General features: G+C 43.2%; 3 protein-coding genes across 4 annotated transcripts; 2 read left to right on the top strand and 1 right to left on the bottom strand.

The window, feature by feature from the left end:
* The first annotated feature begins 2,183 nt into the window (after positions 1 to 2,183).
* On the top strand, positions 2,184 to 29,774 carry ATP6V0A4 (ATPase H+ transporting V0 subunit a4). 2 transcript variants are annotated; one of them, XM_049821628.1, is made up of 21 exons: positions 2,184 to 2,259; positions 4,168 to 4,379; positions 4,877 to 4,955; positions 5,611 to 5,705; positions 6,747 to 6,872; positions 7,282 to 7,376; positions 8,434 to 8,560; positions 9,146 to 9,228; positions 13,583 to 13,676; positions 15,132 to 15,344; positions 15,760 to 15,910; positions 16,688 to 16,827; positions 17,118 to 17,275; positions 17,753 to 17,846; positions 19,623 to 19,741; positions 20,703 to 20,919; positions 22,605 to 22,712; positions 24,555 to 24,689; positions 25,661 to 25,778; positions 27,717 to 27,888; positions 28,990 to 29,774. In XM_049821628.1, the coding sequence occupies exons 2-21, from the start codon at positions 4,263 to 4,265 to the stop codon at positions 29,081 to 29,083; spliced, it is 2,535 nt and encodes an 844-aa protein (XP_049677585.1). In that variant the 5' UTR covers positions 2,184 to 2,259; positions 4,168 to 4,262; the 3' UTR covers positions 29,084 to 29,774. The 2 variants fall into 2 exon arrangements, with proteins under 2 accessions (XP_049677585.1, XP_049677586.1); XM_049821629.1 differs by lacking the exons at positions 19,623 to 19,741; positions 20,703 to 20,919.
* A 9,155-nt stretch (positions 29,775 to 38,929) lies between these two features.
* SVOPL (SVOP like) lies at positions 38,930 to 51,778 on the top strand. Its single transcript, XM_049822303.1, has 11 exons — positions 38,930 to 39,001; positions 39,106 to 39,230; positions 40,719 to 40,782; positions 42,253 to 42,378; positions 43,781 to 43,909; positions 45,588 to 45,661; positions 47,171 to 47,373; positions 48,543 to 48,654; positions 49,529 to 49,610; positions 51,154 to 51,243; positions 51,626 to 51,778. The coding sequence occupies exons 1-11, from the start codon at positions 38,930 to 38,932 to the stop codon at positions 51,776 to 51,778; spliced, it is 1,230 nt and encodes a 409-aa protein (XP_049678260.1).
* A 3,317-nt stretch (positions 51,779 to 55,095) lies between these two features.
* On the bottom strand, positions 55,096 to 120,775 carry TRIM24 (tripartite motif containing 24). The gene is made up of 19 exons (XM_049821823.1): positions 120,358 to 120,775; positions 93,196 to 93,314; positions 85,162 to 85,309; positions 82,684 to 82,816; positions 81,247 to 81,363; positions 79,974 to 80,088; positions 79,128 to 79,274; positions 75,069 to 75,186; positions 72,088 to 72,353; positions 71,275 to 71,439; positions 69,535 to 69,714; positions 67,548 to 67,683; positions 65,677 to 65,749; positions 64,150 to 64,318; positions 63,365 to 63,678; positions 60,491 to 60,623; positions 59,023 to 59,097; positions 57,590 to 57,739; positions 55,096 to 56,470 (listed from the first exon to the last, which is right to left on the bottom strand). Exons 1-19 carry the CDS (start codon positions 120,749 to 120,751, stop codon positions 56,261 to 56,263), a joined length of 3,162 nt encoding a protein of 1,053 aa, XP_049677780.1. The 5' UTR covers positions 120,752 to 120,775; the 3' UTR covers positions 55,096 to 56,260.
* Positions 120,776 to 121,896: the final 1,121 nt, after the last annotated feature.

Here is a 121,896-nt window from a genome sequence, read left to right as displayed (position 1 = left end):
AAATGTTGAGCCTGTGGCCCTGCTGTGACCCCACGCTGTCCCTCTGGAGACCCCAGCGTGGGACCGACCGCGAGACCAGGCGGCGTGGGGCTGCCTAGAAAGGTTTGCCTTCACCTCGCCCGGGCAGAGCTGCCGGCACCGACAATGAGCCCACTGACGGCTCCTCTGAACGGCGCCTCGTCGTCAGCCATCATCATCTGATCTTTAATAATAAGATTATTACAAAATAACGTTCTTACTTCCACATGCCAGAGGCATGAAATAGGATATGCTTTCTGCTTCTCTCCTCTGCCTGGGAAAGGGGGAGGGAAGGGTAAGAGAGATGGCTGTATCTCCGCGCTCCGCGTTCGCTTGCTTCTCAGCTAATGGGCTGGAGCGGCCGGCGTGGTGTGGCTTGCTTTGGCCATCAAGTATGTGTTGGGGGACCCTTCTGCTCCCCCTGCCCCGACAGCTCGTAGGGGAGTAGCTGAGCGTAACTGTGGGGCTGTGTAAGAGCAGCGTAGGTGCAAACCAGAAGCAAATCCTGGTGTCATCAAAACACAGCAGCTTTGCCGGGGGCGGGGGGGAAGAAAGTGCTGCAGGTTCAGAGATGGGGGGTTTAGCCTGAGAAGTTGTTTTATTTTGTTGTGTCAGTATATGTCAGCTGCGAACTGAGTGATGACTCCTGTTATTCAGCATTATAGCACGGGCTGGAAGGCAACGTCCTTCCTTTCCCACACCCGCGTCTCCACCGCCCTGCGCGGCGGACGTGCGGTCGACGGCAATGACTTCACTCTTGCCTTACCAAGAGAAACTCCACTTTCCCAGTGCAAAGTGCTGACTTTCATCAATCTTTAATCCCTTTCTTTGGTCGCGCCGATGGAGAAAGCAGAGCTGACCACTGGTGGTGACTGGTACGGGAGGAGCGTGGTGCAGCAGAGGTGGGGGGGAGGCCAGGGAGACCCGCAGCCAGCTCCGTGGTTGCTGAGCAAAATGAAAGTTTTAGGCCCACCCATCAAAACTGCCTTATCATTTTTAATACCTCCTTTTTGGGTCGTGCAGCTTGAGGCAGCCAGGTTTCAGAAAGTGGTGGGAGCCCTCTCGCACTGGCTGACTTTGCGAAGCGGGGCCACATTTTGTTGCTTTTGAATAGAAAACCTCCGTGCTGGGAAACTCTCTGCTGTTCCTCGCCTTTCGGCATCGTTCCCTTGGACAAGCTTTACCATTCGGCTTGTCAGGTCAGGGCTGCTGGGTACCTCTGAAAAAAAACAGATCTGAGAAATTATTTTTTTTTTAAGCACTATTTTACAATTTACATATAGCCATGCATTTTCATTAGCTCTTCTTTTGAGATAAAACTTCTTATGGGTGCTAGATTTCAGAGTGACCCAGCCAGCCTTATTTACCAGGATGAAACCCTGCCTCCTCTGACCCCAGTGGGAGCTAAGCCGTTGGTTTTAGGAGGGACGAAATTTCTCTCTGGGAGCCCTCGCATAAGCAGCTGAAGTGGGAAAAAGTCTATAAACCCCCCTTTTCATACAGCATTTGTTATTTCAAGGGGTGAGAATCAAGTTCCCTGTCAGCATTGCCCCAGGGTAGCGCAGCTCTGCTGACTGAGCCCCTGCCCTCCCAGCCCTCTCTACGCTCTATAGCTCAGCCCGTCCCCCAGCCGCAGGAAAATCATTAATCTCCCATTGTTTCCCTGTCCTTTCCCCAGCTGCCTTCAGTAAGGAAAAACCAGCCAGAAACAGCGCAGAAGTTTTCCACCTCCCTGCTGACTGATCCTCCGGCCAGGGCTTGCAAATGTGGTTTTGTGGGTTTATAGCTCTCCGCGTACAGCAGGTTTCAAAGGTTCTCGCTCGTTTTTCGGGTGGCCGGGGCGGTGTGAGCCGGCATGCCCCATCTGTTATTAGTCTCAACAACCCGCGTGCTGCCAAAACACGGCTCGCGCTTGCGACAGACCCGATCCGAGGGTTGCGACCGAGCCAGAAAGCGCCGGGTCCAGACAACCTGAAGGTTGCTTTCGGACAGAAAGGGTTTCCCTCCTCTGGTCCAGACCGGTTCTGACCTTAAAAGAAAAGGTTTGCCGTGCCCCGTGCGACACAGGACAGTTGGCCAGGGCGCTTTGCTGGCCGCCCTCCTCGCCCGGCGCGGCGCCCGCAGCGGTGCCAAAGCACAGCCCTGCTGGCGTCGCCTGACGGGACACGCGGCCAGCCGAGGGGAGAGCTCGCCCCTTCCCCGGGGAGAGGTCCTGCCGGAGAAGAGCGTGGTGGTTGAGAGGTAAACCCGAGTAACGCCTTCTCCAAAGCATCTCACGGCACCGGGATTTACGCTGCACGAAACCCGGTGCTTTTTATCGCATTTTAATGCGGTGCGATACCGCTGGAAAAATAGCGACCGGGGAAATTGTGAGTGGTTTCTCAATTAACTGTGCTTTTGCCAAAGCAAAAAATTGGGGGAGGGCGGGGGTGTTGATAGAGGCATGGCTGGCAGCCGCTGCCTTTGGGCAAGGCTCCTGTATCTGCAGGAATGGAAGAAGGGCGAACGCCCTGCCTTCCTCGGAGCAGGGCTGGGAAAGGTTTCCTGGCTGGAAAGAGGTTTCTCTTTTTCTTTTTCATTTTTCTCTCATTCCAAATCAAGGTGAAAGCGAGGCTTTGGGGTTTTTCACTGATTGATTACTGAGGAAAAGTAAAACCCTGGGTTTGGATGGTTTGAAGCAGTTTAACTAAGATATTTCCAAATATTTCACTTGAGTTTTGTTCTTTTAATTCTAAGGTTTTAACAGTTTTTATGGAAGTTAACTGCAGGTTTAGAAATACAAACTGCTTTAAATTGTAGTCTCTTCATGCTTTTCAGTCTAAAGAAGTTAAGATGGGACATTTTGACGGTCTTTTAAATTTTTTAAAAATCTTTCAAACTTTTTGAGAATCAGAGCTAGGGAAGTTTTTACTTTCTTGCATGAGTAGTGGGGGTCTCTTGCAGCTTTCATGTCTTTCTTGTAAAAAATATAGTTTTCTAAAAAATGTCTGACCAACTTTAAAGATTATATCCTTACTCAACCCACTGGAGCTTGTGTATGATATATTTTCTTTTAACAAGCTATTATTTATCTTATATTTTCAACTTAAATTATTTAGTGAATGGGTACAGAGGGTAAGACAAGGAAAACTCACAGGACAATTGAGCAAATACAGACCTGTCACTGCAGTGCTCCTGTTAAACAAGCGTTTAATATATTGCAAAATTTTTCTCTCACATTTCAGATTAATCTTTCATATGTTAGAAAGAAGATTATTAGAATCCACATTAAAAAAATTGTTGCAAGATGAGGTTCATGGAGAGAGAAAGGTTTAAGGACAACTGAATTCCCATCCCTGTTAACAAGTAGAAGTGAGGTTATAAAGGGATTTTGTTTTGCAATTTATAAAATGTAGGCTTGGTACAAAATTCAATGCATGCAAGAAGTGTATCTACCTGTGTGTTTTTCTCTGGGAAAGAATAATTACTCTGTTTGTGCAAGCCAGTCAGTTAATTTTGTGCAAGAACAACTAAAGGCAATTTGTATGTTCAGGTTACTCAAAGTAAATGATAAGAAGCATTTAGACAAAAGGAACTTTTGTGAAATGCATGACATTTCACGCATCTCGTTTTGAAAACTGTCCTTTATGGGGAGAAAATGTTTTTTAAATCTTAAAGTTTTCTTTAATTTAAATAAAATAATCTCCTCCCCATCCCCATATAACATGCTCCAGATGTGTTTGCAATATTGCCTTCACACTAGCAATGAAAGTGATAAAAACTAGTCAGGCCTCTTTCACTCAACTAATTGAAAGGTGAAATTAACGATTTTTTCTTCTCTGTGTTGTAGAAGACAAACAGAAATCGAGTCCTTCACGAGCTCAGCAGACAAAACCCAAATAAAGGGCTTGAGTGCAGTGGTCTGAAGCGTCTTTGGTCTAGCAGAGGACAGGGCAGGGTATTTGCTCATCACTGTCCTAGGGGACCGGTGGTCCCCTCTTTCCTTGTGTCACACACGTCCCTTAGCACCTATCACTGCTCTGGTGGGATGAAGCCTCCTGTAGGTTTGAGGAGGCTTTTAGGAGGTGAAGAAACCCTTTTGAAAGACATGATGGGCAGCATCAGGTTAGCTTCCAGCACCTTGACTCAGTGATCCCAATGTTCCTGCAGTGCTTGGCACCTTCTGGCACCTCCCTGGGCGAGGAAGACTGTGCCGCTGCCACCAAGGTCCCCACGGACACCCAGGTCGGAGGAGGACAGGCGAAATGGCCTCGGTCTTCCGGAGCGAGGAAATGAGCCTGGTGCAGCTCTTTCTGCAGGTGGAGGCCGCCTACTGCTGCGTGGCTGAGCTGGGGGAGCTGGGTCTGGTCCAGTTCAGAGATGTGAGTAGCGCCCGGCCGGCACGCGGAGCTGCGGGAGATGCACCCCGGGGCGTGCTTGTCCTTCCTTCAAAGCACTTGGGGAAGGTGCACCTGCAGGGTGGTCAAAAAGCCCAGTGGGACTTCCCCAAAGCCGATCTGAAGGCCAATCGCCGTGCCGAGAGCCGACTCATCCCCGAGTCCCCATCCAGCGCTCTGCACGCCCGCTGCACAATCTTAGGATGATTCCTTCCTCCACCAGAAAACAGGGGGGGGCTCTCCATGAGAGTCCATCTATGATTCCTGCTGTCACAGCACGACTGGGTGGAAATGAGCCTAATATAAGGCCACGATGTCCTTGGCCGCAAGGAAACCCACGGTATTGCCCTGCCTCTAGGAGTCTGTAAGATGCAGCAGTGTTGGCCATCCGCACCGAAGGCATTCGTTCTCTGCTGATGTTAAAAATGAGTGCAGCAGTGTGCAGCCTCCAGCCCCAGGCTTGTTTTCCCTCCTGTTTTTAGCTGAATGTGAATGTCAACAGCTTCCAGAGAAAGTTTGTGAATGAAGTGAGAAGGTGCGAATCCTTGGAGAGGATCCTGCGTAAGTAAACGCTTGTCAAATGCAATCGGCTTTCTGCCAACTGGTGGTGTGGGATTTATTTCTTTGTTAAGTGCTCTCACACTGCGGAGCAGAATTAGTGGCAAAATTGTGATGTTTTCATCTGAGCCCCTGGAAATGTTTTGCGTGTGTCAGCTAATTACCACTTCACCCCATATGGGCAATAAATTGTTGCCCCTGTTTTGAAAATGGTTAACTGAACTGAAAGGAAGTTAATTAGCTTATGTAAAATCACAAGATAAATCTGGGGCTGGGCAGGAGGCTAATCCAGATAACCTGACTCTTTTACACCAGTACAATGGCTTCAGCCTGGGGAAAAAAATCCTTAAAATCCAAGCAGCAGAGCTTGTGACACCAGTGGCCACCATAGCCACTGTGACAGTCCTTGCCATTGCTAGAGCGGAGGAGCTACCATGACTTCAGGAGAAGCAGCGTCCTCACTAAGAAAGGGAGCTGTGGGGTGGCCAGTTCTTGGTGGATGTGTATATGCACTGGGATGATGGCCCTTGCGTATCGCTGCATCTTGTCACTCCTCTGTGTGATGCCTCGGTCCTGGCAGGGGGCTTAGCAGCAGCTCGTGACCAGGGTGATGCAGCGGGGGTGACTGTATCGAGACTTCTGTGTCCTTTCCTTGCAGGTTTTCTGGAAAATGAGATGGAAGACAACGTTGAGATAGTCAAACTAGAAAAGTACCCAGAGACCCCCCTGCCTCGGGAAATGATTGATATGGAGGTACAGAATTGACGTGGGCCAAGGAGAGAGAGAAGGGGATGTGCACCGTGATGTCTGTGTAATGTGCTCGATATAGCCCTCCCCTGCAAGGAAGGACCCGGTAGCTGAGGCTGACGGGGCTCTCCTTGCCCGTGGAGATGCTCCCCGGGTCACTGTCTCAGCAGCTAGGTTAAGGCTGGTCTTACTGCATGTTCCTAAAGGAGCCCAGTCTTTTTACCATCCCCGGTGAAATATCCCTCTGGTCCCGCATATTAATGGAAAGGTATCGCTACCACAGAATGCCCCCATCATCCTGTAGGAGAGAATAAGAAGGTTTTAACCAGGAGAGCTGATGTTAGAACCGGCTTCACTGCGTAAAAACTCCAGGGCGGTCTGTCCTAGTGGAAGTATGGTTGTGATACGGTAATACTAGGGCCAGACACAAATATTTGTGCCTTACATTCAGAAGTGCAAGGGATGCTTTATTCTAGCCCAGCTGGAAGCTATGTTTACTGACTGGGTAATTTTAAAATGCTGCTGCACATGTAGGTGACTAGGAAGAAAAATCCAACGGCTTCAACTTCATAAGCAAGGTGCTTGCCTGGTGTGTTCCTGGATGCACAACCTCACCTAATTTTTGGCCTGTAGCTAATGAACCTAAGCTAATGGCCATGTTATAGGCTGCTTTTGTAGTCAGTAGACTGACAGCCAGTCCACCTGGGGTCTGATATGTCCTGCAGGGAAACACAGAGGTGCCAAGACAGGCTGAGACACCCACACCGTGCACCCACTTACCTGCCTGTGCTTCGGTCAGGTGAGTCAGAACTCTAATGCCAGAAGAGGACAAAACATCTAGTAGGGAATGTGACATTGGGAAAATGAGGCATTTCCATTGATGAATATCTTCCTACAAACTCAGTGTTCACTGAAGCGCTCATTGAGTATTTCTGTATTCCCCCTTGAAAAAACCCAACCATCTATTATTTGAGATTTGATATTAGCTTGGTAAAGGCCCATTGATCCGCTTCAGAGTTTTTCTGGATGTGCTTGGACCCTAAACAGACGGTGCTGGAGAAACTTGAAGCTGAGCTGCTGGAAGCCAACCAGAACCAGCAAACACTGAAGCAGAACTTCCTTGAGCTGACAGAGCTCAAACACCTGCTGAAGAAAACCCAGGACTTCTTTGAGGTGAGGCCTCTTTGCTCTTCCAACAGAGATGTAGAAAGTTCCTAAAAATACTGACATTTTCATTTGGTGTGTGTAGCTGTTATTTATTTTTAATCAAAACCCAGCAAGCTTTACCACAAGCCAGTAAGATACTTTTGCAAAAGCACCTCAGTCACTTTGGAGCCTGCATCGCTCCGTGAGTCAATGGGGCTCAAGAACTTGGTTCCCAGATCTCTTTGAAAATGGCATTTACGCTTTTCAGTTGCTTAGACACCGTTTACCTTTTTTTTTTTTTTTTTTTTTTTTCCCCCCTTTGGTCTAAATCTCTGTGGAAAGCTACCTTTGGGGGGGAAAAATGCCAGGAGAAAAATGTGAAAACAGTTTTCAAACTGGCAATGCTGAATAGTTTTTTAAAACTAATGTTTTCCAGGCAGAAACCAATCTGCCAGATGATTTCTTCAGTGAAGACACATCTGGACTACTGGAGCTGAGAAGCAGTCCTGCTGCTGCAGCTGCCAAACTGGGGTGTGTACTGGTGACGGCCCCCAGCTTGGCCAGGCTCCTCACCTGCACTGCACTGCTGTGACACTGGGACACTTCCTTCAGCTCCTTAGCAGGGGTTGCTCACCAGCCCCTTCAGCGTAGCTGTTTAACGAAGATGAAAGCGTGACTGTCCTCTAAAGTTATCATCAAAACTATGGTCAGGTTATGGATCAGTGGGACAAACGGACTTTTACTTCCAGGCCACCAATTCCAGTGACCCCTTAGTAGATAATGGAAAATTGTTATCTTATGGCATCTCACCTGTGGCTTATGGACTCAGGCATCTGGCTACCAGCCTGGTCTTCAGGGACGGATGTCTAACCACAGCAAAAAGCCATGGGATTGCTTGCACTGGGCTTTGTCTGCAGTAGAAAGTGGCGCAGAGGGTGAGAGTTAGGGGAGCAGAAACACCACCGTGCGTATCGCTGACGGTAATTTGGTAGACAGCATCGACTCAAACAGCTTTTCCTTGTGTCTACAGCAGCTAGGTGTGGTGAAACTCTCTGATGGTGTTCTTCCAGGCTAGTGTTTTTAGCCGCTCATGCTGGTATTTCTGAAGTCCTGTTCAACTCTTTTATGAGCAAAGCATACACCTGCAGAGGGCTTGCCCTGGTGGCTGTATGCCAGCATGTCATGCTGCACTGCAAAAGTGCAGTCTGGTGCTTTCTGGGAAAACAGGAGGGAGTAAAGATAAACCACCACTTCAAAATTGCTACCTCCTACCTCTGCCATTCAGGCAGTCTCTCCTCATGTGCCTGGAAGCATCTCTCTGCTCCTCCCTTTCTAGCCAGAACTGACTCTTCTTTTTCTGTTGATCTGGGGAGGACTTACAATGTTTTAAAGAAAGAGCAAAAGAATAGTCAGTAGATTGAGATAAGAGCCAGGCTTGAGCAAGGAGACCTTTCCTAGAAGGGCCTACAGCAGCAGCAGAGCCCTGGCTATCATGGACTAGAAAACAAGAGATTGTAAACCCATGTGTTACAGGTCCTAAAAGACTTAGAATGGGCTTGTAATTTATTTCTCTTTTAACTCTACACAGATTTACAGCAGGGGTAATAAAGAGGGAAAGGATGATACCCTTTGAGCGTTTACTGTGGCGAGCCTGCAGGGGAAACATCTACCTGAGGTACACCGAAATGGACACCCCCCTCGAGGACCCTGTGACAGTAGGTACCAACCTAGTTTGGCTTCACCCTGCTCCTCGTGCATGCCTGTGACCTGCAGAAACCGAACTGGGGCCCTGGCCATGCCACACCAGAGCTGGGTGTCTGAAGGCAGCCTGGAGAAGAAAGGCAGGAAAGTTTGAGGATGGGAGAGGGTTTTTTTGACATTGCTCTCCCCTTTTGCCATTATCGAGGTGGCTTCTTTTTCCTGTCTAGTTAAGAGCCGTGTGAGCCCTAGCGGGGTGGCTGGGTTACGGGGACCACCGGGAAGGTGGGCTGGGGCTGTCCTCACCTGGGGCTGGCCACGGAAGGTCGATTCCTCTTGGTGTCTCTGGGGTGAGCCCTGTGCCCCGGTGGACCTCCGGTCCACCACCTCTCCACTCCACATTGCTCCTTCCCCCACAACCTAGAGCTGCCGCCCGTGCCTGGTCCCTGAAGAAACATCTAGGGAAAACATTGCTGTTGGAAAACTGGGGCTGGGGGAAAAGAACAACCCAGTGGAGATGCTGCCAAAAAGAACCCCACCACGTTTTCCGCACTGGACTCTTTGCTCTGGGTGCATTAAATTCTGCTTGAATTTTGTTGCAGAGAGAAGAGATGAAGAAGAACGTGTTCATTATCTTCTATCAAGGAGAGCAGCTTAAACAAAAAATCAAGAAGATTTGTGATGGGTAAGGCAGGTTTGTGGGCAAGCCATGGTGACTCCTATGGAGGTGTTTACTTGCCAGCCCAGGCTGGCTGAATTTGGAGCTGGAGATTAGATCTCCAGCTCTCCAGCTGTCAGCTCTGCCACCGAGCTCCCTTCCGCTCCTCAGCTCTGCTGCTCCTAATCATGAAAGATATCTATTACCTTGGTACCTGGAAATTGAGGTTCTAAATTTTCCAAAGTGACATAAAGATCTTGGTAGCTTCAGCTGCTAGGTTTTTAACTTGGGACAACCTAAAGGGGACTGGTTTTTAAGAAATACTCAGCATCCTTCCCCTGAAAATCAGGGGCCCTCACTTGGGCACTGGGAACGTGGTAATCCCCGACCTGCTCTCAAGCCTTCCTGCATTTCATCGTGAAAAGATGATGCTGTGGTTCATTCAGCCCTTTCCCAAGGCCTTTGAGCAATATCTGTGTAATCAGAGACAGAGCCCAGGAGAGAAATGAAAGCTTCATACAACCTGACTTGTTTCCACCCTGTTAAGCATCTTGAAAAGATAATTCAAGTTGAATATTTTGTTACTCTTTCATAACGCTGATGACCGATGGGCTTTGTTGCAGCGTAAATCAGATTTGACGAGGGGATCTGTCTGCTGTCACCGAATCCATTTCAGGTATAGCCCCTCGGCCAAGCGGGGCCGGCCGAGCGCCTGCAGGCTGCAGGAGGTCGCGGGGAGGGGGCGAGCGATTGCTCGTACCCGACATGTGCATTCAGGGCAGGTCTTTCCTTACATCCTGCCTTTAATCAGAATAAAAGCAGGAAGATCAGTTCATCCAGCTGGGAGAATTGACTTCAGTCCCATGAAGCAACAGACCCCCGGGGACTATTAACAGTTCCTGCATTAGAAATGGGACTCTCCAAGATGTTTTCCATGGGCAGTGGGGGGGCAACGCTCATCCTGAGAGCAATTCAGCCCTTCTAAGGTGGGCATCTCTCTGTAAAGCAGCTGTGTGAGCGTGGACAGCTGGAGGAAGGCTCCCAGCTGTCAGTCACTGATTTCTGATCCTGAACCTCAGACGTGGAGGCAGTTTTGCCATCACCGCTGTGCAGGGTCAGCCTGCTGCTGCCGCCAGTGGTCTTTGAGGTTTCAGCGAGTCTCATTCTTTTTCCGGATTACAATTTCCTGCTTATGTCCCATTTCTTTGCCTGCTTTTTAGATGCTGTTCGGTACCCTCCTCCCCTTCTGCACTCGTGGGCAGTTGCTCTGGTGGTGAACGCTTCCCATTGCATTTGCCCCTGGGCCCATGGCCTTGCGAGTTGCCAGACCATACATTTAAAGCTGGCTGGGGTTGTCAACAGAGTGCTGCTTAATTTTGGAGGATTTTTTTTTTTTTCCCTTCCCCTGCAGCATTTTAAATTCCCTGCAGTCAAAAGCCCAATACTTTTTTTCTGGGGTGGGAATAAAAGAACGGGCAATGCGATGCCTGGCAGCATTTTCATTATTGATTGAACCCAGAATCATCCAAAACGGAGGCACGACCTTCTGCAGCAGGTTGCAGCTGGGAGCACGGGGCCAGGCGGCACTGGAATTTTGAGCAGATCCCTGCAGGGTGGGCCACGACGTTCAAAGTTGTTATGAGCTAGCGGCATGGATGTGGTGGGAGGTTCATGGAAAGGAACATAGACTGGTTTTTCCCAGGCCCTTGTAACTGAGGGAAAACATACCTACCTAAGACAAAGTCACAGGATGTCCTTTGCGGTGTTAGCGCACTGGTTTTTGTTTATTGCCAGCTAATCAGGCTACACTTGAAATCATCCTTTATGTCTTTCCTTCCTCTCTTTTAAATTTTTTCCTTGCTGATATGCACGTATATACGGATGTTTTGCTGAGTGGCAGGTTTTTTACATGTATTAATCCCATGACTCCTTTTGTGTCCTGTGGGCGATCAGCCATCCCTGGTACACAGGCCAAGACATTTTGGTCTGGTCCATCTTTAAGGCAGGGTTAACTATACCTGAAGCAGATGGCAGTGTCATTCCAGCCCCAGCAGGACATTTCTGCTTAGCACTAAGTCATCATTCATGACAAGTAAATATCCTGCAAAAATCATGGGACTGGTATAAGCCAGTCTCGGGCAAGGCAGGCTAAGACTTGTTTGCAGAGCAGTGTGCCTCAGGTTATGCTTGTAGTCCCTGCTTGACTCTAATTGGTAACATTACTCTGCCAATTTCATGAGCATTAAGTCCATGCACAAATTTATTAGTGAAAGGTGTAGAGGGAGCAGGGAGGAGGAAAATGTAAGAATTTTTCTTTTCCTCCTTTTCTCGCGGCTGCCTCGGTGCTAATGTGAATACTAAACTGGGTTTATCAATGTAAGGATTCCCTGCTGAATTCTCCTGGAGCTTTCAGAGACGTCTGTGCCATTAGGGCAAAGCTGATACTCAGTATGCAAAATGGCTGTTAAAAGATCAAAGCAACACTGCTGCAATAACGTTATTGGAAACGGGGGAACTGTACAGCAAGGAGGAATAAGCTTTCAAGTTTGATTAAAAATCCTTATTAAAGATGAACTAAGAGCTGTGAAGAATAAGAAGATGGAAATAATTAGGTAGGGTGAATAACCTTTTGAAACGAATACCAGGTGTTGAGTGAGGAGAGATTCAATTTTGGAAAGGGAAGTTTAGCTGAAGAGCGCGTGCTGTCATTACACACAGCTCTGGGCTGATCTCTAGGAAACTGCAGAGTGTTCTGTTCAATTTGGAACTGTCCTCACTTGTGTGTGTGCTGGAACTGATTTTGGAGAGCAGGTGGTGATATATTCTGTGCTCAGACAAAGCCAGAACATGATGCTTATCTGTACGCAGAGCATGCACGTTTTTGTCTCTTAAACAGAGATAGACCCCTATGACCCTGTTACATCTTCATTTAATTCATCTCACGTGCAGAAAGGCAGCCCTTCAGCAACCCTAAAAGCGTAACTCCACTGCAGGATAGTGGAAGTGTGTTGCCTGAGGTGGGCAGAAGATCTCCACTCTGTAAAGAGCAGTGATCTCTTTGTGCAGACCTGTTGGGGCAATGTTGAAGGACGACATTTACAATGCCCTTGAAGTGGCAGGGCTAGCACAAGGACTAGATACCGCTGAACCAGCCCAGTAGGAACAAGTGGAGGGATCTCTGCTATTCAGTTACTGCAGCACCTCAGCTCAGTTAAAGCTTGTAGGCGCAGAGCCTTGCAGCCGTGCACCCTGTGATCTGCAAGGTCCCAGTGGGAACTCCTTGTGCCTGCTCTTTGTGCGTGAACTATCCTCTGGGGCTGGCTTTGCAGGCAGGACGGGTAGCTATGCACTTTTCAGAGAGACATGCAACTTACTCATTTCTATTTGGCTGTATTGGGCTCGTATAGTGACTTTAAGACGCCGCAGTGTGCCGTATTATTGTAAGCACCTTTACACTAGTGTGACTTGTATCTGCACTAGAGAAGGTCATGGTGCATACTCTGGATGAAGCAGTATATGACGCCTGCATGGAGGTAAGACCTTCACTCACATATTAGAAGCCCACATTAGTCCTTATTGTACCACACTAAACAAACCAGCTGAATCTCCCAAATACAGCCTTGGGGGTAAGCTTATAAAAGCATTTATACTGGCCTGGTCACGCCACATCTAAGCTGACGTAACGGATACCACTCTCGGGTGTTTAGAAAACTTCACCCATCCTTCCCTTGATCCCAAGCTGTCTAGCCAAACAGATGGACCAGAAGCCAAGAGCCGGGTGTATGGCCATCCTCCTTTTGTTTTACTCCTGGATATGCAGGCGGTTGCTTTTTTTTCCTCCCCCCCCCCGGGTATTTACTTACACAGCCTGCATGCACGAAGGGTGTTTGCTTGCCGTGCGGCAGTAGCTCAGCTGATGTCTTCCCCCAGTGCCTGCGAGAGGGTAGTGCAGAGACGGGGAACACCGTGTTTTTCCAGCCTCAGTGCAAGAGGGACATCTGTTGGCTACGGGTTATGGGGCTGCATTCGCCAGGGTGGGCTTTTGTGGCTCCTTGCAGTTCAGGCAGCTTGTGGACATAAGGGAGGTGCCTACATATTAGTGCTGACCGCTGTATAAACTCGGGTACCTTGTAGTACCTGAAATAGGGATTGATTTTTTCAGCTAGAACGGATGAAGGGATCTGTTTTCTCATGAAGAGGTAAATGTACCTTTTCAGACCTTTCTGGGAGAGCAGGCACAACTTTGTAGTATGTAAGAAGAGTATACTACGGGGTGAGGAATAAAGTCTGGTTTCCCCGCCTTTGAGCTGAGAAGAGTCCAGAGGAAGAAAAAGGTCAGTCAAATAAATGGTGTTTCTCGCTTTTCTCTTGCTGAGACTAGATTTCGTGCCATAGTCTATCCCTGTCCAGAGTCTGCCACCGAGCGCCGAGAAATGCTTGATGAAGTCAACACAAGGATCGAGGATTTAAACACAGTAAGTGGCAGTGGCTTTACTGGGATCTGAATCCTGCAGGTGGGACCTGCCCAGACATTTGTCCTGTCTGAAACGCTGTGGCCATGGCGAGATCCCAGGCTTGTTTTGGGAGCTGGTTGAGCAGAGCTGGCCGGGGGCTGGGGATGAAGCCACCAGCCCAGGAGCGGTCCTCCCTGCCGGTTGCGGAGGCCAGTGCTTGTGCTCTGCTCTGCCCATTTACACCCCCCAGGAGCTGCTGGAGGACAGCCTCCTATGTGAGGGCTCAAAAACTACTTGCTGCTGTTGGCCATGTAGAAGTCAGAGCTGTAGACCCTATGGTATGGGGCTACAGGGCGGAATCTAAGGTCATCAGCAGGCTACCGGTATTGTAACCAAATTGCACATTGTTCAAAATGGTTTCATCTAGCTCTTACAGCGTGGTTTCCCTCAGCAGCTCACGAATTTGTTCAGTCACAACTACAGTACAACTATACTAGGCTCAGAGAGGACTCTAAAGATTTATTTTATATTTAAATTAGGTTTTCTTTACCAAGGGAATCTTGGGGCACTTGTCACACTAACACTAGAAAGCTAAGACTGCTGTTATAGACGTACATGTCTCCAACCTCTTTACTCCAACATTTAACACAGGGCTGAAAATTACAGCTTCAGTTGCTATGGGTGCTCAGTACCTTGTATATCCATATGCTGTATCAGGACTTCGCACCTTTTGGAGGGACTCCTGCCTCTGACCTTTGTATTGTCACGCATGACAGTCAGTGGGTCCCGAGGCAGAAGACAGTGGACACCCTGTTTGCCTGAGGTGGCCCATGTAGCAGTTGACATCCTGCTGTCACCCTGCTCTGTGGATGCCAGTGACTGCCAAGCCTGCACGCAGGTCTGCTTCCAAACTGACTTTCACTCCTGAGCTTCGTGGGCAGCTAGGCTTCTTCAGCGCTTGTAGACCACACAGATTATCTTCCTAACGTGTTATCTCCATCGCTTATTTATGCCGCAGCGCCGTGGTGGCCACGTGATGCGTGGAGGTCCCACCAGCGCCATGAGCTGTAGCTTTAGCAGTGCGGGCACGCTCATGGATGCGATGTGCCCCAGGTTCGTGGCACAGAGCTGCCTACAGGAGATGGCAGGGCGGGAACGCATGGTGAGATGTAACCAGTCTGTAAGCAACTGGGTAAGGAGTCAATACCACAGCTCAGGAACTCCCGATGGTCTCCTCTACGCTTACAGAGGCTTGGGGCCATGCAGGGAGAGTCCTTAGCGAACAGCATTGTGCACCTCATGTCAAGTGCTCCTGTGTCCAGACCTGCACACACTGCCCTCCAGGATAACCCACACATTCATATGAATCACTCCCTTTCCACAACCCTCTTCCACCTGCCTTCCCCAAATAACTGCTGAATAGGTCATGCCACCTATACCTTCCTATCTTGAGCGCTGCCTGTGCTGTGCTTACAGGTGATAACCCAAACTGAGTCCCACCGCCAGCGACTGCTGCATGAGGCAGCAGCCAACTTGTGGTCCTGGGGGATCAAGGTGAAGAAAATCAAAGCCATCTACCACATCCTGAATTGCTGTAACATCGATGTCACCCAGCAGTGCGTCATTGCAGAGATCTGGTTCCCAGTGGCTGATGCTGGGCGGATAAAAAGAGCTCTCCATCAAGGAATGGTAAGAGACCAAAATTCTGGGTCCCCCGAGCTCTCACCCAAACTGCATTGTTTATATGTTGACCATATGTTCAGACTGCTGTCTGTTACCGTAATGCTGGGCTCCCTTTTCTCTTTTAATTAAAGTTGAGGTTGTTGCATGATTGCTTGGCCTAGGGGAGTTTAAGGTCATCGTTAAATCTTAGCAGGCTTGTGATCGACCCACGAGTCAGCAGTGCTGGCAGCTTTTCCTGAACAAATCAATAGCACAGAAAATGGAAAAATTTGGATATTAGAAAAAGGGTTGAGATACAACATTCTCGAAACCAGCTTTCATGTTGCTGCCTGTGCATGTTTGGACAGACCGTGGTGCTGCGGGACTGATTCTTCTCTGCTAGCCACCCTGACTGTGTCTGTCCTTGTCACCGGGTTCGCAGGAGCGCAGTGGCTCTACTATCACCCCTATCCTTACCGCCATACACACCAGGATGGCACCACCCACCTTCAACAGGACCAACAAGTTCACAGCTGGATTTCAGAACATCGTGGATGCATACGGTGTGGGCAACTACAGGGAGATGAACCCAGGTGAGAAACACTCAGCTACCCGCACGTGGCTGGCTAGAGCCAAAGTAAAGCCTTTGAGCTCCATCACTATCCTAAAATATGCACTCATTGATGATTGAGAAATCTGAACCATATTTTCTGCTGGTAAAAATGGATGCTGTTTTGTGCATAGGCATGGATTTTCTCAGGCAAAGAATTTGGCCATCAGTCTTCAGTGATTGTGGCAGAAATAACGAACTACACAAATACAGGATGGAGAACAAATGGTGAGGTAGCAGCTCTGAGGAAAAGACCTAAGCTTACAAGGCAAATATAAGTTGAGCTCATTGTGCTGAGGCAAAAAAAGGCCAAAAGGACCTGAGAAAATTGTGAAACAATGGTAGAGAATCTCAAAGACACCACTGAGAATGAACAGAAACCTAGAAATGGGGGCCCATGGGAAAGGACCAGATGAACTCAGATTGTTGAGGCTGAGAAGACTGAAAAACATGATAGTAAACTTCAAGTACATTATTCTCTTGCAAAACAGAATGCAATTGACTGCGCATGGTGTTTATTATGGTAAGACAAGAAATGGAGGCTAAAATTGCAAGGAAGATGCAGGTCATACAATTGGACAATCTTTCTGATGATAAAGCTAGTTCTGCACTAGGTCTGACTGCCTGGTGAGTAGGGGAGGGATCATGGAGGCCTTTAAGTGCAGCAGCAGTGAGGAATGGTCTGGTGGAGCGGACTGCTGCTCTGCCGCGACCTTTTTGTTTAGGAAGAGCTGACCTTCTTGTCCTTTCCTTCCTGCAGCTCCATACACTATCATTACCTTCCCCTTCTTGTTTGCGGTGATGTTTGGGGATTGCGGCCACGGCGCTGTCATGCTGGGCTTTGCGCTCTGGATGGTCATTAACGAGAAGAGCCTTCTGGCCCAGAAAAGCACTAATGAGGTGAGTACCAGGGAGCTGGTGCACCCTATCAACATAGACAAAGGCGTGTCATCCCCTTTCGGTAAAGGGGGCATCCAGCCTCCCAAAGGCTGAGTGAATATCCTTCAAAGATGCTTGTGAGGCAGAGATTTGGCAAGTAATTCACAGAGACCTGGATAAGCCCAAGGGACCCGGACTTTCCTGTGAGTAATGATATATATTAGAACAATCATGTCTCCTGTTGGCTGAGGCCCGCGGTTTGATGGGACTGCAGATACTTTGGTCACTGGCACTGCCTTCTCCCCCTGCAGATCTGGAACACGTTTTTCAGTGGACGCTACCTGATCCTGCTCATGGGCATATTCTCCATGTACACTGGCTTCATCTACAATGACTGCTTCTCCAAATCTTTCAACATCTTTGGCTCTTCCTGGCATATCATCCCCATGTTTAAAAATAGCACTTGGAAGTAAGTGGCTAAATGTGGGAAACAAGTGAAAACACACCAAATGGAGCACGTAGGCTTTGAAAGAAAGACACAGTGACTGCCTGTGCGGGGAAGGGAAGAACTCCCTGCTGTGGATGCAGTCATGAATGAATCAGAGGTTTTGTCTGACACACACAGATGAACTCACTATTGAAATGGAAATGTAGAGTCCCCGGGAACAGGCCTGTTTGTTCAGGCACTGATGTGCATAAAAACCTGCAGGTGTCCGGGACTGATGCGTGGAGGATTATCAGTGTGATGGAGACTGTCATTGTGTAGGACCCATTTAGAACATCCCCCAACCCTACCTGTGCACACAAGCCCAGGATAACACTTCACAGAAAGGCTGGAGCTGGTGACAGGTATCATGTAGTAGTCCTCAGCTCATCTCACATAAATGCACCATAGGCTTATATAGTGAGATTAAGCTGGAAAGGCCATTTCACTTTTCTTTTGCAGTAAGGATGTGCTTCTGGACAATGCGGTGCTGCAGTTGGATCCAGCAGTCCCAGGAGTCTACTCTGGAAATCCATATCCATTTGGAATAGATCCGGTAATTAAATTAAATTGCTCTTGCAAAATTTGTATTTCAATCCTGTTACTTATCAGGTACATCAGTAGCTCCCTGCTCTCTTTCCTGAAGCCATGCTCTTCTCTTCTTGCTCTTTGTCTCTTCTTTACATAGTAGTTGTGATGCTTTTCTTTAGCAATCAAGGGTATGTATTGCTGACAGTATTGCAGAGAGCAGCAAAATGATAAGCAGGAAGGAACTTTGATTTCACTGGAAAGTGGTCTTGTGCTGCAGTCTCCGCTATGTCACCAGACTGCTGGACTCACATTTCCTTACTTGAGTACTTAACCCATTCCAGAGCTACCTCACAAGATTTTGAGGGCAAAGTCCTAATTTCTATGCAGTGGATTTATTGTATGAAGTGTGAAGTAAATGCCAGCATTATCTAATGGATCCACATTTTCTTCTCTGTGTCCTATTTCCCTTTTCTTGCCATTCTCTCTCTCATATCGAAATGCAGTTGTTAACATCAAGCTTCCTGTTTCAATCTTCGTATCAGCCAGTTAACCTCTGTTCTGCTGGATGCACTCTTATTTCAGTTGGTCACACAAAGAAACACTGGCTTCCCTTGGTTTGCAGAGAGATTGACCTTGTAGTAAGTTTTTCACAAACTGGGCTCTAAAGCTGTGCCCGGGAGATAGGCAGTGCAAGAAGTCACGACAGAGGAAGATGAATTTTCTGTACATTGCCCCAGCACATCCCTAATTTAGGTTAACCCAGGCTAGCCCCTCTCCCGCCCGGGCTGCTGCTTGCTCGAGAGCCTGGGACCCCTGGCTGGGAGGCAGGAATGGCTGAACAAGTGCTGGCAGGGAAGGGGTAGACTGGCAAGCACTGGCCCCCGCGTGGCCCTCTCTGTGGAAATTATCCCTGTCATCTGCCCAGAAGGATGGATGCCTCTCTGCATTTTGAAAGTCCTGGCAGGATGGCTGAGGTATATCTTGGAAGAGAAAGAGTCACCCTGAGCTGAGGAGGTTAGGTAGTCTCTTCCATAGCCATAGAAGAGGCAAAGCATGTTGGGCAAAGGCACGTAAGCTAATGTTTTGCCTTCCAAATAATCCTGTCTTGCCTCCTTTCTGTGCAGGTACTATACTTAATATCTGAAAAGAGGTATCTACTTACCATCTTCGGGGTCAGAAGATTTTGGGGTCTAGGAAGTTTTAGAAGAAAGGAGAAGGAACCCCGGTGTTCTGTAGCATAAAAAAGGCAGGACTGAGAAGAGGCATATGGTCACTGTGCTAACACAACTGAAAGATTACTACAGAGAGGAGGGCGATAATCTGATCTCCATGGCCAGGGAGCTGGAATGAGCTGGTTTTTTTTGTTCAGACAAGAAGTTTGAACATGCTCTGCCTTCGGTACTTCTCTGGTGAAGGTGGAACAAATGTCCATAGCAGCAGGAGGGATTTTCTCATGTCTTTCCATGTCTGCTAAAGGAGATAACTCAGCCCAGGGACAAGGGATGACACTGAGAAGATCTAGGTTCTGCTACCAGCTTTTGCACTGGTTTCTAGAGGACTGAAGCAAAGTCACTATGTCATTTTAAACACCTGTTATTTTCTGTGCTAAACAAGGATAATAATATTTTAGATGAGAAGCTTGGCAGAGTGATAAGGAACATCTAGATTTCTGTCACTTGTTATCTTCTTACTAGAACTGGTAGGAGTAAATCAATGGCATCAAAGCAACAAGTTCCACAAATCTGTTATTAAGCACACACCTGAAAACCTTGTTCTTCTATCTTGGCTCCTTTCTCCAAAGATCTGGAATGTTGCACTGAACAAGCTGACTTTCCTGAACTCCTACAAAATGAAGATGTCGGTTGTCATAGGGATAGTGCACATGATTTTTGGGGTGGTACTCAGTCTCTTCAACCACATGTAAGTATGTTTCACCAAGCCCATTTCTGCAGCATGCAAGTCCTCATCTCTAGTGTCCTTCATTCAGAGAAAGGCTCATATCTTGGACTGATTACTTGAATCTTGCCCTTTCCCCAGGATGAATAGAAATGCCCCAGATACCAACAGATTCACACCACTGTTGGTGCAGAGTGCTGAGTCCAAAGGCCAGAATGATGGCCATCACATTGCAGATATTCTTTTGGATAAACTCTCTTTTTTGCTTTCTCTCTTATATTCCTGATTCTGCAGAAATACTGAAGTACACTAAATTAAAAATATGCACCTCCCACTACTGATAACTTTTGTCTTGAAAGACAAACTCCTTTGGTCTAATCCAAAGCACATAGAAATCTTGCACAGTGTCTGTGCATGCATTTCACCTGACTTAGTGGGCCGTTAGTCAGGATCTGTGGGTGTGCATCTATACCTTTGCCTCTGTATTTTGCAACAAAAAATAAGAAATTGTGTTAGAGTGGAGAGGCTGACACTACTGTCTTGACAGACTCTTCGAAGTTGTAAGGTGTGTAGTGACTTTCAAGGGCAGAAAGTATTTGCAGATGGCAGAGAGGACTGCCCATGCAGAATTGATTCTACATCTGGTCCTGCCTTCCTCAGCATATAATGCTTAACTTTGTAAATTAGCCATTTAAAAAAAAAATCAGGTTTTATTTCAATGTAGTAATCTTTTGATGTGCTGAGATACTGGTGGGTCATGCACAAAAACCTGAAGAGAATCAGTATGACAAGGTTTTTATATTTAAATAATGGCTTTCATTAATAAAGACTGCAATTACAGACTTCTTTCTTGGCTAGTGATAGTTGTATGTTTCTTATGCTATTTTCCAAAGACTAAATACTGTACAGTACTGCCATCCCTGAGTGCAACTTTGTATTAATACCCAGTGTATTAATTGTAGTTATCTTTCCTGATTCTTTCCAGCTACTTCAAGAAATACATAAACATTATCCTTCAGTTCATTCCAGAGATGATTTTTATTATCTCTCTTTTTGGCTATCTGGTCTTCATGATTATTTTCAAATGGTGTCATTTTGATGTCCACTCATCCCAGAGTGCACCAAGCATCCTCATCCACTTCATCAATATGTTTCTGTTCAATTACGGTGACGCTTCAAATGCTCCATTATATCTGCATCAGGTATGGATCAAGCAGCTCGAATCCACTGTAGCTGGTTTTGGATTCACAGTGGATGTTGCGTAGAGTGGGCATAAAGATGGGGAACGGGCTCGGAAGCTCAATCACAAATGCCAGTCACAGAAGTTTGTTCTTCTGGTATTCGTGGCCTACCTGTCTATAGACAGGTAGGACAGAGAAGCTATCAGTGATGCAGAGGAAACCTCATTCTTAGTGTCACCCTTACAAGAATGATGATGCAATTTAAGATACTTTTGGCGAAAAAAGGAAAGAAGGGTGATTAGAGATGCAAAGCTGGGTATTGCAGATATGCTGTCCTGAAGACTTGGCACAATGCTAGAGACAAAACAAGCCTTTCCGTTCCTTGATAATTTCTTTTTTCTTCATGGAAAACTTGAAAAATTTATATTTTTAGCTAAAAATTAGAAGTAGCTAGAGGATCTTCTGGCAGTTTTTTGTCAGAAATACCTCCCTTGGGAAGTTCACTAAAAAACCCACAAAACCCAAATGCAAAAAAATCTCCCCTAAGAGAAAACTCCTTTTAAAGTCATCTCTATTTATTTGATCAGAATGTGGATTACTTTTTTTCTTGCTTGATTTTATGTCAGCAGCATCAGTGAGGAATCTGCAAGCAAATGCTGCCTCCAGCCACGTGTATGCATCTACATCTATACAGTTGCGCACTCTGGCACTTCAATGTGAGCTCAGTTTTAGGGCTGCTAGTGAGTCAGAGTTAGTAGAGAGCCCCAGTCAGTTCCAAGTAACTGCATTAAGTCTGCAGGGTGGTTTAGGAAAACACAGTTTTCCCAGCCTTCAAAAAGTCATTAGATAATATTTGGCTTTGTAAGAACCCAAAGCCTTTCCAAGACGGTAATTTTTTTCTCATATTCCTATCCCCCTACCCTACCAGTAACTGTCTGTGCCATCCACCTGGGTAGCCTGAATGCAAAGATTGTATGAGACCAACAATAAGGTGATCAGAGATGTAAGCCAGCTTTAAAAAAATGCAAAAGTTGTACTTTGGGGTTTTTTTTGTTTTGGGTTCTTGTTTTTTTTTTTTTTTTTTTTTTTTTTTTTTGTGGTGTTGGGTTTTTTTTTGTTGTTTTGTTTTTTGTTTTTTTTCTCCTTAGAGTACAAACACTTATGTTAGGACAGCAATAGAGGTAGCATACTGCAACAAGAACCCTTATAATGTGGGGACAATGTGTTACCAAACCTAAGCTAAGGAAATTCAATTCCCTTCTGGAATTGCAAATGTAGAGCAAATTCTGGATTCCCTGCTTTCCTGGGGGAGACTTGAATGACTTGGCCCTTACTGCGGCTTTTCTACTTTGAACAAAACAAGAAAGACTGACTGGCTCACCCAGCAGTTAGGACATTCAGTTGGGACACTGGAGAGCCAGGTTCAAGTCAGTAACATTGGCTTTTGGCAAATTAACCCTTTCCAACATGAAAGCCTTTCAATTCTGAGCCTCCAACCATCTCTGGCTGGCAGTGCTTTCTGGAGCCTAAAGCAGGATACATTTATTTTCATGTCCTTACAAGCAGAGGAGACTCAACCGACACAAGGAGTATATCTGTTGTATAAAAAAAATACCATTTTATAGAATCAGGTTTCTAACCATAAATGTAGTTGGCTAAAAGGAAGTAAAGTAACTTTCTGCTCTTCTTGTTGTTCTGTCTTTTAGAAAGAAGTGCAGAGTTTCTTAGTCATATTTGCTCTGATTGCTGTTCCCTGGATGCTCCTAATTAAACCCTTCATCCTCCGAGCCAACCACCAGAAAGCACAACGCATGGTAAGGGATGTTGATCAGGCAAGGTGGGTTCAGTACAGCAAAGGCAAAGCGGAGGAGACAGACCCCCAAAATTGTTTGCAGCGATCTAATTCTGGTTTTCTCTGATCTCAGAGTTTCTCCAGTGATTTCAAACTGTGCTTTACGGCACATGCACCAAGAGCATTTGGCTGAGCCGTCTTAACAGGAGGCAGGAGCTTTGCTCACAAGGCCATACCCTATTTGTTGGGAGAGGAGTTAGGCTGACACTGAGCTCTTCTAAGTGTCATATCCAAAACCAGAGAAGGTTTAGAAAGACTGAAGTGCTTGTAAAGCCGAGACAGGGCAGAGACCTCAGTCCACAACCACCACTAACGGCTGGTTGGCTGCTCTATAGGAGCGGGGCATCTGCAATACTCCTGGCCTTGGAGAGATCAACACTGCTTGGAAGAGAGGCTTGATTTAAAAGCTGTTGCCTGATTTCCAGTGCTGATTTCTTCCCTAAGTGATTGCCTTCACATAAACGGAGCCCTCCTTCCCATGGGCTCTGCGGTTTGCCCAACTCTTCAGCACGTAACTGCAGCAGCTGCAGTTTCCCAGTTGTTCATTAATTCTCCCCTTTATTATGCTAACAGGACTTTACTTGTCTGTCAGGATTTACTTCTCTTTATAGGCAGAGTTAGTGCCTGGAGTACCTTTTATAGGGCACAGATGTTTCCATTTGAAGAAAGAGATGCTGGTTGTGCTGCATGACCTTTTCCAACCCAGTCACTTCTGACCTATAACTGAAAGCCAGCTCCCTGGGAGACCTTTGCAGCCCTGCCTCTGTGCTGTAATTTCTTATTTTGTCATTCTTCTGGGATTTGGATGAAAGCTTGACATGGCTGACTCCATCTCCTGCTTTTATGCTAGCAACATCTGACAGCTTTTCCCCACCTCCTATTATGCCCCTGTATTCCTGTTCCTAATTTTCACATGTTAGCTGTCTGATCACATCTTACATTTACCCAGGTTTATGTGTTTGCAACAAAGTCTGTTCTCTATGCTGACATTCGGGTAAAGCAAAGATAAAGCGAGTGTGACAATGATTACTGCTGCAATAGGAAACAATATGTTATCATGAGACCTTGCCCATGAAACCTGCTGGAAGCTATAAAGAGTGACAGGGCAGAACCTGACAGAAGCCCTGAGGTCCATATTTGGTTATGCTGTATAACAGCCCTGTTATAGTCGTATAATGTAGGGCTATTCTTATGCTGTGCTGTCATTTCTGGAGTAAGGCTCAGATCAGGTTGTTCAAGCCTCTAGAAAAGCTCTGTAAAGAATGATTACAGAGAGAAGATGGGTTGTCATAAGGTTTCTGTCAATTTAAAATGAATCAGGAAATCTGAATTATATTTCTGTCTGTATGCCAGGAGCTGTGTGACCTTCATCAAGTCACCTGTTCCTTTCAGGCTCCATTTCCCTTCTACTTGATGCTAATTCCTTTGATTTGCACCCATCTAATTGAGATCATCAGCTTTAATGTGCCTCAGTTTTCTCATTTGCCAAAAGTGATGGATCTTCTCATGGCGGGTATAAAGGGTGCATTGTGAGACTAGAAACTAGCTCCAAATTAGATGGAATCACTGGAAAATGCTCTAGGATGGAAAACATTTAAGTATTATTAGCCATTTGGCAGGAGTATTCAGTTTCTGTGGCCCATGATGACTGATTATTGTTGAAATTGTCCTCATGTTCATGATATATTCCTTCATATGTTACACATCATGAGGTTATTGATGGAGTTCCGTGCCATGGTCTACTTCATTTTGGTATCAACCTGTAGCATGACACAAAAGACATACTATATTTTGCTTCTGAAAGATTCGGTCTCAAGCCCTCTCAGGAAACCCTGGAGGTGAAAATGAGGTAGATGTCCCCGAGACCAATCACTCCAAGAAAGCTTCCCAGGGAGATCACAGTGGTGGCCATGGAGGACATGAGGATGATGATGAAGAGGTAAGAAAATGTGGGCAGAAAATTATTCAGACAGACACAATAGTAGAAGATGCAAAGTTCAAGCAGAAGGCTTTTGCAGAGTTGCCAGCCTTTCCTTTTAACAAGATACCAAGAAACACAGTTGCAACAGCTTGTGTTTCCAAGCTCAGTAAGCTTTGAATTTTCATAGAATGAATACCTCTAAATTCTGCCCTTAGTTTTGCCTGGTGAGGGCAAGCATTCTTACAAACCTCAAGCTTTTACAAACTTCAAGCTTTTGTTTGCCCGGTGGGGTTGTTTCACTTCCACATTGCACCCAGAGAAGGTCAAGCCTTCCCCAAGTGTCAGTGAATTTTCCTTTCTTTAAATTGCAAAGGAGCATTGAAAAGTTGGCAGCCTGCAGTGTTGGCTAGGGAGAAAAGTCTTGCTTTGGCACGTACTGTCAAAGGCTTCTGCAGTACGCAGCAACACAGTGAAAAAAGCGACAAAAGTGTTTGTAGCAGTTGGGAGCACCAACAATACTGAGTGTGGATATGGCTGACTGTTCCCACTCACAAGGAATCTTCACAGTCTTAGAAGATATGCTTATTTATTTAGTGATATCTCCCAAAACGCATATGCCATTAGGCAGATAGTCTGAAAAACACTATTTTGTATAAGAATTTCTATCTCTACAAGAAATCACAAAGGTTGGTAGCAATTGGATTGCCATCTTATTCCAGATTTGAAATTATAAGACTGGAATATGAGCTGGTTCCTGAATATTTGCTTTTCACTGGAGTTGCATTTCTCTGGGGAGAATGTATGGGAAGATCATAGAGAACTGACAATTTTCAAAGCAGTCCTTTTATCTGGGAACTATCTGTGTGTTGCTCAGGTCATATCAAGAAAAAGGGAGGATTATGAAGAGCCTTTGGTGGAGTGTTTGTCTGTTATCCAGGAAGCACTGAACTAAGAACTAACAAAATATGTTTGGTTTTATGTTGTTTCAGTTCAATTTTGGAGACACATTTGTCCACCAAGCTATCCATACCATTGAATACTGCCTTGGCTGCATCTCCAACACAGCATCCTACTTGCGGCTCTGGGCACTGAGCTTAGCCCACGCACGTGAGTGATTGAGTACCTGTTAGCTACTTCACCAGCAACTCCATGCCGATTGCTGCTTCTGCTAGTGTTTGATTATTGCTCTGAATTTCTCCCTGAAATCATAGTTCTTTTTGTGGACATTTATGTCTCAGAATGTTTTGCTACAGGTCAGATCAATCCAAGCGTTTCATGGTGACCATCACATTTTTCAGCGGTGATACCTGGCAGCTATGTATCAGGCAGCTCCTGGCTGCATATACTGGCTGGGGCTCCTTTCCCACGTTACTCTGTAGCCACCCCTCTGGAATAGTCCTTGTGGTGTGTGGCATGGTGGGAAGTGCAGTCTGAATGTGTACTTCAGTCCATAGAGGTAAAGGCAGTATGGGAACCATAGCTTCACTTCCCAAGAGACACTTGCTATAGCCTTAGGGTATGCAGATGACTGTCAAAATGACTTGAAATTGTTATTTTGATTTCGTTCAGCAAACTAGAAAGAAAAGTTTTGGTTCAAGAACTCCTGGAATTCGTCATTTTCACTGGGACTTTTCCCAGCAACTTTTAGTGGAACCTCACTTTCCATGAGAAATGTACAACATTTCAATGTCTTTTGTCTTGATTTAAGATAAAAACAAATGCTCAAATACTAGAAATTGCCTCAGGCTGGAACTTCAACGACTCTAATTTTTCTGAAATGTTTTTTATTAATATTGCTGTACTGCCTGTGGCTAGGAGTTGCGCCCGCCCTAAAGAATTGGGCACACAGAAAAGAAAAACAAAAGGCAGGGGGGAGAGGCATGCCATGGATTGACAGGAGTGAGCTGTACTTCTTGGCACAGAAATGAGCTTAGTAGGAGTCAAGTGGAAGCTAATAAACATTAGCTTTACATGGAGGATAGGTACCTAAAGAAAATAAAATAAAATAACTAAAAATCTTAGCTAAGGGCAGTCCTATGCGTTATGCCAGAGTTCTGCCTGGAAAACAACCATATTCCTTTGTAGCCTGACAAACTGGCACTGAGAGGAGTATTTTTCCTGAGGGCAGCAGTTGCAAGGGATCCCTTGAATCTGTTGTCACCTAAAGTAACAGGTCATTGAATCTGAATATGGCTCAAGGACCAATGACTGGCAAAATGGAAGGCTGAACTGGTGGCTGGAGCATCTGGATGGAGAAGAGCTGGGCTAAGTCCTTGTTTTGCCTATATCACAAAAGGAAAATTGCTTAGTCCTGAATCTATCCTCTGTGACTGGGGCAGTTAAGTTAGGAATATGTTATTGAGCTGACAGGACATGTCAGATATACCAGTGCTGTGAATGTTGATACAAACCTGTGCAGGAAAAAAGATCTTTAAGGGCATGCAAGCAACCTAAACACTAATACAGCCTGTCTTGAGTGGGAGCGACCAGTTGTCTTTTTTTTTTTTCCCACCACAGCTTCTCCATGACACCCTAAGAGAAGTGGTTTGGAGAACAAATGGGACTTATATGTCTCCTGTGGGTCTCAGCTAGCATCAGTCAGTACAGCTTGTAACCTAATCTACACATGTATTGACTATGTCAATCAATCATGTTCACTGGGATTTAGCAGCAGGCAGTCCTAGAAGGCTCCACATACTGTCTGTCATCTGACATGTTAAAGAGGTGCAAATTAAACTGATGACTATATCATGCCAGGGCAAAGGCAGTCTTGGTAGTGTGCTTGCATGGACTTGTGGTGCAAAGCGAAGCCAAACCAGCACCATCAGCTTCTAACACAGTTAAGAGGAGCAAGGGAAAACACTCTGCATCCACTTTGCTTCCCCAGTCATCATGGAGAGGCAGGGTGGCCGTACGTGATTACTGTCATGTACATTTTATCCTAGGCCATCTCATGTAACTGTGAAAAATGGGTGAGCTGCCAGACTGCTGTGTCTGTCCACAGCCGTTGTTAAGCACTTGTTCTCCCTTTATTTCCTTTTGCAGAACTGTCAGAGGTCCTTTGGACCATGGTGATGCACAACGGGTTCAACAACAGCAGCTGGGCAGGCCTCATCGTCATCTTCATCATCTTTGCGGCATTTGCAGTGCTGACGGTAGCCATCTTGCTTGTCATGGAGGGCCTCTCCGCCTTTCTGCACGCCTTGCGTCTGCACTGGTAGGTGGTGCGGGCTTTTGGAGGTTTTCCCGGAGCTGTCTTTGGGAGGGATCAGGCTGTGGAAACTGGTTATCACACCAGCGAGTGTTAGACGTGCTGCACTAGTACCTATGCTTTAGGACATCAGTCCCGCTTGGCAAATGAAGTGAGGGAGACTCCTCCAAAAGGAGGTCAAGAGCTCCCTGCTCCATTGCTAAGCTGCTCCCTGGAGCAACCTGCCTGTCCTCCTGAGCCTGCCGTGGCTGTGGGCATGTGTGGCAAACGGCAACCTGCAATTCTTCCCTGGTAAACACGCAGAGACACCAAGGCCACCTTGACCTGCGTGATAAAGCCTGAAGGCACCACAGCCACACCACTGGTTGTGTGTCCCACCCAGGGTTACCATCAAATAAGACAGCTGGGGACTACCTACAGCAGCAAGAGTTCAGCCGGGGCTGCAAAACCTGCTGAAAACCTGGGTCGGCACTTGTGCCGTTAGCCCAGGTTGAGCTCCAGGCTGTTTTGGCTTTGTGGCAAACCAGTTTCAAGTTAGCTCATGTCTGCCTTAACTAGATGTCAGGCAAGGACAGCAGTGCGGACGCACCATCGGGCTAGTATGTAAAGCAAGACCAAGGTAACAAATCACCCCTCGCCACCACCATAACTTGGCACCCTGCCTGAGCACCCAAGCTGTGGCCTTTTTCACCATGTAGCGTCCCACCACAAACCACAAACACTGCCAAGGCAAACCACGGGGCAGTTGCTTGTCATTGTGCAGGGAGGGGGAGATGTCTGTCTCCCACCAGACTGTGCAACCAGCAGGTGGTTATCCCGGCTCTCAGAGCTGCTAGAAGTAGTTTAGCAGGCAGGCAAGGTCCTGCTGGCTGGCCTCACAAGGAGCATTTCCAGGCTGACTGATGGAAAGTCAAAGCTGATGTGTGCTGGGTCGCTCCCTGGGCTGCCTGTGTCTCGCTGCTGGCTCCAGAAGGACCCTACATTCTTGGCTCAGAGGCCACCATCTCCCATGATCTCCTTTTTCCATGGATGCCACGTTTCGTCCTCTCGGCTGGCCGCAGGTCCTGCCTGTGGGCAGCACTGATGCCCCTCTCCACTCCTCCCCAGGGTGGAGTTCCAGAACAAGTTCTACGTGGGAGCAGGGTACAAATTTTCTCCGTTCTCCTTCAAGCACATCATCGATGGTGCTGCAGAAGAGTGAAGGCAGTGCACCGCTGCTTCATTCCTCAGACCAGGCTCTATTTTCTTGTGGTCGCTCACCCACAATGTAGGGTATATGTGATGTGGCCCTTGAAAGAAGAGCAGCTGTAGATGAAAATGTCCCAGCTGCATTCACATATACTGCTGTATCAACTAAGAGCTGAACTACATCGGCTGGGCTGGCTGCACCCTTGGTTAAGTATCTCTACTGACGTCTTTCTTTGCCAAGTACCTGGTCCTCAGCATTCCATCAGGTCAGCTGCTGACTGCTTGGTTGAAAAGAGGAGATGGAGCTTTTGAATTAAACTGGTTATTAATAGTCAGCTTGCATGTGTTTTGCTCCATTTACTGCCTTGTCTTTGTGTCGTATTTCTTTCTGAGGAAAATATGTTTTGGCTGTTGTTTCAAGTTGTGGCTGATCATATGACAACGATTAAGTCCCTTATAAGATTGCAGCCCTTCATTTAGCACACAATGCAAACCAGCTCAAAGGCAGATCATATTGCAGGCTTGCAATTTTCTACATGCTTTACTACAACAACCGTCTTTTTATCTGATTTGCTCCAGGGCTTGACAGCACTGGATTATAGACGTTCGCACACGTCATCACTTAACAAAAGTGTTAGTTTTGAGCTGTGTAAATAAAAGAGTGCGCCAGTCTCCACATTGGCAGCCAATTCGTTTCTCTCTGTTGACTTGTTTCTCCCTGAAGACTTAAGATGACTCCCCCTGTGCTGTATTTTTCAAGATGGGTTGTTAAAGCAGACTGTGTAGAAATGCTAATACCTAATGAACAGAAAGAAAAGAGGAATCAAAACAGTTGAGATGAATTTGAAATATTGATATACTGTGATCTTTCCTAAATATTCATGAATTACTAATCTTTCAAACTGAATAGTGTTAATCATAACAGGCTATTTTTTTTAACCATGGTGGATGTAAAATCCCAGTGCAACACACCAATGGATTTGGAGGTGACAGTGTTCCCTTCCATGGTGTGTGACCAAACAACCCTATTTTCAAACCTCCGACCCCTGATATCCAGCTCCACCAAAGAAACCCACCCGGGAGTGGTGTTCCCAGCAGGACACGCAGTGGAAGAGTCATCATGGGCCATAAGTCTGCAGTAGTCAGGCGTGAGAGCCACCTTCCTGCTACAGTGACCAGAGAGAAAATACCTCCCCAGGCAAAGCAGTTGTTCCACTTTTTCCCATGTGGTCTCAAGAAGCCACACTGGCATTGGGCATTGGTTACCAACAGACCCACAAGACTTTCTCCCTTTTAACAACCGGTTGCGTTTGAAGCCACAGCTGGACCTGAGAAGAGGTGGGCACAGGAGTGTGTCCATGACCAACACATGGCCTCGTGCCACCAGTTCATTGTGCCACCTCTACTTCACCATGGGTAACCTATGGTACGGACAAAAACCACGTGGACATGAATGCAGTCAGTCAGTCGCTCAGTGTATGCACTTCACCTTTGTTTCTTCCTTCCAGCCTATTTTGTTTATTCCTATTCAGGAGAAAAGCTGTCTTGAAGCAAGAAAGGCCAAACTAGTTTGATGCATTACCAAATGCAGAGAAAACAATTTGCTTTATGAAATAGTGGGTGGGTTTTCTGTACAAACACCTATTTTATCTTTATTGCACCTTTCCATGTGATTGCAATGTAACTGAGAAGGTGATTACCTGAAACAGAATATCTGTTCCTTTCAGACCTTCTTAGTGTTTTGCTTTTTGTCTGAGGTTTACATTTTAAGCAAGAAAAACAAGTTATCCTGTGAATACTGCAGGTGACAAGATGGTCTGTTGTTTACTGTACCAAACAGTGATTCAAACATTTGGCTTAATTCCGTGTTCAGCTCTCCCTTTCTGTGCACAACTGAATAAGGCAGCAGAGCCTGTGGCTCACTTTTGCATTCGTGATACAGGGACAGGACTTCCCCCCTCCACGAGAGGACCAAGCTCACTTAAAATCAGGGATCATTCAGATGAAATACTGCTGAGAGGCAGGGTTGTTCTTATACACCTTGAGGAGAGCCCTGGCTTTCACCTGGGTTGTTTTTAAGACTTATTTAAAACCCCAGAAATGTTCCAGAGTGCCTTGTTTTTAAAAGGTTTTCCTGCAGAAGGTAAGGGGGATTTTGGAGCAGAGCAGTGACTGTCCGTTCCCTTGCAGAGCTGCTGAGCTGAATGGGACCATGTTTTCTAGCTGGTGCTGTAAATGCGGCCACCAGACGTGGTCAGATCCAGCAGAGACCACTGTTACAGACTAGTAGACCTTGGTATGACACCCCGGTGCCTATATCTGGACTCTACCCATTGCTGGAGGAGGTGTGACTTGTAATTACCTGACTGGGAACTCTTCAGAACCTCAGCGTGCCCCTCTGGGGCAGACTCGGGATCAGTGCCTAGGTAGGAACGGATGCTTCTGGATCCAAAGCTCATCCATTGCTAGGAAAGCATTGTTTTCTGAGAGATGGTGACATGAGTGATATCATTTTGTAGGAAATTAATATAAAAAATATCAGTGAATGACCATGTAGGAAGGGAAAGGGCTAACAAAGTCAATCAAACGGTTTCAGTCACTCACTCTCATTCTCTCCTGGATTTTTCATTCCTTCTCACAAGAACCATTGCTGTGTGTGGCCAGGTCCTCCCACCAGGACAACTTTGGCGACATGGACGATGAGAAAAGTCAGATATTTAGTTCTTGTCCAGTCTCTTGGGTCCTCTGGACTGACGATGATGAACTGGTTTTTGGAGTGAGCGTTCGTAAACCTGAGGAGTCAACAGTTTCTTGGAGATCGGCCTCGGGCTCCTGCAGCGAACAGCACTTCCCTCAGTGTTTCCCTGTGTGATGGCTCTCTGTCATGTCCTTGGCCAGCACGGAGACCTTTCTTCTCCCCCTCGCTCTCTGGTTTCTTCTCCTGGAGCTTTCACACATGCAGACATTTCCATTTATGCTTCAGTCTGACCAGTCTTTGCATTTCCGTGGCAAATAACTGAAATATCACGAGGTGGTTAAAAAAAAAAAAAAAAAGGCATAGCAACCCTTTGTTAATCTCAAACACCTGGGCCTGAAAACATATCTCTGTGGCTGAGAATTTTACTGGTATTTTGGTCATTTTTTCCCTTCTGTGCCGGGGAGCTGGAATGCCAAAACATCTGTACCCGCCTATGATTGCAAGCACTCTGAGTTTTTGCAATGAAAACATAATGGTATGAATCTGGCAGCCCCACAACATGCATCTAGTTCAGCAGATGCCAATAACGGCTGTAGCTGAATTTTAGATATTATTAAGAGGAAAATAAGGTTGTGAAATAGCATATGTTGGCTGGTAGCAAATGTCTTCCTGATGCTTGGAAGCATGCGATTCAGCATGGGATTTAAATGCTTTGACAAAACTATTGCAGCTTTGCTGCTAGATCAGTGTACCTATTTCAAAAGAGAAAGATTTTGGGAACCCTCGTGGGAGAGGGAGACAAAAACCATCCCAACATCTTCACTGGGAGAAACGAAAGCCAACACCAACGCACTTGAGTACTAAAGGTTGGCACATACACTCCCGGTCAAGAGCACGTATCTATCGTAGCTCAGGTTCACTGACCAACCCAACCTGTAGCACAGAGATTTGTTTCATGGTAAGGTCAGGGTCACTGCAGCAGTTTAAGCCACAAATGCTCCCTGGAGTTCGGTAGTCAGTCAGGAAATTTAGAAGGACGAAGCAGATGAACAGGCCCCATTTCTTTCATGGTGACGGCACCTGCGTTGGCTTCACGTGGCTTGAGGCGTCTTTTGGCTGCAGTGCCCGGGTGCTGCTCGTGGCTTTGCAGGGGTTATGAAAGGCCCCTTCCATGGGTGCTGGTACTCTGGGACCTGCCCCTGAAAGTTGTCAGCTAAAATCTTGCTGGTGTAGTAATAGGGATAACTTCCCGGTGCACTCCCTCTGTCTCCCTGGGGTCGTCCCTGTGGTAGGGAGCCCCTGTAGAAGACCTGTAGGTGCCACAGGACCAGCACAGGTCAGCACTGGGGCACCCCACCTGCGGCACCCACTGCTGGGAGGGCGGAGGTGGGTGGAGAGGGACCCGCCTGTGCCCGGCGCGGAGGAAACCTGACTCCTGGGAGCTGGATCCCAGACCCACAGCATTGCCAACACTGTAAAAAGAAAATAGCAGACGGGAAAAAATCAGCCAGAAAAGAGGAAAGGTCTGCTCCTCTGTGCCTGAGACACTGCGGAGGTAAGGAAGCTTCACTCAAAATTAAAAAAAGAAAAAAATATCTAATCAAGCTTTGACTTAATAGTGGGGTGTACCTGACCATTTGTATGTCACTTGCAGAAGCTCTCTGACTTTACTGACAGAACTCCCGGCTGGTCTCCTGCACAGCATTGCACGTCGTGTGCCTTTCACGGCCTCGCACTCTCCACTGTGGGCTCACGGCATCCTTCCACCGGCTCCCAGCAGCAGTTTCATTGCACTCTCGGTTGCTCCCTTTAGATGGAGGATCGCTATTTTCCCTGCCAGCAGCAGCTTGTCACTGCTGGGGTTTTGGCTCATATAATTGGCATTTAGCGTTTTCAGTGGGATTTACAAATAGTGGGAAACTTGTGCCTCCCAGAAGAGGCATGGTAGACAGTAGCTACTCCATCAAGGCAAACAGGGCTGCAAAGATCTGGGATGAGCAAACCGCGGGTTCCATAGGAACCGTTAGGAGGTTTACTGAAGCGTTGCATCTAAATCTTTGTCTTTTGGTTATAAATGCTAAGGCAAAGCGTACAGTGCCAGGGACTTATCTGAACGATGGCTTCTTGTCTGCTTATGGATGAATGAATTTTGCTCCAGCTGCCCCAGTACCTGGACAGAGGGGGATGCAGGTGCCTGCACAGATTTCTGGTGTTATTTGAGATGCTAGAGGAGGTATCCCACCTGCTCACCTGCTGCTATTTGAGAGTAGTGTGGGTCTCCCATAGGTGCCCTCTGCCTTCCTGAGGCCTCTGGGGATGTCTTGGCTACTGTGGGGTGTTGGAAGTGGCACTGCACCCTTCTGCTTGAGCACCTGAGCCTCACTGGGGGTTCTGCATAGCAACACCAGGGACTGGGGTTTCGTCCCCTTTTCTGGAAGAGCTGCAGCACTTCCCAGAATGGTGGCATGTGGCCCAGAGCGGGTGAGCACCAGTGAAGTGCTCCAGCACCTCTCAGCAAAAATTAACGGAGTATTCCAGCATCAGGATGGGTGGGCAAGGGCCCAGGGCTTGATCCTTGTCCTGGGCATGCCCCAGCCTGACCTGCCAGCGCCCTGGGCTTTGCCCACCGCAGGCTTTGGAGGACAGCAGATGTTTAACCAGACACAGGAGTGATGTGGCGGCTTAGGCCAGAATGTGTTTGCAGGTCCCTAATCATAAAGGAACAGAAAAGGAGAAAAACAGGTCCCCAGATTCTTTTATTGCAAAGCTCTCTGTGAATTAGCCATACAGTAAAGCTTTACCTCTTCTCGCGGGCTCTTCCGAGCACCTCATTGGGTTGCTCTTGAGCTGGTTCCACTTGGAAATGGTCCCTAGCTGGTGGCCCGCATGGTCACCTGGTGGCACCGTGCGCTGCTGGTGACTGTTGCTGCCTTCAGGGACACTGCTGAGAGACAGTTGTAAGCAATATCCTACGCATCCTCTGGGATGCTGGACTGTAACGATCTGTAACAGCGAGGTCAGTGTAAGCGATCTGACCGACTAATCTGCCGTTAGCCCTTGATGACCTCCTTATAGCTGTACCTCAGTATAATGCTTTTAAGGTATCCAGCTTGGGTTGACTGTAACCCTGTGCTTCCCGTGTTCGTGCTGCCCTCTATCTCAGCTGGGATTTTGTATCTTTCATTAGATGCTCTTGGTTATTAATTCCCTCAAGCAGTCACCCTACTGCAGCCTCTCTGATTGCTGCTGCGTGGCCGTGAATGCTGCCTGGGCCAAGTCCAGCACCCCTGAAAGGAGGTGATCAAAGGAGAGTGTGTCATCAAATTGAAGACGGGTTAAGCCCCCCACCCCGGTGTCTGAGCATGCACTCGGCAGGAAAGCTCGTGGGTTAAAGCAAGCAGCGTGCTTAATCTGTGCCCTGGGATTAAGATGAGCTTTTCTAATGAGAAAAGCGGCTGCGATCAGGCCGAGGGATCTAGCATTGGAAACCAGAAACATCAGCAGAGGAAGCCAGCTCTCCCCCGTTTCAGCCCAGAACGCGTGGCTGTGTCTTTGGCTGACCTGAGTGGATGGGGATTAGAACGGCTGGGCGGGGGGAGGCAGAAAATCAGGTTTGCAGCGGGAAGCGCTATGCTGGCAAGGTGCTGGCTGGGTGAGAAGGAGTTTGGTGCTTGTGTCCCACTAGCCATGCCATCCCAGGGGAGCCGGGGTTAGGGGAGCAGGCTGGGCCACCCTGCTCCTCGGCACGGCTGTTCCTACTCAGCGGGTGCTCCCATAAGGGTGAGCAGTTACAGAGTGCAGCACCTCGACCGCTCGCGCAACCCCAGCTCCCCAGGGGCAGCAGTTTCTGCCTCCAACAGGGACAACCTGCTGCGGGTCGTGTCTTGGTCCACTGAGGGGGATGTAGAGAAAATCAGCAGTGGGGTTGAGCCAGGAAGGAGGGAGGGCTGGGGGGAAGGTGTGCTAAGTTTGGGTTTACTTCCTAATATCCTTGTTTTGATTTGATTGGTAGTAAATTAATTTGATTTTGTTTCTTCCCCAAGTTAAGCCTGTCTTTTGCCCATGACTTTAAGTGGGGAGTGATCCCTCCCAGTCCTTATCTCGACCCACGAGCCTGCCTTTACATTTTCCTCTCATCCCACCGTGGCCAGGGGAGGGGAGTGAGCAAGCGGTTGTGTGGCACTTTGTTACCAGCTGGGCTGAAACCACGACAGTGGCTTATTCCTCAGACGGCTTTTTAACTGTCCAGAGGTTTCACAGTTAAATCCCAGCCTTGCCCGACAGTGACGGTGGATGCCAGCAGGAGCTGAGATGGCCATTGCACCTAAAGCGGCAGAAAACACCATTGGCTTGGAGGAAATCCACACAGAGAGACAAGAACACCCAAAAGGTGGGTTTGTATTGGCAGGACTAGAAATTTGGGTTGTCATTTAGCCAGGGTAGAGAGAGGGTCCCCTGTCCTGGCACTCCAGCTGCCTAAAACCTCTGTTCGTGGGGTCACAAGCATCAGCTTCATACTGCCCCTCTCCCATCACAGGTACCCAACTGGTGGCTGCTGCCTATGGTGGAGGGGAGAGCTGGCTGGCTTGGTTTTTCTCAGGCCTCTGCTTTGTGTAAACATTTTATTACACCTGTAATTCAAAGATTCTTTAATTTTGGATAATTCAGTTTTTAAAAGAAAAATGTATTCTATTTCAAAAGCATTTTAAAGTGAAAGAAAAATGTAGAAAAGCATAAAAAGAGAAGTTCTGCATCTGCCAAAAAAAAAAAAAAAAAAAGAATTTTCTCCTGAATTTCTGCAGTAAGTTCTGTTCCATTTCAGAGCTCATGTTGATGGGTTTGAGATGACTTAGCTGGGAGATAAATGTCCTTACAGAAAAATTTATGCAGCTATGACTTTACTTAAATAAGAGCTTAAAATTGTACATATATACTGAAAGCTTTCTGCCGGGTCTGTTTATAAAGCCATCCCAGCTCTGATCTTGAGATGCTTTGTTTGCTCCTGAAATGCGGGGGAAAAGCCAAGAATAAAGGCTTAGGAGATGAAACTGAGCCCAGGGTCCCTGGCTGTGCTCATCATGCAGTGCTCGGACCCAGGGCAGCCCCCAGCTCACACCACCCGTGCTGGGAGCAGGTCCATACCCCAGGGGTGCAGAGGGACTGAGCCTCACGGCAGTTTGGGCAGGGAAAGCGAGTAGACCATTGCCCAGATGCAGTCCCAACCGTGGGTTTCTGAAGCAGCTGGGGTAACTCAGTACAAGGCTGTCCTTCTGGCGTGTCCCCTGACATGCCTGGCCACCAGTGTGCCCAGTAGCTGGTCAGTGGACACACAACTGGTAGATGTTTCCAGCCTTTTTCCTGGTGTGGTCGCACAGTAGCATGAAAAATGTTGACATTGCATAAAAAGGAGGTACAGTTTGACTGCTGAGAGGTTTTTTTTGTCTCTGTCTTTCTTTCCCTTTGGTGTTCAGGGCAGAAGACATTTACGGTGGAAGAAGCTGTGGAAACCATTGGGTTTGGGAGGTTTCACATCATGCTTTTCCTGATCATGGGCAGCACTGGGGTAGGTGTCTGCAGCCGTCTGCACTGGCCTGAAAAAATACTTTTCTCATCTTCCTTATTACCGTGCAATAACAACTATAACCACCATGGCTACATATTGCAGCCCATTTTTTTCACACATAACTTCTCAAGCAGAATTTCTGCTGTTGTCATCTTTGGCCAAAATCAATATGGGCCACAATTGATATCAGACCTATTTCAGGTCACAGCTGAGCAGATTGGCCCAGAGCATCCTGGCCTGGCCCCTGCCCTGGAGCACCGTCCCACTGGGCAACACTGATGGGGCACGTCTTCAATAGTGCCCGAGGGTTACGTTCAGCCTCCTGACTCCATTTTCGATGCCATCCCCAGGGCACCCAAACCCTGTGCAATCTGGCATGGGAAGGGTACCCTCCTCTCACCCTTGGCTCCCTGAAAAATTTCCTAACTAACTGGCAGGATCTTGTGTTAATGGTGTATCTGGTTTGGGAACTGGGGCAAAAGCCTGAGGCCAGGCTGGCATAAAGATGGGATGGGGCCATATCCATGAGAATCACTGCAGCTGAGGTGTAAGAGCCTTTAGCTGTGTGCGATAGGCTCATTTCTTAACTGAAGCCAGCTGCTGGGGCAAACAGCCAATGGAGCAATGAAGTGTTTAATCAAAACCAGTTTTACGACGTCATCTGTGTTAGATGCCCAAATTCACAGCAGGGTACCTAACCGAGCAGCTTGGTTTCCAGAGATAGTTGAAGACCTTCCACTAGCACAGCTGGGCAAGAGTGTCCTCTGAAGAGGCTGAGTCTTTCCAGCCTTCCTAGATACACAGTGTACCCAGATAACCTGCTTTCAAGGTGCACCTTTCTCGCCTTCTCTCCCTGTTTCCAAGAGCTCACATCTTCCAGATCAGGCACAGGGCTCAGACCACTGTGGAGACCCCATGGCTTCACAGTTCTGTTTTGGCACGGTGGGACTGCCATGGCTGCAGGCTTGGTAGGACTGAGGGACTTTCCCCCATGGGCTCCTTGTGGCTTTCCTTCTTGCATAACGTGCACACTCGTTCCCAAAGGTGGCTGAAGCCATGGAGATCATGCTAATAGCCGTTGTGTCCCCTCTCATCCGATGCGAGTGGCAGCTTCAAGACTGGCAGGTGGCTTTAGTGACAACGGTGAGTGACTTTGTGCTCCCCTCACGCAGGTTATCCACTACGTGGTCGTTGTCAGCAGCACCACGATGGGCTTGCTTTGTAAAGTACATTTCCCAGTGGATCAGATAAATTCCTAGGGCCTCCTCTCAGGTGCAAGAACACCACCACAAGTGTAGAAAACCAGAAAGCGAGCTGACGTGAGCACACATCTGTGCCCAGAGCTGTAATGCCAAAACAAGCCCCCCAGTTCCGTATTCTTATTTTGAAGTCCTTGCCATCCAACCCCCAGCTTTGAGGGTTGAAGCACTGAGTGCCTACATGAAGTCAACCCCTGAAAGGCTCCTCGCTCACGGTCCTGGGCACTGCAGCTCATCCTGCTGTTCGGAAAACATTCGACTCGCCCACGGTTCAAAGGGCAGAGCTGCAAGGTGCTGCTGGGATTGGGGTCTCCACAGCTGTGTTTCAACTCCCCTTAGATGGTGTTTTTTGGCTACATGGTCTTCAGCATAGTGCTCGGGCTCCTGGCCGACAGGTATGGCCGCTGGAAGGTGAGCGAGCGCCGGGGGCCGCACGTCCTTTTCCTGAGCCTCCCAGGAGCCACGCGTCTGGCTGAGCCCGTAGTTTGGTGACTCTCATTTTTTCCCTTTTGCAGATTCTGCTGCTCTCGTTCCTCTGGGCAGCCTATTTCTCCCTGCTGACCTCGTTTGCCCCATCCTACATCTGGTTCGTGTTCCTGCGGGCCATGGTAGGAGGCGGTGTGTCAGGCCACGCGCAAGGGTAAGGCCGCGCCTGGTGGCACGGGCAGCGGCGAGGCGGCCTTCGCAGGGAGGTTAGCGAAGGCACCCGTGGACCCGAGGCAAGAAAAGCCCTTCAGCTCGTTTTGGCTGACACTGGCAGAGTGCCTGGTTTCCCTCGCGCTGAGCCTGATAAGCCGTGGCTGCGCCGTGACCTGGAGGAGATGGAGGGGAAGGGGCCTACACGGGGGCTGGAAGTGGAAAGGGGAGCAAATTTCCACAGAGCCTTGAAACAAAACGCTGTGCTGTGACTTTACTGAATCCCAGTTGATCAACCTAAATTGCAGTTCCCAAGGACTCCTGAGCCCTGGAATAGAGGGGGCAGCTGGTTTACGTTAAGCCAGTGACAGGGGGATTATTAAGAACATATATTATAAAAACAATTAGACAGGTAACAGATGAGCAAAGGCTGCTTCCTCGTAAAAAAAGTCACAACAATTCCGCTTAACTAGCAAATTCTTCTTGAACTGATGTAAAACATACCCACTTAAATGAAACTTTTTGCCCTGTTGGGGCGGAAAGGGGGACATGGAGGGAGGGGGGTAGAAATCCACAATATTAACAACCACTTCACTAGGAGCCTAGCAAAATAAATTATTTCTTTCGACTCTCTTGGGGAAACAAATGCAACATTTCAGCATCTTCCATGGTTCCTCGAAGCCTGGTCGCTGCCCACACAGGAAAGCCCAAAACTGGTTGTGCTGACCCTTTGCCGAAGTGAAGGACAGGAGGGAGATAGGTGCTGTTGGGAGGAGAAGGCGCCCTGTGCCTGGGTCACGCATCTGCCAAGCTCCGGGCATTGCCTCCCTCACAGGAGAGCCCCCATTGCCTGGCCATGAAGGCTGCTAATGAACCTAATGAGGATGGAGGGAAATTGCACGTTTTATAAAACACTTCAATAGCTGAGATAGAAGGAGCCAACGTGGGTGTCTCCCCACCCGTCTCTCTTTCCAGCCGAGGAAGCACAAGTCATACCTGTGAGCTTGGGAGATGCCAGTGCCAGGCCCTCCCCCAAGGGCTATCGAACCATTTGATAAAAAGTGGAACAGTTTTCTTTATTTAACAAAAAAAAAAAAAAGATTCACTATAAATTGTTCATTTCTACAAACACACTCTATGCCTGTGCCCAGGGCTATGCCTGTGCTGATGCCTCAGTCAACCCACAGGACCTTCCCGTAGGTTTCCTGATGCACAGGCTGCAGCGTTTACCTGCCTGTACCCTACAGCCGTGGCCTGGAGAGGATTCATGCCGTGTTATCTCCCTTGCATGTAATTTGGGCTTGCCTGAGTGGAGGGCATATTGAGCAGGGATCCCCTGTCTCGGGGTGCTCAGTGGTGGAAGAGGGATGGCACTCTGCCTACGGGCAGCAACGTCCAGCACTGACTGAGCTGAACTGAACTGCTACTTGATTAGTATAGAAATTCTCATTGTTGCTGTATTTCTGCATTTTTTTCCCCCCTTTTTCACTAGGCTTATCATAAAAACGGAATTTTTGCCCACCAAATACCGAGGATACATGTTGCCTTTATCTCAGGTAAGAGTGAGCACGTTACTGTTTCTTCTAGCCCTGAGTCCTGGGAGAGTTGTCCCACTGCTGTTTGGAAGCTGGGTCTCCAGCACGTCAGCCTTTCTCCCAGACTATTCACACTTATCTGGGTCTCAGTGAGTGCTGCACCCCGGAGCATGGTATCTGTGTTATTAAAGATGTACACAGGCAGCTGCCTGCAGAAGAGGGGCAATATCTTCTCAAATAATTGGATGCTCCGAACATCGCGTGGGGACTGCGATTGATGGCTGGCACTCAGCCTCTCGCATGTCCTATCCATAACCGTGCCGCCTGCTCTAACGGGGCCAGTGCCGATGGCTCTTTCCAGCCAGCCCTGGGGCTAGCAGCACCGCTGCCCCCCTCCGGGCCTGGGCTCATCCCTCCTCTCTTTGGACTTGTTTAATAACAATGTATTAATAAGGTGATTCCCAGATGAGATCCTAATCTGCGCCTCTCCCTGTCTCTGCTCAGGGATGGCACAGAGCTTTGTGTAGGATAGGGTAGCATAGACAGTCCGAAATTCGGCCTGAGATGTGCTGGGAGGGTTGCGCCCACTTGCTGGGCAAAGACCACAGCAAGCGTGACTCGGGTTGTTGCTTACTTCTGCAATGGGCACTTGCTGCATGTGCAAATGATCTGCAGAGGCCTCCTTGAGCACACAAATTCATCTGACTGTTGAACCAAAAGTGTTTGTATATGGTCTTGGTGGCAGGGATAATTTGCTTTTCATTACTGCCTGTTTGATCCCAGGGCTTCATTACCAAAGTATCATCAGAAACACAAAGAAGGTTTATAAAAAAGAACGATCTTGTATTTGTCCCCAGAAATTTGTTATTTCTGCCCACAGATTACTCATAAACTTGCTGCAGCTTTTATATATTTGTTTGTGCTTTGTGTTGGCTGAGCTCCCTTGGGTGGTCCCCTGGAAAGGGATGCGGCCCCTAATGGCAACAAGTGAACTTTGGGGAGGAATGTACTTGGAGATCGGGGGGGCCAGATTCTCCATTGGTATAACTTGGCATTGAGTCTACTGGAGATCCACCAACTTCCAGCAGTGGAAATCTGGCCCGGTTTTGCCTTCGGTGCTTGTAAATCTGGCGCTCCCCTGCAGAGATTTAGACAAGAGGAAAATTCATGGGCATGAGCATTAGCAGAGAAGAGACTGGAAGGACAAAAGAAGTGGCTTTAAGTACAATGGTAGCCACAGCAAGTTATCTGTTTTCATGTGGAGCTAATTAAGACTATCTTCAGCCGGCCCTCCCCAAATCCTTGTCTGTCTTTCCCTCTTTCCTTCAACCCAAGCTCAGCTTTTCAGACACCCGTGGGATGGCTCAGTTTGAACCACAGTGCTCCCCAGCACAGATCCCCACCTATCCACGGAACCAGACCAGAAGGGGAAAAAATAAACAAATTGTTGCCATGTGTTCATGTTTTAACCCCTTCCTTTCCCTCGGAAAGGTGTTTTGGTTGGCAGGATCCTTGTTAATCATTGGCCTGGCATCGGTGGTGAACCCAACCATCGGCTGGCGGTGGCTGATCAGAATAGCCTCCATCCCCGGGATCCTTCTCATCTTGGTGTTCAAGGTAGGAAGAGCTCGTCTCCCCCCTCCCCGCCACGGACCTGGCATCTCCCCAGGCACCAAGAGGCATTGCCCTCCACCCCCTGCAAGCCTGGGGCTATCCTTGTGTTTTCCTTTCACCACTGCAGCCCTCTCACCCAGGGGGCTTGGGACGGTCCTGATGGCCTGGGGGGGCTGCAGACCAGCTGCTGGGGAGACGTCAGCCTGCGGGAGATGGCTTGGCTTTGCTTTGCTTTTGCAAAGCCTCTGGCTTTGCTGCCCTGCTGTATCCCTCCAGCACCCCAGGGACAAGGTGATTGGCCAGGCATCGAGAAGAAGACAGGCTAGGCAGGGTATAGAAAAAAATCACAAGTAAAATATCTTCGGTCTAGTGCTGGCCACAGCGTACCCTCTTCAGTCTTTACATTTGCTAGGGCTGAGGAAAGAAGCCTCAGTATAATGTTCACAAAGCAAACGGGTGTCAGGGTCAACTGCTGCTTCCCCAGGTTTGCTCATGCTTCGGAAATATCAGCCTTGGACATGAGGGCCATCTTATTTGTGGAGAGTGATGTGGAAAATCCCTATGACAGTGCTCATGGGCACTGCAGGGCTGAGCTGTAGCGGGTGCAAGCCATGCAGACGCGAAAGCTTTTCCTGCAGCTGAATGAATGCACAAGTCCATTTGGGGTGCTACCTGGGCAGTCAAATCCAAGGTTGCTGTGAACATCCACTTGTATAACTTTGATGTTTGGTTTCCCTGATCATTTGTGCCAGAAAAAAATAGGTAGCACAAGTTTTTAGTCCAGAAGAAAAAAAAGACACAGTCAGCATACATACCTTTAAAAAAAAAAGAGTCTTTAATTCATATTTCAGTGATAAAGATGTAATTGTTTATAATTTAATAGAGCCATCATTTAATGAAAAGTGATTTTATTTTGGAAAGAGCACAGGTGTGGGCGAACATTGCAAATGCTAATGATGTGTGAGTTTGCTCCTAAAGTTCATCCATGCCTTCGTTTTTTTTCAATGGTCTTGTTAAGTCTTCCAAGACTTTTGCTTAAGTGACACGTGCCTCATCCCTTTTTAGAATTTCAATTAATTAAGGGTTGTTTTGTTAAACCTGTGTCTTTGGCTTCCACCTCTCATGAGTGCTTGCCACAGACGGCTCAGTAGCCGACCCCTGGGAGCTGGACCAAGAAATGGGTTTGTTGGGCAGGGTGAGCACCCCGACATGGGGTACGGGGAGCTGGGACATGCAGGGGTGCCCCAGGGCACGGCTAGGGAGGAGAACAGCCAAAAAGCTGCTCCAGCTTGGGCAGTGCCCTGTGCTAACCTGGCCGGGCTCCTGGGCACGACGGGAAGCTGTGAGTAGGGTTTGCATGGACAGAGAGGGGCAGAAAGGCTTTCTGACACCGCTCCGCTTTCAGTTCATCCCAGAGTCAGCGCGGTACAACATCTCCAAGGGAAACGTGGCCGCTGCCCTGGCCACGCTGCAGAGGATAGCTGAGATGAACAGGGCGGTGATGCCCGAGGGGGTGCTGAAGGAGCCCGCCAAGGTAAACCAGACCCCGGCGCTGCCGGACCCCTCCGTCCCAGGCAGGGCTGCGGCATCAGGGGGTTGGGGAGGGAGTGGGACCGCCAAGCATATCTCGCTCTGCCTCTTTCCCCCTCCTCACCTGGTTTTTCTCCAAACAGCTATTGAGTGTGATTACAAAAATGTCATTTTTCTTTTGGAGGGACAGTAATCTTGGCCATCAAAAGGAAACTGAGTTTTCTGCTTTTTTTTTTTTCATTCCTTGCGTTCGCTCAGAAAAATACCATGCTGAGAAAAGATCTGCTTCCTCTATCACAAAAAAGGCCCCCTGCAAAGCGCGTTCTTCCTTATTGCCCATCCATCCCCCAGGGGCGTCCCCTGTGCCGTAAGACCTGGGACCTTCCCCTCGGGGTCCCTCCCGGGGCTGTGGCCGGTCAGGCTGCAAGGGTCCCTGCCATGAGGTCAACCCACTGCTCCCAGAGGTTTCTCCCAGCCCCTGGCCGGGCTTGTCCACGGAGTCCCAGCACCCTACATGTGGAGTGTGGAGCCACGGACTAGCAGAAAAAGGTCAAAGCAGGAGACGCCGTTTCACAGCTACCACCATTTGCACCTGTAAGCAGCTGAGCGGCTCAGGAGTTGATCACTACTGGACCGAAATGCCCAAAAGCATGTGTGGGTGTTGCAGGTGGCGCAGGAGAGGAGCTGGGGGCCAGGCCCACCCCCAGGCTGCTCCCCCTTACCCCCAGTCTGCTCCCCCTTACCCCCAGTCTGGGCCCTGCTGGCTGCAGGGCGGGAGGACTTATTCAGGTGGCTCCTTTCCCCAGGAGAGGAAGATTGGGCAAAACTATTGTCCAGGGTTTCAAAACTATTATCCAGCTCTTTTAAGTCCCTTTCCTGGACCTCTTTGCTGCTTATTCAATCCCACAGGCACCAAGCATTGTCCTTAGCAATTCATGCAAGATGGTGCTATTGTATTGGAATTAATTAGGATTAAAGCTTCCCTGTAGTTTAATTGAATTTATGTAATGGACCCGCATTGGCTGTGGGAAGGGTTTTTGTTAGTTGTGCACCCTCTCAGGCTTAACCAATGACGAGGAAAATAAAAATAAAGGCAACCCAAACCGTCCATGTGAACTCGTGTCCCCTCAGCAGTGGGATGCTGGGGCAGCTGCTGGCTCTTGGGGAGCAGTGGGGCAGGCAGGGCCCCCCGGTGCCTGCTTGCCTCTCTGCTCGCTGACATTTCAGGCTTCCTGGTGAGACGTACGTGGCCACAAACTTGCTTCACAGGCAGAGCAGCGGATGCTGGTCCTCTCTCCCCAGCACGTGGGCAACGGGAGCTGCCAGCAGCTCTGGCAGTGCTGGCCCCCCAGCAGCCACCAAGTCCCCCTCCAGCACCATGATGTTCATGCTGGGGCCAGATTACAGGGAGCTGGGAGGTCATGTGTGGGCCGGGAGGGCTCGGGGTGTTCTCTTCTCCTCCCCTCCATCCTTTGCAGCACGTCCTCTTGTGGGCATCCTTTGGGAAGAGGGGCTTTCCTCTCTGGAGGGCTGATGGGGTGCTGTGTTGCACCATCTGTCTGTCTGTCATCGGCAGCCTGGGGTGAGGGCAGGGGGGCCTGGGGTGCCAGCTGCTGCTGCAGAACACTGGCCCCTGTATAAAAGATGCCTTTTTGAAACCTTTTATTTCTCTCAATTTGCAGGAAAGGAGAGGAAGATTCAAGGACCTCATCCACCCCAAATACTTCAGAACCACTTTGCAGATATGGATCATATGGTAAAAAAAAAAGCTTTTTTTTTTTTTTTCCCCTCTTGCCTGTCACCTCATTCTCTCAGTTGAATGTGTGCAGAGAGCAGAAGTCTCCCGTTGACTTTGCCATTACAAGGCAGCACTTCTGCCTCAGGAGGTGGCTGCAGATCCTTGGCAGCTGGAGGGGGAGTAGGTGGGCATGGGGCACTGTTGGCTTGTCCTGATCTCAGACCATGCCTCAGGTACCCTGCGTCGGTCGGTGTTAACACAGGCAGAAAAAGGCTGGACATCCAGGATGGTGCAGGGCACCGGGAGTCCTTCCTTGGGCCAGGGCAGCTCAGGGGACATGGGGTGGGAGCCAGGCGAGAGCCCTGCCTGCAGCGTGCACCAGCGATGGGCCCACGACTCCGCTACCCTTCTTGGCGTAGACTTGGTTTTCCAGAGAGGAGGAGAAATGCGTCACCTTTGCCGGCCAGCCAATATATCAGTGAAATAGGGCTCCAAAAGCAACTCATTAACGGTTACCAGTGCCACTGGCCGGGGAAAATTAAGATTGAAGACAGACAGGTTTCATACGCAATGTTCCTGGTAGCTGTATGCAAAGGTAATATAAGTTTCATTGACTTTGCTGTCTGGAATGGAAATGTATAAATAATGGCTCCGTGGGAACTCATTGACCCAAAATGTTGCTCGGCGAGTCAGGCCTTGAATTTTTAATGTTTTTTTCCCCTCAACTTGTATGAGTATTATGAAATATCTTTCTTTTTGTTTTTTTAATCCTCCTTTCTCCCTCAGTCCTCCCAGGAGTCGCTGGCCTGTTCTTGGGTTTGCATCCCCCCCCCCCCGCCCCGTGCCCTAAGCATCCCCCACCTCCCCAGGCAGCTCGTTTCCTAGCCCAGATTCTGCTGCTTATTTCTGAAACTGCCAGGGGGGATGAAAAAGTGAAAATTACTTCCCGGCCTGCTTATGATTAGGCGTGTGCTGAATTACTTGATAATGACACAGCCAGGCTGCCATCACCAACGCTGTGCTCTGCGCAGCCAGCCAGGGTGCGACGTGAGCCTCTCCAGCCAGTTAATGCAAACTCCTTTCGAAAATCCCTGGGCAGAAAGGATAAGGACTGAAAAAAATCTGGACAGTTGCTTCGTGAAAGCTGCAAGCATCGGTGCCTGGTGTCGAGAATCCCTGGTCCACAGGGAAGGGGTGGTTTGGAAATGTCTCCACTTGCAGCCCTGCGTGAGGGAAGGGGCACGCTCTCCCCTGCTGCAGAGCGAGAACCAGCACTCAGGGACAAGCAAAAAGACAAACTAAGAGCTGAGGTGGGGTCCCCCGAGGAAGAGCAGAGCATGGACATAGGTGGTTGTGGTGACCTGGTGGGTACCCGAGTCCCTGCTAGGCTCAGGCTAAGGGGGTCCATCACGCAGAGCTGGTGCACACAGCAGGGGTCCCAGCGCACCCCAAACCTGCCGCATTTCAGTTTCCTCGCTTTCTCCGTCCTTGCTGCCGCTCACTGCAGCGTTTCCCCCCCCCCCCCAGGCTTGGCATAGCGTTTGCTTATTACGGCGTCATCTTGGCCAGCGCCGAGTTACTGGAGCGGGACCTCGTCTGCAGCTCCGCGGCACCACGGGCGCAGGACTCCGGCGACGACTCCGAGGAGAGCCGCAGCCCCTGCTACTGCCGCTTGTTTGGCCCCGCCGCCTACCAGACCATGATCATCAGCACAGCCGGAGAGATCGCACGTAACCTCTTCTCCCCTCCCTGCCCTGCCTTCCCCTTCTTGCAGCCAGCCAATACTCCCCGCAAAGCTTTTAGCTGTGCGTGCGCTTCGTGATGTGCCGGGGGTCCAAATGCCCTCAGCGTGGCTGGCAAGCGCCAGGCGCAGGCTCTTCAAATGAAGGTCCAGGACACAAGCCATGAGCTGGTGGCGAGGGGCGAGGTAGGGCATTGCTCCCCAGGTGAATAATTCAGCTTCTGATGACAGCATGGGTCCTTCCAACAGCAGAGCCAAGGACCTCCTTTGCAGTTAGTACATACTAACAGTCTTGGTTAAACTCCAGGGGAAATTGCTCCTAACTCACCCAGAACTGAGCCTGGCTTCCCAAATTCCCAGACGTGTAGTTTTTGGAAAGTAAGTAAGTCATAAACAAACAAGGATTGCAAATAGTCAGACTGATATAGTTGAACGCACTCACAAGTGCCCTACTTTCCGAGAGACGGCGGCCTCAGGAGCAGGTCCTGGGCCGAGTACTACGGTGAAGGACAGGTACGTGCCCAGGGAATCTGCAGCTCACCAAAATGCTTCCCAGTGCAGCCTGCCTGGGAGCGAAAGAACCTGGCACTGCGTGTGGGTCTAGTATTGCAACACCCCTGGGAGGTGAAATGTTTTCCCTGGTTCACATCTCAGCAACCGAGCTACAAAGCGACCGGTTGTTGGATCCCACAGGCGCAGCCGGGCTGGGACCAGTCCAGGGATGTGCTCAGGGGTCTGCTTGGCTCCCGGCTCATGGGGGGACTCAACGGGGCAGACGCTGGGTCCTGGTGTTTGGCTGGGCTGTGGCCAAAGGGGGCAAAACCACCCATGCCTGCGGTGCTCGTCCAGCGGGTGCCTTCCTTGCACGGCTCAGGACAGGCGTTGGTGTCCTGCCGTAGCACAGCAGGGAAATTTCAGGGAAGGACAGGCTCCAGCTTCTGAGGGGAAGGACAAACAAAAAAAAAAAAGGGTGTAGGGGCAAATTACAGGGTTTGGGTACAGGAAGAGAATTATAGCATTTGTCCATTTTATAGAGCATTTTGTAGGTGCTGGGCCTGCAGAGAGGTATGTTTGAGACACACCGCATAAGGTCTGTCAAGACAGACAATCATTGCAGTTAGGTCATCTAACATTTTACGTTTTCCTTTTTATCTCCAGTAAATCCTTTGAACATTCTCAGCATCAATTTCCTCGGAAGACGACTGAGCCTGTGTATCACCATGGGATGTACGGCCCTATTCTTTCTTCTCCTTAACATCTGCACCTCGAGGTAGTCTGGATCAGCACGCGGGTCTTGTTGGGGGGGGGGTGCAGTGCCAAGGGCAGTACCTAGAGTATTTTCAGGTCACCAGTAATTCTTGTACATCTGAAAAAACCCTCTGACTGGTTCCCTCCTCTTCCTGGGAAAGCTGTGGGCACTTCAAGAGGAGCTCAAGGCATCAAGAGAAATGGTGCTGTAATTATCAGGTTGATTTGCAAGGATGTGTAAGAAAGACCCCTCTCAAGCTGGCAGGGCTTAATGGTTACTGAAAATCAGGATGGCTTCAAGCTGAAGATTCTTCTAAACTGGCTGGTAGCCTGATGGCTGCTCGCCAGTGGTGTCCCCCGCCTGCCCAGTGGGCTACTGGCCCTGGTGGCTGGCTAAATACTTGGGAGCTGGAGTGGGAGGCTACAAATAGGCTTTAAGCTAAATAAGGCCCTACTAGGAAGCTTACAGTCGTTCAGTAAGGCATTGGCCTCTGTACTGCTGTTATTATTATTTTCAGTTTTCCCTGAAACTGAGCCTGGCCATCATATTTGCTTGCAACAGTTTTACAGAGGACCAGAAAGCGAGGGCTAGGCTGGAAGTCAGACTTGACCGTAACGCTGAAGGCACCAGTTGAGCCACTACAGTCCTGTTCAGATAATTCCCTCCAGCCTCTAACGCCGGCCTAAAGCAAACCTGACATGAAATAATAGCCCATTGTCAAACATGTCTCGTCACTGGACTAGAGAAAGATTACACTTGTCAGCAACCATCTTTTCCTTATGCTTTCCCTTATAGTAAGTTGGTAAAAGCCCTAGCACAGTAAATATATTAGGCTGGGTCTCTGCTGATCACTGCTCAGCGATACTAACTCTGCTCCATGTGGCTCTCTCTCTAGCACAGGCACGATTGGGTTTCTCTTCATGCTGCGTGCCTTGGTTTCAGCAAACTTCAACACCATCTACATTTACACAGCAGAGGTAGGTCCTTCTAAAGTACGTTAAGCTGCTCTGGGGCATGAAAGCCCGTTTGCCTATACCTAGCAATGCTGCCGTATTTATTTTAGAGTCATCGTTCTTGAACAAAGTGTCTCCGGCTTCCTTGCCGTGCTGTTTTCGTATGCAAGATCAGAGAAGAAATCAGATAATTAGTTGGAGAGATGACAAAAGGAGGTGGAAGAGGAATGCCCTACTGAGCTACCTCTTGGTCAGCTACTACAGAATGTTATTTTTTGAGGATGTTGTGCACCACTATCTCCCAAATCCCACAATCTTTCCCCTCACCAACCCCCTGCAAAGTTAGAAAATAGGATACCACTGAAAGGAACTTTTTCCAGCACTTACTTAAGGGACTGATGTCATAGTATAAGGTAGTATATGAGGTTATAAATGTATGATTTATTTCACTTAATGGAAATTACTGTGTTTTGTCTGTAAACAGTTTTAATCCTTCAGAGAGCTTGTCCTTCATAAAACTTTGGAGCCATGAGTTCTGGGAGTGAAGTATGCATTGTTGGGGTGGTGTTTTTTTGTTCTTTTTTTAAACAATTGTGTAGAGTTAAATGTATTACCCTTCAGATTGAGCAAAGTGATAAAAAGCAAACTGAAGTAGCTCCCTGTGTTGGCCTGATACTTCAGTAGTACACTATATTATTTAAGCATGCACTAGGCTTGAATAAATACCAGCTTTCTAATAGTTCTGAACCAGATGCTGTTGATGTAAAGACCATTGCTGCAACAGCCATATCATAAACCAATACTACTCAGAATTTAATCAATGACCAAAACCAAACTTTGAAATCCCCTTTGGGGCCACATGCCTGGACTCTTCTTGAATTACCTCCATTGGCTTGGCCCAGTTAAAGTATTTAAACAAAGGCTTACAGGGGTGTACTTGCTAAAAGCTATTGATATTAAGAGGACTTAAGCAAAACACATCCTTAAGTGTTTTATTGGCACAGGTGTTTGGGACACATGAAAAAGAAAATACACAATAGACATTCTTCTAAGCCTGGAGGTTTCTTATTGGGATCTGTTTTTCTTTTTCCTCCTAAACAAAAGTGCTGTTGATACAAATAAATAGGCAGTCTTGAAGGCTGCAGACAATATCCTTTCTTCCTGCTTTCCAGATACAGGGCCTGGTAATATAAATTGAATTCTTCCTTTAGCACCCAGCCTTTCTTCTATGACTTTGATGTGCACTGCCCAGCCCAACTGGGAGAAAAGGGGGGTGGGGGTGGGGGTGGGAAACAGACACAGGACAGGGAGCAAACAGCAGGGGAATGACATCCAGCTTTGACTGACTTGTCCTAAAACTTTACTTGGGGCAAAAAATGGCAGATTTGTAATGGCACAAAAGAGAGCCAGAGGAACCTTTCTTTCTTTTTATATCTTAGCCCACTAGCTGCCCTTGATAATATAATGGGTGTCTCTGAAGAAAAAAAAAGAAAAATAATAAAAAGAGAAGAGACAAATATCACAGATCATTGTTGCATTAATCAGATTACTTTCTGGTCTGTTTTAGGTTTATCCCACCACAATGCGAGCCCTGGGGATGGGAACAAGTGGGTCATTGTGCCGTGTTGGAGCTATGGTGGCCCCATTTATATCACAAGTAAGAGCACGCTTGATAATGTTGGTAAACACTGTGCTGATCATTGCTATCACATATACAGAGAAACGTCCCTGAAGTTCACAATAAAAAAAAAAAAAAAAAAAAGATGTATTCAGTTCCCTCTCCAACTCATTAGTTCTTCATCTGATGTTTTATACAGAGTACTTGTACTTATGTGGTCTTTGCCAGATGCAGATCTGCAAAATTCCCTTCCCAGAGCTTAGGCTTGCTAGTAAATTGCTTTCTGAAAGCTCATAGATACACAATTTTCTACTGTTGAGGCTCACAGGTGTTTGTGACCCTTTGTCCACTCTAATTACTAATTAACTGCCAGCCACCCCATACACGGGAGCTGATGGTTGAACAGTTCATTTCCCCGCAGGTTCTTATGAGCGCTTCTTTCCTTGGGGCCCTGTGTCTTTTCTCATCTGTGTGCGTCGTGTGTGCCATCTCCGCGTTCACGCTGCCCATCGAGACCAAGGGCAGGGCACTGCAGGTTTGTATCACCGCTCTTGGGTATCTAAACGCTCTTTAGAAACTAGTAGGTTATGTTTCAGCCAGAACCCAAACCAACTCCTCCCGAGGGTTCATAACCCAAAAGAAGGCCTGACAGGCAAGCACAGGAATGCGCTGTTGCAGCAGCTTAAAGCACTGTCATCGCAGTTGCCTAAAGCTCATTTCTCATAAAAGAACAAAGGAGAAGGCCTGCCCTAACCCCAGCTCCCTCAGGCCAGCACGTTAGCCCCTCTTTACTGGCGTCTCCAGTCCCGACTTGAAGTTGCTGCTTCACAGGCACATATTCAGTTCTGCCTGTGCTGCAAGGAGAGAGGACAGCAGATAGAAGTAATACCTTGAACTACTAAAGCCTCTTCTCCATCAGATTCCAGTCAAAAGCCCCAACTGCTAAGCCGTTGTGGCTAGTGTTTCCTATAAAGCAATCAGCCAAAACACTAAGCACAAAGATTGAGGGGGAAGTTTAAATCCAGACAATCTCCCATGCCCAAGCTGCACTAGTTTAATTACAGGAGGTGGTGAGCAGTTCTGTGATTCTAGTCGGTTCAGCTATACCAGCATGGTACTTCTCATGTCATGCATGCAGCGTGCCCACATCACCCTGCCTATTATTCTGCAGTCTTACCTGTATAAACCAGAAGATCATAGGCTCAAATAATCCACATTCTTTAGCAGCCTAGAGCAAGACAGATGTTTGATCAAACTGGTTTAGGTGGGCTTCAGAACCAGACTTTAAAAACCCCCATATATACAAACACACACGTATTACATACATATAGACACAAACACACACACTTCATTGGGTCACATCATTTAAAGTTTCCACAAGGTGCACAGAACAGTTAACCCTAGGGTTTTCAGAAAAGAAACATATTAATCATTACCTGCTTCTTTAAATGCTTATGTCTTTATGCCATTTAAAATATCTATATGATATTCTGTAAAAGACTGGGGGAAAAAAAATAACCAAAGTTTAATAAGGAAGTGGACAAAGCAACTTACTTAATCTTCCCTTGTCGGTGAAGTTCAATCCCCTGCACAGAGGCCAGAGAGCCACTTAGGCCTTCAAATGGTTGGATTTACAACACTTACTAAGCAAAACACTTCACTGAAACTGCTTTAGACTTAAAAGGAAACCTCTGATTCAGCTACAGTTGGATTAACTTTGGCTAACAGTGGTCAAGAAAATGGGAGTGTAATGATTCCTTAATGGGGTCCCCCCCCCTTTTCCTGGGGACTTAATAGCATTATTATCCTCCTTGCTACAAGTAAAAGCTCCAGCTGCTGGCCTTTACATGCACAAGTCAAAAGGACAGAAACCCAAAACTCTGCAGAACTAGCTGTGTAGTTGGAGAAGCCACCATTAGATCTACAATTCAACTTGCTAACTCTTATCTCCTGGTCATTTCAGAGCTTACATTTGTGTACATAGTCATTCAGGGATTGCAGAATCATGACTGTTGAACACATTGTCCGAGGGCCTCACACAGTACAGTCATCCAATCCATGCAAGAATTTAAATATGTGACATAAAAGCTCTTTTAACATGGCAATATTTAGTTCTAAGGCTCCAGGCAACAGCTGTGCTCCTTAAAGCTAACTAAATAAAGAATATGTAAGTAACTTTTTCTGAAATCTAGACAATGCATTTAAAAAGCATATCTACTCATTTCAGTTTATTAGGACAGCATCAGTCCACTCTCAAAGCAGTCATGGGGATTGCCTGACAGAGGCAAGACCTTTAGGACATATCCAAATGCATATTATTTTCCCCTGTATCCATTTCTGTTGGTTTTCATGTGCCTTTTATTAATTTTATGTATTTTTTTTCTCCCCTTTTTAGCAAGTAAAATGAAAGCAAGTGTTTCATGTTGGATTGGGTAGGAAAGAAAAATAAACCTTTGGAATCTGTCATTTCCTGTGAGCTGCATTTGATGTTGATTGTTTCTCCCTATCATTTCCATTATTAAAAACTGCAACTGAACAGCGTAAGAGCTATGATTTGTATAGACAAATGGCAAATTTCTCAAGGATGCTCCCCTTCTTATCATTCAATAAATAGATGCTTTGTGCCTGTCCTGTGAAGTGAGATGAAGACTCTTTACTACTGGTGCTGTTAGTGTACACACCCCCCCCCCCCCACCCCCCAAACCAGCCACCACTCTGTGGATTGAGGCAAAGGGGAGAAAATACACAAAGTAGATGCGGTCTTTGCCATAGCAGCTTGAAAGAATATAGTACTTTCCTTTATAAATAAAACAGCATTCCTCAACTATTTGTGCATATACCACGTGCATGAAAGTAGTTAAATTTAACACCTCAAACCTCATTGGAGTGACAATTTCTGAAGATTCTTAGGGTGACATTCAAGACCACAAAATCAAAGTCGAGTCAGATTTTTCCAGTGGATTGTTTAAACAGAGACATTTTCAAACAGTTTACAGCAGACAGATAAATAACTGGACACACTCCTCTCCCCAGTATTTTACACTGGGAGAACAACTTTAGTCTGAAGATGTATAGGTGTTTAACTTCACCTCTAAATGCACTAAGCCTCCTAATAAATCTGTGCTTGTAACTTACGGTCTGGAGAACCACAGAGCATCTTCCTCTGGAAGCACTGTTAAACTTGGTGACAAGGTATCTAGGACTTCTAGGCATTGCTAGATCTTTAAGACTTCAAATGTTGCAATGGCAGTGCCTCTTATTTCTTAAGTCTGTGCTACTGTAGTGTGCACTGATGACACCCGTTTTGTTAGAATGGTCTCCCTCACCATCTTGTTCTGCTCCTTAGCCTCTTCCTTTTTTTCTGGTACTCTGGGATAGCAAAATTCCTGCTACAAGCAACTCTCTTCAGGTGATAAAAACTTTGCACAAAAACCAAAACAACCCCTCCCCCCAACCCCCAACCCCCAAAACAAAACAAAAAAGAAAATAAGGAAAAAGGGAAAATAAATACATTACTCTGGGCAGCTTAAAAATCAACCACGTGACCATGACATTTCAAAAGCTATGTCAAAGGCCTGCTGCAAACACAACTGAGTGTTCTTTTGAAGTGTCCACTACATTTAAGTGGGCAGTACCACCCTATGATAAAGACAGGTGGGTAGTATCTCATCTGGTGAGAAGCAAAAAAGGGCCTTTTTCTGAGTGTGTATGTACACAGCAGGGAGGCACAAGCAGCACTTGTATCTAGTCTCTTCAATGATCTATCCACAGCACCACATCAGTGCTACAAAGCAAGTCAAAAGCAGGCCTGTGTACACTCGCACGTCTTCACAATTCCATCTGCAAAATTCTGGCACAATCAGAGCTCAATTAATACAAAAGACTGCCTGCTCACCCAAAAACTCAGTTTTCATTTAAGGTGACATAGATGAAGAGTGTAAACCAACAGCTCCAGCAACCATGGACAAATACTTCCCTAACTTTGCAATCTTTGAGGGCAGAAACAACCACCTATATTGTTGTCAGTGCTTCTGGAAAGTCGACAGAACAAAAAAGGTAATTTGTCCTCACCTTCTGGTGATTTTAACAGGGGCAGATGAAGGGTTGAAGAGCAATACCTTTTCTTTTTTCCTCCACCTCTTCAAACTTGTGTACTTCCAAGTGAATAACAATACCGGTTGCATTCTGACAACAATATATTTAGAAATTTGGAAAAACAACAAGAGCTGCTTGTGGACAGAAAGGGTACTCTATCCCCTCTCTGAACACACACAAAGACTGAGTGATAGTGGCAAGCAAACATTTTTCCCCTTGAGACTTTGTCATCAACTCCATTAAACAGAGGTACATCAAACTTGAGACACCTGTTAAACAAAATAGTACAGGAATACCACTGTTTCTTGCTGGTGGTGAGAAAAATGGCACAAACCAAAGTATTCTGTCTTTAACTTCCTCTATTAAAAACTCTCAAATTCCTTTTTCGTTTTTGGTTGTTTGGGTTTTTTAAAGTTATTTTTAATACACTCTCCCTTACATTTTAAAATTACCAGCAACTTCTTTGGGGGCAACTACACTTTAATTGTACCAGTCAGTATTGCAGGACAATAATATTACACCATCTGTTTTCATGGCTTGTGTTAAATACAGTACAAAGAAATCAAATTATGGCCAGCCACATGCCTTTGGTAAAATTAAAAGTCTGGTGAGATCACATTTTCTTCAAACTCAGGAAGCCACATGTTGAACCCATGTAATGTTTTAAAGTTCAATTCTATACAAACTTCTTTTCTTCCTCAAAGTAAAGTTAAACAGCTGTCACCCCACGCAAATGGCAATTTCTGTGCTGCTCCAGAAGTACAATGAAAGTTTGGAACTTCAGAGAAGCTCTCCATATGCCTTGATCTCCATTAGATTTGTGTTTCAGACAAGGGGTAGAAAGTCTAGCAAATATCCACAAACCTATAAGTCAAAGCAGTCATGATTTTTCCCCTTTTTGCAACTAACAGTGATAAATATTCTTAGTTTTTAAAAAATGTTCCATTGTAACACATGCAGCTCATTTAACCAACTGACGGTCTTCTCCTTTGAGGCGTTTTTTCCGGGGCTGTACAAAGTCATCATCTGACTCATCAGTAAGTTCTGGATTATCTTTTTCACTCTGGCAGTTGGGTTGTACAGGGAACTTTCTCTCAGGATAAAGGTTGCTTAGAAGCTCTTCAAAGTACGCTTCAAGTTTCATGCCGGCATCGGCCACTTCTGAATCAGGCTGTTGGGTGAATTAACAACATCAGTGCATCACGAAACAGCTTTAAACTTAAATCACATTAGGTCTTTTAGGTGCTCTTACAAACTACCAAAAAAAAAAAATCAATCAGCAGTAAGAACGGCACCTGTGGAACACATGGTCCCAAAGACCACACGCCTGCAAAACAGAGGGCAAGGATAGATCTTTTGGGCAACATCCCCAATGACTTTTTTCTCTGATGGATTATCACAGAAGCCAACTGCAAAAACCATACTGCCCCTGGGTTCTGAAAGTTATATAAAGAGATTCTAAAAACTCTTAAATCCTGACACAAAAAAGTTGGGTTATGCTGTGAAATATATAAGTATGCTGTGAAATATATAAGTATGCCTGTAGGATGTTAAACATGTTTTGGAACAACTGCTTGAAATGCTAGAATTTCTCTAGCTTATAGACCTTTTTTAATTACGGTGAAACTAGGATAGATGATGATTGTAACCTGGAAGACTAGGCAGTCCTAAAGCCAGTCATGGCCACCATGGCTGATCGGTTTCCTAAAGCAGAGGTCACCATGACAGGAAGTATTCCCAGCTATCAAGGGCGACTGGATGAGAACCCCATTGAGGCCACTTAGAGACATCTTTATTCCCAGTGTAATTCTCTCTCATTTTGTGGTCCACTCACTACCTGCATCCCTTTTTCAGCAGTGTTCCCTTAAGTGGTGTGAGGGCTAACAACAATCACTCACCATGCAACTAGAAATCATAAGGGTGAGCACAGACCTCCCAGAATGAAAATTGCACTGAATTTAAGATTTGAGGCAAGGGGGATTAAACCCAATTTTTAAATCAAATGCTCACTATCAACCTCTATGATAAACAATTGTCCTATTCTTTACCTGCTGTCCTGCCATTCAGCTGGCATGTTTGTTACAATCCTCCTTCCTTCTATGGAAGGATCTACACTTCACAGTCCTCTAATACCACAGTAGTTTCAAATGTGATCTATGTTTTCACTGCAGTCTCATCATCAAAATAAGCTTAATACAATAAATTCTTGTGTTGTAAGTTCTACCTCTACTACATTTTTCCTGAAAGCAACTAAGCCTACAAAACCAGATAAAGTATCTACATTTCTAACCTCATTAAATTCAGCACAGTTTTGGAAAATCAGTCTGAAATCAGCCACAAAATCTTCCGGCTTTGTGTAGAATGAATTGGTCTCTTCAAGTCTTTTCTTGATGGTTGACAAGTCCATAGGCTTTTTGATTATTTTGTAGTAATCAGGAACCTACATGGAGAATAATTATTTTTTTTTACTGAATGCAGTCATGTTCATCACTTAGTGTTGTACAAACCTTTAGCTCTGAGGGAGAGGGCAAGATTTAGTCTCATCTTCAAAGTACGATTCTAAGATGTAAGAACCGTACTTTTAACATACATGCAGACAGTTTCTAGAATAAGTGATGTATGCTAGTTTTGCTAGCTAAAATATACTCCTCCCAATGCTTATTTTAAAATAAAAGAAAAACAAATAAAACCCCCACCTACATCGACTACATATGATAGAGCAAACAATTTAGACATTATTTTTAAATTTCACTCTCAAGACCACAATATGATAACTTTGGCAACCCACTTAAATGGAGATAGTACATGGGTTGCTCAAAAGGAATTTTGGTCATGGAGTATGCCCTTGGAAACAGTGGAAAATTTCAGAGTTATCAATGATTTTGGCATCTCAAACTGTGGTTGTAGAATTAAGATTTATTCTTTCCTTAGAAAGAATTAGAAATTAGAAAATAAGATATGAAATCCAATGATAATATTTTTATACTTTCTTTCTAACTAGATCCACATTTTAAGAGAAATGCTATAATACCTGAATTTAGTAATACACGACCATCATATGATTAATCAATTAATCTCTTGTGCCCTCTTTTATTACTGAATTCTATGAAATGTTCTTCAAAAGAAAAATCCTTATTCAAATGGAATAAAAAGGGTGCATAGGAGCATATCGCTTATTCATGAATTCTTTTCCCATTGACTTGTCTTGAAGAACATGAGAGGTACTTTTCATCTGATCATGCTGATAACTCTTCTGTGTATCCTTGGACTTCTAATGCACCCAGGTATTGTTTACCATTTTAAACTAATAAACTTCAAGCTAATAATAAGAAATTCAATTTCATATTAGTACTACAGAGTACTCTTAATTGTCAAAATCAGGTAATTTTTAAAAACCCCAAACATATCCCAATTTACCTTTTTAGTGGTATTACTCAGCATTATGAAATAAGCAGACAGTGTTAGAACTTACTTTCTGTGTCTATTTTTGAAGTATTAAGCAAAATCAGTTCTTGGGGAATTTTACTAGCAAATCCCCTTCCAACCCAATGCTTCAACTTTTAACTCCCCTTCAGACAGTTTTAATAAAATTAAACATGTTTAATATGCTCAATGTCTGGGAACCTTAACTTCTGATAATGGACCATGATGGGACATAAAAAATCCATTAGAAACATGCCAATTATGCTACTAACATAAAATGGAAGGAATTGAGGTACATACTGTGGGAGGAACTGGATCTTGAAAAGCAAGACTCATTTCATGACAGTAGAGGTACAGCAGCAGCCTTTCACACTTCTGCGTCAAGAAAAATTGATAGCCAAGTAATTACAGAATCCTACATGATCGGTTCTAAAATAACAAACTACAGAAAATACCAAACAGATGCTCAGTACTCCCTCAGCCCCTAAGCAGGACAGTGAGCACGGAAACTCTATTTGGAAGCAAGATTAACTGTCATAACTAGTGGCCTACAGTATTCCTTCCCTGCAATAGATATATCATTATCAACTCTCAAATGCATGCTATGAAACGTCATACAGTAACTAACAGCGTTATTGGGCATTTGCTGAGCCCAGCAGACATTCCAGGGAATAAAAGAGCACACATGGCTCTCACTGCTTTACAAATATTCAGAGATAGCAGTCATATTATTCCTCGTCTGGGTATAACTGCTCTGTAACTGCAAAGGCTATGGTGCTTTTTGTTAGCAGTGGGAAGCGGTATTTTTTCTTTGTGTAACCAAATACATTGAACCGGATCTTGATTCTTGAAAGAGATTCTAATAATAGTTTTGTGTGATTTCATGCTTGCTGATCTTTTATCAGAATATTTACAGCACTTATAACTTACATTTAAAGCAAAATACAAACAGAGCTAGCTCTTTTCCTTTCCACATGTAAATAATTGTTCTACAGGTAGACTAAGACTGCCAATAAATTACTAATTTCAGTGTATTTACAGAAGTTGCCAGGTGAAACCAAGTAAAACACTGCTGGAAGTTTCCAATACAGCTCAAAATCGCTTAAAAAAAATTTTAAATAATAATAGAACAACTACAAAGAAAAAAGAACAATAAACAGAAAAACCCCAAGAATCCAAAAGTTTCTGTCAAGCAGTTCAACTGTCTGCTCAAAGGCACAATTTTTTTCTTTTAACTCTGAGGTTTAAGGGAAAAACAAAAGTTGGAGACCCACTGCTTGCTTTGTAGCTTTTCCACCAGACTATTCAAAGCTGCAAAAGGATAGCAGTTATTTCCAGAGACTTGTGTTAATCTCTGCAGGATCAGCATTGTATCTCTGTATATCTTCATTGTGAAAGAACCACCTTAATTTTTTAAAAGGATGTTGACAAAGTGCTTTAAAGACTAAAACCATTAGTTGATAACGTCAATCTATGCCAAATTTGGAAAGCACAAAGAAAAAAATTTCTCAGTGCAAGGTCACTGTGTACGAAAGCTCTGTTAGAAACAGCACTTGGTAACTCCTAGAACCCAGTCCCAGTTCAGAGCACCAGATCACAACCACTTCTCCGACATTCATCATGTGTTGTTCAGCATGTTTACACGAAGGCTGTTATCATCTCAGAGCTTATTTAAGAAGTTAATTCTTCTTTTCTACCACCACTTTTTAAAAGACAGATACGTTTCAGAACACAAGCAGCAAGGTGACAGTACTCGTTTTATCCTTACCCTGCGGTCTATTGGCGCCAAACCCACAGTGTCTTCCAATTTTCTTTTTTCAGAGCTGTGAGCGGGTTTATCACAGTCATATTCAACTTCTGGCTTGGACAAATCCCGACAGAATGTACAAATCCACTCTCCACTAAAGAAGACAAACAGACACATTGACCTCAGTGATGTAGAACACTCTTGACAAAAGGCTTTCCACATTTTTCTGGATAAGTTACTCATCTGTGGGGTGTTTTTTCCTGCATTGTGCATTGTTTTGTTGTTGGTGTTTTTTTAAACCCTACAAAAGGCAGAGACTGCTGGTAAAAATGCTTTATTAGAACTTTGTTTCCTTTTTAACGGCACTGGTGTCATAACAGAAAAATGGTTTGTCATAGCAGAAAAACAGTGTCTCCTGTTGTTAGTACTGAAATGTTTCACCTGAACTTATGGGATTCAAGCAAAGCACTATTAGGAGTTCTGTTTTCTAACTACAGAGAGACTGAAGGAATCGTATAGGCTGAACAGAAGGAAAATTGTTAGTGTTATAAGGCAAGAACTATATATTCTTTCTACAAGCTTGATCTACAACATATTACTACTCTACATAGATTACCCTTGACAAGATTTTTTTGGAAAACTGGAAATTCTTCACTCCCTAAAACTTTCAGATGTTCCCAATTTTATCAGTCAGTCTAAGAAAACCCTACAGATTTAAATGACAGCATAAGATTATGACAAAATTAGTTCTGCAAGCTATGTTCACTGGTGCTCTGATACAATTTGTGAACCTCAAAGTTTTTAAAAAAACCTATGAAGAGTCTATGGTTTTAATATAGTTCTCCACAAACGAAGAAACTTGCATGCTTGCAGATAACCACAAGAGGGCTGAATTGTACTTCTTAGGTAACAGACAGAATTTAGCAATAACCGGTTATGAGATCTAACTGTGTGTATTTACTCAGAGGTATGTTATTATTATAAGGTCTTTGTAAATAGGAAATAGTTTCTGCAGCGCCTTTTAGTTCCTTTCGACAGTAAGGCACAAGACTTTCCAAGTTAAAAAAAAAAACCTTACTGGTTTTTATTCAGACTAATCCAAAGTTTTCCATCATCTGCTAGTTGTACATACAGTAGTGAATAATGGGTATTTTCCTTCAAAGAGACTTCTACCTTCTACTGCCTTAACTTGATGGAGTTATTTATATGACAGTGTGACCTCTGTGCTTGGACTAGCATCAGAGAAATGATCTGGCAGATACACAAAAATAGATACAAGCCACGATCTAAAGATCTCATGATACAAGAAAACAGGAAACACATGAAAGATGGAAGGAACGATGCATTTAAATATCCGAGAACCCAGAACAGTGTGGTGGGTTAGATTGAAGGAAAAAAAAGATGCAGTGACCTTGTAAATCTATAGGGGAAATTGTTCTATCCACCTGAAGCAAGAACAAAAAGCAATCATTAAAGAAGTAGACTGACACTGCTGACATAATAATAAAGGAATTATTTTGTGTGTTTGAAGGAACAAGAGAACAAAGTTTGTGAAGGAGACCGTTACAGCTGTAAAAAAACCCCACAGAGATGAGAACACAAACCTGATACATCTGAAACCAGGAGGGAAATTAAGCTAACTATGGTTCTGAAGTCCAGAAACACAGTGCACTTGTATTAATATGCACCTTTACAAATCTGAACACTTGTCAGAAAAGTTGTTTTTAGCTCCCTTGCCCCTGGACATCATCTCAGTTTCAACAGAATGATCCAGTAAAAAAAGAGAAATGTTAAAGACTTATTCTTGAAACTTTAATTTTAATAGGAACAAAGCCTTGTAAATACATAGTTATCTACCTGCTTAAAGATTTGTTTTTTTTCTTGTCAGAAAGGCACAAATGTTTATTAGTTTAAGTGCTCACTGTAACTTTACTGGGGGTTTTCTTATGACACAAAGCTGTAACATAGCATCATTTTATTAAAAAACCCAAGGAAAAAACCCCAAACCCCCTGTAATTTGTAGTTTCAAAAGGTAAAAGAAACAATTTTATGTGACATTTCTAGTGACATTTAAAAGAGTAGATATGCTTGCAGAAGTATGCTTGTTCAGAGTAGTGCAGAGATAATCAATGTACTAAACTAAGTTGCTATCCCAATGTTTTACAGCAGCAAACTATGATGATATTTAATAACAGCATTAAACAATGCACATGTTATGACAGATGTTTTTATCCTGTAACACTAATAAACTTATTGCATGGCATTTCCACGTTGGAACACTGCAAAACGCCATTTATTTTAATCAAAGACACTAATTCCAGAAGCAAACGCCAGTAATTCTTATAACAACAACCTATTAAGAGTGCATTTTGAAACTCAAGAAACTGAGTAGTTGTTTTGTAACAGCCAATCAAGAAAGCCTACTGCTTGTTTCAACATTGAACAAGATGGTACTAGAAGACGCCAGTTGCTACATCCCATGCTTGGACTGTAGCCATGTTTAGCAGTACAGATAATAATATATTTAATACTATATTAGCTTAGATTTTTCTTTAAGTTGTGTATTATTAAAGAGATGTAAATCTTTTATGTCATCCTTAAAACATTTTATGACAGATTGGTAATTCTGTAGCCCAATTTTAATAATAGATGCCCTAGATGTAAGCGATCTTGCTTAATTGCCAAATAAGCAAAGAGTTTTATTATTGTGACTGCCAATCTGTAAAGTGAAACTGGAATTTCAAAGCAAATTCCAATTTTCACCAATTAATAAAACTTCTGGATTCAAGAACATGCTGCTTCCTTTGAGGCTGAAGCTTCTCGTACTGGGCTTCACAATACAAAGCTTATGCCTTTGAATGCAAGTTTAGGTGGAATTGAAGGGCTCATAATTACCTTGGAAAGCTCATCAATGTAGGAACATGACAAGAAAGATGGAATACTTTGGGACACTTCTCACAGCAAAGGAGCTCCCCTCCATTTTGACATACTGCACACCAGTCTTCGTTGGGATCATCCTCTTTTCTGCCCTCCCCGATGTGGGAGGAACCTATCCATCCTGTCTTCCCACTGGATGAGTTCTCCTGCAGTATCCCTGGCTGATCATCTGTGCTGTCCGGTGCATCTGTTCTTAAAACAGCTTCATCAGAAGTGGAATTATGATTGCTATCTAACAGCAATGAAGTAAGTATGCTTCTCGAAAAGGTCGCCTGTAAGAAACAAAGGAAGCCAGAGTTTAATATTTATGTGAATTTGCACGAACCTAACAAGTAAACTGACCAGAATTACAAACTTATATGCAAGCAGCCGTACAACTTGCAACATAAATAAAACCCAAAACTTATCTTTGATACTCCCAAACTCTAGCAACCTTATTTGTGTATACTACTGCACTATAATTAGAAACACTTCCTCGCACCACATGAAAATTTGATGTTTGCAAGCTATTTCCTGTCTTCCCAGGTTTTCAATGGGTAAAAGCAGTCTGATCACACCAGTTAATTAATTGAATTGGCATTAGAGCTAGTCTCATTTTGAATTTCACCTCTTCCTTTTATTTAGCTTTTTAGATTTCCCCTAAAAAAGTCCCGAACAGAATATTAATAAATTATTTTATTCCCCTTAAATGCAAAATACCCTCCACCAAAGAGAAAGGAGATCTTTATAAGTGTTAATATTACATTCCGAGGCCGGGATTCCTCATCCGTTTCTTGCTTCACTATAACAATTGGGAAATCAAAGTTCTCATTTGGTGCACTTGACTCCTGTTTAATTCTGATCGGCTCCAACATAACAACTGGGACTTTGTGTGTAGAATCAGCTCCTGGTGGCCTGCTGGAGGAGCCAGAACTGTAAATGACAGACAGAAGCAGAAAAAGAGAAAATTAAGAGTCAGAACTGGACACCTTTTGTACAGTGATGCTTTCTGAGACCTCAGGATGCTAATCCATTTTGCTTCTTTGAATCCTGAGCACTACAGTATTACTTTTATAGAATACGACACCCAATTTTATTTCCTTTCATGTATGTTGAAAAGTCATTACAAAAAGGGAAAATTTAATGGTGCAGTTCCAGAACTAGAGAATTGCTCATGGTTTGACTTCCCATTAGTGCAAGACTTGCAAATAATCTCAATTTCTTTTAGGTCATACACAAAAAAGTGCTTCGACTGAACATTATCCCACTCTGGAGAAGATGAAGCTGTATTTTGGGGAAGGCCAGTGTTTCTCCAGAGCTGAACTGATCATTGTAAACCACACAAATGAAGCAGCCAGATAAAACACATATTTACATTTCTTGGAAGAGTTTTACAGCTTTACAGCTCTACCAAAACTGGGCCCCTACTTTTAGAACTAGATCTGTCCTTTTTTCACGTGTTTAGTCATAAACAAACTAAAAAATATCAGCCTTTTTTTTTTAATAATAATGAAGAATTTTGAATCTAACAAAATGAATTCAAGCAGCAGCAGATAGAATCACAGTTTTTAAATGCAAGTAAAAAACTCTTCAAACATTTAAACAGTTCATAAGAGTCCTTCACAGAATTTACCACGTAAATGCAATAGAGTAAAAGGTATTCTATATTAAAAAGTATCTGCATTTCCAATTTGAGTAGGATGAATGTCATCTGATTTTTCTCTGCGTGAAAAATTAATCTCATGTCAGATGTATGCTCTAATTTATTGGAACACATTAATGGATCTGCACTCTTCAAACAACATTGTGTAAACCTATTTGTTCATTAATATTCCATCACTAAGGGATATAAACATTTGTGTAGACACTCGGTAGGTATCTAGTTCTCATTTAACTAACTGTATTATGGCAGAAAATTTTTAATAACCCTCTTTGTAACATCAGTTCCTTAATCTGAAGTCATTTATAGTTGCACGAGGACTTTCAATATGCAACTTTTTCCTTTGGCTGATTTTTCTGAATTTAAAACCCAATTTAGAATTAGCATTCTTTTAATAATGCCAACCTAGCCATCATTTACAGAGCCAATACGTTTTTAGATGTGCTATTAATACATTACAAATGAAATCACTACTTTTAGAATGCAAAGAGCGCTGTAATAACCATCAGGCCTGGCCTGTTAACAAGAGAAGGTGAGGCAGTGACTTCTATATGCATTAATGAGAGAAGAGACTGAGGCATGTTCTATGGAGGTGGAAGTTACATCTCCTTCTCTCCCACTCTTTCCTTACCTCTCTCTGCTCCCAACACTGGAGGCACTGGGTGAACGAATTGGAGGGTGTATATTTGTCACACTGACTCCTCCTGGGATAGAAAAATCGGGTTAGAACAAAACAGAGGTCTGTGCCAAGTCCGAGATGGACTCAGAAGTGCACAAGTTTTGGGGAAAATTTCTCCTGCAGTGTCATTTATTTAACTCGTATCTCATTTAATACAAATTCATGAGAGGATGAGAAGCATGGGATAATAGAGGGAAGGAGAGGAGTAAAAAAGGGCCCATTGCATGTAACAGGCTGATGGGTCAGTACCTTTGCCTGGCTGACCCCTCCACCACTTGATCACTGCTGTTTGTTTTGTCTTACCTGATTAAATTCTAGCAGATCTCTTAGGAGATCTGCTAGGAAGCTTTAAGCCAGACGAACCAATGAGTAGAAAGAGGTCTGGGGACCACAGATGAAAGAGACCAAAGGTCTGGGAACCAGATAGCCGAAAGGCTTGCGAAGGAATTTTCACTGAGCATTGGCTCTGAGAAACCAGAGTGGGCTCTGTGTGCTGCCCATGAACGCATTATCCAACTGTCTCAGCTCATCTGCACCAGTGCGTGAATGCCACGCGAGTGCACGAACGTTACACGAGTGCTTAGTGGGAACTCACGCTCACATAGCTTCATTACAGGCCAGACTGGGAAATTGGAGCAAGGAGTAGCTGCTGATTGCCACCAGGCACAGTGACAGGAGTCCCCTGGCTCCTTCAGGTCCCCGACACTTAGCCACTGTCGTGGTTTAACCCCAGCCAGCAACTAAGCACCACGCAGCCGCTCGCTCACTCCTCCGCCCTCCCAGTGGGAAGGGGAGGAGAACGGAAAAAAAATCAAGTAAAACTTGTGGGTTGAGATAAGAACAGTTTAATAACTAAAGTAGAATAAAATATAATAATAACTATTATAATAATAATAAAATAGAATTAATAATGATGATGATGATTATGATGATGAAGGAATTTAACAAAAAAACCCCAAACAAACAAAAAAAGAGTAATAAATCCCAAGAAAATACAAGTGATGCACAATGCAATTGCTCACCACCCACTGACTGATGCTCAAACAGCGATCCAGCCCTCCCGGCCAACTCCCCCCGGTTTATACACTGAGCATGACGTTCTATGGTATGGAATGTCCCCTTGGCTAGTTCGGGTCAGCTGTCCTGGCCATGCTCCCTCCCAGCTTCTTGTGCACCTGCTTGCTGGCAGAGTATGGGAAACTGAACAATCCTTAACTTAGAATAAGCACCACTTAGCAGCAACTAAAACATCAGTGTGTTATCAACATTATTCTCACACTAAATCCAAAATACACTGTACCAGCTACTAAGAAGAAAATTAACTCTATCCCAGCTGAAAGCAGGACAGCTACCCATAACAATAACTTCTGTGGTCAACCTGTGTCAGGGCTGCACTACCCTTCCAGTGAAAAAGATCTTCTAATATCCAACTGAACTTCCCAAGTCGCCATTTGTAGTCACTGTCTCCTGTAACATCCTATCTTGCTTTTTCAAATACTTGCCTCTTACCACAGCTTCTAGGTTTTAATTTGGCATACCCCTAAGAATGCCATTCTTCTATGGATTTCTGTGCAATTTGGTCAAATCTACTATGTTTTTCCTCCATGTTTTTAAGATCTGGCCACTTACTGTTGTTCACAGTGCTAAAATATTGTCTCAACTTTACCTTCTACTAGGGTTTCCTACAACTTTGTCTTCATTTTTGTATTTCTCATCTTTGATAGAAACCAGAAGTAATTAATTCTGATATCAGTGTTAACATTGCCACATTAGATTTTTCCATTACACCACTTAAACAGATAATTGCACCACATTCAAATTACCTGAGAGGCCTGGTGATGGTACTGATGAATTTGGCGACTGCACAGTTCTGTTCGAAGGGGGTTTTGGCTGATTCTGCTCTGCAGTGCCATCTTTCCTTACAACATTATCCAGTGTGATGTTTCCTGAACAATCAATCTATAAGGTGTGTAAGAGAGGGGAAGCAGTTAGTGTTGGGAGGGGAAAAAACCCCCACAACAAAACCCCTCAGAAACAACAACCACCACCCACTCCATGCCTCTGCCATACTCTTATTTTGAAGGTGAAGACCAAAATGCATTTCACCTAGCTTTAGCCATCCAAAAAGTGAGGTGAATAATTTAAAACAGGTCATCTTGCTTTCTCTAAAAAGAAAAGAAATGGCCAAATCCAGACAGTGCTTCATTTTCAGATCAGATGATTCTGTAAGGGCCAATTTTTCTCCCTCAGCTACAGAGGAGACTTACATCAGACAGGGAGCTTTCACACACTGAAGCAGGAGATGAATTTTTACCTCTATACCTTCTTTTGACATGCTCACGTTATATACTCTAAAAAAGATAGTAACCGATACACAAACCACCCATTAATCCACTAGTGTTGAACAGGACTGGAAGAACCTCAAAGGACACTGAATTCTATCTAGCCTACATACCTTCTGGGCAGGGTCTATGCATATGGGACTCAAAATGCAAACAGAAAACCAACACTTGCTCTTTCTACCCACAGCCCAGGCCAGACAACTGCACTCTGTTTTAGGGGCTCCCAAATTACCATTCTAACTTTCTGTAAAAATTAGACGTTCTGGTTTGATAAAAAGAGAAATGCCCTTTTGAAATGTTAGGGGGTTTGCAATACATAAGATCATGTTTGATAAGAAAACAGGTCACCTTGGTATCAGTTTTCTCAATTATCCAGACACCTCACAAATCCACTGCCATCAACTGCATTGACCACTGAAACTTCTATTTATAAGCTAGACTTATCTGAAGTGGATGCACAAGCCTCTGCTAGGTCAGCATATTTACAGTGATCTGGGCCATGTATCTTAATAGCATAAACTTAACCAAATACAAGTAGAAGAGTTCATAACACTGTGCACAAAAATCAGTATGCTAAAATGTCTCACAGACTCAGTAGTTTTATGATCGTGTTGCGCAGTTCACCTTAAGCCTGACAGATACTGCGATTCTGTACTCTATGTACTCTATTTAAAAAATAGAACACTTTAATCTGATATTTTATTGGTGAGAACAAAAGACAGGTGGGAGAAACAGGGAGTAACAGCAAGATATGACTAGAAAACCATGACGTTTCAGATATCTACAAACCTTAGATCACAAAAATAGGCTTGGCAGTTATTTGGAAGAATAAAGTCAACTGACTAAAACTCAACAGCTCTAACATGGACTCTGACAAACACGTACCAATCAGAAGAAGCTACAAAAAAGAAGTTTAGAAGCTTAAGAAAAGATCTTATGATGCTCCTTCCATCACTGGCTCACAGGCATGTTAGAGGATATATAAAGAAGTACCAAAAGGAAATTATATAAGGAATATACCCAGCATACCAACAATTATTACCTACCTAAGATAGCCCTTTCAATGAGTTAAAAATATATTTTTTTAAAAAGTTAAATATTTACCAGAAATACCATCAGCAAACCAGTGCTATCTATGGACATTGGGGAACGAAAACTAAGCTAACTCATTTTTGTTAGTATCTTCATGGGGGCTGGGGAAAAAATACGCAGCATCCAAATAAACAAGTCCAATTACAATTACAACCTGCAATGTTATTTTTTTCTTAGTTGTCCTAACAGCTGGCTCCCAGAACAGTTCTGAATATTGCCAGCAACATGTAGGCAATCCTGCATTGTTGTTTTCTAGAACTGTCTCATTTTGACAAACAGAACAAGAACTTCAGTCTAAAAGGTTTCTACTTCTCACAAACATTAAGACTTACTTCAAAATAGAATCCATAAACCATTGCTCTTATGTTACACTTACATCAGGAAGAGATGGTAGATTGTAGGAGCTACCCACTGGAGAACTCAAATCTATCACAGGGGGACCATATGTCTTCCCATCACATCCTACAGCACTAGTGACTGTGGGGCTGGATGGAGTAGATGTTGTGCTGCTTGCAGTTGAAAGGGCAGTTGAAGTTTGTCCACTACCGATCTGCCACTAAAAAGAAAAGACAATAATCCACAATTCAGCATCAATTTTTTTCAAGAGATCACATCTACTGCATATACTGGTTCTAACTCAGCAGTTAAACAAGCAGCTTAGTTCAGGAAGCTGAATTCCAACAGAAAATCCTGATTTACTCTGAAGTTATCTAATTTCAAGAACCAATCTTAGAAGACAAGGGAAGATGACAAGTAGTTGAAAACTACGGGTAGAAGAAATAAATGTGAACTGTTCAATTCAAAGCTGTATCTCAATGTTAAGTATCTATTAATATTTCATGCTGCATTGACAGTGTTGTGGGAGAAACGTAACAGTTTTAGCACAATAAAAGTGTTACAGATAATAGGCTGAATGCACAACTGCTCCAGTGCTTTATTAAGTAAATAGCTATAGTGTCACTCGGACGCCATCAAGTACTTGATGTTGTGCTTCCCTTAACAACTTAAAGTGATTAAGAATTTGAAACGCCGACTGGGTCTCCACCCACATATACGTTTAACACCATGATATGAAGTGCACAGTCAAGTCAGACAAAATTTCTTTCTCATTTAGACATATGCAGTTTTCAGTGACTTTAATGGAATTTCATGGGAACTGTAGGTGAAATTTGACTCTGCTCAATTCCTTTTTAGTCAGTTGTTCTATTTACTGTTTCGAGGTTCAGAAAGACATTATTAGATAATGAAAATACTTGAAAGAAATGCTTTCAGACAGCTGAATATTCCTTTTCAGAGGCACAGACTAGAAGTGACTTTGTTTTTTGTTACTACAGGTTCTCTTAGATATTATACAGCTTGCTTCAATTTAGTTGGAATTAGTTCTCTGACATCATAAGCATTACTAACATGAATGGTATTACTCCACTTCTCAGGTCACAGATCAGATTCATTTGATTCTTCCCTGCTTACCTCTAGGGACAAGATTTTCTCCTTCCTTCTACATACCTAACAACTCATGGGTTAATATGCTTTTTAATAAAGATTTGCCTTCCTGAACGTCCAGAAAACATGATGTGTTTGCTTCTGCCCCAGTTCAGCTGCTGATTAGCTGGGTATTGATCAGTCTAACTCAGCAGAGGTCTCAACTGTGCACTTTGTTTTCTTACCTGATCTGTAAAAGTTCAGATTTGGCATGCTCTGGAGAATGGTGGCAGGCATAGCTTTTTAGTCAAGCTTTTACCTGGTTCCTAGTGAAGTCACTAACATCAAGCTAAATAGTGGGATTTTCTATTTTGTCTTTTCACTGATTGTAGTGTGCAGACCATGGCCATGTTAAGTTTTGCATGTGGCCAGAAATCACAGTAATAACAAACAAGAGAATGAAACACCTACATAGCACACACAGAGGCTCACTTCTGTAATGCTTCAGCTGTTTAGAACCGTCAAAATGAAAGAAATTTGACAGTTATCTCATTAAGAAAACTGTGGGCATCTTGTCATAGAGAAAAATGCAGTCTCTGTTCTACCTGAAAAGCACTCTAGAAATCTAAGATGATATAAAACGCATTTGATGTTTTATTTCTATACGGCCAGTGGAAAGGAAAAGAAACTCTACCTGTTTTATCGCTTGCTGTGCCAAGAATGCCATTTGCAATGGGCTGGGCTTTATTGCTTGCCTTGGTAGGTTCTGATTTTGGGGAAATCTCATCTGTTGTGCAGGAAGAGCCGAACCATTGGACTTGGAACTATGATTTTGAAAATGAATCAAGCGTGGAGGTGCCTGCATGAAAACAAACAAACAATTCTGCAAGTTAGCCGATATCTATTCAATGTTCCAGAAATTTTTACCAAGTGGTCCTTTTAAACTTCTGAAAATCTTAACTAGTTAGATGCAAACAAATAGTCCCACACCGTTTATCTGATTGGTCAATCAACACATTGATTTTCAATGTTAAAACCAAAACCTAGTAGACTGGTTTGAATTATTCTGATACAGTAAATACAGATACATCACAAGAGCCAGTGAGAGTATTTCCAACTTTGAAAGATATGTGGGAGAATCATGGAGTTTTATGCAAAAAAGCCTTGGAAAAAAATTAATGACAGATTCACTTTTTAATCATTTGACAAAAATACAAAATATATAGCTCAGCACTATATGTGGTTGGATACCACATGATTATTTTTTTTAATGAATAAAAACAGGCTGAGTGCTATCACACATTTTGCCAAACAAGTTTAAAATGCCCATTCAATTATCACTAAAGAAAATGTTCCCTAACCCATTTACACAGCTGTGTGCTGAAGGTGAAGCTATCTGAAGTTATGTATCTAGACTTAATTTCTTTCTTTTTTCTTATCTTTCTATACTTTGTCCTTCAGTGCCATGGGAGAAAGACAGTCTTCTCTGGAAATAGTCATCACTTACCTGATGAGAAGCAGGAGGCTGCTGCACGGCTCCTGGCATTCTTGGATTTGGTAAACCTACTGGACCTGCTCTGCGTTGAGCTTGCTGTCTCTGAGCCATGACCTGTTGCTGCATGTGCTGAAGTCGGAGCTGAGCTAAGCTTATCTGCGTTGGAAACTTAGACAGCTGGTTTGAGGGTAAGCTGCCTGGTGGCTGCAAGTTTGTTTCCATTCCAGGGCTCTTGGGCATATGTGGCGGGGTTTCTTTATCTTCAATTACCAAAGAACCTAGTTTAAACAAACCAAAATTAATACCAAAATATTGCAGTTAGCAGAAATGATATTTTTCACAATGAGTTCCTTTTATACCATGTGGTCATCATTCATTATTGTAATGTAAAGAATGGATGAACATGAGATAGAAGACCCCATTTATTTTGTTTGTTTCCCTGAAAAAAATTGGTTCCATTTTATAGCAAACTGTCTTGTGCTGCAGCCTCCTCTATACAGTGGATTCTCCTAGGAAGGCGTCCTGGCCTCTCCAGAAGAGCAAGGGAGCAAAGTTTCAAAGGGAAAGAGTATCCTGATCCAATCACCTGATCAAAAGATTCAACTGTATCATAAAACTTAAAGGTATTGCGATCCTTTCTGGCCTCTGAGTCAACATCATGGAATACTCAAATGATACTCTCAGTTGCTACACACCACCAATTCTAGGATGTGATGAGCACCTCCAGGAGATGTTTTATTTCTCTCCACTGACTCGGAAATTCGACTAGACAGGTAACTTATAGAGCTTAATGCTGGGTGAGAGATTTTATCTGAAGAGACATATAGTGTGATCACACGAAACTGTCATGTAAAATTCTGGCTACCTCATCCAAAACACATGAATTCCAACTACGACAGAGTTTGATTTGATTCAAGGAAATAGCACACTGTACAGGAAAAGACAAAGATACATTCTTTGTTTAAAATAGAGTGAAGTAGGGGAAGTTACGGTCCAAGACCAAGAGTTAAAACATTTCAACGATCTGTGGAAGGTTGCACAACAGCTTTTCAATACAAGTGGAAGATAGACACCTCATACTCCCTTCTCTCCCAGACATTTAAGGCTGCTTCCCAGGAGAGTTCACCTCCTGAGGTAGGTACACCACATGGCGGTTTGACAATCCCTGTTACAGTAGAACTTGAAATCACCCTCTGCCACTTCTCTCCTCATATCCATCAGTCTCTGTGGATCCTGTGTAGACTAGCCCGGCTCATTTTGGGGTAGATTATCTGAAGGAGGAGGAAATGTCTTGTATTTTATATTCCTCTGTTTCATCCCAAGAGCTGAGAAGCAAGGCAAGTAGCATCATTCTAGTCTCCTATCTAGACGTAGGGACAGAGGGAGTCTAGGCCAGTCAACATACTGTAGTGCAGAAAGCTAACAACAATACTATTTTCATATTGACACTTGGTAATTTTGGTGTTGCATACATTTTAATTATGATTCTACCACATCAGTCATCAATAAAAATATTAAATATGCCAGACAAAAATGGAAAAAACCTACCAACTTATTGCCTAATGCCCTTTATTAAGCCTGTAACAGGTCTAGTCAGTGCTTCCCATAAAATGAGCAGAGAAAAATGCAGATGAATTAACACTGCTTCGCATATACAGCTGTATGAAATATTTCACTACAGTCAAAATAGATCTGTTTTATTTTCTTTCTCTAGAATAGGAATTAACTTGACAAAAAATGCTGTTGACTGTACTACAATCAACTGTCAAACCCATACCACACTTTCATTCTGTTCTCTCCAAGTCTAATTACATCTTCAAAAATCTTTCCAGCCTTAACATCTGTAGTATAGCTACTTACCCAAAGGAACTATAGAGAATGATTCCCTTCTATTATTCTAGAAAACTATAGGTTATCATACAATTTGTGGAATTAAAATACTTTAAATGTTGTTGGTTTTTTTTTCTTAAATACATTCTGAAATCCATAAGAGAGCTATCCTATTAGTGTACAAATGCTATCACCTTGTCAGCAACATGCAGCCTGACTAGAATTCAAGCCATTCCCAAAGTAACTTGTTTCTTTAATCAGACCTTGTTTTATTTTTCCTTCAGTGGTTCTTAAATCTGGTTTATCTACAGAAATTGAACAATGTCTGATCACAGACCTAACAGCCTAAAGGTTGCAATTTCTGAAACCAGATAGATAAACGTGATCTGTTTTTCTCTATCACTTAAATAGATAAAGTGTTACAAGAACTCCTATGCTGATCTACAGAGGTGCCATTTCTATCGTAGCAATTTTCAGAATTTAAGGGAACATATTTCAGCTGCTCATTAAATAAACAAATTTTTTTAAAAAAAGGAGCACCAAAACCAAACACAAGAAAAAGCCCCCTCTTGACAAGCATCATCTCAATTTAGCAGCAGTTCACCGTTATCACCACACAGCTTGACAGTTGGTTTCTGGAAACAAGAGATTGACTTTTGATTTCTTTCCCAAACAAAATTATTTACAAAGAAGGAACTTGGAGAATTTCCCTGCTACCATCCAATGTCCTGGCGCATGGGGAAAGGAGCTTGTTCACCTTAAAGCACTGCCTTAACACTTTATTTCTCTGCCTTTGTAGAGAAACATACACTTGCACCTCTCTGTACATTGGTAGAGCTGTTACAGACTGTATGGGTTAGAGATTGTGTTCCTTGTTTCAGAAGGCAGAAGGAATGTGTATTGTCCAGGAAACTGAAAGCTGCTATTGTCACCATCACACCTACCATTCAAGCAAGGCAAGTTTATTAATACTTTATCGTAAGTATTCATAAATAATACTTCTTCCCATACGATACACTTTAAATGTCTTCTACAGGTAAGGAAATAAATCTAACAAAGTAACGCAAGAAATTAATAGTGTGGAGGTCATTTATCTTCACAGAAAGCAAGCTGCTTTCAAAATAGAATGAAGACACCAAAGGGCTAATAAAACCTTATCATACCTAGATTGAAAATGTTTTGAGCCCAGAAGCTAGGATCACAGTGAAACTGGATGGTATTGTTAGTCACCGGTGAAGCATCACACCTTGCTCGGAGAAGATACCGTAGTCGATATGTAATCTGAAACAGGAAAAAAACAAGATTATCTTTTTCTCTGGGGCCAGAGCCATGTATCCAAACAGCATAAAAAACCTTGGAAAAAAACCCCAAACCCACAACAAAACAAAAAAACCCACACCACAAACCACACCAAAAAACAACAGCAACAAAAAACCCTGAACAAGCACCTAGAGAATTGAGGTGAAAGACAGAGAAATTTGTCCAAGCTACAAATAAGAGAGATATTCTTAACGTCTTTCCCTTATTCCTAAAGTAGTTTTAAAAAGCAATCAACTACAACCTAAAAAAAATTAATCATTCTCCCCTGTAGAAATACATATCCTTCTAGAAAATGGTCATTACATTCAATGACTTGAACTACTTGCAAGCCCCCCAAAACCTAAGTTAGCCCATTCAGTCCTCTTCCAAAGAAACGAAACTCATCCTTTTGGCAACAAGTATCATCACAGGGAATTGTCCTTTGTAATAAATTTAAGTTTTCTTCAGAAAGCCAAAGAAGAGATTTTATAAACTTTATCTTTGAAAACTCTGAGATTCACAGGTATTTTCAGACTCTTCCAACTCCTTGGTTCCAAAGGACTGCACTATGATTACATTACACAAGCAGAATACTCTATCAAATGCTCAGTATTTATCTAGTTCCTAGAAAGTTATTTTCTTGCAGTTGTTTCAGTAGAAATATCTAACACAGGTACTAATTTTAGAATAACACACAGCAGATACAGAAAAAACTTAAGAGTTCAACAGGCTTTTTTCATGACTAATAGATAATTTCCTGGAAAAGTTCAAAAGACATACTTGGCAAAATCATCTGTTTAAAACTATACTAGTTATCTTTTACACAGGAATTTTAGAAGAGCTTCAAGTTTTTTCTTTCAATTTTAAGGCAGGTCAGTTTTAGACCAGATACAAAAAACATTTAGCAAGACTTAAATCTTTTTAATGACCATGGAAAATTTTATGTGCACTATTTTGAATACAGATTTCCTAGGATTTCTGTGTACGCTACCAAAATCAAGTATACTACACTATAGAAATTCTAGTCTTTTGTCCCGTCAACAGTACTGGTTGCACACAATTCTTGTCATAGTTTGCTCCATATATTCCTCCTACTGTGCATGCACATATATTGTAAACAAACTCATGAGTAGACTAGTTATCTCCTGTCAGTAATAGAAGTAGCTACCAGTGTTTTGTTCATACTAGAGGACTAGGCTGGGAATCTGATGTCTTCCAGACATTGCCTCCTAGCTCTGACTCTGCATTTCAGCCTGCTGGGCATTTCTCCCTCCTAGTTTCACGTCGTTGGATATGCTGGAGCAGAAGTCTCACATGCTCCTCTATGCATCACCCTTCAGGAACAGATATTCCAGATATCCACAGACAGGTTAGCTACTCAATGTCCAAATAAAACCAACTTTCAGCAAAAAATCAGGAGCCTAAAGCTCATCTGTTCTTTTGAAAAATATTTCTCATTTGCTGAGGCTTTACGGGCTGGATGGTCTTTTTCTTCAACTGCATAATGTTTGTAAGATTAAGATGCCTGCAACATAACTTGTTTTCTTACTCACATAAGAGAAGTCTTTGCGGCAACACTAAGCAATTACAAGCTACATGAAGCAGTTTGATGCCCTTTTTCTCTATTGTGGTGGTGCATTCCTTCCCCCTCTCTGGGCTGACCTACGAACTCGGGATGTCTCGCGAGGCCTTAGCGTAACTGTAACGAGTTGGGCGGTTAAGCATCCCTTGACCGTACCAGGAACTCTTACGTGGCTAAGACACAGAGCTGTACTGACCGTTCCAAGGACTCCTGCTGCCCAGCGGAGGCAGGGAATGGGAGCAGCGATAACTTGTTCTCTCCTAACAACCTTGGGACATAGCTCAGTCCTCTCCAAACCGCCTTGGAGCAGCCCCTATCTGAATCTTAACTCATTCTCTGACAGCCCTGGAGCCGCCCTTATCTGAAGCGTAACTCATGCAAAATGGTACCAGCACAGCTGGAATCCCAGTAATTTGCTGATGACTAAAGCCAATCATCTCCCAAGCCTATGAAGCGCGGTACTAAGCGAGACCCTTTGAGCTCTCCTGGACTGCAGTGGGCTCCCTCTGAGTGGGACAAACTTTTCTCAGAGCTCACAAACTTTTCTGTTTGCAAAGATCGGAGGTCTGCTGCCAAAAGCCAACAGGACTTGGGCTGATACCCTCCACTCCTTCAGGCTCGACCCTTTGCCCGTTGAGAAAGATGCCAAAGCATTTGCTGTGAATATTTTCACTGCGCTCAAGGGGAATTTTTAACAGGTATACCTCTTGTACTCGCTTACGTATGTCTCTTAGTGTCTTCATCCATATGTGTGTGCTCACCTGAATATTCTATAGCAAGTATATTACAAACATTGCTTTTCAAATCTACACCTAAATTACTGTCACGACCTTTGTTCGACTGTGAATGAATCCCAGGCTGCTATTATACTCATAATCCCTTTAGATATAAACCATTGCCCAAGTCTGAGACTAGGAGTTGATCCAGCTGCACCTAGACTCCAACAGGAGTTCAGAAAGCAAAGGGGTCTTCTCTGAACCTCATGACTCAACGGAAGGGTCTCCCCTACCTTTCTACATTCCCAATCTCTGTAAAAAACACAAAAAAATCAATTCTAACCCCATTTTTCTTCGTAGGTTTCTCTTTTACCCTATTATATCTTTGGTCTCTGCATACATAATTTTAGTTTGACTCTGACTTAATACATGGATGAAATGCACAAAGGAAAATTAAGTAATAGAGTGAACCTTGCCATCAAATTCTGTGAAGTCCCTCTTTTATATAAGTTCCTATTAAATCTTTTTTTTTTATTAATACCACTGGAGGTGATTCTTTAGGCGATCTAAACCACTCCATTGCACGACATCTGTGTAATTAAAAAATATGACTTGCTGAGGCAGTATAAGGCAGGCCAAATGAATTTAACTACTTGAAGTAAGTTGATAAAAAGCAAGTAATATTCCACTATCTGCTAGTCTGCCACTAGCCTGCAGAATTTAAATGGGTGTCAAAGAAAAAAAAAGGGGAAGAAAAAACCACCACCCAAACCCCAAACCAACCCCAAAAGCAACCAAACAAAAAACCCACTGCCACCCCCCCCAGTAGGTTCTCAGCTAAGCAATGAGAAAAAGAAAAAACTTTGTGATCCTGTTACAAGAATTGGAAAAAAAAGGGATCTAACATCTTTCCTCAAGATTGCCACAGATTTCTGGCATCAGGCTAGCACAATCTAGTAACCTCTGGACAAATCATGGTCAACTCTTTGTTTGTCTTTTAATTCAAGTCTTTTAGGATTTCCGTTCATCATGAGCAGTCAGCTTAGTGAGTCCACATGCACTCAGATCTTAAGTTTCCTTATTGCATTGAAATATTTAGCTTTATAACTCTGCACAGACAAGCAAAAGCCTCAATTCAGTTTTATCAATGTAAGACTTTTAGTGGAAGCTGAATCTAAGAGAACAAAGCAATACATTGATTTTTACATTAAAATGCTAGATATCAGACTCTACAATTTAGAAATACCATCTTTCTCTGAGCTCAGAAGCTGTAACAAGTACTGAAAAGAACCTCAGTGATGATGTAGGACATGCAATATTTTTCCCAGTGTTTCATGGCCTCATGGTGTTCACTCCAGAGAAAAGGAGTTGTCCCTACTTCTGCAGATCTACAACAATTCTATGGTAGCGTAACAGGAGAGAATCATGACCAGAGAGCTACATTATTAAAAACATTCTTTATTTATGTTTGAGAGAAAACCATGAAAAATGATATACAAATATTCCAATTAGTAGAAAGTCATTAAAAAGTCTAATTCCCTAGTGTTAATGACAAGCGTGTGCATGCCTATCTGCCTTGACTATAGTCTCTAATTAAATGGAGAGAGGTATCGTCCTAACCTTACCAAGCGTTTGCTGTACAGTAGCGCTGTGCTGCTCCCACTGGAAACTGCCCATTTGGAAAAATTCATGACATGTTCCAGCTGTTTAGAGAGACCTGCCACTTCCTGTTGTTGCTGCAGAAGTTTCATCCGATGCTCTTTTGCCAGAGTCTGCAAGTAGAAAGGCAGTTCCAGTCAAAGGGTTCAATTTACAGTTAACAGGCATTAGCTTTCACATTTGTAACTCACAATGATCAAGTTGTTTCACATAGCTCTCCTAAAAAGCACTCCTGCCCTCTGACTGCAGCTATCAAACAGAAAAGTCAGTATACATTTATTCAAGATATCAGGAGTTTCTGTGCAGAATCCCATTTTCTGTTATGACACATTTTCGAATGTGTATATGTATGCGCCATTCTATACGCACCCACTTTCTAAAACACAATTAAAGGTAATCTTTTTCCAGGTATCCATTCTAGACAATTCTCTCTCCTTTGATTTGCTACTGGATTGCTGAATTTATGAAAAATTCTGACCTCAACACTTTCGTGCATGATGCATAAAATTATGACTTGCAAAAGCATGTAGAAAGAAACAGGGCTCAGAGACAGCCCTGATTCACAAAGCAGGGAACACAGATAATAATTACAAACAAAACAACAACCACCCCCCAAAAACCAAACCCTCTTCCCTTTCCCCACCAAACCCCCACTTGCTCAAATGCCTTGTGTGGGACATCTCTCCACTTTGGAACTGCGATAGGACACGCACAGGCGGCTAATGCTAGATATGGATTTTATTTTAATGTGAAACTACACAAAAAATTATCAAGACTGACATTTTTGTTTCTTACGATAGAAACAAAATTACCTCCAACTGATGCAGTAGAGCTTTTCCCTTTTTATTTATTTCTACCATCAGTGTAAATATGGCAACTTTAATATCCTGTTCCACCTGCTTTTGATTCTGATTCACTTCAAGAATTCTGTAAGTAGACAGTATAGAAAATAATGTTCTTTAGCTCACAAACCCACCCTCCAAACAGTACAACCACCCCCCTCCCCATTGCTGAGACTGCAATATTTCTTGGTCATATGCACCAATTAATACATATACCATCAGATACTTATAGTCAGGAAAATTACTGGGAGAATTAGAAAGAGCAAGTAACAGTGACCTATAATAAAATTAATTAACTGGTGGAAAATTCTAATGCCATAAATCTGTAAAATTACTGACATCTGTCACTGAGAAAAATTAAATGCTCATTGTAATTGAAACTGTTGATTTTTAATTGGCCAGCACATTTCTGGAATGGTCCATGGCAATCAAAACTGTTTAAGTCTAATTTCCATCTAAGGTAGAATGGCACTCCAGAAACAAAAACAATAAACAGATTTCCTAATTTCGCTATTTCACCAATAGTACTCAAACTTGTAACAACAAAGTATATTCTTATATTGTGAAAATCACTTCTGCTAAGATGCAAGGGAGAATAACCACTTAGATGCAGCAAAAGAAGAAAAGGGTCTCTGCTGTCTTTTTCCATCTCCACCATCCTCAAAGACAGGCAATGAGAGAGGAAAAGTCCAAGTTGCACTCAGCATCCCGTACTGTGTTGAATCTTCCTCGGTACTGCCTTTGAACTCTGCTGAAGGAGCAGTTACAAAGACCTACTGCAGCGCACATTTTACAGATTTATTTTTCTCCTAGGTTTGTAGTACCGAGTGAATACAGCCCCAAGCATAAAAGTATTACATAAGTCTTCGAATATGTGTCACAAGCATTATAATGACATGAGTCATAACCTTTCACTTTCTAAGAGGGATCTACACTAAGAAAATAAGTATGTTGATGGTGGGGAAGAATATAAGACTGCCTTCTACAGTCTCTATTGCATAAGTTGTTTTGCGGCACCCAAGCTATTGCTGCCCATTAAGTCCACAGGCTGAACAGAAGAGTTACCCAACACAGTCAAGCACATTAAACAGTCACTACGGCAAACTGAAGATTTTATAGTTTCTCCTTCTGGAAGGATAAAAGGAGAGAGATACAAAAAGCACTAATCTAAACATTTCAACAAATCACAGTGTATGTAAAGTTGCCCTCTGTATCAGTTTTAACCTCAAATTCCGATACATACCTGTTTTGGATCTGCTTCCCTGTATATTTTATGTACTTAGTCTTCTCCATCAATTTGGTGATTAGTGTCTCAATGATCACTTTCTGGTTCTGAAAAGCTTCTTCTATAAACTGGTACCTGTAGTAAAAAACAGTGAGTATTCACACATGCAAAAGGTCTGAGATACTTGCTAAAAAGCAGAGTGCCTTACAAAAGAGTTCTTTAATTGAATAAAGATGCTGCTCGAGTCCATAATTTAACTGTCATCATGGAAACATATATCAGCAAATGCTGATATATTTTATTTATAATATAGCTGAATCTATAGTATATACTTCATGTCTTTTTTTTTTTTTTAAGAATTTACGATTTTCATAAATATGAAGGGATATTGCATGACCATAGCCCAATTTTAGCAAAAGGAAAATTAATGTTGTGCTGTAGTCATCACTTTGTAAGTGAAAGTGCATGTAAGCTATTACTTCATATAAGATAAGGTTGTAGAAACAGAAGAAAGAAGAGAGATTGCCGAGTCAGTACAAGTTAGCAACATTTTAAATCAAGGAACTGAAATCATCAACAATTTGAGGAAAAAAAGAAGTGGCACATTCTGAAAGGGATATAAATCCTAAGAAAAGGAGAACTGAAGAGAAAGACTGCAACTCTGCAAGAGCAAGGTTTAGCCTGTTCCAGGGAGAAAAAGTGGCCAACACCTCTCCACCTATTGATGTTCACCTGGTCAGGCAAGCAAGTTCTTTGGGTGGCTGCATTAGGTATGGCGAGCATATTAATATTTAACCTAAGAGTACATCTGTCCCAGACCACTACTGTATGCATTAGCCAGCAAGATTATTGTCTTGTACCCAGAAGTTGTTTATAATCCTGCTTTCCAGCTTCTGTGGCCGATAAGAGACGACCAAAGAACAGCAACCCGAAGATTTCACTGTTATAAATAGTGTTGTCAAAGTACAGTATAGCCAAACTTTAGGTTTACTCTTCCTTTTAAAGGGCTCTTCACAGAAAAATTATGTCCATTTGCTCCATTCTGAAATTGTTTGGTAATGTTCCATTATATAATCATCTTGCTGAAGAACAAATGGAGAAGTTACAAAGAAGTGTACAGTTGCATAACACAGCCCCTGTGCTTTCTAAGGACTCTCTGATGAGCTGCACAGCAACAAATTCTATCCAAATAACTTGACAGTAAAGAAAGCTCGTGTGCTTAAATCACCAGATTAACAACTGGAAAAATTAGGTTTTATTCTAAACTATCACACACCCATCAGCCACACTCTTTTTGCATACAATCTCTGTTTATGTGTGGGCTTCATTTCTGAGCAGAAAATTTTATTTTGCACTTTTTTCACCTGACTGTAGTCCATACAGCTAGAGCTACAATCAACTTCAAGCTATCTTCCTGGATGTGAGTTGCAGAAAAGATACTCTTTGTTTCGATACCTGTGCTCTTTGTGCTCTAGTAACTGACAGTCTCTGCAGGTCAACTTGTCACAGGTTTCACAATACAACTTCAACTGCTCCTTTTTGTGATAAGGGCAAAACACAGGTCGCTGACTGGTCACACCAACTGCCTCTGTGAATAAAGGAAGATGTCAGTCCAGTCTCCTGAAATTATTAAAGATTTGCATTCTCCTGTTTTTCCTTACCACATTCCTCACCTAGATGCTAGAAGTGTGTATCAGGACACCTAACCAAGAATATAACAGCTGTAAGCTCAATCTGCAACGTCTCACTCTTGATCAAGCATGGAGCTAACACCTTCTCTCACGGAAAATGCCTAGAAGCTATTTTACCACAACTTATTACGGTCGCACAAAACTATTTACAGAACGAGTAGCCAGTACTGTTGCAGTTGCAAAAGACATTGCACAACCAGCAAGTTCCTTTCTTACATGGGAAAGAGAATATTGCAGACTTAATTCATTGCTCTGTCTTCTTAGTCAAGTGGGTGAAAGGGGTTTTGAAGATACCAAGACACAGGCCTTCAAAAGCGTAAAATGTACAGAATATAATTAACCAGAAGTTACTAACATCCCTTCAGGACGCCGTTCTAAATGGGTGCGAGGTCTCACTTCAGTTTCTAGTAAGCATATGCCAAAGAGCACAGGAAACACCACCAGATAATAGAATTGAAAACTGTTCTTCAAACAATTTGACTGACAAAACCTAATTTCTTGTTGGGTTGGACACTGAGTTCATGAGGATTATATTGCCTGTAATGAAAAATGGCTTCACCCGCAGCCCATCCTTCACTGCAGATCAATAAGGTCCCTTTTCCATACCTATTAATTTACTTATTTTCATGAAACCTGGAAGAAGTTATTTTCCAATCTGTATCCTTCAGTGAAAATTCTTTGAAACTGATCAGCAGACTCAGAGGAGGCCTGAATGCACAGAGAGCATTCCTACCACCAAGTCATGTTCAGCCTAACAGTCAGACAGTTTTGCCTACTGCTTTCGTCCTCTCCTGAAAGTACACTCAGTACTCACGTTTGATTAACCACATCCGAAAGTGGGATACACAATATAGTGCATATCTCCAAAGTATCATACTGGAAGCTACCCTTTGAGCAATAAAGATTACAGAAGTGAAAGCCCACATTATATAAAAAATTCACAGGACTAGATATGATGGAATGAAAATAAATATATATTATAATACATATTTTATAGTAATACATAATAATTTACAAAAATAATATATAGATATATCTATATTTACAAGATAAATCATGCAAGTCCAATGGACTTTTTAGAACCGGTAGAATGTTTATCAGCATCCTATTATGTTTATGATTGTCCTACAATGTCACTAAAAGACAAGACGCAATGGGCATAAACTGAAACAAAAGAGGTTCTCAATGAATGAAAGTACAACCTTCTTTACCATGAGACTAGTCAAGATTTCTTAGAGAGGCCGTACTGTACGCCACATCCATCCTTGTTGGTTCTCAAGGCCCAAATGGATAAAGCCCTGAGCAACTCGATCTGATCTCATAGCTGACTGCTTTAAGCAGGAGGCTGGACTAGATCATCTCCTGAGGTCCCTTCCAACCTGAATTATCATAGATCCTACTGAGGAAAAATACTCCAATTCACAAGATAATTCCCTTAAACATTGTTTAAGGCAAAACATTTCAAACTTAAAATATACTTGGCTAAAACATGAAGTCTGGCACGCTTTATTGCTAACAGAGCATGCTTTATTATCAGAGTGCTGAAAAAGTATAGTCTATTAGTGCTCCTTTTGCAGCAGCATACAACAATCAAGTTCAAATAAACCATTTGGTAGACATCTAGAAAAACTAGAGGAGCCAAATGCATAAAGAAGTATTTTCTGCAGCTGATCTCTAAAGTCTAGACAATAATTTGCAAATCATACCAGGTGAAAGATAATCTATGTGTATTTATTGTTTTAAAACACTTTGCACAAAAATCACATGAAATACCAATCTGTAGGGTTTCTTACCACCATGCAGCATATCTGACAGAAAAATGGCTGTCGTACACCTAGCCATGACAAAGTCTCCCTTTTCAGTAGCTACATTCTAATGCATCTAATGCTTAAAATAGTTTCCTCTTTTGTTAGCTGGATCTTAAGAGATCTACTTAGATGGAAAGCAGACAAAAAACCACCAGAATTCATTCAAATGGTTGCAGCCTTCAGCAATGAAATGGAAGTGACTGGGAGGCAGGAAACTATTAAAACATATCCATTACCAACAAGAAAAATAACCTGGTTCCACTAATTCATATGCACCAAAGGGTTATATCATAATGAATCTCTCCTTCTACATTTACTAGGATTAAGGAACACAATTTTTGAAATTTATCACTTTAAAAAGAAATAGGGTGGCCTAATACAGTATTCCAATGTAGACACACATTCTCTGTGAAATTATAAATCAAGTGTGTTACCTGGAGATACTTCCTCTTTCTGTCTTACAGTATGATCCTTTGTGAATTTAACCCTCTGGTGAGCTCTGATGCAGGTCTTGCACAACCATTCTACACATTCCACACAAAACCCGTTAGCTTCTGCATTATCTTCACAGCTTGTGCAGACCTGACATGAGGAAAAAAAGGTAACTGTTAAAATAAATACAAAATATACACGAGCTATTGTTCATATATCATCAGTGCACTTTTACAGTTTTCTGAAAACAGTGAAATGAGAATGGAAAACTGCCTGAGGTACAGGAACACTATAAATAACTGCATAAAGGTAATCGAATGTGACTTTTCAAAGAAAGTGGCCATTTTGTCAGTGTTACTCTAACACTTTTACCTGACATGATAAAAGTCAAACCATTACTTTCTGCCCGACACTGCACACTTAGAAGCTATATAATGTTTACTATATACAATATGCTCTTGTGAAATGTTTACTAAAAGACACAACACAATCAGCACTGCTCTGATTTTAGAAGCCTCCCTCATTTTACACAGATGCTTTAATTTTAGTTTCTGTTCACCTGTTTAGAGTTTCAGAAGTACACACAGTATTGAATAGCAGCGTTCTTCCCAAGAATCTCTGCATCACCACTTAAAGATAGCACTCCAGTTAAGCTTATCAGTAAAGCTATCCTAGAACAGATTTGCAAACAACGCATACTAATTTTCAAACTCTGGTCTGTTAATTCCTGGGGCTCTTTGGACTATACCCAAGAGAGCTAGAGAAAAAATTTAATTAAAGAAAACAAATCTGAGAGCAGACCAAAACCTCTCTGCACAGAGTCAACAGGCACACAAGCAAAAATTCCTATGGATCCACAATTTGAACAACAGATTGAAAACTATAAATGATGGACAACACCACTTCACATGTTCATAAGATTATATCATTTTTAACTCCTCCTTTACAATGCCTCTGTAGTCATACTTTCAAGGGGGTTTTGGTGGTAAAAATAGTGAGCATGCTTATGCAGGTACTCGTTTAGGTAACTACCATCCATTTCTATCAATGTTTAGCACTGCTGCAAACAAAAGCTTCAAGATGTCTGAAGATCGCTATATCCTACAGATCACAGTGATAGAATTCTGCTAGCAGAAGCAAGAAGGAGAAAATTTTAGATTTTAGTTTAGTTTTCAGTTTCGTTAAAAAAAAAATCCAACTTCTGCACCTGCACAAGATAAATGTACATTAAGTTACAAAAGAAGCAAATATTTACATCCTATGCAGAGAAATAATATATATGTAGAACTATGTCCCAGTTTCCCCTTCAAGAAAGAGGAAAATTAGCACAAAACTTGCCTTAGGCCACATAGCAAGTTACTGACAGAACGGGAATTTGAACACAGATAGGAGTTCCAGATTCCCAATGCTGTACTTATTCTTCTGGATCATGTTGCCTCTCAAAGCAAATATCTTCTGAGAAATGAAGTTACAACACAAGGGTTGTTGACCCCTCTTTGTTGTCACTTGGAGTTTGAAGCAGTTCGTTTTCATTAAAGGTGACCTGCAAAGGAGAAAAAATTGGGCTTGTGCCCCTTCTTCTGTTTCTTTACAAAAAGGAGGCCTGAAAATTTTATTTTTAAAAATCTTCTTAAAATTTTTTTATCTTGTGCTTGTTTTTTCTTTTTTCTTCCCCCTCTTCTCTTAACAATAAAAATTCTAGTCCTAACCAGACTAGTTGACTAGGGAGAAATATCAAAGTAAGGACATCATAAAAAAAGTCAAGAAAATGGAAGTAAAGCAATTAAAGGAAGTGAATTGAAATCAGGACATTGAAAATTTTTTACCTGCTCTTAACCCTTAATTTCAATACTATGGGGGGGGGGGGGGGGAGGGAGGGAGGGAGAGGGGGAGAGAGAGGTATTCTCAAGGACTCAGCACAGCTTCTTAAAAAAAAATTAGAACAATCAAGTATCACTGAGACATTACTTCAATATTACATTTTCTCTGGCAGAAACTCCCATGAAAGAAATTCACTCCTTTCTCCTTTGCCAGTTGTGTCCTCCACAGGTGTGCCAATGCAAACCTCTGCAAGACTGTGGTGTAAAACCAGATTGATTACATCATTTTATCCCAAGGATCAGTTACCTCAGCACTGTTGACTGGGCAGTGAACTACTGCAGGACAAGAAAAGTTTTAATATCAGTCTTGCTGCCAGAGAGGTACGATCATGCTCTGCCCCCAGATACCCAGAGGTGTTTTTGCAAGTTAGAGTGAAGAATAAGAGATTGGATATTTGTTTTTCTAGTGTAAACAACCCAACAGTGAAAACAAAATAAGCAAAGCAAAAAAACAACAACAAAAAAGTCTTTCAGGCATTCTTTAAGTTAGAGAAGCAAAACAAAGACAAAAAAAAAAAGGCAGGAACCCAATTAAAAACAAAAACAAAAAAAATCCCCCAAAATCACAAAACCCACCCCCAACACACACAGAGAACAGGAAAAAAACCCCCATCACAACAGCCTTTCCAGGTCACCTTTAGCAAACTTAGGCAGATAAACTTGCTGCGTGCCAGGGTATTTAAGTAAGTTCAAAGGATTTCTGAAGTTACTCATTCCTCCTAGATTCCAAGATCTTTGTCTATTTTCTTTTTTTCAATACATTTTAGGGTTTTTTTCAACTGGTTTGACCTGCTATACTTGGAATGAGATGAAGATTGTGATTCAATAACCAATAATCAGGTGCTGCCAAATGAACTGAAACTCCTCCTTTGTAGTCCCAAAAGTATATATTCCAGCTTTATACTCTTCAAAGCCACCAAGTGGGAGAGACAGATTTCTAAAATTTTTCAGAGTCATCATAACTCATGCTGTCAAAATAGCTATACCTTCTAGGTAGAAACTAGATTTGCTTATACCCACTTCTTATCCGAAATACAAATTTCCAAATACAGCTTGGGTTTTGCTAGAACTCCTAGTTATCAGAATAAGCCACATAGCTAAAGTACATGGAAGTACAATTACTGTAAGTATTTGCTATACTCTTACAAAACCTAAAACTTATTTCACTCTTATTTTTGTGACTCATACAAGCAGCGCTTCAGTGATCTCGGAGAAAACTCTCCCTAGTTAACCTGTAAGGCTTTATTCTGGTTAGACAGATAGTTATTTTTAATTGAGTCTTCCTTGTAATTACATTTAACTCAGTTACTAGTTTTAATATGTATAACCGCAGGAAGTGTTCATTCAGCCTTCATTCAAATTTAACGAAAGCTGAAATTACTCAGCATGTTGCAGGTAAGTATTATTTTTTCAGTTGTAAAAGCTTGCATATTTACTTAAAACAGATTTACATGCAAGAGTTGAGGTAATAGAGCTGTATTCACAGCTACTGTAGTAACTAACCGCTCTTCCAATTAAATATACTTTGAGTATTAATGAGATTAAATAAGCAAGCTAAGGTTTCCAAGTTTCAAAGGAAGAGAGCAAAGTAGTCCAAAGGAATATTCAGTGAACCAACGTTACAAACTTTGCCAGTGTAAATTAGATGCAATGGTTTCCCCTATTGGATCCAAACCCAATTGATGCTAATACTTACATAACTATCTCTTGGCACATACAAAATCACTAAAAGACAGCACCTGTCTTCTGGGACAGTCTCGTCTGTATGTAAGTCTAAATATGAACCATGTGCTGGTATCTCAAAATGCATGAACCCTGATCAACATATCCTCGCTTCCCAACATCCCACCAACAGCTGCCTCTCTACAAAGCACAACAAAACCATACTGGGACTCTTGAGTCTATTACCCACTGCCCTAAACCAGTGGCTTTCAAAGACATTTTGGCCTCTGCTACAGCTTTGATAAGCTGTTTAGCATACTAGTTCTTTGGAAGAATACATAGTGGCTGCTCTGGCACCGTACAAAAACCAGAGAAACTTTTTGTTCTAAATTATCCTCATTAATTGCTCTATTATGCCAGTCAGACTTGCCATCTTAGTATCCAGATCTAGTACCAGATCTAAACTTGTACCTTGTTTTGTTACCACATTCCCAACATCTTACATAAAGTCCAACTGTTCTTCATTCCTACTACAACATTTAAAACTCTCAGGACAGTAATTGGTAAAAAATACAGAAAGTGTTCTTACTATCAAAAATATTTTTACACGTGTTCTCTTTTGGTCACAGAAGCTATGAGAATCAGGACCTAGACTAAAATGCACCATAGGCTCAATATGCTGCAGCAAGACCAATGTTATCACCATGATCTTCTCTTCTGCATCAATCTCACACTTCTCTTACTTTCATGGCTTTGCACACAGGTTAAATAATTTTCTTCTGTTAAGTTCCTGAATTTCCCTTACTTGTCTACCCTTTAGTCTTACCCAAATTTAGCATTTGCTTCAGTAACGTCGGTTGGGTTTGAAGCTCCTTTCTGCTCACTCTTATGAACAAAGTACAATTAATTATTTTTTTTTTTCAAACTTCCCTTTAGCATCCAATAATTTCACCAAGTCTTTCAATAAATCATAATGTGAAAAAAATTATAAAGGATCTGTTCTTTCAAAGTATTTATGTCCTAGTTGCCCAAAACCTACAGTGATTCCTTTCAGGATGACCACAACTGCATTTCCCGTTAGTCTCTTTTCTTCTGGAAAGCTTCCTATGCTAACAGCCAGCACAAAATCCTTAACGTTCTCTTTAACGCTAGCCAGGAAAGCCCTTGTGGAACATATACTTGGGACTTTTACACTTTCTTTATGCTTGCTTCTTTTGGTCCTGAAGTTTTCAGCAGTCAATGCTAGAAAGCACAGCTATGTAAGTAGGGTACTGAACTGCCAAAATCAGGCTCAGATAAGGTGAACATGATTTTAGATAGATGTATGGCACTTTAATGGGTTCCAGTTATTTTTCTCACCCCACAATGCCAGGCTCCATGATATGCCATTCACTCCTACAGTTTTAATTCAATATGCTAAAAACTATCTTAGCATTTTAAATCTGAAACAACCAGACGTTGAGTTTGAAAGGGTTTTTTTGCAGTCTCTCCTGAATTGAAATAAACCAGTCCTTCCTGACAACACACATACACTGGCTAGTCAGATATGGACCAGTGGTTCTAAGCCACAACATCCCTTGCACAGAACCCACGGCTTTGCTCTAATTCTAATTTCTTAGACATCCTGCTAAAGCTGCTGAACTGTCAAAGCCAAACTAACCATCTCAGTAGAAAATTTCTGTAAGATAGCCAAAGTTTTTGACAGATTTTGGATGATCTCTGATCCAATATTTCCTGCAAGTCTCAGTATTGTTTCCACTTTAATTCCTCTGATCTATTGCCTATCTTGCTACTGGCATTTTTTCTTTCTTTCTTTCTTTTTTCTTTGCTTCTTTAAAGGCAAAACAAGACAGGCCAACTAGAAGGATGTATCATCCTTAAACCTCATTATGTTCCCCCTTGAACAGGACACTGACCTGTTTAACTATTATTGAGTTAACTTTGCTGTTCCACAACAGACAGCTTTATAGAATGGTGTAGCTTTTTTTTAAGGTTCCAATGTCAAAGTACAGAGGAATGTCCAAAACACTTCATTATCATACCAAAATAAATCTATTCAAACAAGACAGAACTGCACATCATTAATTTCCAAGAGGTAAGGTACATGGTCACTTAGCAGGCATCTAACAAAACATCTAGCTCCGTTTTTAAAAAAAGTCAGCAGAAAAGCACATGAATGTACCACTCTGCTGGTTCAGCAAAGTCTGCTGGTTTGCCTTGAACTGTTGCAGAAACTATGCTGAGTTCAGCCAGGGAACTTAGCTTAAGAACAGACATGCTTTCTCAACTGCAAGCCTGCTGGTTTTTGTTAGGAGAGAGAGAAACAAATATGGAATGGAAGAGTAAGACAGAAGTCCGAGAAGCGAACTTAAGGTAATGCCAATTGTTTGAAGAACCTCCCTGAAACCTGCTCACACCAGTCAACAACAGGTAATTCCAAACCAGCTGTTGAAGTATGTGGAATTTTTCTGTATCTCTCTCCAGCAGATCAAGATCCAAGGGGAAATAAAAAAAGACATCTCCCTCAATTCCAAGGAAGTGTCTGACTTATGCTGACATCTCTGAGTTTGGTGGATACTCCAACTTTTGATACCCTATGACCCATTGAAGTACACCCAATTTTACATTATGATGATTAACCTCAAGAATATGAAGAGCTCTTCTTGAATTTTCAGTTCCTTATCCAGGTCTCGAAGGCCTCAATTCCCCACTTAACTTTCACAGAAAGCAGGGGTAAAAAAAAAATAAAAAACCCAACAAAAAACTTTGTCACTAAACCGAGGAAAAATAATTCTACTTCTACCCCCACTCCCCAAAACAGTATCTTAGAGGACTTGTTACATAACTAGGCACAGGTTATGGCACAGCCCGCCTGCCCCTTCCCCCCTCCAAAAAAAAAAAAATATTCAGGACTGCTTCTCCATAACAGTTATTTGTTTTCTTGCTTCTCTTCCTAATTTTAAAGTCACTAAAAAAGTTATGACCAAATTTTCAATGCAACAATCTTACTGGTAGAGTATTGAGAGACTTTGTGCAAATCTCACAACCATCTCCAAAACTCAGATGTTTCCCTGCAACACCCAGGGGGAAAAAAACCCAAAACAAACCAACCAAAAAAACACCACACACAAACACAAAAAAAGCAAAGTTTAAACTATCCTACATTAAGAGAACACTGCTTATACTTCCAGAGACTCCCAACTAGATTTCAGTTTCTGGTAAGGTCTATAATTTCTCAGAAATCCAGCTGCAAAATTCCTTATAAGCTGAACACAGTTTAATGGTTTTCAAGACATAAGTAAATTAATTACTCTTCCTCAGAGATGATGACAACATTTATGCCTTTAATAGTCAGTGAGCTGGTATCACAAACCTGACTGGGTACTTTCATCTGTTCCTAAGACACATACCCATTCATGTACATAAGCACGAATTTCAGCTAAGCTTTGAAATAAGGAGAATACACAATAAAGTACCCCTAAGAAGTTGCCCCTGAAACAGATAGATCAAGAGCCAATGATACTGGTTCCTGAAACAGGAAAGTGAAAAAGAGGCATTTTCAAAATAAAAGGAGACCACCATCCAAACGTTAGGGTACGAGTTGAAATGCAACCCACATTGACATAGTAACCTTTTTGTACTGTTATTATGAAGAATGCAGCAACATATAAAGAGGCTGAATTATTTACAATAAGTTCCTGGAGTTTAATAAAAAGTTTATGAGTAAAGAGATGTTTGAGATACTCTCTTACTAGCTAAAAATGAAGACATGCAATATTTTGATATCGGAGACTGCTAAACTGTGTTCCTACGCAGGTGGGATTATTCATTTGGTACTGCTTCCGCACTAGTACTTTTCTCCTGAAAAAACAGGAGGAAAAAACTCTACCAGTATCACCCAGTATTACTATTCTTCCAGATAGGCAGGGTTTGGTTTTATGAGATGGCCATTATTTGATTGCAAAAGGAAGAGGAGGCAGCTTACATAAGAGAAACAAACAAAAAAACCCTACAACATAGCATCTTCCCCAGTTCGAAGTTTGAGCCTCTTGCTTGGTAACTGCACTCCAGCTATTTAGTGCCATATTTTGTCAGTGCTGAGATAAGAAAAAATAGTCGATTTAACTACAGGATTCCATTTTGTATCGAGATCTCTTGATGTAGCATCGTTCGGGTCTCTGCTTCAGAGCGCTTCAAGTACCCTGTCCAAAGTATAGAAATTCCGATTCTAACGCCTATTCCTTACTTTTATCTTTTCTATCATGATGCATTTTTACATCAGCAATTAAAAATAGTTTAGAATAAGATAACCACCTTCTTCACATACATTTTCATCAATTTTAACTGATGTTCTAGACTAGCTACCCCATGTGATGACTAAGTACTTGAAGTCTTTTTCTGCATATGAAGAGCAAAAAGGCCACACAGCAAGAAGCCAAGGATATGCATGCACATCCAAAAGGTGTTAACTTGATTACATCTTAATGCACTTACCTGATTTGATTTCTCTACTGTGCTACTGGGAACCTCTGTGGTATCCTTCACAAAAAAGTTATCTATGATGTGTCTCTCTGCACATTCCTGACCACAAATTGGACAGCGGATAACACCGACTGGGGGAAAAAAAAAAAAAAAAAAATATCTTATTATGCTTTCACAACTTAAGATATATCAAACAACTTCAAAGACAGCTTCTAAGGACAAATACTTTGACAGGATGTTTTAATACTTTCCTGTCAATAAGGTGTGAGTAGAAAGCAGCTAATTCTCATTTATCACTGAAATAACCTTCAACTGTTATTCCCTGATGTTATATTCTTTCAACCAAGGTCAAGTGCCTATCCTATAAAGAATTTGCCTTAATCTTATAGAAAATTAATTCCTTTTCTCTAAAGGGAACGTACTCCCATTGACAATTTGTTGTTATAGGATGGATTAAAGTAAACATTTATTAGTGTAGAGTATTAATTAGTGATGTTGAGTGGTATTACATACACACCAACAGTGACATGATTGACTTCTAACTACGTAATAAGAAACTGAAATGTAGTAAATTCAAAATTAATGAGGCAAGTTGTATAGAGGAAGAACAGACTTGTATTAATAGTCACTACCTTCACACTAAGCAAGGGAAAGCAAGCAAGAAAGACATAGGAATAAATAAGCAAAGTCCTCTCCCTCCTCTCCTCTGCACTGGACACACTAAGGAACAATTCTAAGACAATAACATATTTAGACTCCTGTTTGAATAAAGAGTGGAGAACCAATAATGCAAAGGTTTAAATAATTAACAGTTTTCTCAAGAGAATAAAAAGGACAAAGTCAAGTTCAAAACTTGGGGTTCAACAGTAAGCAGACTAGACTGAAATGGAAAAAAATCTATATAAACATGTCAAAGTAGACACCTTTCCTAGGTGTAGAAAACGGAATGTTTCATCAGCACTGAGGCTTGTTTATCATCCAAGAAAAATCTTTAAAATGCTAGGCACTAACATCTTGCTTTAAGAAAATTATCACAGTCATTACCACCAAAAAAAGAAAATAATAATATAACTAAGTTAGGGTGAAATAATCACTTAGGATGTGGAAATCATCATGCAAAGCCTACAGTAGAATAGTCAGTCATGTGAGTCCACGCCAAGACAGATTCTAGACCTACAGCTGCCATTTGAGAGGAGGCATGATTTTAGGACCTTAAAGAAGATCAGAAGCACCATTTAACCCAGTGAATTTAACACCAGTATATAATTCAGCAGTTGCATATTTAACTAAACCAGCATGGGCTTAATTCTGTTCCTGTTTCATTTTTAGAATAAAATGGAGAAGTACAGAAACTGTTAAATATTTCACTTTCTGCAGAAGAACTTCATTCCTTGTTGTAAGTGCTTCATATAAGATTTAGGTAACTTTTTCATAACGTTCTTCCAATATACACTAGCGATTTAACTGGCCAACCCACTATAAAGCAGTTATCTAACAAAAGTCTACCAGTTTTACTAAATTAACTCTTCATTTTGGAAATTTAGCCAGCAGTTTTCCACTTGTATGCAAGGCATTTCACTTCAATCTGAAAGGCTATGATGTTAAGCCTGGTTTTATTGTAACTGCCATTTTGCCAGTCTGCATTTCAATACATATTTGTGCAGCTTCCTTCACAAATTCCGTATTTTGGCTAAAGACTTGTAACTTCTTTTATACCATCATCATGAAGGATAATTAAGAAATCCAATTCTGGTATGTCAGGTAGTTAACAGAACTCCAAGTGCTGAATTTCCCCTTTTATTAAGCAAATCAATTTACCACAGTCAAGAGTAAACAGATTTCCTAATACTCAAGCTACGTACTTGCTGAAAGAGACTATTTTTTACGTTTTTCAACAGTGCCGATTACAAACTGCTCTCTGTTCCCTCACTGCTCATTCTTCACCCTGACAAAGTGCACCGCTCCGGGCCATCACAAGTGACTGAGTCAGTCTTCGGACGTGTGTGGGAGTGGGGTATAGACAGAGAATGAGACTGGCAGACTGATTCAGACATGGACGTCCTTCTCCTGCTCTCCCAAGCTTTACCTTCAGTCCCCGATCTGCTTCACTGACCAAATGCACTACTGTTTACACTGCAGCAACACGAGAAGCAGCACAAGGATGGGAAGCGGCCAACACCACCACCAAAGATTAAACATGGAACCACTGAAACAGATCAGTAGTATTAAGTTGAGTTTATAAATCAGCTTGAATTGAAAACATGGCAGGCAAGGAACTGGCAGGGGATGAGTTCGGAAACTTACTAATGTAAACCAAAAGTTTCATTTGCATATTCACCAAGGGAATACTGCCAAGTACCTGTTCAAGTGATCGCTTACAGATTCTAGACTGAGATAGGAAAAGGAGAAAAGAAAAACTGCCCAAACCTCTCAAAATCCTCCTGAAACTTTTCTAGAATACCTTATGCTGTCTAGCCTTTAGTCAAAGTTTTCTTCTGCAAGTATGTGTAAGTTTGCTTTTGTTATAATCCTGGATTGATGACTGATAAACAAATCAGTTTTAACCCAGGTGTTTCATCCCAAGGTTGGAGCGATTGAGGTTCATGGATTTCCTTTGTCAGAATTGAGGTGAAACAACACCAGGGAAGTTCAACAACAATCAACATTTATTCAACCAAGCTAACCTTGCCCCAGTACAAGTGAACTTACCAATATGAACCTTGCATCATGGCATTAAGCCGCTGTTTGAAAAGAGAAGGGAGGTATAGAAAAAGAAACAGAAAAAGGAACATGAAACCGTGTCAGTGACCTGTAAGCCTTAAGAAAATAAGGAGAGCCCTCCCATTGAGTCACGAGGTTCAGAACTGACCCCCTTGCTTTCTAGACTCCTTCTCAAGGAGGAGCCTGGGGTGGCTGGATCCACTCCTAGTCCCAGACTTGGTCAATGGTTTCTGTTTAAAAGGATGACGTGTAGGCACTGGGGGGGGGAAGAGAGGGGAGTGGGGGGAGAAGGAGAGAGGAAGAAAGAGAGAAGAAAAGGATTTCACCAGTCTTGGGTCTGGCATTGGTCCAGCCAGTCTGGGGATCCAGTTCCGGAGGGTGCCCCGAGAACTCGTCCTCCCTTCTTTTACACCTAAAGGGTCTGCCCCCGTAGGTGGGGGTTTGCCATCATTGAGCAAGAACAGTGCGAGCTCAGGAGCGTTCCAGAAAGGAGTTGGAGGTCTCGACATGCGCAGTTCACATTCCTGGGATTCTCTGGAAATGGGCCGGTGGGCTTGGGGGGTCATTGGGGAGTTGCTTCTCCCTCCCTGCAGGCATGACCACTGTCTGATCTTTCCTTCTGGCGCAGACAGCTGTGCTTCTTCTCATGGTCACTCAAGATAAGGATTCGGGGCTTTGGAGAAGCGCGGTCCCACCCTCCGTGGGGCCCTTTCTTCCAGCTGCATTTTTCTGTTCACACAACTCCAGCACTTGTACAGAGGCCATCTTCTTCCACTAGAGTTCTTTAACGAATGTTTGATACGTTGATTATAATCTGTCAGACCGTGACACCAGGTTTAATCAAATTCAGGACCATGGATTTAAGTGGAAATACCTAATACCATGATCTCAGTGTAACTGCTATAACCAAGTTACACTGTTACGCACACAGCTGGCAACATAGCCCTTTTTGGCACAAAATGTAAAGCACAAATTAGCCAGGCAGCATTCCTTTCAGGTCCTTATCTACTATCCTTCATGTATCCAAGGCTCTTTCAGTAACTGAACAATATAAACCACATGTGGTCTTTTCCTCTCCACGTGGGAAATGGAAGGTGCAAGCAGAGTGCTCTGTACATGTTTTTTCACACGTGTTGCATTTGAAACAAAAGGGTCATGGCAAATAAAAGTACCTAATGAATTCATACTGGTTCCTTTCAGAACTTCAATCTAACCACCTCAAAGAGACACTCTCACACAGATATGCTGCACATCAGCACTGGAATTTCTACCCGCACTCCTTATCAGTAAACACTACAGTGGAGCACACCATATAATCCCCACACAGTCCTACAGAACAGTGAAGAACTGGCACTTTGCCAGAATCCACATAATTAAGAGAGACACTAAGTTACAGGGAAGGAAAAATAGGGTTTACAATGAACCCAGAATTCAGAGCTTCCTATGGGAAAACAGAGGCAGTAGAGGAAAGACAATGACTATTTTGGAATTAAATGGAAAACATGGATAAATACAAAACAAATGTATTCAAAATTAAAGAAAGAACACTGACTGTATTCAAGACACTAATTCAGCAAAGCTTATGGACAAACAGATCTATTTCACCATCAGCATTTCTACTGATGTTATAAGGGTTACCTGTCCTAATTAAGTACTAAAGTTTTATTTAGAAATAGTAATTTTCAAGTAAATTCTTATTTTGCAATACTAGTTACAGAATGCAGCTTTTTGTATAAAATCATAAAATTACACTTATGCCAAAGTTTTCAGCCATTCATCCAATACGAATTGTACAGTTGCAGCTATCACAGATCTGATGGGATTTAAGTCAGTTCATGTTATTTATGTTGCTTACAGCCCAAAACGCATCAGCACAACCCTAAGAGCACACACCTGTAAACACCAGGCTGCAGAGAGTTATGAACAAGAAATACTGGGGAGAGGAGCAGGATTTGTTCAGTATCTTTTTCTGAAGATGACACATAACATTCAGGTTTTTTCATATGCAGAGTCCTCTTTTAGAGTAAGATTTGGTCCCATAACATGGTCCATTGTGTTTACATGTCCAGGTTTTGGTAAGAGTGGGCGAGAGGGAGCTGCAGTGGTTTTCTCTGTGAGAACACACTGGGGTCTGCCCCCATGTCAGACAGAGCCAATTCCAGCCAGCTCCAAGATATATTCCAAGCTCAGCTAGAACTCAATCTGGCCACTATTGCAAGGGACAACAAAAAATGTTTTTACAAATATGTTAACAGTAAAAAGAAACCCAAGGAGAATAGCTATCCTTTAACGGATACAGAAGGGAACGTTGCCACCAGAGACGAAGAAAAGGCTGAGGTACTTAATGCCTTCTTTGCCTCAGTCTTGTAATAGGGAGACCAGTTATCCATCCTCAGGGTACTCTGCACCCTCAATGGAAGTTTTTTTTGTTGTTTGGTTGATTTGGGGGGTTTGTTTGGTTTTTTTTAAAGCTAAATGCTTTAAACTAGAATTCTGTCTTAGTTGATAAGAGAAGTCGACCTGAAAGAGATGCATGTAACTTTGCAGGTTTTATATGGAGACGACACTGCTCTGCCATGTTGCAACCTTAGAGAGATGTTGAGAATACATAACCTCATGCCATTTACAATATCTGTACCACTTTGGAGGCTTAATCCAGTTTAGAACACTGCTAACCATAGAGATCTTATGCTTTTTCCTTTTCTTAAGTAAAAAGGGCTCTGAAGAGTACTGAGACAGTGTCACTGTCTTCAAACTAGTCTACTAGATGACACCATATACTACCGTAGCTTAAGAGAAATTTTATTTAAAAGATAAGAAAAAAAACTCAGATAGATGCACACTACAGTAGATTCTTTTGGTATTAACAACAAAAATAGAAACTGTACAATAAATATCAGCATATTAATGACTTGACAGTTTTAATAGATTATTCCTACTATCTCAAATCATATTATTTATAATGTATTTTGTATGTACAGTTATGATTTGATAAAGGAATCATAGACATGATTTTAAACCCCTTTTTCCTCATCCAGCTTTCCAGTACAAAGGCTTAACTCAGACCATTGACAAGTATCCCATCCTAGGTCCTGTGGCAGTAACAAAACACAACACCGCACACTAAGGATTACTGCTCTCCCCAGCCTACTAATAGACCTGACAGAGGAGTTCCACTTCTTTTGGTGCATAAAGAGTCAGCTTGGTTTAAAGTCATAACTGACAAGTAATATTAAGACAGATGGCTGAAGCAAGCATCAAAGCACACATACAAGCTTTTTGCTAACAAGCCAACAGGTGATGTAGTAAGCAATTAACTGTAACTTTTTTTAACAACCAAAAAGGACAGTGATATTTTTCAAAGACATTTCTGCGCATATTTCAGAGTTACAGTAACATACAGGAAGAAGGTATGCAATACAAAGGCAACTTAATATAGCCCCAGCACGTTCTTACTACATTCCATGTATGTATTTGCTTTTAATGTTCATCGGTACACCTTATTTCCTCATAAACATTTAATTACATTTTAAACCGTTCCTTAAGCATGCAAAGAATGCAATTCCTAAATTAACCTCTGAATTAATTAACGTTTCCTCCATCAAGTCCCTCCTAGGGCTACAATGAATTAAATTTATTTTTTTTTAAGCGTTAAGGTTTGGAAGCAATCGTGCAATAGCTTTCTAACCATGCTTAATCTTATTGCCAACATTTCCTTCCTCTTGTTTCAAGACACCTGCTTCCTGAATTGTGCCACAATTTACTTCAGCTTTCAAGGCTGGTAACTAGCTATTATGCTATGGTCTGTTCAAGAAGATTCAAATTCTGAGCAGCAGATATTAAAAGCCATTTAGTTGATTTCCTTGTATAAATTGGTAAGGAAAATAATTAATCCTCTACTGAAACTACAGGAGAAGCATACTATGTCAACAAGAAATACATTATTGTTTGAGGTGGGGGAAAAAAAAAAGCCCCAACTATTTTGCTGTTCATTCTCCACCTACCCCCAAATACCCACCATTTTGTTAAAAGGAATGAGGGCAAAAGAGAAGAAAAATCTGGAAAGCTACAGCACAGAACATTACTAACCCACACACTGTGTGGTAACATAATGAAAATTCACTAATACAAAAATTATTTTTGCAACTGATATTTGCTATAGCAAGTATATATTCTTCAAGTACATTAACAAGTCAGCCCAAACCTAGTATTTTCACAAGACAGACAAAACCCCAGTATCTTTAAAAAATACATTGTCAGAGCAATTACAATGCAGCAGCATCAGAAACAGCATCAGATTCAGTTCAGCATTTTGGCTAACGCTGTTCAGGTTAAACACATTCCTGGATGGTGAGGCTCTACTGTTTATCCTGATTAAATTAGGGGTAAGGAGGACCTCTATTTCCACTTTAATTCTGATGCTCAGTTCTGATGCTTAACTAATTCTTGAACCAATCAACTCTACAGAGCTTTGAGATATTGGTGTGTGAATTGAACGATATAGTTAGCTGGCTTCCAAGACCATTATTTTTTAGTGAACAAAGTAATTTTCCTTCCATAAGATTCTCTGAAAGAAAACTTGCTATGATACCGAATTGCCAGAAATAAGAGAGTTGACACTTGATATTTTTAATGTCATTTCCTTTCAGAATGCCTGATATTACACTACACTCAAGAGACACAGGGAATATCCAAGAAAACCAGATCTAGGATTACTTAGAAAAGGCAAAAAGTTGAGATCAAGCTACCTTTCCTATTCCTCCTTAGAGTATGGAGGGACGGGAAATTGGGCAAGGGTGACCTTACATTTTCCTAAAATTGCCTGAAGTAGCATCACCTACCATCATCCAACATCCTGCAGTTTAAAGGAAACAGACACCCAAGAGGATCCAGCAGTGACCAGCACACCAGAGCAGCTACAGGAGTAGTTAACCAGGGACCTTCAGCCATTTGTACCATTTTTGGCTGGACTTACCCTTACTTGGTTGCCTGTTTGTTTCAAACCCTATGTCTCCCTCTCAAATTGTTATCAAGCTTCAGTCAGTTGCAAGCTGATTTGCCATCCTCCCTCCATTTTCTCTACTGGTAACAATAAGCCTGTTCTCTGTTTCTAATCATCATCTGTATTATTCACATCAAATGCAATCTACTGCTTCCAGCCCTGTAGTGCCCACTACAATGGGGCAAATGTGGGGGGGGGGGCGGGGGGGGGGGAAGAACCAAAAAAACCCCACAGGATTCATCTGTAAAATAATTGAAAATTTCAGAGTGTTTGGGCCAGAGGCACTGCAAGGTTTAGCAGATATGAACCAAAAAAAGAAAAAACATCTGAAAAGTAGAGAGCACAAAACACACCCGTGTATTGCTAGAAATAGGTAAGATTCCTCTGTAGTCTTAGCACTTACTAAATCTTCAAAAGGGCCACATTGCAAGGAATAAGATAACACACATTAGAATGCCTTTCACTGAGAACAGTCCCATTTTACATGGGCTTAAACTTTCAAATTTAAGAGTCCTAACAAGAATTGCACAGTTTTCTCTCTTTTAATAACCTATTATAAGTATCTTCATTCAAAGCTGTAAAACAAAGAAATCTATTGTCTATCAAAAAGGAACAAAGGCTGTGGTGGTGCATTCCTTCCCCCTCTCTGGGCTGACCTACGAACTCGGGATGTCTCGCGAGGCCTTAGCGTAACTGTAACGAGTTGGGCGGTTAAGCGTCCCTTGACCGTACCAGGAACTCTTACGTGGCTAAGACACAGAGCTGTACTGACCGTTCCAAGGACTCCTGCTGCCCAGCGGAGGCGGGGAATGGGAGCAGCGATAACTTGTTCTCTCCTAACAACCTTGGGACATAGCTCAGTCCTCTCCAAACCGCCTTGGAGCAGCCCCTATCTGAATCTTAACTCATTCTCCGACAGCCCTGGAGCCGCCCTTATCTGAAGCGTAACTCATGCAAAATGGTACCAGCACAGCTGGAATCCCAGTAATTTGCTGATGACTAAAGCCAATCATCTCCCAAGCCTATGAAGCGCGGTACTAAGCGAGACCCTTTGAGCTCTCCTGGACTGCAGTGGGCTCCCTCTGAGTGGGACAAACTTTTCTCAGAGCTCACAAACTTTTCTGTTTGCAAAGATCGGAGGTCTGCTGCCAAAAGCCAACAGGACTTGGGCTGATACCCTCCACTCCTTCAGGCTCGACCCTTTGCCCGTTGAGAAAGATGCCAAAGCATCTGCTGTGAATATTTTCACTGCGCTCAAGGGGAATTTTTAACAGGTATACCTCTTGTACTCGCTTACGTATGTCTCTTAGTGTCTTCATCCATATGTGTGTGCTCACCTGAATATTCTATAGCAAGTATATTACAAACATTGCTTTTCAAATCTACACCTAAATTACTGTCACGACCTTTGTTCGACTGTGAATGAATCCCAGGCTGCTATTATACTCATAATCCCTTTAGATATACATCACTGCCCAAGTCTGAGACTAGGAGTTGATCCAGCTGCACCTAGACTCCAACAGGAGTTTAGAAAGCAAAGGGGTCTTCTCTGAACCTCATGACTCAACCTTTCTACATTCCCAATCTCTGTAAAAAACAAAAAAATCAATTCTAACACAATTTTATTTTGTATGTTTCTCTTTTACCCTATTATATCTTTGGTCTCTGCATACACAATTTTAGTTTGATTCTGACTTAATTTTCTTGTTTGCATTTCATCCATGCAGTAAGTAATAGACTTCTGTGAAGTCGTGCTTTTATATAGATTTCTATTAAATTGTTTTTACTAATACCATTGGAGATGATTCTTTAGGCGGTCTAAACTACTCCATTTCAGAACACAGGCTTGAAACTGTTTCTCCTCCTGCCTCTGTGCACTGATGTGAGCTGAAGGAGAACCTAAGTCTACGTAGGCAGTCTAATGAGCTTTTTAAAGTATTTCCAATGTGTCAATTTGTAAATGTTAATGTCTAACTTGAAAGCACTACAGGAAGTAAGATTTTTAAAAGCATACTTACCTGCTTGTTCTTGATCAGAAGAATGAAGTTCTCGAGTGTCAGGGTTTATTTTTGTCAAAATAATCCTATAAGATTTATTTTTTTTTTTTTAAATGGAGCAAGCATTCCAGAGTGCTCCAGAGGGCAGGTGAAAACATATTACTTAACGTGGGAGGAGTTCCATAATCACCATCACGCTTATTGTGAGGATGGTAAGTGGTAAGAACCCACATTTTCATCTACTCCTTTGTGCCAGGATAGTTGTTTATGCAGCTGTATCAAGAGCACGTGCCTCTCGAGTAGGAGGAGTAGAGGGGAAGACCTCCACCCTTTTCAGCAGCAGTATTCATTCGTATAAAAATCAAGCAGCTCTGGAACCTTACATTCAGACTTTGCTTGAACGAGGCCCGGACACCCCATTGCTAACAAAAGTACCAATGCTGGCTCCCCTGCCCATTCGTTTCTATCCCATGCGAACACAAAGATTTATGCTGCCATGCAATGAGCTGGATTAGGGAATACGATGAGGATTAAATGGGGTTGTGCCAGGAGAGAAGAGTTTCTGTTTGCGCCATAACAGTTCTCACTGGCTCCAGGCTCACAATGCGTACGCCTCTTCAAGGAACGCTAGCCTGCGTTTTAGACGTGTAGGGGAAACAACGGCACATTCTTACTCTTCTTCACAAGGTACACACTGCATCTACAGCAATGCCATCTCAAGCCATTCAGCAGAATGGATTTAAGGCATATACTATATTATTTCCGACTCTGTTCTCAATTTCCTGGGACTACATTCCACACTACTGAAGCATCCTGAGACAATAGGAGGAGACAGCTCTGGTCTGCCCCAGTTTCGGCTCATTTGCGTCTTCACTGTAGCGAACAGGTTTCAGCGCCAATTTGCTAAAGCCACCAGATTTCTAGATCCAAAAGGGTATTTTTGTTTGTAGATGCAAAGTGCTGTACTAAAAAAGGAGGGCTTAATGGTTCCCTTTCTTCAGCACAGATTAGTAAAAACAAAACACTAGTTTTGTGAAAAAGAGCTCTCAAAGAGAATGCTTGGAAGCAATTGGTAACTAATTTTCCCCTAAAACGGCAGTCATTATGGAATAAATTAATCAGGCTTGCATAAGGCAATTTTCCTTGGTTTTACCGAAGTCTTGTCTGAAATTTTAACTATACAGATTTCAGAACAGAAAATATTAACAGCAAGTCACACATACAGTTAAATTTTTTAAAAAAATGGACAGGCTAGTTAACGTTAATAGAAGGGATGTTAGAGACTGAAGACAGTGCCAGCTATAAGATTTTTTAGCTTAACTACACAGAAAATTAAGGCATTTCAATCGTGACCTCCAGAATCTTTTCTCCTCTTGCTGTGTATATAGACACCATTAATATTTGCAAGGTTTTTCATTAAAATGCATGGGGTTGGGGCTAAACTGCTTATATTTACACAGGTCATGTTCTTCTGTTAAAAACAAACACTTAGAGAACTTAATTTGAGAGACGATATCATGTGCAATAACGCCTGAATCAATTTTTAAAATAATTACTGCTTTCCTCTTGTTTCTCATTAAGTCAATACCGCTGCTGCAAAATTGGCAACTTCTTCAAACCAGTTTGTTCCAGAAAAAGCTGCTCCTATCTAGTTCTGACAGCCTGCTGCTGCTAGTGGAGGGGAGATAGGTTAAACCAACAAGAAAGCACATCTCAAGGGGAAACTGGCACTTACTGCCAAAATATAAACATTCAAAGCAACCACCAATCTAGCAGGTAAGTTTATTAAAACCCAAATGCTTTATTTACCACCCTTTAAAATGTAAATAGACAAAAAACAGACAAAGACTACTAGCTGTAATCCCCCCTCTGGAAGAGTGTTACAGGCCAGTTTTTATGCTGCAGTGCATTGACTTTCTTGGAAAGCACTGCAGAGCTGAATTAAAATATTTCAGCTGCTCTGTGAAATGGTTCATTGTTTTTGCTATACTTGCCCAATCTTCAAACATTTCAAATATTGCATATTAGACTTCATAAACTGTAAATTTTGCAAAGGCTGACTCTCCAGCCACTTCTGAATACCTTAAGAAATTCTGAGGGGAGAGTTTACGTTCACATCCAAGGCTGTCCAATACATTTCCTTTGACAATTATAACAAGTGTCATAATGGTAACAAAGGGAAATACTGCTATTGTGGGATAGACAATATTTAAGCACAAGATGAATAAAAAAACCTCACTGCCTTGCAATGAACACGCTTCAATGACGATGCAGAAGCTGCCAATAATTATGCCAATCGTCACTGCTGACTGATGAGCATTTCTTTCATCAAAATTAAAATACATTCTTTCAAGTCCTGAAATTGTCAAGTCTTTCCAACTTATATGTAATGAATTCAAGTATACAAGACGCAAGGATTTTTAAGATTCAGCAACATCCGTGCATCGTTTTCTCTGAGCAGCTTAGTATTTAATTTTTTCAAGTTGCTAACATTTTGAAAATGAGTTTAATGCTGTCTAGATTCATACATTCTACTAAGATACCATTTTGCAGACACTCTAGGATCCTACCAACAGTGCTCAAGTCCATTGTATCCATGTGCTTCAGGAACAAGAAAATTAACACCTTTGTCCCTGAATAGCAACATGTTAGCATGTTGTTACTACTACTTAATAAAAGATCACTGGGGCAAAAAATTTCTGCTGCCAGAAACTCTGGTAAGGAGATGGACCCCACCTTAGAGTTGTGAGCACGACACAGCTGGCAGTCATTTCTTTGTAGCAAGAAATTTCATACTCTGGTCTTCATCTTTTAGAGTTCTCATCTACTACCAGCTGACAGTTCAGTAGCTGCAGTACAACGCATCTAACTCAGAAATGAGTTACTGAAAAGTAGGTAAGCAGATTACCATTTGGGCAGTTGGACGCAGTCACACACCAAAGAACCAAGCCTTTCTGGAAGACACTGAAGGAGTTGGTTCTTTTTAAACCTCTTTTGAAAAGATGAAAACTGTACTCCAACATGTGACACTTTTCACTGGTTCACCCACTTCCTCTGTTTAACCCCAGATACCATAATGTTCCCATCAGCACTGAGCCGATGTGAAGGTAAAAAAAAGCCTCGAAAAATAACTTCCAAGAATCCAGACCACATTAAGGGAACCAAGTTTGGAGCAGTACTGGGAACTACAGTAGGTAACAGGCTTTAGTCAGAGTACTTCAGGAGAAACGTCATCCAAAACAGGAACACTAATGCAATTCAAGGCCTTTGGCTAGCTCCTGTCACTCCCTCTGTTCTTTGAGTGCTCAGATGCACCCTTGCAATCTGTTCCTTTCACAGGTCTCCTCTCATTCTCAAATTGATCACTGCTTCGTAACTGGAAACTACCCATCAGGACTTGGGAAACTAGCTTCTTGGCCCTGATTTTTCAAGCCACTAGCCTCAGAGGAGCAATTCAGGTGCCTAAACAGACATACCTAATTTGAGGAGGATATCCTGCCTGGCTTCCAGCTACTATTCCAGAAGGAAATAGGTCTCCTATGAATTGTGCAGTATATTTGCCAGTCCTGTTGTTTTTTTGAACATCAGAGGCATCCCAGAAATTCAGAAGTGGCAGAAGATATTCCAGTTTGGACAGTGAACCTCAACCTACCCATCTACTCTATTCCACATATCTTTGCTATGGTGATTTCAAATTCCTGGTGGAAAATACAACTGAGAGGCACACAGATCTCTCATGTAGTACCCAAACAAACTGCAGTCTGTAGCTCCAAAGGAAAACTTGGTTAAAATCACTTAAGTGTCAATATTCAGAGCCATAAACTTGTTAACCACAGTGTTTGCTGCATCCATCTGTATTCTGCTATATAGATATCTATTTTGAAGTTCTCATCAAGGACAGACTTATAGTTCAGACAGAAGCCATCAATATCTCTATTATGTTTCCTTCAATTGATCTCAAAATATGAATTACAGTGATCTGACAAATATAATGAAAGACTCAAACAACTTTATCCATAAACTGTATATGCAGGGAATGGATGTTCCAAAGTACATAGAAACAGTATGTTAATTTAGAATAATGGGTTCTGCCTTTGTTTACATTATTTTGTTTGGTGAGAGGGTGGAAAGAAGAAAAAGAAAGGGCAGGCTGTTATTAAAAAAAATAGAATTTTTTGCCAATTAGAATCATAGAATTATTTAGGTTGGAAAAGACCCTTAAGATCATAGAGTCCAACCATAAACCTAACGCTGCCAAGTTCACCACTAAACCATGTCCCTAAGCACCACATATACATGTCTTTTAACTACCTCCAGGGATGGCGACTCCACCACTTCCCTGGGCAGCCTGTTCCAATGCTTGACAACCCTATTGGTGAAGAAATTTTTCTTAATATCCAATCTCAACCTCCTCGGGCACAACTTGAGGCCATTTCCACTTGTCCTGTCGCTTGTTACTTGGAGAAGAGACTGACACCCACCTTGCTACCACCTCCTTTCAGGTAGTTGTAGAAAGCGATAAGGTCTCCCCTCAGCCTCCTTTTCCCCAGGCTAAACATCCCCAATTCCCTCTGCCGCTCCTCACAAGACTTGCGCTCTAGACCCTCCACCAGCTTCATTGCTCTTCTTAGTATTTCTTCAATATATTCTTCAATGATAATAGCATATTTATCACACAAGCACAATAACCAGGACTTAGATCCCCAACAGTAAGAGTAATTTAATATATATTTATCAATAAATTCTGAATATTTATAAAGGCATACTTTAAGCCTGTGCTGAAATTAAGTCTGTTGTATAATAAACACTTTCATTAACCTGGTAATATATTACGGTTTTCTAGATTTTTTTTATTATTATTATTTTTTAAGTTTGCTGTTGGCAGGGCAGAGACAATGAAAGGCACAAACAATATTTGATGAAAATTCACACTCTGGTAAATGTAGTCAATAAGACCAAAAAAATAAAGATACTTCTTATTTCCTGCAGTTTCCATTAGATAGGTTTAAGTGCTCTGTAAGACATTATTGTTGGAATAAAAAAGTAAAGGTTCAAGCCATTTAACTTATTTTAGAAAAACGAGCCCAAGATTCCCAAATCCAGTCTATTCTGACTACTTGTTATACTCAAAAGCTGTTTAATACTAATGCTTGTCACATGCAGAATTTTTGCATCTATGAAAAAGTAACTCTTAGCAGCAGCACAGAAATAATACCGATTTACTACGCCAAAGTGACTCCATAAAGTTAAACTTTGCACTTCAAAGGTGGATAAAGTTTCTTTGCAGTGTTGCCGAATTTTAATACCTTGGGTGGGATTCATCTAAGTGTTGATTTACATGAAGTTCCCTTCATAGTCAATACAGACCTAGGTAATATAGTTAGGTCATGAGTTGTCTCACCCTTAAAGCAGATGTCTACACTTGGTCAGATGAATCATACCTTAAAAACATTCACTTCTTCCCAGTAACTGCACCAATACTCTTATCCACTATTGGCCATCCAGTTCAATTGCAGGAATCCCTCCAATATTCTAAGCCCCGTAATTAGAGAGGAGAATATCCTCCAAGTTATGTGCAAGGTACAAGCATTGCACTTTTGGGTGTACATGTACAGGAATAAAAAGCCTTTATACTCCCCTGTTATGTGCCCAGTATCCCACAGCACTGCCATAAGGGTTTAAAAAGCAAGGTGACCAGCTTTTTCCAGTTCCCACATACAAAGCTGGAGCAATATGTGCACTGGGAGACCCACACAGACTATAAAGCATACAAGAACCAGAATTAATTAAGAAGCAGCATTGTTCCTTCTACTCTGATAATGCATTAATATGAAAATTACCAAATGTAACTAACAAAACATACTCCTCCTGGGTTGAAGAGATGTGCTGTTTGATCAAGTAGGAACAACAGTGATTTAAAATACCCTACAGCTCTCAGAAAACAGCAGGTTACAAAGGCAGCAGTGATACTACTTGTGTTCCCACTTCGTATCTCCTGATATTCTCTCTTGTAATCTGCAGTAGGTAACTGAACCATGAACTAGACCCTGTTGGCTGATGTGAACATCTACATCCACTGAAGAAATCTAATCTTCCTACGGTTTCCCCCATTTTCCCCAAACCAGTGAAGAGCTCCTTCAAAGGTCCTTTCCCAGCATGACACTCTCTGTACTAAGAAAGAAGCTTAGGGAAATGAATCTTCTACCAAAACTGGTCTTCATAAATGCCATTTACCTGTCCTTTAGATTCACTTGATCTATTTCCACCTTCTTGTGACATACTGCCTGAAAGGATTGATCATATATTAGTTCAGATAACAGAGTTCTGAAAACATTACACTTTGCCTCCAATACCAGTTTGGGAATGAAATAGGATTATAGTTCTATTCCTATTTATTTTTAAGGAACAGTCACAATGGTTCAACCATGGCATTGTGGTTCTTAACCTACTTGGCTGGCATAAAGACAAATGAAAAAGAAAAAACAATCACAACTTTAAGGCAGAACAACAGCTATTCTGGCAAAGGTTTGAAGTCAGACATCCTGCAGCTCATAGCACCTATACTATATTCTCAATAATTTAAATCAGTCAAAAGGCAGCCAAAGAAAACCTCATTAAATCTGATCTCATCCCAATGGAACTGGAAGCAGGGAAAATTTAAAAAAACCCACACGATAAATACAATCAGATTGGAACACAATACAATACTACTGCTACTAAATGGATTTTAAAAGGATGCAAGATTAGCATTTAGCTTCTTAAAGAATCCAGACTACATTCAGCTCTTGCACAAAGGGTGGAACGCAGGGAAGAGTACTGTCAGTTCAATCCATTTTGGATACCCATATAGAAAGTCTTCCTCGTTTTGCCAAAACAGCTTCTAGAATGATTATTCTGAGAAGCAATCTTTAGCCTAGTTGAATTTAAACAGCAGTGATAATCTAGAAGACATGTGAGCTACCATAAACTGTGGCTTTGCTTCCAAGTTGTATCTGGTTCCAGTTACAAGGCCATTTCTAAGAATAAAAAAGCAACAGAGGACTGTCTCCCAAGCTGCAGTTGAACCTGCTTAGTCCATCAAGATACACAGAATCTTACTGATGGTGCCAGTCCCAACAGTCTATACAACAAATACTTATTTATTGAGTGGTAAGAACAATTCTGGCAGGTCATTCTTATGATGTAAAATAAGGCCCTACTGCTAGGTTTTTTTTATTTAATCGTCACTGCTAGAAGATGTGGGAAGACCACAGGCCCACCCATACATTCCATCCCAGGCTCTTCTGAACACTTTTTCACATCATTGGACTCTGTCTTTGCTATGAAGGAAGGAATAACCATTCTATTTTACAGCATGGAGTGTAATATTTGAAGAAAGGGCTGCTAGCATCTCTGGACTCACATTCAGGTAGACTATGGGAGGCAAGCTACACCTATGTTTATCCCAGGAAAGAATTCTATGTATCTATATTTTGACATAATACTTCCTCAGGCATGGTTTAAACTGTGAGCTCTGAATCCACATTCAAGTTTCTTGCATAAAGAAGGGACTAAGGAAAACTCAAGTAGAGCTTCTTGAAGGAGATCAATTTCCTTTAGTGTACGATTAAATTAAACAATTGAAGTATTCTAAATTATTTTGGGAGTTTCAAAGAAAGATTTGCTAGCCAGCAGGTTAAACCCTCATAGTCCCTGCTTGCTACCAGCAACGGCAAGAGAACTGAAGGCCAAGTAGTCTGTAGTTGGTAAGCTCAACAATTCCTAGGCTAAAACAACTGAGAACAATAGCTGCTAATGTGTGATGAAAGACCCCCAAACAAGACAAAAGCAAGTAAGGAGCAGAACTACTGAGGGCTGAAACCAGCTGCTCAAGCAAGCAAAAGGTACTACTGGAACTGGGAAGCTGTAAACACTCAAAAGAGCTAAATCTAACCCTGAGGTATGCTACCTCCAAGATTTTACGTTCCCAGGACATTTACCCATTACTGAGGCCCTGTTATCAGAAACAGCACATCATTACACAGCTCTATATTCATTCACCAAAGCTTGTCTGCTAAATAAACTGTCTTTATCTCAGCTTGTGAGTGATCAATTGCCCACTACCCTAATTTATCCCTTTGGGGCTAGGGAACGCCATGAATTTCAACTTTTGCTTGAAAACTATTGAAATAATAGTTACAAGTCACGGAAGTTTTCCAAAATGCAAAGATTATTCAAAGCTACTTCCACTTCTCTTTAAACCAACTGACTAGGAAGGCATGTAATTTACACTCCTACATTACTTTAGCAAGTAGTTTACTCGTTTTAAAGCAGAGTCCAGGTTGAAAAAAAAAGTATGTTTCAATTCACACTTTTGCTGTCCAGGCTAGTCTTGCATACTACTCATTTCTAGTAACAGGCCTATTGGTGCTGGGCTGTTTTGTCAAAGCACTGTACTGTGCATTTAAAATTAGAAGCTTGCTCCCATTTTAAAATGTTTTATTCTCCAGCCGCAGCAGAGTGCTGCAGCTCTCTGCCTCTCTTTCTTCCCACCTACTCATCCCCTGCACAGCTACCAGTGTTCCCTCCCCTAACCAGCATCACTGTTACAAGTATCCTGACACAGCAAGTTCAGCAGCAGCCTAAGCCTACCATGAACTTCTGTTAGGCTGGCTTACAGCATTAGTTCAACACACTTCAAATCTGCGCATCCTTAACCATGTTGTAACTCTATAGCAGATGCCTAGAAATGAATGAAGCAGATTAAGTGAACTTTTAAATTTATTACAAGCTTTCTGAACTCAAGTAGACATCCTAGAAAATACATGGTGCTTTTCCAAGTCAACATTTACATAAAAATAGACCTGTTTCTTTTTTACTACGTACAGTACAGACAAATGTGTCAGCTCACTGGAAAAATATACGGTCACTTTTCAAATTAGGTAATCATTCTAGTTCAAAGAGTATTTCAGCTATAGTCTTGTTTTATTCAAATAGCACTATATTCACTTGAGGAACTACAGTAGAAAGGGGAACTCACCACTTTAAAAAAAAAGTTGCCTGTGGCAACTTACTTATTAATCAGAAGCAGGAATCTTTCTACAGTCAGAAAGCAAATGGCTCGGTTCTCTTGTCCATGTACTCCCACACTTATGGAGAGTTTAGCACTGGAGCTGCAGATTTCTTTTTTGAAATGAGGATGTGCCTGTGACCCAAATCTACTTTAGAAACAAAGGCACTCAAAACCCATGAGTGCAGTTCAAACAGCTGAGCCTTGCTTACTGTCTTCCTTTTTCCCATAGCCTGCTGATAAACTTCAAAAATAACTAGAAAGCTTGTTTAACATCAATCCTCTATCATAAGTTAGCAACGTATTCAAGGTAATACACAATTTTCTCCCACATAAAAGCTTCAAATAAGCATTTACTTGAAGCACTGGACAGACAGTATCAAGTAATTAGGAATATTCTTTTGCTCTGCCTTTGGTTTCATACCTGACTTTACAAGACTCTTTCTTGTTAAGAATGGTGTAATTTTCTTAGTTATTCACACAACTATTTCATGCTTTCTTTGATGGTAAACATTTATGTTTTTATACATTCTCCCTGGCCACTAGAGAAAAAAAAAAGTAGGTATTTAGTCAGTTCAACTACGACACTGACATCTTCAAAGCATGTTTGAGCTGCAAGTTCATAGTTTAAACAGTAAATGACTCCACAGCTACATAATTGCAAAGGTAAATTTTAACAGCATCACTGGAATTTTTCTATTAAAACAATTTTTCTGTGACTTTTAAATTAGCCAAAGAAAAAAGAATGCATCATTAAACTGTTATAGCAGATAGAAGTTAAATAAGAGATAGTAAGCCCAGTAGGAGATTTTGCCACTATTCACAATTCAGCCAGATCATCTGCCTAAGTCCACAATGCAAGCTACAGGGCCATATTCACCTGAACAACCATGACTGACCAGCATATTATTGTTAGGAAATCAGTGAAAATTACTGTATTAAAGTATTTCATCTTATTGTAAAAATCTTTTTAAAAAGTCTAAATTTCCAATTTCAGAAATAACAGGTTTTTCACAAACAGTCAGTTATTCATATTGAAATACAGTCACATTAAAATTGGTTAAAATTCTTTTTGGTTTTCCCCTGTCTTGTTCTTAGATTAGATATAATAGGCAAAATACCAGCTTCAAAAGCTTACTGTTACTGGGAAATTCCACTAAATAATATGGAAATTCCACCTACAGCATCTTAACACAAACTCACACAACCCTGGCATAGAGCTTTTCTTGTTCAAAAGACCAGCTTCTTTAACAACACCACATTCAGAATTAAGAGTTGCAACAAAATTCCTTTCTTAAATTGAACAAACTGAGTGAGGTTGAGTGAACACGGCTACTTCGTAGTACTCGGGTAAGCCAGCAGGCCAACCTAAAACTTGCTGCATGGCCTACTGGCTCTTCAGTACATTTCTCCTACGAATGAGATAGCCAAGTTGAGGAAGGAGTGTGCTCTTTGTAGGCTTTTAATGAATTTATGCACCATTATTTTCCCCTGCTGTTCAGGCAAGTCATTTTCTTAAAAGGTATCTCTATCATATGCATTAAAACAACCCAATGGACTTTCAACTAGATACACATCTGAGAATTTTTAATACATTAGTATATATTTCCTCTCCTGTTACCTTATGATCTAGGATACCTTTCCACTATTGAAAGTCCTAATTGCTTACCGGAGACATTATAAGCTGATTTTATATCAGAACAGATCTAGGTTGGCCTCCAAGGATTTAAATCTTTGCTTAAAAAAAAAAAGTTTCACACAACAGTTCAGCTATTGATAACTTCTACAGCCTAACTTCTAAAAGGCTTCTAATTCAAATGAAGCTGGCTATATCACTGTGGTTGTTTTAACATTCATCTGAATTTTCTGATGGCTTCAGCTTTTCAGTCTCCCACTTTCTACTGGTGAAAGAAGCAAGAATGTCAATGCATCTGCTGTGGTTTAAGCCCAGCTGGTAACAAAGCATTATGAAGCCACTTGCTCACTCCTATGCCCCCCGGCCCCAGTAGGATGCGGAAGAGAAAAATATAAAGAAGCACTCATGGGTCAAGACAAGGACAGGGAAGGATCACTCACCACTTATGGTCATGGGCAAAAACCAGACTCAACTTGGGGAAAAACCAAAATCAATTTAATTTACTACAAATCAAATCAAAACAAGGATAGTGAGAAATAAAACCAAATCTTAAAACACCTTCCCCCTACCCCTCCCTCCTTCGCGGCGCAATTCCGCTCCCGGTTCTCTCTCCCTCCTCCCCTCAGCGGCGCAGGGGGACGGGGACTGGCGGTTGGGGTCAGTTCCTCACATGTTGTCTCTGCTGCTCCTTCCTCCTCAGGGGGAGGAGGACTCCTCACTCATCCCCTGCTCCACCGTGGGCTCCCTCCCACAGAAGACAGCTCTCCACGAACTGTCCCAGCGTGGGTCCTTTCCGCAGGCCGCAGTTCTCCAGCCCCAGGCTGCTCCAGCGCAGGCTTCCCCGTGGAGCGGCGGCGATCTTGCGGGGCCTCCACACCCTGCTCCGGCATGGGCTCCTCTCTCCCCGGGCTGCAGGTGGGCATCTGCTCCCCCGCTCCCCTCCGTGGGCTTTGGGGGACAGCCTGCCACCTCACCACGGGCTGCAGGGGCATCAAAACCTCCTCCAGCACACCTCGTCCCCTCCTTCCTCACTGACCTCAGGATCTGCAGAGGGGTTCCTCTCACATTCCACTTCCCAAATTCCGCTGCAGGTTCCCCTTCTGAAACCTGTTCTCCCACAGGTGTTACCACCATCGCTGATGGGCTCGGCCTTGACCAGCAGCAGGTCCAGCTTGGAGCCGTGGAAGCTTCTAGCAGCTTCTCACAGGAGACACCCCTGCGGCACCTCCCCTGCTACCAAAACCCTGCCACGCAAACCCAAAACAGGATCTAACCTACCCTCAAAATACTGTTCTGTAGACATACATAAGATAATAAACATATATTATATGCTTACATTAATCATATATTGGAGCAAGCATGATTTAAAGCTTCTTTCAGCATCATGTAGTTGTCCACCTTAATAAAGGCTGCATAGGTATGTCTCCAAATTTTTGTGGAATTCCTGGTAGAAGAGAATGCAGGAATTTTTGGCAAATATATCCTCTACTTCAAATTACACCTGTACAATTAATATCATATCCCATCACATATATTGAGAGCATACCTTTTTCTAAAGGAAGGGCATTGTAATTAGAAAAATAAGAACCTTCTCTAGATAGTTCACTCATTAATATTTTAAGTTTTTACTAGTTTCATTACTTTTTAGCCAAGAGGTTTGTCCATTACAGGCTATCAAAACAATAACATTATATTTCACCTGTAACAATGCTAAATGCTTTCCACATATGCAATCGCTGGGGCTTCAGGAGTTTTCAATTCAAAGTGAGCACAAATCAGAAACAGTACATAAACTAGGCATATCTTTCCCATACATATTCCTATAATGTATATTATTTTCAAATATCAGCAGTCCTAAATCTTCTTAAGTTTGTTACAGGTTAAACAATTCAGTTCTTGATGGCACCACAGCAGAATAAGACTTGTGAAAGGATGCGTAGGTGCAACTATGTATGTGCAAGTGTGATTATATACCCACATAAATGAAACACGGACTCTTTGTAATGGCAGAGATGGAGAGAACTCACTTTAAGCAAGTGGCAATATGGAAGATGAAAGGGAAATAATCGTACGTAGCAGGCAGATTTAAAAAAATCTTAAGTCATCTTAGACTACCAACACCTGGAAGAAAAATTGATCTTCACCATAAGAAAGCTCAAATGAAGCTATTATATCCTTCAAACTAACTAATAAGGTTCCTAATCATTATCAAACTGAAAGAGGGAAAGAACATGTTAAATACAGAGAAATAAGAAAATTTAAGTTAATTTCAAAAGCTGTATTTTCAAGGTCAAATGAAGTGATGACATGGGAAAGTCCAGATATCAAGATAAGATTAGTCTGAAAGAGTTTAAAGCTATATGGATAAGAGCTGACTGCGGGACATAATAAAATAGCAGATGCCATCTGCATAGATGAGGGGATATCAAGGGTTAGGTCTTCATTCCATGCCTTACATACCTCCAAAATTGTGTTGGTAAACAAATATTTCTGGGCATTAATAAGCTGAAATATGAAACATGAACACCACTGAAATCCTTGTTTAGTAACTCTGAAGTATTTATTCCTTAATTAACAGCAAGTATCGAATTTGAGTTGTTAGTCTGGACACTCCCCAAGAATTTATATCCTGGGAGTGTCCAAACATTATGTGCTTTTAACAGCTTCATACGGATTTGTTTGCTAGTAGGTCTGTCTACAGATAAAACAGAAAAAAAAAATTCCCTCTACTTTTGGTATTGACACTAGTAAGATTTAATCATGATACCTGCATAAACTTTGCTATGCATTTCCATTCACAAGTTTTTCCTCACACCAGTTCCCAATCTATATCATGCACAGATTGATGATAAAGAACAAACAAGGATGTTTACAACTTAAATAGTTCTGAAAAGGAAGAGACTCTCAATCTATAACTTCGCAGTTTTCATGTACCTCTTTCACATTTAAAAATTCCACAAGAGTACTATCATGTCCAGATATTCCCCACATTACCAATGCTGTCCTTTAATTAAAGTACAGACTACTACTCAACTAGTCATTGAAGCACCACCCAGCACAAAATTTGGGCAAATGGCAGATTTCTAATAACAGCCTTCTTGTATGCACCAGTTACAACTGGCACAAATAGTGAAGAATGGCCATTTGAGAAACAAAAAGAAAACACACCTTAAGTTAACCAAGATACTTGGTAGCAGTGTCTGTAGACATTTGTTCACAAGCTAGCATCACATTTACAGACCCACTCTTGGAGCATTGCCCACAGTTTACAATGCTCTGTGTGTGGCAACCCATTTTTTGGCAATGCAACAACAAAAATATCACCTACATCAAATAAGCTGCCATTGGACATTCAGAAAACAAGCAGCGAGTTCTCCAGTGCCAAGATCGTTGAAGTTTGACACACAGATGATTCTGCAACACCTTAAACTTCAGCAACGGTACAGAGATCAGAAACCACAAGTTTTATTTTCCATAGAAATTTTTGTTTTAAAACTGAAAGCATGTAGCAGTATAGAGTATATCCATGCTAATTGGCCTTGCCACGAGCCTACCTTTGCAGAAGGAATACTGATTAACATCCACCACAGGAAACTCCTCCACATGTCTTGACACTTGTTTTCGCCATTATCCATGCTGAACCTTGTATTCAAGTGAGCAACACTAGAATACTTAATTCACTCTAGATCCTTGAGCTTGAAATTTTTTTTTCACAGCACTCCTTTATTAGCTGTTCATATTGTTACAGAAAGAGAGCCAACGTTCTCCCAAGTAAACTTGTCTGTATGTTGGAAGTTGAAGGTACGCGTTATTCTAGAAAAGTGAAGGACTGTTTCCGCTTGGTAACAGTTTACTGAAGACAAAAAGCACATCCAGATTATCCTTGAAACTCGGTTCCTCTTTAACTACCTGTTTTTCAACTAATTTGGATATTAGCACAACATTCCATCTCAAGGCTGGCTCAGCAAAGCACTTTTCAAATCACATCCTCTCCTTTGTTCAGGACAGACTCCCTTCTACCCATCTTTCTTGGGGCTTCTTTTTGTGCAACATCTTAGCGCTCAGCACACTTGCGTAAGCAGTAAGTCTGCTTATCTTTCAGGAGCTTTTCCTAATTTGTACTTCTATTGTGTTCCTTACCTAGGACATTCCTTCCAGCGCAGATAGCTTCCTTGCTGTTTATTTCTTCAGTTTACTCACGGTAATCTCAATGTACATCATGAGAGGCACTTACCATCCAACTTTCTAAGCTTGTACTCTTCGGTTTATTTCTTCGGGTCACTCCTCAAACATTTTGTACAACTTATTACCAGAAGAGGTGACAGATTTGCACTATTTTGTCCTTCCTCCCATCTTCCGAGAATTTAAGAACTCCTCCAACCATTAACATTTTTCCTTAAGCTAATCAGCTTTAGACACTGACACTATTTTTTTTTTTCAATCCTAACTTAAGTTTACAACTTTTTTTTTTTTAATATCGGTTGGAAAACAGAAAGCAGCCAATGCACATCATCAAGTTAGGTCTTAGGTAGCTAGTGTACAGCCATTGTCATTTTCACTGGGCCAAAACCATGACAAGAAAAGACGTAAAGAATGCATCAAGGAGAGTGCGAGTTCTATATGATTTTCTTCGTCCTATCGGACAATGAATGGTAGTGTGGAAGCATGAAAATACTTGAAAGAAAAGTCGACAGGGTAAAAATAATGTCACCAAAAACCAGTATGCGTGTAAATTTGTAGAACAAGGAGGAATATATGCTGTATCATTCATTCATACAGAACCAACTCACATAGTCAAAAGGAGGGAATAGAGCTACACATTTGCTGTTGCTACAATTCATTATTTCATTTATCATTTGTCCCCTCAAGCAGATGTTTGAATAGCACTAATCTTTTCATTCTTAAGGTGCATCTCACTTCTTACTCAACTACAGACCCCTTCTTCTGCTATGTTTAAATAGAACATCTGGGAATTAAGCTATGCTGTTCATGACCTCAAAACTCGTAAGATGATGATTATATTGTCTCTCAGCCTATGCTGCAACCCCTGAGCGAGCTGTGTCTCTGCCCTCTTTCTCGTTTCCAAGTATCTCATCTTGAAATACCCCATCATATACCAAAAGCGTGTGCTTTTTCTGTTCCTCCCATGCAGAACTTCACGGTTCTACTCATCAGACATATGAGCAATAACAGGTCCTGGATCAACCAAGCTTAAACATACTGGCTTTGGGTCTCACTGATTTCCCCATTCTGGAACTTCTGACTAGGCAGTCTGACTACTACACCAATTACATGCTAAAATTAAAGACTGAATGAATACACTAACACAGACATCCATGTAGATGAAGAGGCTCAGCACATCCTGTTAATAACATACTCGGGACTTCCTCAGATATTCCGAAGCAAGGCTGTCTCTCCAATTGTCACAAATATTTCTTTCTCTCATGAGAGTGTTCCACTACAAGTTCCAATATGAGTTGCTGCAAACATTTTGCATATTCAAGTTGTAATCTTTCTGGTCAGAACCGCCAGCAGCATGGTAACGGTTTCCTGAACGCGCTTGAAGAACAATGGCCCATACTTGCTTAAGAACAGCCAATCTGGAGCTCGCGTACAACTTTCCACTTGAGCCCCCGCTACACATCCCAATAAGCACAACCTCCACTAACACCTATAGAGAGGCTTGGTTTCCATCGCACTTCCTCTTTTGTATTCAAGCTTCTCCAGGATCTTTACCCATTTCCACTAGAGGATGCTTGTTTGCGCCTTTTTCTAAGACAAAGTTGCCTTTAACAAAATTGTGACCCGCTAGACCTAAGAGGGCCGGGAAAAAAGAAAAAACATTAGGAAAGCACTTTCAGATCACAGGAGTTCGTTCCCCACCTTCTGCAGCAAGATGCATTTTTTAAACACGTTGACATAAGCTACTGTGTCAGTACGTGAGCTTACCAGAACTTCCTCGTGGCATTCTCCCTTCAGCCCGACAATTACACAAGTAAGTTTTCCATCAATGCATTACCAGATCCATCCAGGCTGCCTATCACGTGGACAAGTGTTATTATTGCCTGTCCGCACTTGTTACCGCCCGGGTGCTCGCACCCTGCCCGGCTGAAACGACGACACCTGCGGGGCTTCCCTCCAGCCTACAAACATCACTCCAAAAAGAAAAAGTCTTCTTTTCTCGCTACCTTTTTCTGCCTTCCTATCACTCCGTATTAAGGTTTCCCGCCGGCAAGAGGCAAAAGCATACCCTTCTGGGCGCAAACCCACCGCTCCGGTGCCCACCGAGGGAAGCTGCCCGGGCCGGCTGCGGCCCCGAGGTGGGTCCGGCCCCGGAGCCCACACCTCCCGGCCCGGCGGCGGGGAGGAGGGGGACGGCTCCCGCCGCTCCTCTCTAGCGACACAGAGAGGTCCTGGGAAAGTAAAAATTACTGCCTTCCCTTCCGAGGTGGGAAATTTAAAAAAAAAAATAAAATAAAATAAAAAAAAACCCAAAGCAAAACCAAACACAAATTCCGCCGGCAGCCCCGGCGCTGGCGAGCAGCGACCGCCCCGACAGGTCCGTGCCCCCGGCAGCCCCGCGGCCGGGCACCTGCACCCCGCCCGCGGCAGCCGGCGCTTCCCAAGTTCCCCTCGCGACAGCTCCCCGCCCCCCACGTCTGTCGCGACACACGGGCCTCGGGGAGCGGAGGGGACTGCACCCCCAGCCCCGGGGGCCGCGGGCCAGGCGGAGGGAGGGAAGGGGGCGGCCGGCAGAAGGGCCACTTACCGGGCGTGCAGTGCAGGGGTGAGGCCGGCGAAGAGACGGGCGAGGAGGGGGGCGCCGGCGGCTGCAGCTCCTTCGGGGTGCCGGCGGCCGAGGAGGGGATGGCGGGGGGCAGCATGAGGTAGCGGTCGGGCTGCGGCAGGCAGCGGAGGCAGACCGAGTGGAGGCAGGGCAGCAGCTTGGGCCGCCGGCTCTGGATGGGCTGCCCGCACACGCCGCAAGTGTCCAACAGGTTGAGCGGGGCCACCTCCCCGCCGCGCTCCGCCGGGCCCTGCCGGCTCTCGGCCTCGTTCTCCCCGCTCAGCGCCGCCGCCCCGGTTCGATCCGCCGGGCAGGGCCCCCCCGCCGCCACCGCCGCCGCCGCCGCCGCTACTACCGCCGCTGCCGCCTCTTCCATTGTCCTGCGCCGGCCGCCGCCGGAGCGCCGAAGGGAGGCGGGGCGGCCCCGCTGCCCCCGCCGCTTCCCGCCCGCGCCGCCGCCGCCGCGCCGACCCCCGCCCCGCGCGGGCCGCGGTGTTTGTGTGCCTGCCCCGGGAGGAGGCTGCCCCGCCGCGCGACACGGCCAACGGCCGCCCGCCGCCCCGCCCCTCTCCACGCCGGGCCCCGCCCCTCCCCTCCCCTCCCCCCGCCGCGCCCGCCGCCTCGGCCCCGCTGCCCCGCCCCGCCCCGCCGCGCCACTCCCCCCCCCTCCCCTCCGGGACCACGCCCCCCCGCCTACGTGCGGCGAGCGCTTCTCCCGCCCCGCCCCCACAGGAACCAGCCCGACCGCCGGAGGAAGCCCCGCCCCCGCGGGGCCCCGCCCCCAGAGAGGCCCCGCCTTCTCCCCAGGCGGTGGGCGGGGCTCTTCCCGCCGCCGCCGCCGCCGCCGCCGTCGGCCGCGGCGATCGCTCGGCGGGGCAGCCCCGCCGCCTCCCCGGGGCTCGGCGCCCCGGCAGGCCGCACACGCTGCGTTGAAGGCTTCCTACGGGCCCCGCCGGAGCCCGTGGTCCTCTCAGCCCCTGCCCAAACGGCCGCCCTCTCGTCTGGGTGGAAGGCCTGGGCCGCGGCAGCGGCGTGTGGGCAGCCTGGCGCTGGCCGGGTGCGAGGCCTTCGCCCCTCTGAGGGGTCGTTAGGGAGGCGGGGGCCCTTCTCCCCCGCTCTAAGCGTGGGTGTCTGTAAGGTTTGGCCCACGTTCGGATCGGCGGATCACGGCTCCGCTGCCACGCGCGGGCGCGTTACCGGACGGAAGCTAATTGGCGATCGGTAAAATTTAAAAAGTACGACAGAAAAGTACAGGTCCGGCTTGGATGCGACATTTTGTTGAATCAAATGCTTTAACTGAAGTACGCGTGCAGAGGTGAAACGCTGCTTACGCATTGGTCACAGGTCCATTGTACGCTGATCCAGGCTCCTCAGAATATTCTAGATGACTGCGCTTAAAATCCCAGGGAGGCCAGCGCGCATCCTGCTTCCTTGCAATCCCAGCAAGACCCTAACATTGGACCCGTAATAAATAGGAGCATGACAAAAGACAAATTTCTTCAGCACATAGAACAACTGCCT

This window comes from Accipiter gentilis, chromosome 18, assembly GCF_929443795.1.
Source record: "Accipiter gentilis chromosome 18, bAccGen1.1, whole genome shotgun sequence".
NCBI classification, from domain to species: Eukaryota; Metazoa; Chordata; class Aves; order Accipitriformes; family Accipitridae; genus Astur; species Astur gentilis.
Note: the sequence above shows the minus strand (reverse complement) of the source record. Positions and strands in the feature narration are given on the sequence as shown.

What these genes read in the sequence shown, in the direction of transcription:
- ATP6V0A4 (XM_049821628.1), top strand. Translation starts at nt 4,263, where the DNA reads ATGGCCTCGGTCTTCCGGAGCGAGGAAATGAGCCTGGTGCAGCTCTTT. An exon ending in CTACAGGGAGATGAACCCAG is followed by an intron (nt 15,911 to 16,687) that starts GTGAGAAACACT and finishes TCCTTCCTGCAG; the next exon opens with CTCCATACACTATCATTACC. An exon ending in CACGCCTTGCGTCTGCACTG is followed by an intron (nt 27,889 to 28,989) that starts GTAGGTGGTGCG and finishes ACTCCTCCCCAG; the next exon opens with GGTGGAGTTCCAGAACAAGT.
- SVOPL (XM_049822303.1), top strand. Translation starts at nt 38,930, where the DNA reads ATGGTGTTTTTTGGCTACATGGTCTTCAGCATAGTGCTCGGGCTCCTG. An exon ending in ACATGTTGCCTTTATCTCAG is followed by an intron (nt 40,783 to 42,252) that starts GTAAGAGTGAGC and finishes TCCCTCGGAAAG; the next exon opens with GTGTTTTGGTTGGCAGGATC. An exon ending in TTGCAGATATGGATCATATG is followed by an intron (nt 45,662 to 47,170) that starts GTAAAAAAAAAA and finishes CCCCCCCCCCAG; the next exon opens with GCTTGGCATAGCGTTTGCTT.
- TRIM24 (XM_049821823.1), bottom strand. Translation starts at nt 120,751, where the DNA reads ATGGAAGAGGCGGCAGCGGCGGTAGTAGCGGCGGCGGCGGCGGCGGTG. An exon ending in GAAAGAGGAAGTATCTCCAG is followed by an intron (nt 82,817 to 85,161) that starts GTAACACACTTG and finishes CTTTATTCACAG; the next exon opens with AGGCAGTTGGTGTGACCAGT. An exon ending in AAGATCCAGTTCCTCCCACA is followed by an intron (nt 57,740 to 59,022) that starts GTATGTACCTCA and finishes TTCTCCATGTAG; the next exon opens with GTTCCTGATTACTACAAAAT.